The following is a 121,896-nucleotide window of genomic DNA, read 5'->3' on the forward strand; positions in this document are numbered from 1 at the left end:
AAGCATTTCCACTTCGACCTATAGGGGGCACCACAAACGCGCAAAACGTAACCGTTTCATGCCAAAACGTGTTTTTCAGGGGGAACGACCCTCTCAAAACGAAACACTAACACCAACCGCTACACAAGGTTGCACAGACTTAGCGAGCTGCAGGCACACTTAAAATTTCTTAGAAATTTTCTTTTCTAGTTATATCTGTGGTCCTCTGTTTGTGTACGAGTCTTCGTGCACATTGATGAACATGATGACGTCAGGTGCGTGCCTAACTGCCTACGCTTTGTTTAATCCACGTTGTTGTCGAACGTTTGTGTGTGTGTGTGTGTGTGTGTGTGTGTGTGTGTGTGTGCGTGCGTGCGTGCGTGCGTGCGTGTGTGCGTGTGCGTGTGCGTGTGTGTGTGTGTTGGCACTTTTGGCATAGTTATCGTGATGTGGTAACAGCCAAAGTACGGGATATGTATTCATTTGAACAGACTGTTGACATAGCCAACTGGTGCTCTCGATTGTAAATTATTCGTCTTTGTTTGTTTTTAGAAACAAACTTAATACATTTAGGAAAAAAATGCCAATTTAACATTCCAACCACCTATTCCAACCACTGTGAAATATGTCTGGGCTGGGCTGGGTAACAACTTTTTCCGGGTTTGTCCCAAGGTATTTATTTACCTTGGTTTGTCATGCAATAGGCCATAGACATAGAAAGGTAGACGCCTCCTTCGGCTCTGGGGCATGTGCATCGAGGGACCAAGGGAATCGCTTCCACGTGTGTGGTAATTTGGGCCACTTTTTGGTAATTGGCCTAGGAAACTAAGAAAAAGCAATGTGTGATACTGAATTTGTTTTTATGATTAATAAGGACTGTTGTCAACATGTTTAAAGTTACATTTATGTAATAAAATAAATTCGTTTTGATCCTATAGCTTTTGAAACATCAGCTGTCAGCCTGTCACGCATTTTCTTGATTAGCAATTTTCAGATAATTTGAGCCACCATATCAGCTGAAATGACATGCACTGTTAATATTATGGGCTCATTGGGCTGTATGCAGACAAATACATTTACTGCACCCATCATTTAGCTTGTAAGAGTGGTCGTGTTAGAGCGCCTCAGTGCGGCTGCAGAAGTCATGTGCAACTTTTTCCAGAAAGATTGATTGATTGATTGATTGATTGATTGATTGATTGATTGAAGACTATTAGAAGTTTGCATAGGAAAGAAATTAGTCAACTGTAACTCCATCAGGTGCATTTGTTTTACATGCTGCTAGGAATACACCATGGAACAGTGGTTCTGTTCATATCAGGAACCCTCAAAGTAATATGCATTTGGCAATGGACTAACGTCTGAAAATATCTTGGACTGATATATACATACAAGATTTGTGTTAGAATGTTACAAAAATATTTAAACATTTTTCACATTGTTAGATTTCTTTTTGAAAATAGAAGATCTACAAGCTAGATTGGTTATAAGGGTTAAAGTGGTTACCCTGATATTGATACTATATTAAGTAATTTAGCTTTGGACCCCCTGGAAGCCCCTCAAGGATCCCCTGCCCTAGCATAGGCCTATAGAGCATTGCAGCGAAAGTGGTTACTGGTGCCACTTAAAATCTCCCATTCATTTTCCCCATAGACTTTTACAAAAATATTTATAACAATTATGTTAAAGCTATACTGTGTAAGTTGCTCAACTGGTGGTCTGTAGCAGTATAGCAAACCGCGGTCGCGTTTGCTTTTTTCGTCCGTTTTTCGCTCGCGGACCGGGCCGTCAGACCACCGCGTCCGCCTCGCCTCGCCGAGACGCTTTCAATGAGGTCTCCCGTTTCCTTCTACGAGCAGCGAGCAGTGGTTGGGGAGTTACATGCTAGACTCCTCCAGTGTAAACACTGCAGTGTACTTCCTGAAGGCGTGTTTCCTAAACCCACCAGAGAGCCCGGCAGTGTATGTTCTGCGCTGTGATTGGCCGGCAGTGAATAACCCTCGCTGTGATTGGCCGGTAGTGTGATGACGCAATTTTTCCGCGGAAACCGGTCCCGGGCAGGGATCATGGAAAACATATAAAGAGAAGGCTTTAGAAGCTGAAAATAACGGAGTGGGGGTTCTAAAACTTTAGCGATTTAACAGCTAGGACCATTTTAAGATTTGTTTTATAAAAAAGGTTACATGGTATAACTTTAAGCCTAGAACCAAGCCATCCAGGATTTCAGTGAATTATGAACATGAAATCTTTGTTTCTATGAAAAGAATATTTTGAAAATCGCTAAACAAAGGGTAGGTTCTAGGCTTAACATAATTGTTATAAATATTTTTGTAAAAGTCTATGTGGAAAATGAATGGGAGATTTTAAGTGGCACCAGTAAACCCCTTCCGCTGCAATGCTCTTAGTTTGAATACATTTTAGGGAAAAAAACTGGGGTCTTTTTTTGTTTTTGTATCGAAAATCAAATCATGACACTGTAGCATCTCGACTTGAAAAATAATACTAATATTAATAATAGATACTAATATCAAGAAAGAGTCGAGATGCTACAACACCAAAATATCGAACCGAACCGAACCGTGAATTTTGTGTATCGTTGCACCCCTAATATATATATATATATATATATATATATATATGTGTGTGTGTGTGTGTGACCGTCAGGTCGCATTTTAGTATCAAAACCTCCACCGGCCGTCCGTCCGTCCGTCCGTCCGTCCGTCCGTCACACTTTTGCCCTGCTCATATCTCCGCAACCGTTGCCCCGATCCATGCCAGATTTTGCACACACACTCCTTGCCTGCCAAACTACAACCTCCAAGGACCCCCGGAGCTCCAGGGACCCCCAGGTCCCTGGGGGACCCCCAGATGTAAAAAATGACCAAATGTGCAAAAATGACCAAATGACCACCCCAACGGGGCAGCTCACGGGGAATTCCCGGGGACCACCGACTCCTGGTGCTCCAGAACGGATGCAAAAGTGGTGGCGCCCCCAGTGGAGGACCCCCTGCCACTGCAGCGCACATAAAATGCCGTAACTCGGGCTAGGAGCGACCGGGAGAGCCGGGGCTGGTACCTATTCGTCCGCCTCGGCGGCGCGGAGACCCCACCCCTCATTTCTCACATGGCCCTCTTCTAGCGCCACCATGAGGCTGATTCTTGCAAAACACATTTTTGGACACTGCTCCTACAATTTTTGCCCTAAAATCACTCAAATCGGTACACAGTATGTCTACACTCATGTCATCAACATGGATCTGTCCTATATAGCGCCACCTTCAGGCCGATTTTTTAAAACACATTTTTGGACACTGCTCCTACAATTTTTGCCCTAAAATCACTATACAGTATGTCTACACTCATCTCATCAACATGGATCTGTCCCATATAGCACCACCTTCAGGCCGATTTTTTTCAACCACATTTTTGGACACTGCTCCTACACATTTTGCCCTAAAAATCACGCTGCGACCTGACGGTCGCTTATCTCCCGATTAGGGAGTCTTACTGGTAATAATGTTGTTTTTTCCTTTGTTTTGTTTGAGGATTTCACGGCTGGATAAACCACTCACACTCGTTTATGGGTGCATCTCTCCATTCCGACATGTCTCCTTTCCGACAGACACTAACCCTATCTCTTACCCTAACCCTAACCTTAACCTCTATGGAAGTGTTGCCACTCCGACAATAAGAAGTCACTGTCGGAGTAGTGGCGACATGTCGGAATGGAGAGAGCCCCACCCTCGTTTCCAATTCAGATTGATGTTTTCCTGCCCCCTCAAGGGCCCTCATAGGTATCATGCTCAGAACATTACACAGGTATTACCTTGCACAAGCACCAAAGCTCCAGCTCTGTCTGTAGGTGATTAGTTGTTTGCCAGTGGGAGGGGGCAGGTGCAGGTATTTTAGCCAGCACAGACAACAGAGCTGCTGAAGAAAAGAAGTAACATATTAAATGTAAACAGGAGAGACAAGACGTGGAGAATGGGTGTTATGAAGTGCTTTATGATTTTTGCCCTATTGGGCATAGGCTCACAGGTAAAGTAATAACTTTCTTTTTGTATTAATTTATATAAAAACAAAATACTAATATCAAATTTTGATTTCACGATGTAGCCTACAAGGAAAATGTACATTTCACTGACACATCTTTATGTAATTACTAGTTTATCACATTATCCAACAGATGTTTGAATCTAAGATTTGTTTAACTATATATGTCTTTCTTTTTCAGACAGCAGTTCAAGGTATGTTCCAAGGTATGTTCCTTTTTGCATACATTCCACTGTATCATCGTCAAATAATAGAGACACAGATATGGTATCATAGATTGTTTTTGCATTTCTTAATATTAAGTGCTAATTGTTTAATTGCTGTAATGAACAAATATATTTACAGCATATGGTCAACTACACTACAATGGAAGACAATATACCTGACACCTGTGCACACAAAGGCACAATCTTGTACAGCCTCACACACATACTGCAGGCACTGGTTCATATCAGGTTATAGCCTACATTTGTGTTCGGAATCATTGGTCTCATACATCATATTGCTTGACATAATAATTATAAACATAGTTATGAAACAAAACAACGCAGGAGTTGCATCACATGAAGCAATTGAATGAAAACAAATAAATTGTTTATTTTGTCAAAATTGCTCTTGATCTCCTCATAAATTAATTATGTCATTTTACAGATTTCCAAGCAGAAGAATGGGACGCATCATCAAAAGACATGACGGTGATGTGGACAAAGTACTTGAGTGCCACAGAATACAGCCTCTCTGCTGCACCACATCACTCACCAAACAACGCTAAACACATGCGGTTTGGTCCCAATTGTGTGATTGGCTCCCTGAACCATCTCACCCCAGACACCATCTATATCATCACGGTCGATGTTCTGGTCAATAATAACGCTTTAGTCGCCGCTTCTGCTCGTTTTAATGCTTCCACAGGTGAGTTACAGTAGTGGCTTTGTCTATAACAAAGAGTGTTATTAGAAACGTATACAACTAACTACTGCAGATTTAGAGTTAGAGAGTTTTGGGTAGAAAACAGGAATAGTAGAGAATAGCATAACATTGGGGCTTATGTAGGTTTGGATTGTCTGTGAATTACAGTTTTAGAGGTACTCTAAACTTAGAGACATTTAATGTACTGTATGTGCACAGTTCTCACCTCATCACATGCCTCGATTACCCAGCTCATATCCATTGCTGTAAATGTAGAAGGAAGGCACTTTTGTGTACAGTATAGGCCTTTAAAATGGATTTAAGTTATCTTCAGCTTTCAGGCAACTGTAGACAGAAACATTTTACTGTTCACGAAGAGATTTGTCCAAATTCAGCCAGAGGTACAGTAGACAGGAACATTTTACTGTTCACGAAGAGATTTGTCCAAATTCAGCCAGAGGTATATTATGAAATATCGCTGCCCTTATTTTCTGCATACAGTACTGTACCTCTCGTGCAATGCAAGGTGCCTGGTTGCGTTGGGTTACGTTTTCTATTATGGGCATTTACTTAATGTTTTTCTTCTTCCTGCATGTTTTTTCATCAGAACTAATTGTGTGCATTAACTGTCTTTAGCTCCCAAGGTTCCTCAAGTAGTGAAGCAAAAAGTGCAGAACCTTGGAGGTGGAGCAGACTGCAGAACCTTGGAGGTGGAGTTCACCCCGGTTGCCGGGGCCACTGGGTACATCATACGCATTGAGAACAACGCTGGCTTCTTCCGCGAAGACCATGTGACCTCCTCGCCTGCACAGCTGGGATCCCTTGATCCCACGTACACCACATACTCACTCAGCATCATGTCTAAGAACGCTGGCGGCCGCAGCCAGCCGTCCACCTCTGTGAAAGGAAAGACAGGTACTGTTATGCCTCATGTAGTTTTAAAAACATATTTTATGGACAGGGGGGACATAATGTAGAAAATAACTTTCTGAGGGCTTGTTTCAAGCAGAAATGTTTTACTCGTTCACTGGGAGGAAAAAAAGATTGCTACCTAGCCTTCCACCTTGTTATCTGATCTTCCTAAAACTATGCATAACCCTAACCCTAAACCTAACCTCAGTAACCGTGACACGGGTGATTATCTAACCTGCCGACGCTCACGCGGGATTATCTAACCTGCCGACGCTGTTCGACCCAACAGGAGTTCGACCTATGGGGCAGTCCCCCAAAAGAATATAGGTCCCAACCTGCCCTAAGGTCAACATTGGTTTGATCCACTTATGATACAACTGACATTTACCCTAAAGCTGACCTCATCCTGACAATGCATGCTGTTTGCAACAGGACTTGATATCTCCACTTGTCACAAACATGCCACAAGCAGTTTCAGTGTTTTGTGCTCATTGTTTGCCATCATTCACCTCTAGATATTTCTTCATAAGCCCCTGATTATTAGACCCAGCTATCCATCCCCTCCTCTGGTGTTCATGTCTTGTGAGTATCAATGATCATTGGTCAAACCATCCCCTGGTTTCCAAAGTGAATAATATGAGATGAGATGATATTAGACTTTTACCACTATATCATATAACATAAACATTGATATTTCACTGATTACTCACAAATATCACTTTTTTGTTTGTTTAAACACGTGTATGATACTTAATAGTTTTATTTGGGGAAAATGAGGTCTGACTTCCTGATTTATGTTAGGTGACAATGCGTTATAGCAGTTCTCACAATACATTTTTGAGAGATTGATTAAGGACCTATTTTCCAATGATCCAAATATGATCTTTAGTTGCCAAAAAAAGGCAGCACATTTGCATTTAAGAGCTTCAATTGTCACCTGTGTCACCTTCTCCCTCTAAAACAAATATGCCAGTTCCCTCAAAACCGATCCATTTCAAACAGATGTTATTTGAGAAAAAAAGTAAATTATTTTACTTTTCATAAAACTTAAGACACTTGACATTAACTCGATATCCTGCATAGGAGAATCAGTATATCCCTGAATTACTTTGATTCAGGATGATTTATATACTGCCGTTCATTTTGATTATAGGACACTAAACACTAAACTTTATCCTGTATTCCCAGTCCCTTGCCCACCAGAGAATTTGGCAGTCGAGGAGACAGAGGCAGGAAACGGTACGCTGTCATGGAATAGCTCACCCCATGCTGACAAGTACAAGGCCTTCATCAAGAGAGATGATGGAGCTGAAGTGAACTGCACCACCAACAGCACCAGCTGCGACTTCACCTGTATGTGTGGCTACACCTACCTGATGAACGTGTTTGCCTATAACGATGCTGGCCGCAGTCCCGAGGGAGTGACCCTCAACTACACCACCTGTAAGTAACTGTTTAACCACTGCCAATTCCCTATTCTGGAGTGAACAATGGTGAATATAGTGGAAAAAGCTTGTAAGACCTATATTTTGTCGAGAGATCTGGTGTATTGTACAAAAACAATAGTGCACTGTTAAGATTGTTATCCAGAAAGCTTTTTCCCATCACAAGGCTGGGGAATCTTTGCAGCTTAAACCCTCTGTACTTAGTAAAACGTTGAATTGTAACTGTACTTGGTATGTAAGGTGGGCCAGTCTTACTTTTACGTTCAGAAATAAGTGTATTATAATAATGCAATACTATTAACCATTTATCATTAAAGGAATATATATATATATTACTGTTGTATGATTGTTCTTATATAAACCCAAATGAAAAAGGGGGACCTTTGTTGCCGGACAACGCCAGTTGGACTTTAACCAACAAACCATTAAAGGTTTACACACCACTAGGCTAAGACACAGGTTCGTAGTAATACCAGGCTGGGAGAGCAATAAATGGGTACGAACACCCTGGAGAGACTGACACCACAACGTTTTCAGGGGGGTACAAAGTTACAATATTTTATTAACCTTGACAGAGGCCTCTAACCGCCACAAAAACAATAAAACACAAAAGAAAAACCTAAATTCCTAAAAGGCGCCGTTAACTAATAAAACAATTCAAAGCATTTATTAATTGCGACCGTCAGGGAGCAGTTTACTATGAAAACCTCCACCGGCCGTCCGTCCGTCCGTCCGTCCGTCCGTCACACGTCACACGTCACACCTTTGTTTGTGTACGGTGTGATGTCATATATCTTCAGTATGACATCACACCACATGTGTACACAAACCTTTGTGTACGTTGCTGTGGCAACAGTCTGTTGTTGCTGGTCTGTTAGTGTACGTTAGCAACCACCTTAGCAACCATGGTTTTACCCTAGCAACCAACTGTTTACCCTAGCAACCAACTGTTTACCATAGCAACCATGTTTTTTTACCCTAGCAACCAACTGGGCATAAAAGGGATTCTGTTAGGGATCTCCATATATGGGCATAAAAGGGATTCTGTTAGGGATCTCCATATATGGGCATAAAAGGGATTCTGTTAGGGATCTCCATATATGGGCATAAAAGGGATTCTGTTAGCTGTTAGTGATCTCCATATATGGGCATAAAAGGGATGCTGTTAGGGATCTCCATATATGGGCATAAAAGGGATTCTGTTAGGGATCTCCATATATGGGCATGAAAGGGATTATGTTAGGGATCTCCATATATGGGCATAAAAGGGATTGTATCCCAGATGATGCCCTGTTAGGAGATTCATGACACGCGTGTCAGAAAATGCATGACACGCTGCTGCGCCACACTCAGCACCCCTAAAAACCAGTACTTGGGATTTGTTGATGTAAATGTTCACATAGAGTGTAATAATTGGTAAAACAAACTTTTGGCCTATTTGTGGAGATAAGCGACCAACGGTCGCTTATCTCCTGATTAGGGAGTCTTACTGGTAGTTAAAATATTATCTTCAATTCTACTAGTAAAGTGCAAGGTGCGTATCGTGGAGCACTTCACTAGTGTCCGAACGAATAAGTATAGCAAGGGGGGGGCACCGGGGAGCCCAATATAGCCACACAGCTTAGCAGAGAGGGGGTTCAACAGCATACATCCTACGTCTCAATTCCACGGCAGATTCTGAAACACACAAGAGGAGGCCGCCAGCTCATCTGTTCACAAGTGCATAATGGTTGTCCTAGAGTGCGGTGCTTTAACTTTGTGTGTCGCGATAGACAGGTACTTACACACCCGGCAAGCAGACGCTTGCCGGTGAGTGATGTAGGCGTGCGACACACAGGACCGTCTCTCTCCGTCTCTCTCACAGCAGGCCAGCACGGACCGTCTCTCTCCGTCTCTCTCACAGCAGGCCAGCTCGGACCGTCTCTCTCACAGCAGGCCAGGCACCGGTTCGTTCCTCTCACCGGCTCGCCAGTCTCTCCGTCGCTGTAAACTATAAGGTTCGCACAATGGTTCTCACTTAGCGTAGCATAGCTACTTTACTCAGTCCCATGAGTCTCTATATTGCGTACGTGGTTCCTCAGAACCCCCGGTGTCTCTGCTCTCTCACAACACGTCTGCTCCGTTCCCCTGCTTCCCTCTGACTGAGACGCGCCGTCCCATTCATAGTCCTGCGTCCCGCCCAGCTGCCACTCAATTGGCCAGCCGTGACGTCAACCCCACACTGCATAGGCTGCAACATGGCCGCTAGTTACCCTATCCAGAACCTCCATTCACTTAAAGTCCCGCAGTCCATTCAGAAAAAGAGAACATGATTAAGGGGAAAGGAATATTATTACAACATAAATACCATAACGGAAATACAATGTGTTTAAATAAAAGAAACAAAAAGAAAACATCATTGCATTTAAAGAAATAATACAAAAAATGAAAAATAACAACACCTTCCTTTCATCCCTATCACAGGTACGCTCCTTTTCTCACTCTACACCAAATCTCTTCGCCCAAAACTGTCGATCTAGGTCTGTTATTCTTGGGGAACATTCTCCCCAGAATAGTGATACTGGGTTTCAAGTCGTTAACATATATATATATATTTTTTTTTTGGGGAGCAATTCGCTTTTGATCTAGAGCAAATATTGTTACTTTGTGTAACAATATTGTTTCTCCATATTTCATAGAAGTGCTTAAGTATGTATTTGGTTTTTATAAATATTGCCAATGAAAATTACATGTTTATTGTGACCATTTCCTGAACACTTTTGCCTGTCTGTAAATGTATGCTTGGATGTGTGTGTGAGGAAATGTCCAGATCAGAGCTGGACACAGAGCTAGGCTTTCCACAGGTACTGTGCAACCATAACCAAGGGTCCAAGGTTACTGGACTCGAAAGACCAGACAGGCAGAGTGTAGGGAAATGGCTCGGCTTTTGCTGTGATGCTGTATAAAATGAGCTCACGTCACTTCATCATGTGTTCAATCTCCTCTGTACCACAGTGCCTTGTTGCCCAGAGGACGTGCTCGTCAGCCTGGTGAGCACAGAGACCCTGGAGATCAGGTGGAGTCCTGTGCGCGGGGCACAGCTGTACGAGACAAGGGCCGTGGACAGTGACGAGACCATCGTATGCAACGACACAGCACCCGTGTGTGCCCTCTCTGACCTGACATGTGACAGCACCTACAATGTGCGGGTGGTACCCTGCAATGAAATCCGAGGCTGCAACCGCACCTGCCAGCCTCGCACCAGGGGCACGGGTATGTGCACGCACGCATTCACGCACGTACACACGTACCTACGTAAGTCGCATGCATAACAAAAAAACATGTATTGAAACAAAGCATGCAAATTCCTAGAAATCCACATTGCCAAAAAGCAATGTATAACATACATACACACACTCTGCACAAACATACATAATATAGGGTTAAGATGCATTTTTGTGTGAAGACAGAGTACAGTATGTGTTTTTAGCCGTATCACTGACACATCATGTATTTTGTACAAAAGTTAGTTATGTTATGGCACAGTGCCATCAACCCAGGTGTGGAAGAATTTGGAATGAAAGAGTAAAACCTTCAGTGCTACATCTGAGAGTGTACACACAGGTAACCAAATGGACCCTTCCCTGTGTGTACACTCTCAGAATGAAGTTAACCCTGAGAAGTCGACTATGTAGGCACTGTAGGCAAATGCCAAATGTACACTGAGAAGTCGACTATGAAGACAAATGCCGAATGTACACTTCATTGTTTGACCGCGCTGCTTGCTGATTTCCAACGAGCGACGCGGCAATAGGACAAGGTGTAAATCAGGCTGTAACTCATCCTGGCCTCTCTCCCCACCAGCTCCCTGCATGCCACAGGATCTGAAGGTGAACCAGACAGGAGACTACGTCAGCGTAAGCTGGACAGCGAACAACCGCGCTGCCAACTACACCGTGGCAGCACAGCAGGGTACCACCGCCCCCATCACCTGCACAACCGCCTCAGACAGCTGCAGCTTCGCCAGCCTGCCATGTGGCACCAAATTCCAGATCACCGCCATGGCAAGCAACGATGCCGGTGACAGTTTACCCAGCTTCAGCGTTGATCTGGAAACAGGTAACCGGTCGAAGATGACTATAGAGTCTGAGAGACTTCCTATAGTATGATGATCATCTCATTTGTCACTAAAAGGGTTCCCCAAGAATCAACGTATGTTGAAGAAATTAATATTGTATGTAGGCAGTTTGAAACATTTTGACATTGTCCCAGAATATTAACATCAGTGATAATGTGGGTAACATACATTTCCCTAAAAGAAATGCAGTCTGACTAGCCTCGTACCCGCCCTCTTCCGGAACGGAAGTTGGTCGTTTATAGGCTACAGTCTGACTGGAAGCAGGGATAAAACATATCCCCACCAGCCATAAAAATGAATGACCAGACATCCAAATCTGATCAGCTCAAGATAAAGATGAAAAGTTTGAATGCAAATCAAACCCCAGACTCTGAATACTTTTGCAGTGTTCATATCAGTTGCCACAGGATATTTCAGTCAAATCATGCCTTTGCATTTGTATTTAATCAATTCCTGAGTTTCATGTCCATGATCAAGAAGGCCGTTAAAAAACACAAAAAGTTATTATATGGAGATGGATGCATCATATTGTATACAGAACAAAAACACTGCACTCTGTACTGACTGACTGTTCCACTCTCTTCCCTTACCAGCGCCATGTTGCCCAGAAAACCTGACCGTGGAACAGGTGACCATGGCGATGAGCAACGTCACATGGTCTTACGCCAGAGGGGCAGCGTTGTTCCTCACCTCTCTGACGTCTTCGCGGGGCTATGCCCGCTGTCACACCCAGGACTACCACTGTCTCATGGGATGCATCACCTGTGGCACCAACTACACCGTGGGCATGGAGGCCTACAGCCGCACGGGCCACAAGTCTGAGTGCACCTATAAGGGCTTCTCATCCAGTGAGTTGAAATTTCTGTCACTGAAAATCATCTATTTTCTACTGTATAATAGTAACTGTATAATACAGGCTTAAGTGGTTAATCAGACTAATCGGTTTTAATTGCCCGGTCCCAATAAATAGATAGTTCAGGCCGACGTCTCTGCTAACGGCGATAGAACTTCCCTAAAACAATTGAATTAGTTTGCTTACAAGGAATAACTTGTGACACAATCAATGAGGTCCCTTATAGCCTACGACTATTTTGTCTATAGTACAGTGCACAAAGGTCCACAGTGAAATCTTCCTGATTGTGTTTTAAATAAGCAATCCATAACTTTCAAAATCTTTTTTTTTTTTTTTAAAGCTGTACTGTGGAAGCTGCTCAACTAGTGGTCAGTAGCGGTATTGCTTTTTTCGGCCGGAGTCGCCGCGGACCACCGGAACGGGGGTCCGCGGACCACCGCGGCCGTCGCGAGCACCTCCGCCTTGCCGATACGATTCCGTAGAGCCGTCTCCCATCATTTTTAGACCAGAATTGAGGGAGTAGCAAGCAAGATTCCTTCACCAATGTAAACACAGTTGCTGAGGGAAGCTACTTCCTTTAGAGACAGCAAGACTCGCTGTGATTGGCCGGTGGTGTATGATCGGCGCTGTGATTGGCCGGTAGTGTATCATGTGGGAGATGACATCATTTTGCCGGGAAATTCTCCCCCCCTCACAACTCATAGAAAACATATAAAGAGAAGGCTTCAGAAGCTGAAAATAACAGAGTGGGGGTTCTAAAACTTTAGCGATTTAACAGTTAGGACAATTTTAAGATTTGTTTTATAAAAAAAGTTACATGGTATAACTTTAAACAATCTGTATGGTAATACAAAATGACTAGACTGCTCTTCTACTGAGAAATACAAATCCTAAGGTCGAGGGCCACTACTGGTTACCAAGAGGTATTGCATGAAGCCCAAAGTGTAATATCACACCTGCCCAAAAACAGGCTTTCTCCCCGGATTGAAATCCCTACATAAACCGTGAATTGCAGCTTTAATAAGATCACTATTAGATGTATGACTTAAGAGAAATTGTTGTCCCTTACAGGTGCCTGCTGTCCATCGGGCATAAAGCTATACAGACTGGCCAACAGCGCACTGCGGGTGTACTGGCGTTCTTCTCCTGGCGGCAACTACAACTACACAGTAGATATGTCAGGCAGTGCCAACTACACCTGCACCTCCCCGGCTGGGGAAAACAGCTGTGACATCAGCAGTGTGCAGTGTGGAGACGTCTACCATGTAACAGTAGCTCCAGTCTTGCCAGCAGGCGACAAGGTCCACTTCTGCCCCCAGAGGATATATTCAGGTACTGCCAGCAGGTCACTTGTCAATTTCCAGTGGAAGGGACCCTGCACTCGAAATTTGTTCTGAATTGTGTTGATTGAGTTTGGTTACAAAAAATGATGAAAAAGTAAGTCATAGACAGGGAATCTGGACCACAGGCTGTTGATATATCGCACACTGGCCTGGGGTGTCATGATGGGTGCGGGATGAATTTTAGGTGTATATATGTATGTATATGTAAATAGGTCTTTGGGGTTTTTTGTACCTTTTTGTATCTTTTGTACGCTGTACCTCCATTGCCCAAGACAAATTTCTCTTCGGAGACAATAAAGGCTAATTCAAATTCAAATTCAAATAGACAGTACAAAAAAACTTTAAGTGGAGATATGGATACTGTATAATATATTGCCAATGAATATTGAAATACATAATTAACATCATGATTGCTTTTGGTTGACTTTGCATTCTTGTGTCTTTTTTCAGTAACTTGCTCGGGGAGCAATGTAGGAATGGGTGAGTACTGTATATTATTGGCACTTTGAATATTCAGTCTATGAAAATAGCATCACATCATATTGGCAGCCAGTGCAGTGAGACAGACAACACTGTCTGTGTGCTTCCTGATAGGAAGTTCAATACGTCTTTTTTTGTGTTGCTTTACATTAAGAGATGGAACAGTTCCATAATGACTAGGAGTCATATTATACAAAAGTAACATAATTATTCATAACCAACTGAAATCTTTCAATACAATTTTGTCTCTAATGTCACTTAAATGTGTTTTCTTTCAGTAATTTACAGAGGGAAGAGAAGTGTTAACTAGAGAGTGGTAAGTACAATGGCATTCACACGCCACTCACTTTCCTTTTATTAGCAAAAGAAACTGGCAGAATTACAGTTATATCAAATGACACATTCTTACAGTAGCATACTGTAGTGTACACAGTACGACCCTCAGTGTTAAACTTCTGAGTGCAATACGTAACCAAATGGTTGAAATAACACTGATGATTTTACTGTGTAGCTACTTATGAAAGCCATTGTTGTACCAAACACTGTACAATATCACCCTGTTACTTGAGAGTACATGTGTCCCTCTGCTGGCCACATGTGTCCCTACTGGCCACAACAACAATGTGTTAGTGCTTTCGCTAATTGGTAAACAGAAATGTACAACTAAACAGATTTTTTCCTTTGTTTCCGTAAGAACAAAAGTACTGAACAGAATGCATTGTGGATTGTTTTCAAAGCTTCAAGACCTGTTGAACCAAGCAGCAGATACATCTCTCTGCATCTCCCTCAGTCTGATCATCAACCTACATCTGACAAGAAGTCCAAAAAATTAAGTCTGAACAAGCAAGAAAAAGAAGCAAATCTAAAGGCCTTAATACCCATGCAACATTTGGAGGCAGTTATAGCCTGCAACAGGGATTACAATGACCAAATGAATGTGTGTTCTTTGTTCACATGTTATTTGTTATATTTATTTTATTTATATACGTTAAGATAAAATAAAAAAGCCATTGCATATAAAAAGTCATGAACGAAAAAATATAAAAATGTATACATACAGCGTGTGTGTGTGTGTGTGTGTGTGTGTGTGTGTGTGTGTGTGTGTGTGTGTGTGTGTGTGTGTGTGTGTGTGTGTGTCGTGCTCTCAAAAAGTCTTCAAAAGGACAAGTTTCTCATGGAAAACAATGTTTTAAAAATGATATATACACACAAGCACAGTGTCACATATCACGTGGCACAAATTACAAATGTGTGTGCTTATGGTATTGTCTTTTGACTTGTCATTATGACTGAATCTTCAATTTGATCAACGTTGCAATATATTTTTCAATTGTCAGTTTTACTCTAATGCAAAATTGGAAATTGAAAAAAAAAGATTTAAAAAATACCCCAGAAATGCATTCTAATTAATGTATGAAACGTACATTTTGCCCTTTATTCTGCCCATTGCTAAATTGAAACTGTGGCAATTCTATTTTACCTGAATCATATTTTTTCTAATGTGTGGACTAACTGGACATTATGGAAAATCAGTGGTTCTTTGTCAAAAGCAGTGGTTCTCAAACCTTTTCACATCAAAGACACCCAAAAGGTTTATTTGGCCAAAGAGCCCCAATTGAAAAGATTTTGTTTCCAGGGACCCAAATACAAGATTGTGTTGTTTCAAAAATATTAAAAAGAATGTTCAAATTGTATTCTTTCTTGAAAATAGAAGATCCGCAAGCTCTCAACGTGTGGCATTGTGACATGTTGTGAAGTTGTACATCGGCTATTTGCAAATAACTTAAACTATCTGATTCAGGTTAAATATAGACAAAGTTGCCCTTTGATTTAACAATAATTTAATGAAAACAAAATAAGTAGTTCATGCCCCAAGTATTAAGCCTCTTGAGCATAAGTTGCAGACACTTGTCAATCATACCTTCAATGTGTCATTTAACCACTTAAACCCTCTATACAGTATACTTAGTAAACGAATACCGTTGACCAGCTCTGTATTTGTTCTGCTCATGCATTCTTTCCCCCTCTAGTCTACACCAAACCTGTTTGCTGAAAATAGCAGATCTACAATGAGCCTGCAGATCTGCTATTTCCTGTGAACGAATGTTAGGGTTCGAGTGGTTAAGGCTTAGGTGTTGTTGTTGCTTATTCTCAGGATGTACAGTATGAAAACTGTTTGGAATATGTATGTCAGTGTTTGTGTAAACCTGGTGCATATTTATCCAAGTAAAACATTCACAACATCATTGTTTTTGTCTTTCTTTCCTACCTCTAATTTAATTGGTGCAAGTAAAAAATATATAACAACAGTACAAAATAAATTATGCCTGTTTGATAAGTCAGGTAATTTTTTTGTTTTTGTCGCATTCCTGAGACAATAATTTGATGACCAGCAGTGGTCAGTATGGAGACACAAAGAGCCTGCTTTGTTCCCTATGGAGACACAAAGAGTCTCCTCCTCCAAGTATTGGCTTAGGAATGTGACAAAAACTACATATCCATGAATTCAAGTCTCCATGGGGTGAGTAATCGATAGTAAATGTAGAAATACCGCAATATAGAAATACTCTGTTACAAGTAAAAGGCCTGTATTCAAGTTATTACTTGAGTAAAAGTCAAAAGCAATACACTTACAGTACCAAAGTAAAGGTACTCAGATTTTTCAAAATGCACTTAACTTGCAACTAAAGTTTTCAAATAATTGTAGTGCAGTAAAAAGTACAATAGTCGCCTCTGAGATGGTAATGGTGATACTTACCGTAGTTACTTTCCACCACTGACCAAATCGTATAAAATCTCCCAATAGAAAGAGTGGTCCGGAATCTATTATGTCCTGTGTCTACTAGCGGAACTGTTTCCCAAACAGTGGGTTGGGACCCATTTGTGGGTCACAGACCAATTTTTCCTGGGTCACGACTCGAGTAAATCTACAAATGTATTTTCCTACAAAAGAATCATATACACATACATATATATATATATATTTATTTATTTATTTTTAACAAATAAGAATGTTATACAAGAAATTCCATAATAAATAAATAATGACAATAATTATAGAGAAAAAATCCGATCTACAAGCACTCTACACGGCGCGAAACCCGTTGTGAGCTTATAGATCGTCTGTTTTCACTAATTTCTCTTTTGGGTCACAGGCTAAAAGGTTTGGGAACCACTGATTACTGTATGCTAGAGTGGTGCGCATTCTCAACAATATTTTGTGGAGGTTTACAAACATTTGTAGAAACAACTTTTGTGTGACGTCAAAGTACACAAGGGATTTCTCAGACAAATGCCCAATTGGGACCAGTGGATTATTTAAATATGTTTATTTTCATCTGGAATTTAATGCTTTTTCTTTCTTTCTTTCTGTCACTCCCTCCAGTCATGAACGACACCGTAGTTCTGCTTCTGCATACAGATCGTTTTATTTAAGCGCTCTCACAGCTTAAACAATACAAACCGTCGAACTACATAAATAAAGCATAAAACAACAAATACTTGCATTAACAAACAGAAACAAAACAATTGTACAAATTAACAATGAAACCAAGCAAAATGCAAAACAAACAAACTATATACCTTGCTGGTAGCCCCATATAGAACCTCACCCGTCGCTGCGTCCTGTTGTGCTCCGAGATGAGGTCCTAGAAACATGGCCGCTGGAATCGGGCGACAGCCTCCACATCACAGTTGGGAAACACACAAAACGAAATTTTGTCTAAAAAGTAACGGCAGTTCCGAGCTCCCAGACTGTGAAAACCTCACCTCGGTACATAAAACATGAACTGCGGCATGAAACAACCCCTTAAAATCGCTAGTTTTGTCAGCCGGTAATGTTTACAAGCCTGGAAGTTGCAGCCGGAATGGCAGCATTAGCGCCCTCTCTGGTCGAATGTCTGTTCGAATGCAGCGACGGTTGGGGCTACGTTCGACCAGAGAGGGCGCTAATGCTGCCATTCCGGCTGCAACTTCCAGGCTTGTAAACATTACCGGCTGACAAAACTAGCGATTTTAAGGGGTTGTTTCATGCCGCAGTTTTATGTACCGAGGTGAGGTTTTCACAGTCTGGGAGCTCGGAACTGCCGTTACTTTTTGGACAAAATTTCGTTTTGTGTGTTTCCCAACTGTGATGTGGAGGCTGTCGCCCGATTCCAGCGGCCATGTTTCTAGGACCTCATCTCGGAGCACAACAGGACGCAGCGACGGGTGAGGTTCTATATGGGGCTAACCTTGCTGGCTGCATTGAGAAGGGAATGGCGTAACATGATGCCCAGGGACAGACTCATACAGCAACACAACTGCAATAAAAGTCATGTCATTAACTAGATGTTCAAACCCATATAATGTTGAATATTCACTTCAAGGATCAAGGACAAACGTACCTTCCTCCGCATCGCCACTTCAAGTGGGGGGAAGTGCAACCACTAACGGGTTCGAGTCCCAGCTAGACTACTGTATATAAGGAGTTCCATGCATAACCATTTCCGGTACAAATAAATAAATACTTCTTATAACTTATACATATGATCTGGGCATAAACATGGCCATATGAACATAAAGAACCAAATACAAAATAAAGAACAAAAATAAGAAATAAACCATTATACTGGCAGCTACACTCCCACCAAATCTTAACATTGAGATTTCTTACACTTTAAATTTAACCACATTAAATAAAGACCTTTTTACATCTTCAGTTCCCAAATGAAACCATAAACATTTGCTTCAAGCAGTAAACCTTTTTTCATTCACATAGGGTAGCATAGTGTACCATAAACCTGTTGTATGACCTTGGCGATTGCAAATATGGCCACTGTAACTTTCCTTGTTCTAAAGTCGAATACGTAGATGGCCATAAGTTCTTAAACAAACATAGGCAACACAAGATGAGTCTTCTACTGCATCTCACATATACTGTACACCTGTCACTTTGAGGGGTAAGGGTCTAAAAGGCAAAAGTTTAACCCTTAAAATGTTTCCAACCACAATTTTGGGAATGTCATTATAGGCAAACAATTTCAAACATTTTCTCTTTTCTCCCCCCAAACAAATAGTGAAAATATTGGATCTACAAGCTCAACACGTAACCAAGCGACACGTCGAGAGCTTGTAGATCTACTATGTTCGCCATTTTATTGTCTCCACCAGCCGAAGGCTTGGGGGAGAGTATGTTTTCCCCTTCGTCCGTCCGTGTGTGCGTCCGTGCGTCCGTCCGTCCGTCCGTCCGTGCGTCCGTCCGTCCGTCCGTGTGTCCTCGCAGTTTGTGTGCAGCTAATCTCAGTCGCCGTTGGCCCGGTCGCTGCCAAAGTGAGCACACACATTCCCTGGATGCCAATCTAGAACCTCTGCCCTAAAGTTTTCAAATGGGCCTTTTCTAGCGCCACCTAGTGGCCGATGTTCGCAAAACACATTTCTGTCCACTGGGGGCGCCACCACTTTTGCATCCGTTCTGGAGCACCAGGAGTCGGTGGTCCCCGGGAATTCCCCGTGAGCAGCCCCGTTGGGGTGGTCATTTGGTCATTTTTGCACATTTGGTCATTTTTTACATCTGGGGGTCCCCCAGGGACCTGGGGGTCCCTGGGGCTCCGGGGGTCCTTGGAGGTTGTAGTTTGGCAGGCAAGGAGTGTGTGTGTAAAATCTGGCATGGATCGGGTCAACGGGTGCGGAGATATAAGCAGGGAAAAAGTGTGACGTGTGCCGTGTGAGCACATTTGGTCTTTTTTTTACATCTGGGGGTCCCCCAGGGACCTGGGGGTCCCTGGGGCTCCGGGGGTCCTTGGAGGTTGTAGTTTGGCAGTCAAGGAGTGTGTGTGCAAAATTTGCCATGGATGGGGCAACGGTTGTGGAGATATGAGCAGGGCAAAAGTGTGACGGACCCACTGACTGACGCACGGACAGCCGGTGGAGCTTTTGATAGTAAATGCGACCTACGGTCGCAATTACAAACACGGATGACCACACTGGTCATAATACTGTTGTCATAACACCTCCGTTTGACTGGTCGCTTTGATTTATCAATAATGGCTGCAGTTACACTGCTGCATCCTTTCTTCACCAGGCCCCGTTCCCTGTCACATAACAGTGGTGTAATGGGGATTCCTTATTCGGGGGAGTGGTATTTAATGACGCCATAGGGCAGGAACCTATCTCTGGTTTCTGTAGCGTGAGGCGGTACAAGCACATCCCCTGGACATGGCACTAGTATACACAACAACCCTTCAACCCAGGGACGTGCTGGCCATTGGGAAAAGCGGGACAACTCCCGAACGGCCGGTTCATTCCCGGCCGTTCGGGAGTTGTCCCGCTTTTCTGCAGTCACTGTCGAGCAGAAAACCTTGTATATCCAAGTTTCAAATGTGTAAATTTTTTCGCAAAGCAAAGCCCTGCTTCATCATACAAGGCTGTCGCACAAAAGTAGTGAAAACAGCAGATCTACAAGCACACAATGCCTCGCACCGCGAGGCGTTGTGTGCTTGTAGATCGGCTGTTTTCACTAGTTTAAATCATTTTTAAAATGGTTTAGGACGTACAAGGATTCCACCTGACAACGACAAAATATAACTCATGTAATTGGCCCACTGGCTTGTCACTTGTCATGATCTGAAACGGCAGCAGCAGCGCTATAGAGAGAGATCTCTCTCTACACTGTAAAAAATGACAGTAAATTTTACGGTAATATACTGTAAAACAGCGACGGTAAAAATCTGTAAATTGAAATAAAGTGAATCACTGTACATGTGACGGTGATAAACCATAAAAACCTTTACAAGAAAAGAGTGTAACTTTTAGGGTAAAAAATATGTTAAATTAACGGTCATTGGCTGTCATAAGTGTTATTGACCTTATTAATAACAGTTAAACACCGTAATATATGTTACAAAGTAATACCTTAAATTTCACCATACAATTTTGTTTAAATAAGGATTTTTGTCAGTAAAATATATAGATGATCTTAATAATACGGTAAAAAACCATATTGTATTTTAAAAAATAAAATATTTTATTTTACGGTAAGAATCTGTAAAATGTATAGTTTATATTGGTAAAAACTATGGTAATAGTTTGCAAAACGATTAACTGAAAACTGAAAATTGTAAAGACGGCGAATAACCATACATTTCACAGTGAAAATCCATGAAAAGGAAATAACACAGAAAATTGTTTATTTCACGGTAAATAATATTTTTTTTTATATTTCTTTTAACGATAAAATTGTCACTGACATTTTCTACTACGGTGAAACACCGTTATATAAATGACAAACTAATACAGTAAATTTCACCATACAATTTTGTTTAAATAATGTTTTTTGTCAGTAAAATGTATTGATGCACTTATTAATACGGTGAAAAAACATATTGTATTTAAAAGAATAAAACATTTTATTTTACGGTAAGAATCTGTAAAATGTATAGTTTATATTGGTAAAAACTATGGTAATAGTTTGCAAAACAATTAACTGAAAACTGAAAATTGTAAAGACGGCGAATAACCATACATTTCACAGTGAAAATCCATGAAAAGGAAATAACACAGAAAAATGTTTATTTCACGGTAAATATATATATTTTTGAATATTTATTTTAACGATAAAATTGTCACTGACATTTTCTACTACAGTGAAACACCGTAATATATATAACAAAGTAATCCATTAAATTTCACCATACAATTTTGTTAAAATAATGTTTTATGTCAGTAAAATGTATTGATGCTCTTAGTAATACGGTGAAAAACCATATTGTATTTAAAAGAATAAAATATTTTATTTTACGGTAAGAATCTGTAAAATGTATAGTTTATATTGGTAAAAACTATGGTAATAGTTTGCAAAACGATTAACTGAAAACTGAAAATTGTAAAGACGGCGAATAACCATACATTTCACAGTGAAAATCCATGAAAAGGAAATAACACAGAAAATTGTTTATTTCACGGTAAATATATATATTTTTGAATATTTATTTTAACGATAAAATTGTCACTGACATTTTCTACTACAGTGAAACACCGTAATATATATAACAAAGTAATCCATTAAATTTCACCATACAATCTTGTTAAAATAATGTTTTATGTCAGTAAAATGTATTGATGCTCATAGTAATACGGTGAAAAACCATATTGTATTTAAAAGAATAAAATATTTTATTTTACGGTAAGAATCTGTACAATGTATAGTTTATATTGGTAAAAAACTATGGTAATAGTTTGCAAAACAATTAACTGAAAACTGAAAATTGCAAAGATAGTGAATTACCATACATTTTACTGTGAAAATCCATAAAAAGGAAATAACACAAGAAAATGTTTATTTTACGGTAAATAAATATTTTAAAAAGATATCTCTTTTAACAATAAAAGTGTCAATGACATTTTCTATTACAGTGAAACACCGTAATATATATAACAAAGTAATCCATTAATCTCACCATACAATTTTGTAGATCGGCTGTTTTCACTAGTTTAAATCATTTTTAAAATGGTTTAGGACGTACAAGGATTCCACCTGACAACAACAAAATATAACTCATGTAATTGGCCCACTGGCTTGTCACTTGTCATGATCTGAAACGGCAGCAGCAGCGCTATAGAGAGAGATCTCTCTATATAGCGCGCACTGAGGGCTTCTCCAACTCTTTTTCCCAGGGGCCCAGCACGTCCCTGCTTCACCCTTGATGCTAAGTGCCAAGCAGGGTCCAATTTTTATAGGGTCCAGTCTTTATTATTATGACCTGACCAGAAAATTCAAAGCTGGATACAAATACTACAATTCCACCAATTCCATTAGCCTCCAATAATTGCAGAATTTGTCTCCAGTGTGACTGTGTGAATCGACTGCATAGATTCCTAATACCAGATGACTTATTGTTTGCATAGACAAATACACCCAGCTGAACAGCGCCCTCTTCAGTTTGAATGGACGTACAGGATACGTTCTGCAGCCGGAATTGTTGCGTACGGACGGCTATGACCCTCAACTGGACAAGAAGAAGATCAAGTACAACATCTGTGTCAGGGTAGGTACCCACAGAAACACATTACCCCTCTTCTTTCATCCATTTTTACAAGTTAAGTGACTGTACCATAGACTGTAAAAAAAATATGGACGATGCAAAGCCATGGTTTCTATGCGGGCGAAAATGACGCTTTTTTGTCCCTTGTATGGGTGTTGCCATCATTGTTTGAATGGTACCCCAGGAATCATAAGGAATGCTATTGGCTGCCAACGGTCACGTGCAACCGCAGGGATACATGGGAGCAGGGCCGACTGGGAGAAATGCGGGGCCCTGAGCGAAGTCTGTCCGAACCCCCCCCCCCCCCCCCCGCATTTTTTTTTTACTTGCACGCGCACGTGTGCGCAAACGATTTTCTGTGGCTGTGCATCTATAAATGCTATGGAATTATGCAGCAACTCTACCTCTAACACGGTTAGACAGAAGCATATGTTTCTGCTGCTTTTATTGTCGGCCACAAAGCAGACTCCTGCCGAATTAATGCAATAGCTGGATGGGACCATGTATTTACTTCACTACTACTAGGCTATCAATCAGACACAAGATCGTCATGTTGTCAGATGAGGGAATTTCTCATAACTTTGTAGAACATTACCCTGGCCTTACCTCGCTCAGATATGATGCTCTCTCTCTCAACTCTCTCATAAGTAAGTAACGGAAGGGAAGGGAACGCTGAATCAAGTTGTAAGATCCCGTGTCTCAAAACTAGATACAGTAAATCCCATAGCCCGAAGGGACAGTCAGCCGTTTCGCTGGTTGTTGCTGGTTGTCAGGGAGATATCACAGCCATCTTTGACAGGCTCTGTCTCCGTCCTGCAGATTGCGGTGTTTGTGTGAAGATTTTATATGAAAACAAAACTAAATCAATTAACCAAGCCTAGCGCGGGGCCCTTGCAGGTGCGGGGCCCTGTGCGACCGCACCGTTCGCTCTACCCTAGAATCGGCCCTGCATGGGAGAATGTGGTCAGAGCCTCCCGAAATACTGCACACGAAGAAGAACACAGCCGGCTGGTATCAGTTTAGTTGGCCACGCCCCCCGCAATTTTATCATCAATTTTAACATAAATGGGACCATATTTGCACAAAACGCATATCATGGTAATTGAAAGGCAGTTTTTCACTAGCGACAGGAACTATAAAGTATTTATGACGATGTTTATTAAGGTTAGAAAATCAAAGAGGAAAATGAATGAGGTCCAGTGGAGAACAAATCTTTTTGGTACCTCGCGGGGGGAAAACAGCGCAACTAGCGGCCAATCATGGGATCTTTCTCTTCTGGGAAAGCTTCATGAATAATCCAGGCAACAACACCCCTGGACTGTACGCAGTAACATCAGAGTTACCTTTTGCGGTGTATTTTTCTGGTTGGGCATGTCATGCTCATGATTACCTTGGTGAATATTCTGTGACAGCCATTGTGTTTGCTCTCTGCTGCCCCTTGCAGGTGATAGGAGCCAGGCACCTTCCTAAGCCAGGCCGCAACATCGCCAGCCCTTTTGTAGAGATTGAATTGTGTGGACACACCGAGGAGTGCAAGTTCAAGACTGTTGTCTTCCGTGAGTTAAGGGGATGTTGGATGAATGGGGTATTAATGGGGAAGAAAAGAGAGGCATATATGGGCACCAATAGTCACCCTTGTATTTCTGTGATTCCTCTTCTCCTTTTTCTCCTTCTTCTTCTTCTTCTTCTTCTTCTTTGTCTTTGTCTTCTTCTTATTGTGATCATTAATCTGTGTTCCCAGTGGTTACATGTCGGGTTTCCGACATAGACAGACAGCGACAGACAACAGCTGTCAAAACAGCGTGCATTTTGTGGAAATGGGCACAAAATCACCATGCGCCTCCTCGCCGCCACCTCCTTTAATACCTTGTCTTTATGACAAAATATAGTCTATATTTCCAAGCATTCCACATTACAACAGTCAACAGAGCCATATGAATATTGAGCATTTAAAATCGATAACATCAATCATTAACCCAACTAGCCCACATGAGGAAGGACGTCAATGCAACAGAATGTGTGGAGATTAGCCAGATGGGGGGCCGTGTCGGAATGCCGGGACTCTCGCCACTCCGACACATTGAAACGGCTATTGTCGGCTATTGTCGGAATAGCAGGACGTTTATGGTACTAAAAACGTACCGTAGTTCCGACAATTGGAAATCAATGTCGGAATAGTGATATGTCGAAATGGCGAACCGTTACCGTTCCCAGTAATGGAAATAGACAAAACTATCTGTCTAAGAAGCTGTCTAAGAAATCTATGAACATTTTTAACAATTTTATAGGCCTACAATATATAGAGGGGGTCCCTGCTTCATCTCTCTCTCAGCTAAGGGGTCCTTGGCCTGAAAGCGTTGAAGACCCCTGATCTAAAGTTTAAAACTTAAAGACAGGGTGTCGTGATTGTTTTACCCCTTGAAACATAATCATCAGGTATAATGATATACTTGGAGGAAGACTTTTTTTCAGAGGCCTTCAGCTTCCAGGGAGAAACCAAGAATACACAGGGAATAATGTGTCTTCCCTGTGGTTATAATATGCAAATATTTTTGCATATTATAACCACACCCGGGGGTCTATTAGAGTAATGTTAAACTCCAGAGACACATACAAAACAGAAAAAGAACAAAACTATGGCACCACCTTTTTAGAAAATGTGTAACCAATCAGTGGTATAGGCCCACTGTACATGCAGGGGTGTCGCACTAAATGCTAGGCCCTGGGTACAAGGATTCACTGCGTCCCCCCCATGAATGTTCTTCATTGGGGGAGGAGGGGGTTTAACCCATTTAGACTGGGAACGCATTATTACACGTTATTTTGTCCTTTGACTATTGAAAAATAGCAGATATAAAAGCTCACAGCATGGCACCAAGTGCCTCGCTGCGAGCTTAGCTAGATCTGCTATTTTTTTTAATAGTGAAAATTTGTGCAAGTCTTTAAATATTTCAAATCTTTCTAAGGTTTTTTGAAAAATCTGTTTCTATGTCAGCGGTGCTCAAACTTTTTCATGTCAAGGTCCCCCAAAATGATATGTATTTGGCCATGGTGCGGCACAGCACGGCAAATTATGTCTAGATGGAGGCGCCGCGAACCTTCAAGCAAAGGCTGTCTGACAGATGCCATACATGTATTACTGCTCAAAGAAATGAAGGGAACAAAATGTTCCCTTAATTTATTTGAATTTATTTGAGTATAGTATACTGTAGTACTGCTAAAAGAAAGCTCAAAGAATTTTTTTGAGCAGTACATATGTAGGCCTATTGCCAACTTCCACTGAAAGGGTAGTTAAAATCTGAAGAAGGGGATTGCCTGATTGAGTCACGTGTCTGCTTAATCATACATAATCTATACATTAGCATGAAAATGAAACTGAAACTAGACAACTTACTGGATATATTACATAACTGACATGTACATATTGCCAGATACTGTGAAGTCATAGGTCAAGAAATTCCACAGAAAAGGTATAGTGAGAATCTGGACTTGGGGAAGTGTACCGGATTGGCTGATTGTCATGTGTCTGCTCACCCATACATAATCTATCCGTTAAAATGAAAATGAAAGTAGGCAACTTACTGGATATATGATGACATAACTGACACGTGCATATTGCCAGTTACGGTGCAGTTGGACGTCAAGAAATTCCACAGAAAAGGTAGTGAGAATCTGGGGAAGAGGATTGCCTTATTTTGTCATCATTATAAGGAAATGTGTCCATAGAATCGCATGGGTCTGCTAACTCATACATAAGATACAAATCAGTATACGTGAGTTTAATGGAATGTTGCACAAAGTAAGAGAATGGAATAAAGGTAACCGTGGGATAGCAATACAGTAGACCAGTGGTTCTCAAAACCTTTTTATTTCTTTATTTGGACCACACAATTTGTCGCACTGTGAGCTTGTATCTGTGCTATTTTTCAATAGCTAAAGTATAAAATAATTAAGGCCCCTCCACCTTGGGCCCTAGTAACTCAGTCCAACTTTTCCCCCCCTTGTGACGCCCCTGTGTACATGCTATCACTCTGTAACAAGTCCCACATAGTGTAGAACATACATTGGGCAACTGGCGGCCCGGGGGCCACATGCGGCCCCCACCTTCACTTAATGCGGCCCACAGGTTAATATCGGAATACTGATACATTATTTATATATATTAATTCCAAACATGAAAAACAGGACCTCCTTTAATTACTTCAGTCCATATTAGTAGTTTTTGATGACTAGTATTAACATTTTACTCCTTTTTTATGTCCAACTTATTTGTATTAAGGTTCATAAAGTTTTAACATATTGTAAGTATAACTAAATAAAGAACTCGCCACATTGTGAGACGTTTAGCGCTTGTAGACTAGCTATTTTTAGCTACTTATTCGTGACAGCAGAATGACGGAGTGGGACTTCAATTTACGAAACTAGAAAAGAAAATTTCGAAGAAATTTTAAGTGTGCCTGCAGCTCGCTAAGTGTGTGCAACCTTGTATGTGTTAACATTAGCATCTTTGTTAGCATTAGCATTTGTTAGCATTAGCATGTGTTAGCATTAGCAATATGGTTTCTTGTTTTAGGCTCCTCCCACAAGTTCCGCAAGGCGATTACGTTGTCCCGTCGCTCCCGAGATCGTTTGTGTTTTGTTTTGAGAGGGTCGTTCCCCCTGAAAAACGCGTTTTGGCATGAAACGGTTACGTTTTGCGCATTTGTGGTGCCGGTCGAAGTGGAAATGCTTTTGGGTATATGTTCAGTATAGCGCCCCCCACTTGTGGTTAAAATTTGGTGTTGACTGGATGTTTCGTTTGTGATTTATGGCTACTTCTTACAAAACGGGCTCCTCCCGCTAACTTTGGAACCCTGTTACGGAAGAACGGTTTGGACTATCAAAATATCGTTTAAATATGTTTATCGCATGAGTCCATAGATCGTGTGTATTGATTTTTGTGACATTTGGAGAAAATATGTAGGAAAAGGAGCAAAAAGTGTGTTTTGAAGAAAATTCAAAATGGCGGAAAATCTAAACTGACGCAAATGGGCGTGGCCTATATGAGGAGATGCGTCATGACCCAAGGAATCCAGGGAAAAAGGAATTTTAATTTTCCGACCCGCGGTTCAAGAGTTACAGGCCGAAAGGTAAAGTGGACTGTTATATCGCCACCATGAGGCCAACTGACGAAATAATTTTTCATTTAATCCTTGATATCATTATAAATCTCCTCTCCAAGTTTTGAAACTGTAGCCCCTATGGTTTGCGAGAAAAAAAATATTGAATGTGAGTTTTTGCGATTCCCATTATAAGTCAATGGGTAAAATTAATTCACTAATAAATTAATATCAATTAAACGATACAACTTTTCTCTTAGAAAAGTAATAGCACACCATTCCCGGCCGAGCCGCACGTTTTGATGTATATATTGCGGCGGTGGCGTAAATTGTGCGGCAGTTATTAGCGCACCAAATTTGCAAGAACGTTACTTACTTACTTAAAGGGGAAGACCACCCATTTTCAATATTGAACTATGTCATTAATATACCTTAGAGGAGTTGTGTGGAAATAATAAAAAAGTTCCCCCTCTTCTGTGTTACCTAGAACTGGAGGATTGATTTTGGGGTTTGTATTGCAAATTACAACTTGATGACATCACACATTGTACTTTACAATACAAACCCCAAAATCAATCCTCCAGTTCTAGGCAACACAGAAGAGGGGGAACGTTTTTATTATTCCCACACAACTCCTCTAAGGTATATTAATGACATAGTTCAATATTGAAAATGGGTGGTCTTCCCCTTTAAGTATGGCGGATTACAATAAGTGTTTTGCCATTGCATGGCAGGCACACTTAATAAGTTACAGATAAGAGGTTTCTGTTGACAGCAACAGTATGCAATGTGGCCCCCTGGAGTGAGTGTGGAAATACAGTGGCCACCTCTATCATCAAAGTTGCTCAACCCTGCTGTAGAACAAATTAAACCTCCCCTGCACAGAATCTTCATACTGTCCTCCGCCACAAAAGTGACAACCAGATGTTTGACTGCTGGTGTTTCCCCAGGTGACAACGGTCTGAATCCACTGTGGAGGGCCCCCACAGCACCAGTAACCTTTCCAGTGTATGAACCAGAGCTGACCTACCTACGCTTCGTGGTCAGTGAAGAGGACATGTTCTCAGACCCCAACTTCCTGGCTCAGGCCACGTTTCCTTTTAAAGGCATCCGCAAAGGTAGAAAACACACGCACACACACACACACACACACACACACACACACACACACACATGCACATGCACACACCATGGGTGTAGTTGTCCCAATTTAAAATGAAACAAAAACGGAACTGAAAGTTCCTGTGATTGGCCGATAGTTGCGCTGTTCTGGCACCAGAAGCAACATGTTCTCCATAGGATTTCATTAGTTTCCCCCGAACTTTTACATTTGATTTTCTTACCTTAATAAACATTGTCATAAATACTTTATGGTTCCTGTCGCTAGTTTAAAGCCTCGTTTCAATCACCATGATATGCGTTTTGTGGAAATATGGTCCAATTTATGTTATATTTGATAGCAGGGAGGGTCTTGTGATCATAGGCTTGTGATGGTTCTTCTTTGTGTGCTTTATTTTCGGCAAGCTCAAGACAATATCCCATGTATCCCTGCGGTTGCACGTGACCGTTGGCAGCCAATAGTATTCCTTTGGTACCATTAAAACAATGATGGCGGCACCCATACAACGTCCAAAAAAGCGTAATTCGCGCAGCATAGAAACCAATGGCTTTCCACCGTCCATATTTTTTTACAGTCTATGGCACACACGCACACACTAGACTTGGAAATGTATAGGCAGTGCAGGTAATGGGTATAGAGTTGTGGAAAGTACTGTAGTTAAGTAAATTTACTTTAGTACTGTACTCAAGCACAATTTTGAGGTATTTGTGCTTTACTCGAGTATTTCCCATTTCCAATACTTTTACATCTCGGATCCAAATATTGTACTTTTACTCCACTACGTTTACTTGAAAACTTTAGTTACTAGTTACTTTGTAGATTGATAATTATTACAAAACATACATTAACCACTTCAACCCTATACACATTCCAGCTATTTCAAAATAGCCAGCTATTTTCAAAAGATTTTCATACATTTGAAAACTTGAAATGGCACGTTCTGTATTATGAGTACTTTTACTTTTGGTACTTAAACGCGAACATTACTTTTACTTTAGGCTGCCCTCAGACCAAAATATGGTCGGCAGTGGATAAACTCTTCTGGTGCGCTGCTGGCAAAAAACGCAGAGAGCATATTCCGTCCCAAAGCCAGTGACGCCCCTGTCACTCACTTCCCGCACCGCCCTCCCTCTCTGTAGCCTGTTACACTAGCGTAGCGATCCTCATCATATTTTACGTGTCAACTCTATAATGGACAGGCGAAGGGTACTCGCCCTTGCTTTATTGGAAGGGGAGATGCAACAAGCTAAAAAGAGAAGAGTTTGGGTGCACGAGACTCTTGATCAAAACAAAACATCTCCCAGTCCCTTCCTGATTCTCAGAATGTTACGCCTTCGACTCACCCGATTGGACAGGGGGGGAAACCAGAATCTGCGCGGAGAATTTCTTTGCTCCAGCATAAACGCAAGGTCTGCGCGGAGCGCAGATATCCTCCACTGACATGAAACCGCCGCCTTCTCATTGAAATGCATTGGCGGAACGCGGATTCCACTCTCGTAGGCATTTTGGTCTGAGCCCAGCCTAAGGCGCGGATTTAGGCGGAGGCTTTTGGTGCTTAAGCACCACTATTTTCCTGACTAGCACCAGTAGTTTTCGGGGCTAGCAAAATCGGGAGAGAGACGGTCAGACGGAGAAAAAACGGCACTTCTCTGAGTTCTCTCTCTCTCTCTGTTTCTCAATGTCTCTCTCTCTCACCCTCATCACTCTCTCTCCCATGCACGCTTGGTTGCACAAAAACACACGGGTTAAGCTACACTGTTTCCTGTTAATAATAACCTGCGTGAAATAAGCTGCATTGGGAAGTAAGCGGGTGACACTTTATTGTGAAAGTAAGACAGGAAACGATAGTTGTTGCTGGGTTGGCCCTAGTTGTCGAACAGTTTAGCCTACACATTAATTTGCGAACGGGGGCGCTGGGGGAGAGAGAAGACAGTCTGCAGTCCATTTCAGCATCATCTTGCAATGCGCACTGACTGTCCATGGGAAGTATGAAAATAGCCGATCTATCTACATGCTCACAACGCCTCGAAGGCACGCAGGAGGACAACTTACAACCCATATAAAAGAAACATTATACACTCAATTGAAGTTCTTTATGAGGAGATGTTATGGAAACTGTACAAGATCACCACCAAAGCCTTTACAACTTTCCCAAAGTTGCATATAAGAGAGAGGGGCTTTTCATCAATCTTTTTCCAAAAACTGGGACAATGGATAAACAGGATAAAATATGCTGCTCTGCTGTTGATTGTTGTCAACTGGTTTTGGAATCTAATTCTTCTGGATGGTGAGTAGTAGGTCTACACTTGACTGCTGCTGCAGCTTGCCTATGCCGAACCCTTTTCTTGATGTCAAAAGTTGTCCGCTGAGACAAATGTTAATTAAATCGAAAATAGCAGATCTAGAAGTTCACAACGCAGCGCGAAGCGACTCGTTGTGAGCTTGTAGATTGGCTATTTTCACTTCTACTTGTTTGGGTTTAGTTTCTCTTGGTTCACGGGCTAAAAACGTTTGGGAAGCAATACCATCATACTTGCTGTAGTAGACAGAGTGGTGTACAATTAAGTAGATTAACTGAAAAGCTTTTGGAACTGAATGATTATATGACACTGGTGTTGTCTGTCTGTTGGAGTGTTGGTACCAAGAATTCCAAGACTATCTTGCTGGCTGGTGCATGTGGAGAGGCAAAGGGAAAGTGTAGTGTGCCGTTACCGATTGTTTAGCAAAGAAATAAACCGCGGAAACCCGAATAAAACGCAATCAAATCCGCGAAAAGCGCGCGCGTGAGACGTGCACGCGCTACTGCTCAGGGCTAGAACCGCGCCTGCAAAAACAGAGTATTTCTATATTGCAGTATTGCTACTTTTACATAAGTAAAAGATTTGAGTACTTTTTCAACCATTGAATGTATTCAAGGTTTCCACCCGATCGAAAGTTCCTTTATACTATGTATATGGTCTCTGTCATTCAGGAAATGAAAATGGATCCAATGTACTGTAGTTATTATTTTGTCACAAGCTCTTGTTAATACTTTTTATTGGTTCAATGTTTTTAAAAATCACACCTGTGTGAAGTGGAGCTGTGTGTGTGTGTGTGTGTGTGTGTGTGTGTGTGTGTGTGTGTGTGTGGATCATGTGTACCGATTTTTGTGACATTTGAAGAAAATATGTAGGAAAAGGAGCAAAAAGTGTGTTTTGGAGAAAATTCAAGATGGCGGAAAATCTATCATGGCGCAAATGGGCGTGGCCTATATGGGGAGATGCGTCATGGCCCAAGGAATCCAGGGAAAAAATATTTTTAATTTTCCGACCTACGGTTCAAGAGTTACAGGCCAAAACGTAAAGTGGGGTGTTATGGCGCCACCATGCGGCCAAATGACACAATTATTTTTTATTTAATCCTTGAAATCATTATGAACCTCCTCTCCAAGTCTTGAAACTCTAGCCCCTATGGTTTGCGAGAGACAAATAATTGAATGTGAGTTTTTGCGATTCCCATTATAAGTCAATGGGGAAAATTAATTCACTAATAAATTAATATCAATTAAACTATAGAACCTTTCTCTTAGAAAAGTAATAGCCCACGATTCCCGAGTAAGCCGGTCGATTTGACATATGGCGCGAGTGTGTGGTGGCAAAACTGTGGGACTAGTGGCGTGCCGAAGTTTAGGAAGTTCAGGCTACATACAGACACACACACAGACAGACAGACAGACACACAGACACACACACAGACCCACACAGCCACGTATAGGGAGCCTGTGCTTCACACAGCTCCAAAAACCGCAGACACATTTAACCACTTTAACTTTCACTTTCAGAAATCATCTAAAAGTTCACAACGCGTTGCATCATTGTATAATAGTATAAAAGTAAATATATGAAGAGGATACAAGGTTTCTGCCCAACAGTGATGATATACACTACTTCGGTGTTTGCATGTGTGCATAGTTACACAGTGTACAGGTTGTTTAGTGTTTTGCATGTTTTGACAGGTTATCGTTCAGTACCGCTGAAGAATGGCTACAGTGAGAACTTAGAGCTCGCCTCTCTCTTGGTCTACATCAGCATTGAGCAAGTGCAGGTGAGGAACAACATGTCATTTCTAAGCCTGAAAATGTTGCCCTTTATTGTCTTACTCTTTGGATAAATTACCGGTAATTATTTTTCATCGTCAGTTGACGCTTCATAATCATATGAATAGAAAACTCTGGATTAATTTGTTTTATTATGTGATCTTTAAAAAGGTTGATGGGAGTTTGAATGTGAAAAACTTCTATACATTATAAATTCTAACTTTCTAACTAAATAAACCAACTCGCTGCTTTCACTCAGAAAGAGGAGGAGGAACTGTACTCGTCTTCTAGCCAACTGCGGAAAAGGCAAACGGAGCCTAACGAACCTTTCCTGTACGGCACCAACACCAAGACCCAGCGCTCTGTCCCTCCTCACCAGCGCAATGACCTCACCAGAGAGCCCAGCACCAGTGAGAAACAGAGGTAAGTTCTTAACACATTGTAGATCAGGGGTCTTCAACAGTTCTTAGCACATTGTAGATCAGGGGTCTTCAACAGGGGGTCCTCAGAGTTACTACAGGGGGTCCTCCAAATCTTTGATTGATAGAAACTTTTGTCTCCTTTTTTTATACTAACCACTTGAACCCTAGTGTCCATATCCTGAGAACTTTAGCCAAAAATAGCAGATCTACAAGCTCACAACGCCTCGCGCTGCGAGGCGTTGTGAGCTTGTAGATCGGCTATTTTCGGCAAAGACGTTTGACGTTGAGGGGAAAAAGAGCAGACTAAGTACAGAGTGAAAGGTCAAGTAAAGTATTGACGGTTCAAGTGGTTAAATACGTATCTGAAGACACAAATTGACATGAATCCAAAATACACTGATGATTTGGCTGTCAAACAATGAAACTATATGGAATCTATGAACAAGTCGCGGGGGTCCCTGCTTCATCTCTCTCTCAACTAAGGGGTCGATGCAGAAAACCTGAATCTTCTGGCGCACCAACGAAACAAAGAAATAATAAGCATCCTATCTCTGAGTATGTTTGAGTCTTTCAATATAATAATGTGTTCTCCTCCACTTGTGTTTTAGAATGAAAGAGAAGAAAATAAACAACAGTAAATTCTATCCATGAGAATCACCTCTACCCACGTACTGCACCACCTGAGGCCCTCCTCGCGTGCATGATGGGGAAACGCTCTGGTTACTGTATTGCTCCTCATCAAAACATTTGACGTACTGTAGGAGAACCACTTTGCAGAATCCTAGAGTATTCATTTAACTCAGAGTATTAAAAGAAAACAGCATTACACTCTCAGAGTTAAAGCTACATCATGTGACTTTCATGTACAACGCCAGATTTGGAACCCCAGGACTCCCACACAAGTGCTGACATTTTTACCACTGTGCTAATAGAGCTTGACTGCTTGCTCAGAGGACAAATGTAATGTCAACCAGTAATGGTGAAACTAGACCACAGGATACATTTATCAAAAGAAAAGTATGCAGAGACCAAATACCATCACCCCAATTGTGTATGAATGGATGGATGGATGGATGGATGGATGGATGGATGGATGAATGAATTAATGAATTAATTAATGAATGGAGTGTGTAAGTTATTAGGCTATATTGTAATTAACATAATCTAACATACTGTACAAGATTGGTCAATATAAAAGGTTATTCGCAAGAAAAGGTCATATAGTGTAGCTATACAGTAGGCTAAAGCCCTTTGCACACAGGCGCGTTTAACCGCACGGATAAAACGGACAATATATTTTTTTTTAAAGAAAACAATGATTCTCTACGACCTCATGCACACCGGCTCCGAATTAGCCGTGCGACGAGTGGCTGCCGCCGTGCGTTTTTTTCTCGATCGAACCCAGTTCGATTCGTGCGTCTTGTCGCATGCGGTAAAAAACTCTTCACTCCTTTTATGACTCCTTTTTGGATCCGCAGCGCCGATTCCGCACAGCCTTGCACACCAAATCCAATGCGTTTTATTCATGCCGCAAACGAAAAAAAACGCAACTGTCCTGTGTGCAAAGGGCATTACACTCATGGTTTTGCTGAGCACATTTCAAGTAAGCCACTGTCACTTGCTGTCAATCAATGTTTGATTCTTGTCTACAGAGAATATACAAATTGGTATTTGGAGGTACAGACGGAAACATGCAAATATTGATTGAAACATGGCTGCAAAGTACACAGTGAAAGGGAAGAAAAGTTATCAAACTGTAATTGCATTTCATCAAATGAAGTTTTTATCAATTATGTTTATCAGCTGTAGGCTATACAAGAATTTCAGAGTTTGTACATTATTTAATTGAATCTGCAGTGATAATAATGATTGTTATGTTTAACCTGCCATTTTTTCTTTATCATCTTTTTATTTTATGAATTGAGTCAATAAAGTACTGTATGCTTGTGATAACGTTTGTGTTGCATTGTTTCATTATCTAATTGTGTTTACACTATACTTTAATATACTTCATCAGTGAGTCAAAAGTGCTAGCATATGGAGTGCAGGATATTTTAGCCTCCCTGTTACATTCCAATCTATTAGTATTATTATTTTCATATTAATGACACTTTAAATGTTGTCAGAGTGTTTGATCTCTAAACCTTGAGATCATCAAACATCAAAGACAAGAGGTTTGTCATTTCACTGACAGCTGCACTAACCAGTTGTCTAAAGCACCATGTCCACTAGGGGGCAGACATGCAGCTACTTGGTCAGATATCGTTTATGTTACATTTATACCAAGATCATGGTAGCAATGTCATTGGGTATCCAGGTGTCAATCAACTCTAGAGACAACCTAGCAGGTACAAGAGGGGGAGGGGCTGAAAGAACCAGGAAGGAAAACAGTGTGAGTGAGAGAAACAGGTGAAAACAGAGATGTTTATGAATTAAATAATCTGATAAATGTTGTCATCAAATGAAGAGTCCGGGATATATCAGTGTGGACGTGGATGTATCGGCATGTCTGTGTGTTTGGAGCTGGGTTTTCACTCAGTATTTCTACCATAACCAGGCCAGCTGACATTAACAACTACCAGATGGACTGTGGCTGGGTCAACTAACACACTAGCCTGGAGGAGAAGAGAGGAGATGAACCTTTCTAATCCGCCTCCAGCTCCTCCAATGCCCGCCTCCTCCAATGCCAGCCTCCTACTGAGTACTGCAATCGGACTGTATTGGAGAAGAGGGGCCTTCATTATTTTATACTTTAGCTATTGAAAAATAGCAAATTTACAAGCTGCTTGTAGATCTGCTATTTTTGAAAAGTCCTGAAAATGTGTGCAAAAGTTTGCTTCTGGGGGGTCCCTGGAAATAAATATTTTGAGATGGGGGTCCGTGGGCAAATACATATCATTTGGGGGGTCCTTCACATGAAAAAGTTTTAGCACCACTGACATAGAAGCATAGGTTTTAAAAAAAACGTAGGATTTGAAATATTCAAAGACTTGCTCACATTTTCAAGATTTTTCAAAAATAGCAGATCTACAAGCTCAATAGTTAAAGCACAAAATAATGCGGAATAATGCGTTCCTAGTCCCCCTACGAAGAACATTCATGGGGGGCCCGCAGTGAATCCTTGTACCCAGGGCCCAGAATTTGGTGCGACACCCCTGCAGGGGCGTGTCCAGTGTAGATCATGTCCGTTCCATTTCGCTCTTGTTTACTCTAAGCATGTTCCTTCCTCGATAAGTAGTAAACGGTAGCCAAATAAAACACAGGGTTCGATAATCACAAACGTTTAATAACACCATATAATGTATTTAATATGACAATCCAATCAATGTGGTTGCGTTTAGCCAGCATGCAGGAGCAGCAGGACACGACGACAGGTCGTGCAGAAAAGTATTGGGACGTTGTTGTCAGACGCTGTGTGCGGAAGTGTCCCAGCAGCTGCTTGATGACTGCTTCACTTCACGCCTCGCCTTGTCGCCTACAGTATCAACGGAACATTTATATAACCTTACCGTACAACATTAATATTTCATTCACATTCTGCACCTTACTGGCTGTATACCAGGGAGCAGCCTAGTGACTGGAGGACGCGCTTTGCTTTAAGGTATGACAAAATGCCCAGTTGGACGTTTGTTGTTGGACCTTAACTCGGCATTTTGGAAATTAAATCATTCATAGAAAGCTTTGCCGCTGTCTAACGTAGCCAAAAAGCCATGCCCCTGTAGGGCATTTTCCATGTATTTCCATGCCAGGCACTTCTTTAGCACAGTAGCTATGGGCTGTAGCTTGCCTTGGCTGCGACATGCATTGACGGTTGTGCGTTTTCATGAAAGAGCAGTGATTTCACTCACTGTATCAGCTCTTTCATGAAAAAACAATAGGGCAGAGGTCTTCAGCAGGGGGTCCGAACACGTGGTCCCCAGAGTTACTACAGGGGGTCCTTCAAATCCTTTGTGTGATAGAAACTTTTTTTCTCCTTTTTTATATTAACCACTTGAACCCTAGTGTCCAACTTTTGCCAAAAATAGAAGATCTACCAGCTCACAACGCCTTTGTGAGCTTGTGGATCTGCTATTTTTGGCAAAGAGGTTTGGTGTATTGGGGGGAAAAAAGAGCACACTAAGTACAGAGTGAAAGGTCAAGTTTATTAAGTATTGACGGTTCAAGTGGTTAAATATTTGAAAACACACATTGACATGAATCCAAAATACACTGTAGATTGTGCTGTCAAACAATGAAACTATATGGAATCTATGAACAGGTTGAGGGGATCCCTGCTTCATCTCTCTCTCAACTAAGGGGTCCTTGGCCTGAAAACGTTGAAGACCCCTGCAGTAGGGAGCAGTTAGTTACCATTAGTTCTCCGCTTGTTTTTCACATGCCAGACTCGGACATGGCTGCACTTGGTTCGAAGGTTTCGGACCCACAACATTCCAAGAAGCTCCTCATGGTCCTGCGGTCCTTCTGGCAACAGCAATGTTTTCACGACGCTCTGTTGGTGGTAGATGGAGAGGAGCTCCCTGTCCAGAAAAACATTCTGGCTGCTGCCAGCCCTTACATCAGGTAATGCTGCTTTAACAAGATGACTTGTTTTCTCTTCATGCCAGACATTCTCATGCACGTATGCACACCATTTCTGGCCTATGAGTCCCATTTTCACAGTCAGCAAGCAACACTGGCACACAAGTGGCACTGTGGCATTTAGAACTCAAATGTGATATCTGAGCAATGAGCATAAGACATTTGTCCTGTGGCCGTTCACATAGACTCACATAGAATTCCATCTGCTAGGACCAAGCTGACATACAATCCTCCAAAGGAAGATGGGTCAACATACAGAATCGAGTTACAGGGGGTCTCTATGCCAATCATGAAAGAGATCCTGGACTACATTTTCAGCGGCGAAGTGAGTAAAGTGTGTGTGTGTGTGTGTGTGTGTGTGTGTGTGTGTGTGTGTGTGTGTGTGTGTGTGTGTGTGTGTGTGTGTGTGTGTGTGTACATCTGTGAGGCAGGCAGATTTGTCATAGGAACTTGCATATTCATTAATAGTGATGTGGCAAACATCACATGACATTCTCTAAAATGTGAAATCATTTTTCAACAGGAATGAATTAGATGCCTACTAGAAACTGCCAACTGTCAATTCCATGGTCCCAACAGTGGAGTCCATACATTTTCAAACAGCAATGACTGCCAAACTTAGAACGTGTTTTTCAATATCTCTCCTTGTCTGTACGTGTTTTCGTGAACGTGCCTTACTGGTGTATTTTCCGATATGGCCTCTGGTCGTTTTTGTGAACATTTGCATCTCCCAGCAGTCTGAAACGTCATTGATCATCTAAATCTCCTCGATAACAGGACCGGTCAGGATCTAATATTAATTTATCTTCTGTGTTCTTCTAAAGGTCTAAGAAAAGAGAAAAAAAAAGACTATGGTTTGCCCCATCATCCCTAAACAATGCATTTCAGTGATCTCACAACTAAGCATATTAACTATGGGGAATACCATAAATAATAAATATTTAAATTGTGGGTGCGGGCGGTGGTGGGTCTATGAATAAGATAGTATAATTAATGCGGGGGGATGATAAATGTGTCCAAACGGACGTGCAGATTCAGCTGATGTCAGAACCCATCTGGCATCTGCACATCACTAATATACAATCTCATGTCCTTTGCATACAGATACGTCTGAGCGAAGAGACCATCCAGGACATGGTACAGGCATCTGACCTGCTGCTCTTGACGGACTTGAAGTCCCTCTGCTGTCAGTTCCTTGAGAGTTGCATCACCGCAGAGAACTGTATTGGCATCCAGCTCTTCTCCCTGCACTACTGTCTTTACCATGTCCACTACGTCGCCACTGAGTACCTCCAGACGCACTTCCGGGATGTGGCGGTAACCGAGGAGTTCCGGGAGCTGCCCCCCGAGCGTCTCTGTGAGGTGTTGGCTATGGAGAAGCTGAATGTGGGAAACGAGAAACACATCTTGGAGGCCGTCGTACGCTGGTTTGCCCATGACCCCGAGGATCGCAGGGTGGGTGAGACACACTTAGGGTTTCTTAACCCATTTAGGCCTAGAATTAGAAGGATTAAAAAGACACTTATAGAATCGGGTCAAAATTCTAATGTTCACGACTTTTCAAAAATAGCAGATCTACGAGCTCGCAGCGCGGCACTCGGTGCTGCGCTGTGAGCTTGTATATCTGCTATTTTTCAATAGTTAAAGCATAAAATAATGATACACAAAATGTGTACCCGTTCTAAATGGGTTAAGGTGCAAAATAAAGGGGAACATAGTACATAATTATGCTCTTGGAACAAGTAGAAAATCATCGATCAAATACTTTTTGGGGTAAGTAATAGGGTTGTGCCAAATTGACGATGACATTGTGTATTGACAGTCGAAGAAATAATCACTAATTGCCAATGCAAAGGTATTTCTTAGGCCAACGTGCTCTTTTAAATGTATTTTGAAGAAACTGCTAAACATTTTCAATAATTCCACTGTAGTAATCAATTCATAATAAACTAAATTAACATTCTAAATAGTTAGAAATAACAAGAGCAGTGACCTCATAGATTGTGACCTACCTTTCTTGTATAGTGTCATATGACAAACAAACTGCAGAGTATAAAACAATTCATTGCCTTATGAAAAATATAAAAAAGAAGGAGAAAAAAAACATGAAGAAATGGAATATAGAGATACAATGTTTCTACCCAACAGTCAAAATAGAGTTAAAATGTATTATGAATACATTTGTGGTTTATGACTCTTTCACCTGTATAACTCTTGCATTTTGTGTCAAATGATGCTTGACCAGTCAGACCATTCTCTCCTTTCTGCCAGAAGAGGATTTACACAGATCACAGATCTTCATCAGGGCATAACATTTGTCCTGATAAAGATCTGAATTGATCTAGACATTGACAACACAATAAAAATACAGCAGAGCTTTTTCAGCATCACCAGTATGCAGACTCTTATCTTTTGCTTTGATAGCAGCCTTAAGGTCATCTGTATTGTTGAGTCTACTCAGTCTAGTGTCTCAGATCTTGACAATACAACATAGATTCTCTGTGGGGTTCGGATCAGGTTGGTCGGTCAAGCATAGTAATACCATGGTCGGTACACCAGTTTTGGCACTGTGGGGAGGTAACAAGTCCTGCTGATTAGTATCTCCATAAGCTTGTAAACATACGGAAGTGCTCTAAAATCTCCTGGTAGTTGGCTGTGTTGACTCTGGACTTGATAAAACACAGTGGACCAAGACCAGCAGATGACATGGCACCCCAAATCGATACTGGCTGAAAACTTTACACTGGACTTCAAGCTACTCTGACACTCAGTCTTCCTCCAGACACTGGGACCTTGATGCAGAATTCAAGTTGCTTGAAGGTGTCATGCCATATGCTGGTGTTGAATCTGTTGATGCACTCTTTTATCAAGTCCAAAAAGTCAACACAGCCATCTACTAGATTTTAGAGCACAGTCCGTATGTTGAAAGCTTTATGGAGAGGATACTGATAGCCTTTTCCAGCAGGACTTGGCACCTGCCTGCACTGAACTACTAGTGTACTACTATTTACTGACCATAGTATAAAACTACTAATGTACTAACTGACCATGGTATTACTGTGCTTGACTGACCAGGGCTTCCATAACACGTGTATACATAATGCATCTGGGTTATGAAAGGCCCCACTCCCACCTGCTTCTGATTGGCCTACCGAAGTTTGCAAAACATAAAAGCCAAACAATTGCAATGATTTGTAAAAAAAAAAGAAAAGAAAAAAAAGCCCTGTCTGCCCTGTTTAGACTGCAGTAAAATCTGATTTATTTCACAAATCCGAGTGTATAGTTTCACTTTTTGAATTATATTACAGAAGAAAATTAACATTCTAATTTTTTTTACACGGATCTTTACATTACATACAGTACATAATTTACATATATGCATAAACACCTTGGTTTGTTCTAGTAAGAAAGAAAGACTCCCTTACTCTTCCAGGTGCACATGAAGGAGGTGATGTCTGCAGTGTGGGTGCATGGCCTTGATGCAAGCTATTTGCGAGAACAGGTAATTACAGGTATATCACAGAAAAGTCACATCATATTTATCTAAAATAATTATACTTAACTTGACACCATCATGTCTTTGCTCACCAACACATTTTCTATGTCATTCATGGGCCTAATACAATATTTAAAGTTGCCATTTCTGATATAGCATTTATTTGCATGACATGACTAACAATCAGGAAATCATTTCTACATATCTACGTGTTTTTCTATGAAGACTGTGCTAGGGTCACAGATATTGATTGGTGTTCTATTTACAGTAGCCAATAGGGACAACTGGGGATATTGATGACATCAGGGTTCTCCATATATGGGCATAAAAGGGATTGTGTTAATGTGGTTGCCCTAACAGGGCATCATCTGGGAATGCTATTATGGACTTAATATTGACGTTTTCAGACCGGCGGGCCGACCCAGTTAGGGCCGGGCCTTAATTTTCGGGCCTGTTGAGAACACTGAGCTGGTCGAGTCATCATTGTTATGTCCGAACAGGTCAATGCAAATTAATTCTGTCTTGGCCATTCTTTTGCAACATCATTGTGATGTCAGAAGAGCATGAGGTGACAGACAGACAGATATACAGACAGACATGAGCTGGAGGCTTTCATACTAAATAGCGTTGCAATTTTGATTAAAGCAACCGAAAAACGATTATCTTTTGGGACAGATACAGCAAATGCCAAATACAGTAACACAAGTTCAGCACAAGATGTGGTTATGATGTGAAAGAACGTAAACATAGCTTTTGCTGTCATGAGGTTTTTATTGTGTCTAATTCTGTGGCTAGCCCTTGTTCATTTTTCCATCTGATGCCGTCAGGCCATGGGAGAACCCCTGATGAGGGAGGTTATCCGTGAATACTGTCAGTCAACACAAGGGGAAGCTCAACTACAGGGCGAGGCCCTCCTTGCTGCTTTCAAACCACGGGGTTACTCTGAGTGCATCGTTATTGCAGGAGGAGAGGACCGAAAGTGAGTCGCTGTCTGTTTTCATTGTGTGTCCGTCACATCTGTCAAATGTGTAGAGGAGGAAAAGAGCAGACATTAGCCGCTTTCCAATCCGAGGGATTCACACTTTGAAGTGCGCATTTCAAGGGCTATGACGTCACTGGGCCGCACCAAATAGCGTATCTACAAGCTCACAATGCGTTGCGTTGGGACGCATTGTGAGCTTGTAGATCTAACCTAATGCGCACTTCAAAGTGTGAACCCCTCGGATTGGAAAGCGGCTTAAGTACAGAGTGAAAGGTCAAGTTTATTAAGTATTGACGGTTCAAATGGTTAAATATCTGAAAACACAAATTGACATGAATCCAAAATACACTGATGATTGTGCTATCAAACGATGAAACCATATGGAATCTATGAAAAGGTTAGGGTCCCTGCTTCATCTCTCGCTCAACTAAGGGGTCTTGGCCTGAAAAACGTTGAAGACCCCTGTGCTTAACAATTTGTTGTTCGTAATAGTGAACATAGACAATCTACAATCTCACAGCACCTTGTGTTGTGAGCTTGTAGAGCTATTTTTGTTGAATGATTGTCTCTTTTTGCACAATGTTTGACTGTTTTTGCAGAATATTTGCCTATTTATGGAATGCTCATGATTTTTGACACTGAGTAAGTGAAAGAGTGATGAGCTAAAAAGCGATCATGTTGGTAGTTGAGGCTGAACTACTCTTTGAGTGCCAAAGGAAGAGGTTAGAACAGGCACCAGGTTTCAGAGACAAAGTCTGCGGTTCTAACCAGACCATACTGTCAACTCACATCCTGTTTGATGGTTCTTTCCTCTACAGAACCAGGAAGCCATGTGCAGTGACACGTTGTATGTGTCCGCTCTATGACACCAACAGACAAGCCTGGATTGAACTCCAACCAATGAGCACCAGCCGCGTGTGTCACGGGGTGATTGCTGCAGGTTAGTACAAGCATCAACGTTTGAAAATGAAGTGAGGTACTTTGTACAAAATGAACCTATGCACTCTTCTTTAAAATGCAATTGGAAAGTGAAGGAATGAATACATTCATTAATCTTCTTTATCTGAATAGATTAGGAATATATATTTATTACAACGATTGAGTTGAATAATTTAATAAATCCCTGTATGATATAAATACAATTGAATAAACAATTCCGTAAATTCACAAATCAACTAAAGGTTTACATCAAATAAATCCTAAATGGCAACTGGAAATAATAACTGCTCTACAGGTATATAATATCGAAAGTACGGTAAGTAGTATTGGTAATTGATTATTCTTTCTTCAATCAGAGGGCTATTTGTTTGTGATGGGCGGCAGGGATGAGCACAAGGCACTCCTGGGTACTGGAGAGAAATATGATCCTGAAACCAACACCTGGAGTCCCATAGCCCCCATGATACAGGTATGCTAAACACGTAGTTCATTGAAATATACTGTACATCTCTTAGAAACTAGTGCCTTTTAGGACTTTTCTGATCGGTGTTGGCAATTATGCAGCCGATGTGTCCTGGTTTTTAAACACGTTCCCCCTGGCGTCCCTAATTTGGGCTTGCCATATGTAATTATACGTTTAAATCGAATAAATAATAATTAAATAGAAGAAGCTCAGAACGCATCACATTGTAATGCGTTGTGAGCTTGTACATCAACAATCTGTTTAAAAATGTCAGAAGAGCAATTTCATTGATATTGAGGATGATATGTATATTCTATACCAGCCGAGAGCTGTACTTGGAAGAGATGATCTTGAGGCCCATTTATTTTATATCTGGCTGCATTGCTGCAGCCATGTTATGTTTCATCTGCAACATTTTGTAATTGCTGCCACTAGGTGTCAGTGTTATAGTAGTGCTGTGACAAATATCCTGTGTAACAGACCCTGGACACCAGAGAATGGTTTCTCACTGCTCCTAGGATGGGTTTAATTCAGTGTGCAAATTTGGGGTTGTGTAAATATACTTTACAATTAAACAATTAAAACATGGGAATGTAAAGAAGTACTCTCTACCAACAACACAATGTAATGAAAGGAGTTACCGTGAAATTTCACTTTTCCTATTTTAAAACCTTTTTTTGAGGTCCCACTAGCACCTTCTATCCTCACAAAGTCCCATTTCTGACCGTTGTGTCTTTCTCTGGTTTTGAGAAGGCGAAAGTTAAAAGTATCCCACGGGTTCTCAAAACAGGCTATCCAGATTTGCTGCCGATCGTGACGTCATCATCGGCCGTTTTTGAAGAAAAAAAAAACGTTTTTTTTTTCAAAGAATTTTTTTTTTCAAAAAAAAAAATAAAAAAAAATCAAAAGGATTTTGGGGGGGGTGGCGCAGTTCAGGCCAAAGGTGGTACTGCAGCTGAAATGCTCTGAGAGCCATTCAAAAATGAGAGAGGCTTTCTATTCAGGAGTGGTAATTTAGCCTCAAACCTTTTGAAAAACGTTTTTGGGACATAAACAATATGACATAAATACTTTTTAAATGCATGGTGTATCACCTTTAACTTGCATCATAGTTGGACACTCCACCTTCATGCAACATATATATATGTTCACCTTTCTCATACTGTAGTTATGTCAACATTGCTCATGGGAAGCATTTTGTTAATGAACAGTTTTCTCCATGGTTGCAGCCAGGCAGTATCTCTCACCCAGTAAACAAGATACACTCAATTTGCCAGGAACGTACCGTGGGGACTGATTAGAAAAAATGCATCTGCTGGTAATCGCTCTCGTTTTGAGCGACCTGCCAGCACTGTGACTAGCACCTGACTCTAACAGAATGGGTTCGCCGCTCTGACATCACACTCTGACATACTTAAGTAGGTGCTAGTCACACACCAGCAGATGTGTCGCCCAAAATGAAAGTGAATACTAACAGAAGCATACTGCGTCATTTTTTGGGAAGCGCTACCCACACGTTTCAATGTATTCGTGATTCCACGATTGCACAATCCTTCTAAGTTATGTTGTAAAAGTGACTACTATGGTAGTAATTGACGATAACAATATAAAATACAATACCAATTGGTGTTATTAAAGGGGAGAAATAACTTATGTTTCCAAACTTAAAAAAATAAGAAAATTCGGAATAAAGACGACCTAGACTTGGTTTGATTGATTGATTGATTGAAGAATTTATTTGAAGTTTGCAATAGAAAAGAGTACAGTTTCATGGTACAAGGTCAACTAAAAGGAGATCCTGGAAAGCCGAGGCTTATTTCCACAGGAACCACACTTTAAGTATCTCATATAACATTGAAAGACTGACGGATATATGTGTCCCATCTGTGTTTGCTTTTTTTTGCCACTCTTGACGTCCATATGAAAACTAAACATGACGACAGTCAGTGTTGGTTATCTATAGATTTATTTATTGGCTACAGTTTTCAGGTGAAGTTTTGGACCCAATAAGAAATGTCATAATGGTGAGAAATGGACTGAATATGGAACCCAACAAAATGACACCACAAACATTTAATATGGACTACAATGTGATACTTAAACTGTTGTAATGATGTTGACCCTGTGAATCTTTTGTACATGTGACAAACTACGAATACAATTTAAATTAAAAAAAGTAATAATATTTACTATCAGAAAAGGCGTCTATATTCAGTTATATGAATATCATAAGCTGTCTGCCCCAGCCACCAGCCCACCACCGCAGCCCAAAGATTTTTTTTCTTTTTTTTTTTGCATATTGGACCATGAAAGGTTTGCAAGATAGGTGACAACACAGCCAGCTCAAATGGACAAATGCTAAACGGGCACTTTGGTTGGAATATCTGTACATAATTATATCTATATAATCAAAGTCATGCCTCCGAGCAGAATTAACTGTAGAATGGGACTTTGATGGGAACCATGGGGGATTCTTTTGTGGCCCACTGACAACCTCGTCTCTTCCTGTATCTACCCTACCCAGGCCCGTCAGAACTTTGGCCTGGCAGAGCTGGACGGGATGGTCTACGTCATGGGAGGTGAGGACCTGGAGATAGAGATGCTGACCGTCGAGGTGTTTGATCCTCACTGCAACACCTGGAAACTGACCACCAGTATGAACATGGTCCGCAAGGTAGGAGACGTCACGGGTGTCACACCTGGGTACCTGGGTACTTTAACTATTGAAAAATAGCAGATATACAAGCTCACAGCACCGAGTGCCGCGCTGTGAGCTTCTTTGAGTGTGAATCTTTGAATATTTCAAATCCTTCTAAGGTTTTTTGAAAAACCTATGTTTCTATGTCCGTGGTGCTCAAATGTTTTCATGTGAAGGAACGCCAAAATGATATTTATTTGGCCACGGACCCCCATCTCAAAATATTTAGTTCCAGGGATCCCCCAGAAGCAAAATTTGAGTTACAAATGTTCGCTTAAAAAATACGGTACATATATTCAGAGATTTGCACACATTTTCACAACGTTTTCAAAAATAGTAGATCTACAAGCTCGCAGCGCGGCACTCGGTGCTGTGAGACACGATTCTATTTGCAATGAATTCTTAACAGCTGAAGAAATTATTGTACACGGCTTAATACAGCAAGTGTTCTTTCCACTGAGCAGAGGTAAAATACAAGTTATTAAATGTGACATTCTGGAAAGGCATGATATGATTAAATAGAACAACAATCTGTCTTGGGTGCCGAGTTATAATTTAATATCAGATTGTAGCTGTGTCCCTTAACCATTGCCAATTTGCTAACTTTTGCATTGCCATCTTCTCCCCCTTTGCCAGATTGGATGTTATGCCACTATGAATAAGAAGATCTATGCAATGGGCGGGGGATCATATGGGAAGCTGTATGACTCTGTTGAATGCTTTGACCCAAAGACCCAGCAGTGGACCGGCATCTGCCCTTTGAAAGACAGAAGGTAAATGATCATCTTTAATTGACTGGGTTAGTAAGTAAAGTAGGCCTAAGTAAAGTAGCAAGAAGGTTGGAGAGGCTTATTGCCGGTAATCGAGTAGTAAGTAGAGCAAATCATTCTGAATATTCTGAATGAACATCGACGTGACTGCAGGTAATTCCTTCCTCTCCTCATGTCTCGATGTTTAAGCTATGATTATTCCCTTACATTGTCCAAGTAATTTACTCAATTTAGCAATTGTGTTGGCACTTGATATACAAGTGCTACAGTAAATTACAATTACACTATAAGTGAAGTAGGAGAACAAATACAATAATGGACATTTCTCTCTTTTACGACAAGGTAATTTTGGTAGCAGATATTATTCAGGGGAGAATAGATGTTAGTAAGAACCAAGTAGCACGCACATCTTGTAAAAGATTCTCCGGGTGCTGAGCAAAAAATACGTACATGAAAGAAGGAGAGGCTCGCAACACCGTCATGGGCTCCCAGGCAAGTTTATTAACAACGTTTCGACCCCATGTGGGTCTTCATCAGGTATGAGAATAGATGTTGTCTCCGCCAGGCTGAAGGCATGGGGAGACTATGTTTTGCACCCTGACAGTCCGTCAGTCTGTACGTACATGCGTCCGTGTGTGCGTCCGTCCATCTGTTACCAGCTAATCTCCGGCACCGTTGGCCCGGTCGCTGCCAAACTGTGCACACACACTCCATGGATGCCATTTTTCAGATGGGCCTGTTCTAGCGCCACCATGAGGCCGCTTTTTTGCAAAACACATTTTTGGACAGTACTCATACAGATTCTGTCCACAAATCACGCAAATCGGGAGACAGTATCTCTAAAGTCATGTGATCGATATGGATCTATCCAATTTTCCATATTCCATCCTGATTGGCTAAGATTGGCTTCCTACGTTATCAGGATTGGTCTATTTTGAACAAAATGCCTAAAATGACGAACACAGCGTGCAATTTTGGTGAATTCCCACTAGGCCGAGGATGAAATGCCACTTCAAGATTTTCCAATCATCCTCATGATGCCGCATTCTTGTTTTTGCCTATAACTCTACCGATCAGTGTAAACGCATTCCCTAGAGGCCAAGGAAAAACCTTTGCACTTCATTTTTCACATCAGCCTTTTATAGCGCCACCAGGACACATTTTTTGAACAAAATACCTCAAATCATGCATGCAGCGTCTGATTGCCGTTACACGCAGCAGAAGACATTGCACCCTTTTCACTTTGGTCTATTATTGTGCCACCAGACCAGCCACAACAACATACCTGACCTGGCGGAGACCTTTGCTCAGAAGAGCACTGCTTCTAGTTTTCAGTGTACCTCGGAAAACCAGCAGTGGCTCTGCTATCCATCTGTAATTTGAGGAAAATGTTTTGCCAGGTGGAGCAAGACCACATGATCACAGGGAAGGGAGAGCAAAGCTAACTGTTAGGTCATAAAGCATAGACTGTCATGACTAGTGGGGCCTTGACTGTAAGGTATAGGGATCCCTAAAAACAGTTGCTTACTCATAAAGGTGGGTCTCATAAAGGAGGGCTTTTTTTTTTTAAAGCTGACGTAATAGGGCTCAAGTGGTGAAACTGGTCACTTCTTTTGGGCTTGTTTTCATAGACCTGTTTCACTCAAAGAATTTAGCAAATGTGGCAAACAAATATCATTTAATGCTAGCCTTGCTTTGGAGTTGATCAATTGGTAGTAATTGAGAGTTGAGATTGAGAATTTGGTATTTTAATTGCGCAGTTACTACCAAAACCTCCACCTAGCTGTCAGTCCGTCAGTCAGTCCGTCACTCAGTCCGTCTCTCCGCCAAGTCACGTCACATCACACTTGGCCCTACTCTTATCTCCGCCACCGTTGCCCCAATCCATGCCAAACTTTGCACACACACACCTTGGCTGACAAACCACAACCTCCGCCCCTGATTTCTCACATGGCCCTCCTCTAGCGCCACCATCAGGCCGATTTTTGCAAAACACATTTTTGGACACTGCTCCTACAGATTTTGGCCTAAAATCACGCGAAGCGGTACACAGTATCTCTACAGTCATGTTATCAACATGCATCTGTCCCATTTCCCTTATTCCCTCCTGATTCACTACGATTGCTTTCTAAAGTTTTTGTATGCAACTTGACGGTCGCTTATCTCCCGATTAGGGAGTCATATGCCCCTATCATAGTAGGCACCGCGGTGATAAGCTATCCACCGTAGTTTTTTTAAGTCATAAAACTACAACATTGCGTCATTACTCGTGGTGAAGAGCTATCCACCACGAACCCCGACACATCTCTCTGTTTTTACTTTCAGACAGATCGGCCCATCACCCCGTTCACTGATTGATCGATCTAGACCAGTCAGTCACAGTGATAGGACTTCGCCGTGACTGACTATGATGGCCTCCACTTGTTTTCTCACTTTAGGTGGATAGCTTATCACCTAAAATTTGCGGTGATAGGCTCTTCACCGCAGACTCTGATAAGGGCTTTACTGGTTTAGTTCAAATGTGCGACCGAAAAATGTCTGTGGCTTATTTAGGCTTGCTTCTGCATCAGTAGCAGACTAGAGGTCCTCTCTACTCTACAGTGGAGTATTTACCCCCTCATCTCTACCGACGGCTAGCAAGGACGGTCAGCAGATGCTTTCCGACTTCTTCCGTTGCGGACGGTGAAGCGCCACCTTATGACAAGTATCTGCCTGCCCTACAGACAAAAGAATATCGATTCTCAAATGAAATAGGTGTTGAAAGCCTGAGTGTGGCATGGGAAATTCAGACATGTGAATAGACTTTTTGGTTACCACCGCGCTCTGACTCTGCTGGTGCGGTATCCCTTTAAATCAACATGTAGAAGGAGGAGGATGGATCGCACACAGTGGCAAGAGTTGTTTTTTCTTTATTGTTGCATTTGCATAGATGAGAAACAAACGTTTCGGCTGTAAGCCTTCTTCAGTGTATCTGTATAAATTCAGACATGTCACTTTGTCACACTTTATACTCAAGTGTTAATAATAATAATAATTAATATTAATATTAAAAGAATATAGCGTTTTCTAAGTACCCAAAGAAGCTTTACATGGAGGAGGAGCAAACAACAAAATATCAACTTTATTAGGAAAGAAACACTAAGAAAAGGAATACAATCTGTAAAAACAGTGGAAGGATGAGAAAGGGGTGTGGAGTTTGCTGGGGGAAGCCATATTGAAGAGGTGGGTTTTGAGTAGCCTAGCTGAGCTAGACATCCCAGCCATGTTAAAACAAGGAGGGGATCTATACGCAGTTACTAGTTAGCTGCATTGTATATAGGCTGGCCCCAGGCTAGGTTTTGAGTGTGGTTTTGAAGGTTTGGAGGGTGGGGGCTTCTCTGAGAGTATTGGCCCTGGGGCAGTGCATTCCACAGGGTTGGGTCAGCAAAAGCTCTTACGTATCTTCCCAGGTAAAAGTGTTGCGCTAGTATGTACTGCTCAACAAGGTGAGTCACTATGACTACTGTTTGAGTCTTGACTTCCCTAAAAGGGCTTATATTTACAAGTAGTTATTTTTGAGGAAGTGGAATGAGTTATGATGAGAGTTGTGTCATGTCATATGTTTTTGTCAGTCATAGCGAAACCACAGGCTATGAGACAGACATGAATCTGCCTGTCCATCATACCCTCAGGGATTAAAGTTGCTAAAAACAGATTTCTGTCAATTGGATTCCAGAGAGGTCATTTAATGTGTTGCCTTCCTTGAGGCTCTTATTATTTAGTGCAAAGACTAGTGATCACTAGGACCCTTTTCTTCATCTGTTTGTATCTACTTGTATCTACTGTTAACCCATTTAGACCTGAAATATATGTTGCTTTATATATAGCAACAGCTAATGTTACACAAAGCTGTTCCCGGATTGAAAGGTATAACAATGAATAGGTGTTCAGAGTCTAAATAAGCACAGGGAGAATCAAGCAACCGGCTCACTGAGACAGTTGTGTGATATCTAAAAATGTGTACAGTTGAATTAGCTGGTGATGATTTTCATGCCCCCTGTCCTGCTTCATAAGGTTTGGCTCGGTAGCATGCGGTGTAGCCCAAGAGCTCTATGTGTTTGGGGGAGTGAGGAGCCAAGAGTCCGACAACCCTGAGAATAGACAGATGACAACCTGCAAGTCTGAGTTCTACCACAATGAGATGAGGAGGTCAGTCAAAACTACCTACTTAAGTACCATGCATAGTCGTACGTAAGGACCGCAGGAATACACAAGAAACGGAGGGGGAGAGAACTTTACTCCCTTTGGTCCGGTTTGACTCCCAGTACGTAACACTCCGGATGATTTATCTCCATATACGGACGCTTACGGACAGCACCCAACTGAACGGACTGAACGGACTGAAGATGTAGGCTATCCGTAGCAAGAAGTACCCACGGCCGGCCACCGGTGTCAAACATAGGCGCAGTAGTGAGGAAAATTACTTTTCCTCTCCTCTATGACAGCGGTTCTCAAACTATGTGTCCCAATGATAAATATATTGTATCAAGAAACGGTAAAAAAAAAAGGAACGTCGCAACTCGCAACAGGACGGCTTGACACACACACACACACACACACACACACACACACACACACACACACACACACACAGCTCACACTCTGCTCCAACAGCGGTTCTCAAACTGTGTGTCCCAATAATAAATATATTTTATCAAGAAACTGAAAAAAGGTCGTTACACAACCACTTGAAGAGGACGCCTCGAATCCTCACTCATCACGCATCAACAGTCATCAGCTTCATCAGCTGAGCACAGACAGCGAGGCACACAAGTCACAAGAAGAGATGATGATGCGGCTCATTTATTACTTGGGAATTATGTTCAATATATGAGCGGGTGTGTACGTGTGTTTTGTTATAATTAGCCTACTCCGGGTCCGCATCCATGTGGTTAAATGTGTACCCTCGCGGAGTTGCATTTACCGCGATAATGTTGCCGACAGCAGATCCAGTCCAGACTGTTACCACGTATTTATACTGTACCAAACATCACGGCGGGTCAAAAATCGGTGGTTCTACATATTTTGGCTAAATGCTTCGGTTTTTACACGTGTGAGAACCACCTTTGCGCGGACGCAAACGGGAGCAGAATTGGAGCGGAGAGCGGGTCGGCACATAAATAACGTGCATGTCTACTATGAATGGCGATGCAGTTACCGTACGTAGTTCCTCACCCAAAACGTACACAAAATCAACCATACGTAACTATAAATGGCCCTTTATATGTGTACCAGTTACAGGTTCACGATTCACCATGTCCTTTTGATTAATAACCAAGATGTTCTCCTAACATAGACCAATAATTCTAAAGTTTTTAGGTGTAAGTCATTGAGCAATGACAACACCAAGCCTAATTCATTTATACTTTTTGAGCTTGTAAATAGGCTATTTCCACTATTTATTATTATTTTAAGTTATTAAATTATGCAAGTTATTTGTCATTTCTACCCTGTGCACCTTTCTTTTACGAAGCCTAAAAGCCAAACAGAAATGTACATGTTAATCTTAATATTCCAGTGTTCAACAGAAACGCAATCAAATGGTTAATCGAAATTATTTGAGCGACAATTAACAGTCAAGTAAAATGTCATTATCCTGACAGCCCTAGTGACAAGGTGTATCCACCTCTTTCCGCGGGAGTTTGCTGGAGGCGACTGGAGATTATTTGGACCACACTTCCGGTTTAACAGCAGACATACAAGCTCACGTTGCGTCGCAGATGCAGCCTGTTGTGAGCTTGTAAATCACACTCGGCTGCGGCGCCGGAAGCTCGGTACAGCGTCTGCGCATTGCACTATGGGGCGTTGGAAACTCGTGGATATAAATGAGGATTTAATCACAATGACAAAAGGCGTAGGATATGCAAATCCCCACAACTTTCATACGGTGCTGGATCCAAGGACAATTGAGTGAATAAAAAAGGAGCTGTCCGCACACGATAATGCTGCTCTCCCGTCTTCTATTTTATTTTCCAACCAAACAACACAACGTTTTGCCCAGCAGGGCTTTTTCACAATGGTCTTACATGTTCTCTTGTTAAATACAATGTAAAAAAATAATAATAATAAAAAGATTTCACATTAACAAATTGTGTTATGCCATGCATCGTCTGTGCCTAGGTGGATGTACCTGGATGATCAGACTCTGTGTATTCATACCAGCTCCTCCTTTGTCTATGGAGCTGTACCGATTGGAGCGAGCATCTACGTAGTTGGAGACCTCGACACTGGTCAGTTAACACACACACACACACACACACACTGTAATAGGCTAACACAATGTGTGTGTGTGTGTGTGTGTGTGTGTGTGTGTGTGTGTGTGTGTGTGTGTGTGTGTGTGTGTGTGTGTGTGTGTGTGTGTGTGTGTGTGTGTGTGTGTGTATTTATAATCGGTCAGATTATTTTGACAATTGCATCCATAAACTAGACAGGTACTGTATATAGACAGTAACCTATATAACTAGAAAAATATTGTTCCTTCGAAACAATTGTGGGCTCGCTTCAAGCCAGAAAACAATGGCTATAAAAGCACAAAACGTCAAGATCGCAGGCAGTGCTCTCTTTGACGTTACTGACGTCAAAGATTGGTCCATTTTGTTCCAAAAATGTGTTGTGCAAAAGTTGACCCGCTGGTGGCGCTATAACAGGCCAATGTGAGAAGGTTGGTATCTGTTCCTTGACCTATTGGGAATGTGCTTGCAAGATTTCACGCACATCCCAGGCTGTGTTCATGATTTGAGGTGTTTTTGGCTTTGGACACTTTATCGCTGCTTGCAGCTATATTTATTATTATTATTTTATAATTGTTTTGTGTGCACTTCATAGGCATGTTAGATAAAGGTCCTTAGATTGTGTGTAGAATGTTTCATGCAAATTGCAAAAAAAATCCTAGAATAAAAACGGGTTTAAGCGTTTTACAAACTGCTCAAAATTATATAGCGCCCCCCTTTGGCCATTTGGGGTAAGATTGGTTTCAGTGATATTTGAACTAACCCTCTACACTATTTTGTCATGAAAATGTGACTTTGCATGTATGTTTTAGAGGCAGAAGAATAATTTGCATAAAAATGCAATAATGTTTGAATTATTTAAAAAAGCATGTTTCAATGTTAAAGAAATCCGATCTGACAGATCTTTAGATATCGGTCCAAAGTTCACGTAAAAAAGGTTTTGTGCACGTGACGCGAAAATTCCAGAATAAAAGCGGGTTTACGCGTTTTACAAACTGCTCAAAATGGCGGAAAATAGAAGGGCGGAGCTTACTTAACAACGACACAGATGTCTTCCGCTTGAGTCAAAGCACGCGTGTAACAAGTTGCATGTCTTCAAACGAAACGAGTCATGACTTATGCCCGTTTGAAGTTTGAATTTTCAGACGCTTCGTATAGCGCCCCCCTTTGGCCGATTGGAATAAAATTGGTTTCAGTGATACTTTGACTAACCCTCCACATCTTTGCCAAATGCCATGAACGTGTAACTTTGCATGTATGATTTATAGGCCGAAGAATAATTTGCATAAAACCGCAATATTGATTGAATTATTAAAAAATTATATTTCACTTTAAAAGAAATCCGACCAGACAGTTTGACCGTATTGGTCCAAAGTTCATGTGAAAAAAGTTTTGTGCGCGTAACGAAAAAAACCCAGGAGGAGATAGATTTTTACTGTTTTTCATATAATTCCGAATTGTGGGAGACCTAAAGGTCAGAGGTCAAAAGTTAGAGGGTAAAAGTTGTTCGGCATGAGGAGACGCATAAGTGTATACAGGTTTCATGGCTGTATGTATAACACAGCATGAGCTATACCTGTTCAAAGATCGCACTTTCGAAGGCTTCCTACAGCGCCACCATTTGGCCGATTGCTATAGAAAATAATAGCACACTTCGCCACTGTAAACTGAACACATTGATGTTTTTATTTTCATTTTCTCACTAAGTATGTAGGAGTAGAAAGGAACCGAAGATCCCGTCTACTGATTGCCTGCCTGATAGATAAATAATGACAATATCTAAAGTGTGCTCGCCTTATAGGCGAGCCCACAACTATAATGTGATTAGGACAAGAGTAATCTAAGCAGATTACAATTATCCATCACTTTATCCCTCTGTCAAGCATCATGTTTATCCCTCTACATCTATGAAGCAGTACAAGATTGATCAGTACTTAGCTTTACATAGAAAACACATTCTTGGTTGTGCTTCAGAGGCATTAGTATGTGGAATACATTTTCAAACAACAAGTAGGTCGGGAGTGGCTTATTGTCGGTATCAGCCGGGAACACGAGGGAGTCTATCCAAGCCCCCAGAACCTTGGGTGAGCTCTGAAGCGCCATGGACATGGTGGCCGTTTTGAGGTACTGCAGTTGGGGCCAGAAACATGAACGTGCATCTAGGCTTCTTTGTATTGACGCGCGTTCATACCGGAAGTGCTCGTTCATGAATTGGAGCCCCAGCGCGTCCATGAACACAAACTATGGCGCAAAACGCGTCACATAGGCCCCACTACGTCACGGTTTTACTACCCGGAAGAAGGGGTAAAAACTCATGTGCTGGGTGAGCAACTCAATGCAAGTGGACGCGGGGGGGGGGGGGGGGGGGGTGTCTATCTGGTGTCCTCTCTATTCTTTTTATAACTCTATGAGTCTATCCCCGTTACAATGCGCTAGACCCCTGGGAGATGGATTGCTGAGGTGGAGCACCACACCTATTATCATCATCTCCCAGTACTTGCCGCACAACTTGCCGCACCCAAGCCTTGCTACTCATGCGCTGAGTTGGCGGTACCCAGACCTTGAGGTCCAAAGGCGAGAGCTCTACCGACTGAGCTACCCGACCACTAAGAAAGAAACCAAATGAATCATATTTAATGTATTGGCATCTTTCACATTATGTACTACTACTATATCATCATCTCGAAGTGACACCTATGTCGATTTTAACCTATGCAGCCCAAAAGCCCAATTTGTATCACAAAAAAAAACCAACATAATACTTCCCCAGTGTTTGTATTTCCTGAACTCTTGCCAAACGAGTTTTCTCCTGTGATGTCATCCAAAGTCCCCTTTGAGCCACCATAGTCCACTACAGTGGCTCATTTGGGACACAAACACTGTGGACAGTATTATGTCATTGTGAACATCACTTGTCTTATTTTTTTCTTCTTTTTTTTAGATAGAAATTCTCAAGAAAATAAATAAATAAACAACTCTACAACTCGTTCTGGGATATGATGACATCAGATTAAGTTAATAAAGAGGCTTTTAGACCCACAGGATGTAAACAAAGGATGTGACGTTGGACAGACTGGTCCCTCTCTCTGTCTTCTTTCCAGAAAAATAACATTGGAACCTCAATCTTCCTTTCTTAAGTTATGGTTGGTTGAATATAGCTTTGTTTTCAACAAAAACGCTATCTGGGAAAAGAAATCAGAGATAAATGGATTTGTCTAAATCTGATAACTCTAATAATGGAAAGTGAAAGAATTAGGGTAGTGCCATGGCGTGCCGAGCTGGCATATGCAATGGGAAGACTCCTTCCACTGATGGCAACTTAATTGTATTGTAATTGTTAACTAAATTACCCATTTAGAACGGGTAGACATTATTGTGTATCATTGAAAAATAGCAGATATACAAGCTCACAGCGGGGCACCGAGTGCTGCGCTGCTAGCTTGTAGATCTGCTATTTTTGATTGTGAAAATGTGAAAATTACAATCTATACGTGTCTTTTGAATTCTTCTAAGGTTTTTTGAAAAACCTATGTTTCTATGTCAGCAATCTGGCCAGCCATCGTCAAAGAAAAGGTCCTTTTCACTTAACTCAGTGGTCAGTGGTTCTCAAACGTTTTCATGTGAAGGACCCCCAAACTGATATTTATTTGCCCACAGACCCCCCCCCCCCCCCCCCATCTCAAAATATCTAGTTCCAGGGACCACCCCCAGAAGCAAAATTTGAGTTACAAACGTTCGCTTTAAAAATACATATATTCAAAGATTTATTTAAAAAAAATAGCAGATATACAAGCCCGCGCTGTGAGCTTGTATATCTGCTATTTTTCCCTGGTTAAAGCATTCAATAATTCTAGGCCTAAATGTAATGCATGTTCCCTTCTTGTGTTCACAGGTACAAGCTTTGACTACATCCGTGAGTTCCGCCGCAGCACGGGGACGTGGCACCACACCAAGCCTATGTTGTCCAGCGACCTCTACAGGACCGCATGCACTGCCCTGCGCATAGCTAACTGCCGACTGTTCCGCTTACAGTTGAATCAGGGCATGTTCAGACGTAGGGTAACTCACACTTAGGAAGTCACGACCCCAGCAAGGGTTCTTGGCTTCCATATTCACACTACACTTGTACCCACTGTCTACTTCTGGTTATGGGTAATGTAATCACTTTAGTATGCGTATATTCAGGAGGGGGACTCCTTTTGGGAAAGTTATTGGCTCCATGGAGATTTTTTTTTTTATCCTTGTCTGACATGTAAAGAGAGATTGACGTGATCTTTTTTGTGCGGCGGATTTCAATGTTAAATCAATGTAAAGGCGTGACATTGAGTAATATTTCATGTATACGCCTGAAGCGGTCCAAATCGTGTACGTTGAAAAGATATGATTCATGGGTTGGGGTTAGTGTATGGGTAGTGTACAGTATGTGTAGGACAAATCTCTCCAGGTGAAAATGTTGTATCCAATGTGAATGCAACAAAGCGATGCGATTATTTTTATTGCGTCTGGTGTGAATGCACCTTTACTGTACCTTGCTTTAGGAGTGGGCAGCCTTGATTGAATGGTGGTGCACTCAATCTAAATACGTGGAAAGTCTTTTCTTTGTTTTTTTTACAACACGGCTCATGATATGAAAAAATGAAAAAAATATTTTTTCATTGTTTACTCTAGCATTTTTTAATATATTTTATTGATTCCCAGCGGCTTTCGATTTTCTTTTAATAATTGCTTGCCGCTTGGTGAATTTTTAGAGCCTGTAAATTGGAAGAATTATCAAGAAAATTATAATAATAATGACTAAGCATAATAGACTTGTCAGAGCCAGAGTAGGGTTGGTTCAGAAATAGATGTAGTTGCGGGTAACACTGTTAAGTTGCTGAATGTATTTTGCTGCCTTCATGACCTCTGACCTGACTTTCCAGTCAGTGTGGATGGTTTTGGCATCTGTTCACTCCATTTGTTGTATGTGAGTTCCAGCTGCTGCTGTCTGTCTCTGGCCCAGAGGCAGCCCATACACCCACCTCTCATAATGTCATAAAACAAACACACTGAACACATACAGTACATGTATGCACTGACCACACTAAAGTTTGCACAGTTTGAGCGACAGGTTGCACTACAGAAATTAGACTGTTTTGTCGAGCGAACTTTTACACACGGCACTTTTACACCAAAGTCTAAATTAGGATGAACCAAGCACTTATTGTAGCTGCTCAATCTCAGGACACTAGAAAGCAACAAGAACAGTCTGTTTCAGCCCTTCTGTGCATTTAATTGCGTAATAATATTTGTGCTCCATATTGTTGCATGGACACTTGACATTCCGCAAAGCCTCATCGTTTACTGTAAACACTAGTGTTTCCGCACCACTCTGAACCCCAAACAATGCTCACTCTCACATGATAACATATTATTAGGTGTGGTTATAAAACATTTTAATGTACTTAAAATACACTAAACAGACATTTAACTCTACTGAAAGTTAAGAGTTCAAAGTGTTTCCTCAAAGGTTCCTCTTAAATTGATTTAAATGAAGCTTTCTTTGGTATAAATGCCTATGAATGTAATTCAAATGTACAAGGGAATTAAAATACAATTGAGTGATCATCTATTTGGCTAATTTTCTTTATTGGTACCCTAGAGGAACAAAGGGCTTAAGTCAAGTAAGTTTATTGGTAGGGATGCACACAACAATTCTACTTTATGTGCAGATGCTTGTAATAATTCCTGGCCATTAGCTGGAAGGCTCATTCGATTATTGTCTCCACCAGCCGAAAGGCATGGGGAAAGTATGTTTTACACTCCGTCCGTCCGTCCGTCCGTCCGTCCGTCCGTCCGTCCGTGCGTGCGTGCGTGCGTCCGTCCGTCCGTCCGTCCGTTACCAGCTTATCTCCGACGCCGTTGGCCTGGTGGCCTCCAAACTGTGCACACACATTCCCTGGATACCAATTCAGAGCGCCACCAGGAGGCCAATTTTTGCAAAACTAACCTTTGGCCAGTACTCCTACAGATTTTGTCCAAAGATCACGCAAATCAGTAGACAGTATCTCTACAGTCATGTGATCGACATGGATCTGTCCGATTTTCCATATTCCATCCTGATTGGCTAAAACTGGCTTCCAAAGATTGCAGGATTGGTCCGTTTTGAATAAAATGCCTGAAATCATGAACACAGTGTACGATTTTGGTGAAATTATGCATGCACATTCCCAATAGGCCGAGGAATAAATGCCACTTAAAAAAATTCAAATCAGCCTGATGGTTGCGCTATAACAGGCCGATTCGTGTTTTTACCTATAACTCTACTGATCAGTGTACAACTTTGTATGTGCACTCCCTAGAAGAGGCCAAGGAAAAACCTTTGCCCTGCATTTTTCATATCTGCCTTTTATAGCACCACCAGGAGGCCGACTTATGTAAAACACATTTTTTCCTATTATTCCTTGACATTTTATCCAAAAAGCATGCAAATCAGTACACCGTATCTCTATAGTCATGTGATCAAGACGGATCTGTCCGATATTTCATATTCCATCCTAATTGGCTAACATTGGCTTCCAAAGTTTGCAGGATTGGTCCATTTTCCAACAAAAAAGAAAAAGACTTAATTCATGAACGCAGCTTGTGATTACAGAGAAATTCTGCACGCACATTCCCACTAGGCCAAGGAACAAATGCCACTCTTTTCACATTGGCCTGTTACAGCGCCACCAGCAGATCGACTTTTGCCAAACTAATTTTTGGAACAAAATGCCTCAAATCATTCATGCGTCACAATGTCGATAAAGGCCAAATAAGACATGATGGCACCCTTTTCACATGCATTTAGCGCCACCACGACCTACCTGAACTGGTGGAGACCTGTGCTCGGAAGAGCACTGCATCTAGTTATTTTTTTTATTTTTATTTTTTAAAGAAGAAAAGGAAAGAATCAAGTATCTACTCATACACAATGTAATGTGATCTTACAATAATACAAGAATAGAAAATAAGAAACCAACAGTATCCACATCAGCATAACACAAGAGCAGGGTGAAATGAAAGTAATGCAAGTATAATCTCGATAATGTTTCATGATGGAGACATCTCTCTGTGGAAAAAAGCTGAATCATTTGTTGGTTTTCCTTACAGTGGATGCTTTCTGAAAGAATACCTAAAGGCCTCTCCATACTTCGACCGAAACCGCCGTTTTCGGTCAAAAGGTCCTTTTCTACCATAAAATTATATCCCTCGGGACTTCTGAAAAGCATTGGGGACCGAACGAGAGTTCGGAAATTTGCACGTCGGAAAACACAACTCACCGAACATTTCGGTCGAAGTATGGAGAGGCCTTTATTTTTGTCTGGTATGCCTTCAATATCTATGACAATTGGCAAGTGCGGTTGTAAAAATGTCTGTGCATGGTATTATTTCTCCAATTATATATATTATATATACTTTCTTAGTAACTACAATTTAGTTACTATGCCAAGAGCATTTTTTTTTTACATTTAAAGGAGCCCTTCACCCATTTTCAACCTTGTTATCATTGCTGTATAATTAGTCCTCGCTACATGCTCATTATAAGATGCCACAATTTCTGTCTACTCACTCTGCGTATCATTGGTGGGCTATGCACATTTCAGAAACATGCCCACCAATGACATCAATGGAATTCCAAGCTAATAGAAACTATTTCTATTACAGGAAAGTTAGCATGCTGAAATAAAATCCATTGTTAAAAATGTGCCAAACCTGTCTACTGATGATGGCATAGCAGTGGGCATGGTTTACTGGTGCCACTAAAACATCTCACATTCATTTTCTTCCTAGAATCAATCCATGAAGCCTTTGATTCTGCGAAAATGATACATACTACATTTAATAAATACCCTTTGTTTATCGATAAAAAAAAATGTCAATCCTGATTTAAACTTGCGCCACTTTGTAAGCTTGTAGATCTATTTTTGGCAAGCAACACTAACAGTATAAATTAAGCATAACACAGGTCTTATGACTTGGGGGAGGGGGGGGGGGTCATGGAGCTCAAGCTGGACACTCGTGTGAATGTTTGCTACTGTGTTGACCTGGGATTCTGGTTCAAATGTGAGTACACACACACACACACACACACACACACACACACACACACACACACACACACACACACACACACACACACACACACACACACACACACACACATACACATACACATGTGACAGTGTGTAAGTGGCTGGTTGTTTTGACCAGAGACCTAGTTTGATTCTTTCTCTTCTGTTTTCTCTGTATGCTTATGTAATCTTTATAATGAGGTTTTTTTTTTTTTATCTCAAATGCAGATAAACCTGACTATTGTCTTTACTTGGCCATCATTTTTTAAGAAAGCCATGCCAAGTAATACATCATACAATATATGGTCCCTTGTTTAAAACCTTTGCCATCACTGGCTGTCTGTATATTCATTCTCATACTAGACATAATGTATATCCATGTTCATGTGATAGATGTATATTCATTTGTTCACTGCTGACAGACTGGTCATGTAAATATGTTAACTCATTATTCAGAGACCCAATTCAATTCAAAGGAGCTTTATTGGCATGAGAAAACATACGTTTACATTGCCAAAGCAAGTGTCACAAATAAAATAAAAACTGTTGAAAATGGGGAACATATATACATTGGGAGGGGGTACAGCATTGTGTAAACAGAGCTATGTCGCTTTGTGACATTTTATATATATATACAGGGTATAAAGCTTTTGGAACAAAAGTGCATTTAAAGGTAGCGGCTCTGTTTCATACTGTATGTGCAGTACCCAGTGCTTATGTCTTGTGTCCAACTGTTTTATTTAGTTTAATTTTTATTTAGTTTTGGATCTTGACTCTTATTTTTACCTGTTGTCGCAAATTTTCAGTCTTTCTGCGATTGCTGCTATGACATCTGAATTCCGGCCCCCCAGGGATCAACAAAGTTTATCTTTACATTGATGCCATGTTGTCAGGGGCGTTACAAGGGCTAGGAAAGTGGGACTGAGTTACTGGGGCCCAAGGTGGAGGGGCCCTAATAACTTTAGCTATTGAAAAATAGCAGATATACAAGCTCACAGCGCGGCACCGAGTGCCGCGCTGCGAGCTTGTAGATCTGCTATTTTTGAAAAGTTGTGAAAATGTGTGAAAATCTTTGAATATATGTATTTTTTAAGCGAACATTTCTAACTCAAATTTTGCTTCTGGGGGTCCCTGGAACTAAATATTTTGAGATCGGGGTCCGTGGCCAAATCTTGGGGGTCCTTGACTTAGGTTTCTTGCACACATTTTCACGATTTTTCAAAAATAGTTAACATTCATGGGGGGCCCGCAGTGAATCCTTGTACCCAGGGCCCAGAATTTGGTGTGACGCCCCTGCATGTTGTGTTGGGTTGATTGGAGTGTTGCAACTCTGAATTGGCTTTGGCCAGAAATTAAGAACTTGGCTGATGGGGGTGTGAGAATGGGGAGAGAGCAAGCTTTCTGAGTACTGTCCCCTCTTCCCAGCTGGAGCACAGAAAGCTCAGTGGTGAGACTGTGTTTAAACAGCCCAATGTTGTTTACAAGGAAATGTCGACCCTAGAGGTGGTGTGAACCCAGACAGAGTCATGATTCACAATGGGTATCACACCTACCTACTGTATGTATGTTTATGTCACGCTTGCTCACTGATACCCCCTGCCTAGCTGTTGAGACAATGCTTCTTACCCTTGAACCCACTTTACCTGTATTTCCATGGCTATCATGAAACTGACTTCATTATGCATGGCATTCCTGTGAACACTGAAAGAAGCTTGTGGAGTACTTTATTGAGAACTTCACCCAGACCTAATTTCACCCATTAAACTTTCCTTTGAACGACAGGTTTGAGGTTTGTGATATTTGTGATTCAGACAGAATCTCCTGCGTACGGTGCAACATTTAAACACAATTTCCCATAAACTCATCAACCTGTCTGAGAGCAACTTGCATAGTTAGTCAGGCTGTTCTTTGTGAGTTCCCCTAATTATTTTGTAAATGTATTTTCTCGCCACAACATAATTTAATGTTACTGTCTGTTTATTTTAAAGAAATAGATTTTACTTAAAGTGCAGCCTCTGATTTTTTAATGCCATTAACACTGTTCTGTTCTCATTAAGGTCAAGATTCTTTATTGTCACGTCCATATACACAGTGTATAGGGGAGCAACACATTGTTCTCTCCAGTGCAGCATACAGACATACATGTAAACAGAAAAACGTACATTAAAATGGAGGGAATTAAAAGGCACACACTTTTACAGTTGACAGTTGTAAAATCACTAACATAGTACTAGTTCTACTCAGAGGGAGAGAGAGAGAGAGAGGGGTTTAGTCAAGTGTAGATGGACTGTTATTGTTAATCTATCATGTTGTTTATATACTGGTCTGGTAGTAGGCCTATAAAACTAAAAGTATACATTTAATGTGATCATATATACTGTACACACACACACACACACACACACACACACACACACACACACGGGGTTTAAGCTATTCAGTCGTCATTTCACTCTTGAGAGAGATGCTGTTTTACGCATGATCTTGTCCCCAAAGTGCCAATCCTCAATGATCTGGTTTCTCTCTGGGATTCCCCTTTTCCTTTACCATCTTGGATTAAAAGTCTAAAGAGCGTTAACAGATATAATTCGATAGCTTTTTTAATTTCTTTTTAATAATGTTGTATTGTATTTAATTTTTTCCATTTCCCCAAAGAAATTATTAAAAATAAATGAAAAAAAAAAAAAAGACACGGCCTGCTCACGTATTAGGAGGGTATTATGAGTCACTAGAAAAAATAATGGGTGTTTTTAATGAATCTATCATGGTTAAAATAAAATGGAGTTTGAAGTTAAAATGGGTGTGTATGGGGCCCGAAGGAGGACTGATAACATTTACATCAAATATCTAAATATTGAATCAAGTAAATTAAAAACTGTTCCGTTTTTTTTTTTTTTTTTATTGAAGAATTTATTAGAAGTTTGCAATAGGAAAAAGTACAGTTTCATGACGGTACAAAACACTGGTACAAGGTCAACTAAAAGGAGATCCTAGAAAGCACTATGGCTTATTTCCACAGGAACCACACTTTAAGTATCTCATACAAGGGTGTTCATAAAAGCCTCATTAGATGATAAAATTATTACCAAAAGTTTCTTTGAAAGTGAAATATCCCTTTAAGTAGGCCTACATTTTGATGCCAATGCTTTTGTACTTCTACTCAAGTACACTTTGAATCCCGGACTTTTACTTGTATTGCAGTATTGATACTTTTACTCAAGTAAAAACATTTGAGTATACTTTTTACACCACCCTCCCCAGTCACAGACAGTCAAGGCAAAGACGCACAGCGCATCCGCTCGCCTCCCCATTGGTGACGTCAATCGCTATCACATGACCAAGAGGGGACCAATCCGAACGGCTCTGCTCTCTGCCGAAGTACTGCTTCTATGGTCTTTACACGAAGATAGGGGAAAAGACCGAAAAGGGAACCGTGCCAACATGAACCTTTTAATTACCGAATGAATACACAGACAGCAGAAATATACGCCGCCATTGGATTTTGGTGTTCGATATCGAAGCCGAGTGAGTTCGTCGTTCGCCTCCTCTCACGCTGTGGATTGTGATATTTATTATTGGACCAGAAGAGCTGGCGGAATGGATAAGGCCACAGTCCCAACATAGTGAATAGCTCGTCGGGGGGAGCGAGCGACGGACGCGCAGTGGAGGAGACAGACATTCATGGGGCATTGTGCGGAGAGAGAAAAAAAAACGGTGGATTATTTGCATTGTCCGCGATTTACAGTTAACGTTCCGAGACGTTAATGTCATTTAAGACGGTTTTTTTTAATGGCGTTTCGGTGTCTTTTCGCGGCGTGTCCTTTTTTTTGCTCGCAACGCTCCTACAATAATTAAGGTCGTGTTGTAGCGTTAGCTCGAGTCCCCCGACTCCCCCCACAGCTCAATCCGACCTGATTCATTTTTTTTATTTTTATTTATACATGTAGGCCTCCGAATCATAAGCCAAACAAACAAAACAACTATTGTTACTATCAGTGGCGTGTTTGTCCCTGCTGGTGTACATTTGAGGGGCAAGACAGTGTTCGCCACCATGGATTTCAACAGCAGCGGCGGGGGCAACAACGAGCTGCACAACAACCAGTTCTATCAGTCGGAGGAGAATAAACCTCTGCTGGGGGAGATGTCCATGTCTGCGCCGCCGACGACGACGACGGCGCCGGAGGGGAACAACAACAACAAGCTGGGACTGGGAGCCGGCGGGCCGTGCAAGCGAGCCCTGCTCCACTGCAGCAGCAGCAGCGGCATGCGATACAAGCTGCTGCAGGAGGGGGACATCCAGGTGTGCGTGGTCAAGCACCCGCGGACCTTCCTCAGCAAGATCCTCACCTCCAAGTTCCTGAGGAGGTGGGAGCCGCACCACCTCACCCTGACGGATAGCAGTCTAGCATCGGCCACGGTGAGTGATGATGATCCCCCCTCTGTGTGTACTAGGTTGGATTAATGTGTATTTTCATATATTTAACGGTACCACTTGAACTGTTAATAGAATAGCTACTAGTCTGCTCTTTTCCCTCTACACCAAACCTCTGTGCCAAAAGGCACAGAGGTTTGGCTAATTTTGGCTAATGTTCCACTGAATAATTGGGATTATAGGGTTCAAGTGATCAAACATGACCACACAAAGATTTGGTGGACCCCCTGTAGTAACTCTGAGGACCCCCTGTTGAAGACCTCTGATATACATATAATAAAGTGTCACTTATTAGCCCGCAGACCCCCCCATTTAATGGCATTTCTATCTCTGAGACCACAATTTTAACTCTTGTGAGTGTACCAGTTTTACACTCTTGAGTGGCATAGGCCTACATACCCAATAAGGGTCCATTTGGTTCTAGAACGATCATTTTGCTGGGGACCCCCTGAAACTCCTTCAAGGATCCATAGGGGTCCCCGCCTCCCCGGGCCGCGGGCCCCACTTTGAGAACCCATGTTTTACAGAGGGAAATGTGTGACTGCTTATTTGCTTTCATTCCCTTTGCTTGGCTGATAATAACAACATTGTTACTGTGGCCTTCTACCCCATCCCCCCTCCCCATCCGTGACAATTGCAACACCTACACAACACATCTTTCAACGGGGTCACATATATTTACTGTACTTAACACTCCTTCATAACAACGAGCCATTTGAGTTTTTTGCCTTTTAAAACTGGAAGGTTGAGTTGTGGACGGAGACAATAGAGCACTGTTGTCAAGCAGTTTTTACCTGGGATTAGACTGCATTGCTGAATAGTGTTATTACTGACTAGTACAGTCGAGGGAATATGCACTTGAGCCTTGGTATTGTTGATATGCCACTTGGAAGTATTTCAGTATTCCCCCTACAGGTTTATCAACCCAACATGCCTATCATAATAAAATGAGCTATTAAGAGCTTCTGTAAAGTGGCATCAACATGTTAATCTCATGAATCATAATACATCACTGCTTTATAAGTTATATTGCTTATTACTGGTGTATAATGGACACAGAAAACATGTGGTTAGTTATTACTAACAAGGCAGGTCTACTACTAGTGACATACAATATTAAGTGTATGGTAATCCAGTTTGAATGACAATAGATTTGACTCGGGGTGAATCGTGTCTCAATAATATAAGCCGTTATTTCCCCTCGTGTTTTTATCAACACTGTTGACATTTTCATGTAAGCCACGATGTCCATTGTTTCATCAACACACCTTTTTTCCTCTTTTTTTTATAGACATCGCATCCATTCTGTAAGAGTTCGCCATGTTGCTTATTGCTAATTTATACACAGCCGTCAGCTGTAAGTATAAATCAGGTTTTACCGCAGCGCAATGTCTGGAAGACATCATTCTGATACAGTAAATACGTTGTAATAAACAGGTAGCCTGTGGAAAGTAGCTTTGTGACCTAAATAGCTCCCAGGAATACACAGAAAGAATATAAAACTACGAAACTTTTTTCGGGAAGATAACATTCATTCAATCTGCAGGCATCATGTCACTATCATACTCGAGCTCCTTTCCTCCTCTCAACTGTACTACAGTGCTATGCTATTGTCAACACACACCACCACCATGCTCATTTCAAGAATGCACACTGCTTACCATAGGCCTATATACTGTACAAGCTGCTGTGTAAACGTATATACCGGTTAGGCTGAAATACTGCTGCAACAAGTGTCACTCACACTTGCATGCATAACGAACAACAATGTAATAATGGGTTGCATGAAAATATTCTTCTGCATGTACTTCTAGTTGTTGACTCGTGTTCTCATAGCCACTTTCACATCATGAAAAACTGGAAAATACTGTTTCAGTAAAGGTCACATCTGAGGAGACACGATATATAGTGGACCTCTTCTACTGAAGACCAGCTCAGTGGTTTAGAGTGTCCGCCCTGAGACGGGGAGGTCGGAGTTCGATCCCATGCCGGGTCATACCAAAGACTCTTGAGTCCCTGCGACATACCAGGGGTGTATTGTACATCAAGCTGCCTACATGCTACAGAAACAGGAGATGGGCTCCTGCCCTATGGGCCTAATGGCTTGGCAAGGCTTACTACTTATACTGATGCCATATACGGTTAAATGTTGTTATACTGTGATTATTATATACAGTATATCTACAGTATTTAACAGTGTGTCTGAATGCCACCTGGAGAAGGTTTTCTAAGTATGTGCTTCCCCTAAAAAGTAGAACAATCATAGGTCATGCCACTACTAGTCGCATGATGTCTGAAACAAACACCCCAGCAAGCCAAATGACGTCACGATGACGTCCTCCGGTGGTCACAGCCCATAGGGATGATCTTGACGTCATTACCAGGACGTTGTATGGACTTTTTTGTATGACAGGATTATTGTTTGTAATGTTAGTTGAAATAGAGAAGGTTATATTCTGGGACATATCTGACTAGTTATATTTATATCCGGCCTCGATCGGACCCTCTCTGATTAATCCAGGATGTCCGTTTTCGTGGGCAGGATTTATGTTGGTTGAAATCAGGTGATATTCTAGGCCAGATCTGACTAGTCATGGTTTGACTTGATCTGGCCCCAATTGAGACGTCATTGAGTCCAGGTCCTGACCGTGCTTGCTGGGACTATTGGCCATGAAAGCCTGAAATGCCTGGTGAAGTGAAATTGAAACTGTTGAGGAGGTGAGCCATGAAATGGCTAATATCAAGTCATAAACAGCTACCCACCCTCAAGAAACCCACAACTGAAAGTCCCGTATCTTCCCGAAGAGTGGCCTAACCGGTGGGTGAGGCACACAGATGACTCGGTGAGTAACCCATAGATGGCCCCCAAATATTGCAAAATGTTGTTAACCGTTACCACTTAAACCCCATATATTGTAGTGCGGACGCGGAGTCCCTCATGGCTCTACTAGTGACTTTTCTGTTTTCGCTCAATATCAAATATCGTTGCGGAAAATAGCCCACAACGAGTCACAATGCAAGCTTTTCGAGGGGAGAGGAGGCAGATGAAAAATATATTTAAGAATACTTAAATATATAAAAATAACTATGGGGGGGGGGGGGGTGTAGTTAGTAGTAATGTAGGTGTAGTACTGTAAATGCAATGGACATTTTATTTAGTCAACATTTGAGTCAACATTTTCCGCTGTTTGACTGAAACTAACAGCTGATTAGAGCAGCAAGCAGCAGTGAGTGTGATCACGTGACCTCAAGTACAAGACTAGAATGATGCATTATTTGGTCTTATGACAAGTAGGGTGCAAAATGTCCAAGGACACAAGTTTGTTTTGTAAAGAGAATAGGCCACAATCTTTATTTAGCATAAAAGCATCTTTATTCACCAACTTGCAAGAGGGGGCATGTACGGCCGATATAGCAGGGCTTCTTGAATTAGCACTCTGTTAATTCAATTTCTGGCAACTGTTTAATGGTTATTTCTCAAGTAGTTATTTTCCAAGGATAACACCTCTAAATGACGTGCTTGCTTTACGATGATTAATTCTTCCCTTAAATATGTGAGAGCATAGTAGATTGTATTTGAAGTTGTGTATCTGTAGATAAGATTAATAATCACCTCACAAACATACAACTCTAGTGAAATTGATGAATACATGTGTATAGATTAAGCTGATGTCCCACTTTTGGTTTTACTAATCCTTGTTTTGTTTCCACTTCAAAAGACACAAGGAAACATCACAAATTGATCACATGAAAATTAGTTGGTTCAGTGTCTCTTCTTCCTCACTAACCTTTGGCTTTGTACCTTGTTTTTACGCTTGATTTATTTGTTTCACAATGTTTAGGTTAAAACTGTGTATGTTCTGTTTAGTGGAATTTCATTGATTTATTCAGATAGTTAGGACAATAGAGAGTCACATGGAAACAAGGGCAGAGTCCAGTCTTTGAGATTACATGCCACACAGGCCCACAGCTGGGAATCGAACCAGTGGCATTGATTGCAGCTATATGACTGCTTTCTGGCTTAGCCACCAAGGCTCCCCTGGTGGAACGTTTTACACAGTGAATGCCTCAAGTAAAAATATGAACTATTAAGTAAAAGCACTAACATTTGAACTTCAATATCAGTACAATGTTTGTTAATTTGCCCATCAGTATGTTGGTATTAAACCTCAAACCTTTTATCGATGTGTCTTTGTGTGTGCTAAAAACTAGGCAGTAGGCACCATATGAGCTGCCACATACACTTCGGGCCTCTTGTGTACGAGACTAAAATGTTCTGTTCTACTTCTAAAGAGCAACTCATTGCCTACCCTATATTTATGGTAGGAAACTGACTCACTCTCTGTCTGTTGGGACAGTATCAGTACAAGTCTCAGAGGCCGAAATAAGCCCTGGCTTCACCCTCAAGCTCACAACTCTGTTTCTAATTGATGTATAGATGGGTCATGTGGGTTATTATTTTTCCAAAAAAAGCTATTTGTTTCTCTGTGTTCTCTGTTTGTATGTAGTAGTTTACATACTACGATTCTCTGTCCAACTGTTGCACACTCAGGCAGCGTCATAACTATCTAAAACACAAATGATGTTGTCCAAACATGTTCAAATATTTGGACTTTGCAGTATGTCATCATTGTCTGTGATGATGAGTGTACTGGAATGAGGAGGATAGCTATGTTGCTGTTCGTCATGGTAGTGTTAGAGCTCGCCTGAAAGAGAAAATGGGAGATTCAGGAAATAATTTTAGTTTCAATAATAGATCATTTAGCCCTAATGACATGCTTGATTTATGAGAAGCTACAGTACTGTACTGTATTGGATGAATTGTGATGTGAAATTCTTAATCTTAATTAACTCACAAGTAATTGTGAGTGATTAATAAATGCCCTATGCATTATGCCTTTGTCACCTTCTCAGGTTTGTAGTGCATCCTGTCTAAAGTTAGTATCACTTTCACAGATAGATTGTTGAAATTGGATGAGGGGTATATTTTTTATGTGGTGGATGAAATGAGTATGCTCTACGGAGGGTATTTTGTGAAGGTTTCTTTCTGTAAATAAATAAGTGACAACCATTTTGATGATGACAATTTCATCAGTAAACAAAAGCTTTATGAATAATCCAATCTGTAAGTTGTACAATAAAATTAGTATGAGGCAACGTATCTCATCTAATCATAAACCCTCCTCATGATTAATATTGGTGTAAACAAGGCCTCTCCACATCCAGAAGGATTGTATGTATTCTAGGAAGAAGATAAAAAGAAGCAGTTTTTTTTTAAAGTTCATCGAGAGAGACCCGCTCCTTACAAGTCAAATTAGATTCAGGCATTTAGTGTGACCCAGAAGTATCCTGAAACTGATTTTCAATTTTAAAATAAACCTTTTTTGTTGAAAGCAACGAGAGAGGGATTTCTGAGAAAACCGAGACTTGCTCCTGAAACTAAGAAAAGAATCAGGAGGGCGAACATCACATGATCAAGAGCAATTGCAGGATCAACAACTGAGTCCCCTAAACTATAGGAACAGAAGCGACAGATCCAATATGAGCTCGCGAAACTGCCCTGAAAGTCACGTGATCGTGGAGAGAGAGAGAAATCTATCAATGGAGAGAAAGACATAGATACAGTAGATAGATACATAGATAAAGATAGAGATCTCCGGAGTCCGTATCAGTTGCATCACTAGGCCTAACAATAATTTATAATAACATAAAAACAATAACAATCGTCATAATAATAAAATAATAACAATAATATCTGGATTCAACAAAGATCAATTATTGACAATATGTCAATTCTAGTTATAATTGTGTGTTTGTCCAGAGATTGATGGTAATACTATGGAAGCTACAGCCTTTCTTTCCCTGGAAAGTTGGTGTGCTGAAATAGAAGCCATTGTTCTTGCATTCAAATAAATAAACTGTCCACAGCCCTCCTCTGAGACTTAGAGTGACATCTTATGAGCATTAGAGGAGCAATTATATGAAGATAGGTTGAAAATGCATGAAGTGCTCCTTTAAGAACTGGTATCTAGACCAGTATTGAACTTTTCTGAATGATACCCAGCCCTTCTGTCAGTATCAAAAGATGAACTGTGGCTCGGTTTTCCAATACTGATGTATTGATATACTGTTGCATGCTTTGCATAGAGGTAGAGATGCTGAGTGTGTGCCTATCAGGGGCAGAACTGGCTTAGCAGTGAGGGTGAAGTCAAATGGAACTAATAGAAAGGTAGTTGACTGCAACTAATGGTACCCTCTAGGTCAGTCTTAGGGCATTTCTCTTTAATGATTTGTGTGTGTGTGTGTGTGTGTGTGTGTGTGTGTGTGTGTGTGTGTGTGTGTGTGTGTGTGTGTGTGTGTGTGTGTGTGTGTGTGTGTGTGTGTGTGTGTGTGTGTGTGTGTGTGTGTGTGTGTGTGTGTGTGTGTGTGTGTGTGTGTGTGTGTGTGTGTGTGTGTTTAATATCATATGATTAATGATGTATTGTGTCAGTATGTTATTTGTATGTGTTGACAAAGCCCCTGTGGTGTGACTGTGATCTTGTGTCTCGAAATGAGGTTGTCCGTGATGTCAGTAGTTCTGTAAACTAAGATATGAGGAAGATGTTGTCATCCGTTCAGTATTACTCATCAGTCTGAGGTTTTATTTATTGGTTAGGGGGAATATTTAAATACGTATTTCCTGTGTTTTAATTTACTCTTTAATATGGTGGAGTAGTTCTATGCAGGGTTCCCACGGTCATGAAATTCCTGGAAATATTTTGAAATTAGAAAAATATTTTTTCAGTACTGGAAAAGTTTTGGAATTTATCAAGGGTCCTGGAAGGTCCTGGAAAAAATTGCTATGCATTGTCTTTGGTTATTGATTTTGTTAATACCTCTGAAATGACAAATTAAACATGGGCCAAATTGTCAAATATTAGAGGCAGAAATTGTGAAAATAGCCGATCTACATGCGTTGTGAGCATGTAGATCTGCTATTTTCACAATAGAACCGTGTTTTGAAAAATTCCTCTACTCTTAGAGCTCGTCGGGGTGCCGGGTCCCCAGTTAAAACATGATTATTTTGGGGGTCACGGCCTGAAAAGGTTGAGAACCACTGGCATACACTACCTGTTTTTGGGCATTGCGCATAGGAGTAAGCAACCTGTTATTGAGCTGAATTATTGTTATATAGTCCTGGAAATTGGGTTAAATATTCTGGAAAGGTTTTGGAAAGCTTTTGGAAATTAATTGGTAAAAATGTGTGGGAACCCTGTCTATGGGACAAAGCGTGATACAAAGTGATATTGTTTGATTCATTTTGTTGGACCGTATTACTGAATCACTGCTGGAAAGATGGCACCTGTCCTTTAATGCCCCCACACTCTGTGCAAATGTCAACGTCGTCAAATTTCTGTGCAGTTCACACTACACATAGTACACAACTTTGAGACATATTTTACCAGGATGCGGTATACAGATGCAAATATACAGATGCAATATGCAATATTATATTACATTATATACGAAAACATGCACGTTTTGAAGAAAAAATAAATTACACGTCAATTTTCTTTACGCCATGAAACACTGTTATTTGTGTAATGATTACAGCTCTTTTAGTTCAATTAATTTGTTCCTCTTCATTGCGCAAGTCAACCAACATCACAGTCATTTGAGGTTTTCCATATAATGAGGATTCATGGGTGGTCTTACTCTTTTATGGTCCATAAAAACTGTGCAAGAGAGAAGCAGTTCAGGGCACGTTCCAAATGTTTCCAAATACGCTCATCATGGTGGAGTGCGGTCTGCGGTCCATGGTGCTGATTCCAATTAGTTTTATAACTAAATTTAACACTGCAATATCAACATTGCTTTACCAATATTTATGACACCAGAGGTCTTTCTATCCATCTATCTATCTGTCTGTCAACGTCGGTCTCTCTGTAAAAAGAACAACAACCGTGTTTAGACAATCAACCAAGCATAGACAGCACCCGTGTCCACCTGTCCTGTGCTCTTATCATCGGTCGAATGTCTCTGCTCTTGTCATGGTCACCACACATTTCGACAGCTCCAGACATCAAACATGGCAAATATCTTGAGTGCTCGATGAGGCTCCTGCGAGCAGCGCCCAGCTCTCCTCTTTGAACCGCGAGCAAAAACCCAGGGAGCATAATCTGGGCTAAAATCGTGTAGAACTGAACATAATTTGAGTTATTCACATGGAAATGAATTCAAATGGAATTTCAATAATGATTAAAGATTGGATATAAGATCGCAAGGGTTAAAGTTCTCAGTCCTGGGGACTGATTTCAGTCTTGAGGATTCCATAGGGGCCATTTCTGAGATCAGTGCAGATCCGCAAAAACATAAATAAGCGGGAGGTGTGAATAAGTGGCGTGAATTACAAAGTCGTCAAGTGATCTCCAAACTAAAAAGCAGTTATAATTTCAAGATATGAGTATTTGAATTGGCCAGACTAGCAATAGAATACAACAGAACTTCAGAAGATGAAATGAAGCATGGATTGGCACACACACATTCAGTGAAGGCAGTTCAGAACTTCAGGGAAATATTGGTGTGAGCTGCGCACGCCATGTTTCAAAAATCACATATTGGGACATGGTCTGAAAATAAATTTCAGTCTTGGGATTATTTTTGGCTTTAACCCCTGAGATCGCTTTCAATCCAATTGACTCTAACCTTGATTTGAACAAAGTCTTGTGTCCCATTTTAGGCCTGGCCAGGCCAGTGTACACAGCACAATATGTATTATCACAACTTATTACCCGGCTCGTTTGGGAGCTTGATTCTGATTGGTCGAGCGCTGAAATCAGCGGTGAATTATGAGCGTATAATGACCGCTCCGCTCTATAATTCACCGCTGCCTAATCAACGGCTCAGAACAGAGTCAGGATGCGCTGCGTGAATTTAGTGCCGTATCCAACATGGCAGCCATGTAAACAAACACACAGCGTCATTTACAACTAAACGTTGCTCTGAAAAATGTTTTAAAAACCATTTGAGGCGAGAAATAGACGACGCAGTAACAGAACATGGATTCTATTTGACCAGCACTTCCTTGTTTTCCAAGGCGACCGTGTTGCGCTCGGGGGGACGCACTTCCAGCCGTCTGTACACAAGGAAATACTTTGTTTTGTTTTTAGTTTTGAGTCAAATTATTAATTTTATGTATTAGCCGGGTAATAAGTGCTATAAGGTCTTGCTGCTTGGTCATTATGGCTTATATGGACACTTCGGGCTGATAATTCCCCTCGGCTCCGCCTCGGGGAATTATCACCCCGTCGTGTCCATATAAGCCATAATGACCGCGCAGCAAGACCTTATCGCATACACAGCAGAGCTTTGCTCATATGAAACGCTGTGCAAGTTATTTGAAAGTTTCAAAACTGAACATTGCAGCAAAGACACTGTGAGAGAATTACTGCTATATTTTTACCTAACTATTTTAAGATTTGTTTTAATTACAAACTAAAATTGGGATGTGAGCTTGTAGATATGCAAATTAAAAAAAAATTATATGACATGCCAAATTAGGGGCGGCATTGCTGAATAGCTGAATGGTTAGGGAGCCTGCCTAGGGAACCAGAGCCCTTGGTTGTCCCAGGTTCGATTCCAGGCCAGGGTAACAATGTCGATGTGTGTCCCTGAGCAAGACTCTTAACCCCTAATTGCTCACGTGCTCCTTGTGGGTAGCGAATCTGCTGGGTTGGGCTGAAAATGCTTAATTTCCCTCGCGGGAGGAAATGGGTATCTATTATTATTATCAAATATAGGGTTGCTAGCTTTAAAGTGGGTATATACTATAATGCCATTAATATACTAGGCTACCTTTGAAAATATGAATGTCAGGCCTCTTATAAAAAATGTAATATTAATTTAGATTTGTCTTAGTTTTCATTGATCTACTTCATGGAATGTAATTCTTTGTGTGGATGCTGCTTCGTTGCCTTGTGTGTTTGAGATCTCTCTGGTTAAGATGGAAGTGTAGTGACTCATCTTTCTTTCCTTGAACAGACCTGCCTGCCACAACTGTAGTTAAAACGTAATCTACATCACATTTGCGTAAGAGGGAGCTAATGTAAGCACTTCCTGTGTGTTTCACAAAAGACCTTTAATGAAAGGTAATGGTACTGTCTACACTACAGTACTTGCTTCTATGGGCTAAGAGCTCATTGTATGCAGAAAAGAGGGTTGAGTGTCTAATTTATGTGGGGAAAATGTCAGTCTAGTGTTTATGTATGGTACGGAGACATTGAAGGTAATGGTTGGTGACCCAGCATGCAACTTCAGTTTGATATTGGTGTTCTTTTAAAGTTATACTGTGTAAGTTGCTAAACTAGTGGTCAGTAGCGGTATTGCTTTTTTCTGCCGTTTTTCGGCCGGAGTCGTCGCGGACCACCGCCGTGGACCACCGGAGCGGCGCCGCAAACCACCGTGACCGATAGTAATCCGTGGAGGGGTAGAACGCATGGTAGAACGTAATTTTCTGGCCAGGATTTGGGGATTAAGAGGTTAAAATCCTTCACCATGGTAAATACTGTAGCTGAGCGGAGGCGCTTCCTGAAGACCAGAGCAGATACCGGTAAGCTGTGATTGGCCGGTAGTGTATCAAGTGTGTATGATCTGCGATGTGATTGGCCAACGTATACACAACGTATACAGATGATGCAGATTATGTCATTTTGCCGGGAAATCCCGCCCCTGTCACTGCTAAGAAGAAAACATATAAAGAGAAGGCTTTAGAAGCTGATAATAACGGAGTGGGTGTTCTAAAACTTTAGCGATTTAACAGTTAGGACAATTTTAAGATTTGTTTTATAAAAAAAGTTACATGGTATAACTTTAATTGTGAATAGTGAATGTGCGGTTGTCTGATTGTGTTTCACATTCGTGTAGATTGGTGAGTATGAAAGTACATAAACAAAGCTGTAGATACTGGTCAGACAAAATAAACCATTCTATTTTGGACCCAGGAACTCTCTTGCATATTAATGTGATATTACATTAGTTTAGTCATAAGAGGTCATCAGGTTCAGCAGTCAACAGCATGTTCAATGAACATATGTTGGCTCCTTTAGCATAACTTAGCCCATTTAGGCCTGAACACATTATGACGCAATATTTTATGCTTTAACTATTGAAAAATAGCAGATATACAAGCTCACAGCGCGGCACCGAGTGCAGCGCTGCGAGCTTGTAGATCTGCTATTTTTGAAAAATCGTGAAAATTCGAATTTTGACTATAAGTGTCTAAGGTTTTTGGAAAAACTATGTCAGCAATCTGGCCAGCCATCGTCAAAGAAAAGGTCCTTTTCACTTAACTGGAGCTCAGTTAGTCTGTTCTTGAGAGACTGCCATGTCAGTGGTTGTCAAACCTTTTCATGTGAAGGACCCCCAAAATGATATTTATTTGGCCACGGACCCCCATTTCAAAATATCTAGTTCCAGGGACCACCCAGAAGCAAAATTTGAGTTACAAACGTTCGCTTTGAAAATACATATATTCAAAGATTTGCACACATTTTCACGACTTTTTCAAAAATAGTAGATCTACAAGCTCGCAGCGCGGCACTCGGTGCCGCGCTGTGAGCTTGTATATCTGCTATTTTTCAATAGTTAAAGCATAACATATTGCGTCATAATGTGTTCAGGCCTAAATGGGTTAAAAACTGAGAGCTAACTATAATAGCAGTTTGCAGAACATTGATACTTGGTTTTATTATAATAAAATGTGACATGTAGCTTTTGTAACCAAATAAAATCATGCAATCTTAAACATGCTAACAAAATGCTTCGCTTTGAAAGTCAACCATTGCCACGACTTTTATATTTGTGCCTTTTCACAGTCACGACCCACCCCTAAATGACTCGACTCTGCAATTTGGGTATCATGAAGACAATTCCCGGTTATAAATACCACCTAAACATATAATCATATCACATCTGACATCACAATGTCAGTTACATAGCTTTCCTTTTTTATGAAGTCCTTTACAGGAAATTACTCTGATGCAAGTCTTTGTTTCCATTCGATGTTTTTTTTATGTGAAAACAAATTCTACTGCTAATAAATGTCACTTAAGATTGATTGATTTATGTTTATTTGACATTGACATCACACAATCACATTGGAAAGACCAGATGCATCGCTTAATTGTTATAATTTTCCACACCTGTCCACAGTAAGATAAAAAAAAGATCTATCATCTAAAACCAAATCCAAATAGAAGGGCTAAATCACTTATAGTAGTATAGAATTAAACACATACAGTACATATCAGAGGCATTGTGATCAGAACAACAAACCAGTCAACATCTTTGAATGTGAGCACTGTTGTTTTGATTTTAACCCATTTAGGCCTAGAATTATTGAATGCTTTAACCAGTGAAAAATAGCAGATATACTAGCTCACAGCGCGGCACCGAGTGCCACGCTGCGAGCTCGTATATCTGCTATTTTTGAAAAAGTCGTGAAAATGTGTGCAAATCTTTGAATACATGTATTTTCAAAGCGAACGTTTGTAACTCAAATTTTGCTTCTGGGTGGTCCCTGGAACTAAATATTTTGAGATGGGTACGTGGCCAAATGCATATCATTTTGGGGGTCCTTCACATGAAAAGGTTTGAGACTAACTGAGCTCCATTTAAGTGAAAAACACCTTTTCTTTGACAATGGCGAGCCAGATTGCTGACATAGAAACATAGGTTTTTCAAAAAACCTTAGGATTCAAAAGAAACTTATAGAATCGGGTCAAAATTCTAATTTTCACGATTTTTCAAAAATAGCCGATCTACAAGCTCGCAGCGCGGCACTCGGTGCCGCACTGTGAGCTTGTAGATCTGCTATTTTTCAATAGTTAAAGCATAAAATAATGATACACAATAATGTGTACAGGTTCTACATAATGTGTGTCATGTTGAGTCTTAAAATGAACCAGTCACTAGTTTTACATCAGCGGGCACTGGGGCAGAGAGTTCTAGAGCCTTAGACAATAGACAGATACTGTGGTTAAAATTCCTTGTTTAGGTCCAAGAACATGGTCCCGACAACATGTCCTTTATCTAGTAGACCTTTGACCCTCTCAAGTAAATAGCAATTAGCTGTTTCTGTGGAATATTTAGGTCTAAATCCAAACCGCTGTAGATGAAGCAATTGGTTGGACTCTAAATATTCCATTAGTTGCTCAGCAACGATCTTCTTGAGACTGTTAAGAGAGCTACAGTGTTCTTCTTTGTGCCTTTTATCTTGTGTTCCCTTTGGGTCCAGAACCTGTCTTTTTAAAAGGGAACTTGGGATACAAATAACGGAACAAGCTATGCTGTGAAATGAGTTCTGAAATACGTCATAGCCTGGAATTTAAATGCAGCGGAACGATTAACTATGAACATGTTGCAAATAAGGTGTACTGTATATGTGATAGCCTGATGTGAACTGGGCTTGATCTATTTATGGTGGCTCTCATTACCACCCACAAAGATAAACAGGAAAACCCTAACTCTCTCACATAGTGGTAAATGGCATTGTTTTAAATAACTAGCATTCACATACTGTGAACTGTCCTTATGTCTCTTTCTCACCCTATTTCTCTCACACACAGGCATACTGTACACTACACTACACACACACACACACACACACACACACACACACACACACACACACACACACACACACACAAAGGCATCAGAAGGCTTCTGGGCAGGCTTCCAGGATAGGCTACAGTGTGTGTTCATATTCAAATACTGGATCCTCCCAGTTTTGTTTGAACAATGCAGCCATTAAGCCGATTTCAGTTGTAGTCTGGAATGAGGGTGTTCCCTGCCATATTGACTCATTATGCTTGGAATAAATGGGCATTGAGCTCATTCTCCTCATACATTATGTATTCCAAGGAATGTTGACCAATGTCAAGCAAAACAGAAACAAGAAAATATTGAATATATTACAAATAATAGCATTTATAACTTCACTTGTCTAGTAGAATAATATTTGGAGGGCCTAGTAATGACTTTAGTGATAAAAAATATACAAACATTCACCAACTTCACATTCATTTCTGTTAATAAATAAAGAGCAATACAGTTATCTTAATAATATATGTATATTTTTGTCTTGTCTTTCCACCAAATTATAGAAAAGTATTGATTGTAGTATTGAAGCAGTATCAGGTCTGAGCAATGTTAGAATGATGCATATTGTCACTGTTGGGCAAAAACCTCGTATCTCCACGCTTCAAATGTGTAAATTCTTTTCGCGATGTAAAGCTTCATCATAAGGCCGTCGCACAAAAGTAGTGAAAACAGCAGATCTACAAGCACACAACGCCTCGCACCTCGAGGCATTAGTCTAGTCTAAATATATTTTTTTAAATGATAAATACAAAATGAACGGTTTTGGACATACAGGGTTTTCACCCGACAATGATGATATTAAAAAAGAGTAATAAAAGGAAAGTTAAAATAGTACAGGGAACATTTTTTAATGCATAGACAAAAAATATTTGATGTACAATGTAAACACCGCTAGTTTTCTTTTACTGCAAATGATGTTGTTGGACTCTCACACCAACAACCTGCTGGTGGCAGAAATGGTTGAGGGAGGGGATGAATAAAGGTTTGTAGAAGTCGGTTTGGACTGGTGTCCCAACAGCAGAGCAATAAGACATTATGAATGCAAGGGATGTCTTTGACAAAGAATGAAAACCACGCAGAGAGAGAATGTACACAAGAGAGAGACGGGTTAAGTACCATGCATAGTAGTACATAAACAACACGGGGATACATAACGAACGGAGACGGAGAGTACTTTGATCCGGTCTCTCCGTAGCTCCGGACGTAATTGTCTCTGTCCGTAACGTTACGGACAACACTCAACCTAACGGATTAAAACCGATAAAAACGTACGTACACATGAAGTACCCGTGGCGAACTTTTGTCAACCGTGGGGGCAGTAGAGGGAGAAATGTTTCGTCTTTTTTTCTGGTATCCATTTCGTAGTAGGAGGAAGTAAAAAATAAATAAATCACAAACGCTGAAGAGTGAACAAGCCGTTCAGGACGCAGACCTGTTGCCACTTGTACAACTGCAGTGCACACAGCAGCAGCGGAGGCAGAACGCAGAAGCAGCAAAGTGCCAGTGTCAGATCATGATACCATTTTAAATGATTATGATTGGTTTTAAAAGTTGTTCTACTTTATCCAAATAATAATATTAATAATAGGCTTAATAACAGCATTTTCCGACGGCGACAGCGTGCAGGGACATCAACTATGGAGTGAAAATAGAGTACGATGCCATTGAAAGAACGCACAGCACGGCTGTAGGCTATTTACTTAATGCATGTAATCGCCGATGCCTATCAACATGTTTGCTCATTGGGAAGATGCATTTGGGTGCCATCTATTGGATACAGTATGTAATTGAACCGTATATAACACAGAGAACGGACGGAACTATGCATGTCGACGCAATTACCGTAAGTTCCTCCTCAACCCCAAACGTACACAAAATCATCCATCCGTAACTATAAATGGCCCTTTAGGAGAAAAGAAGAGAGATCTCAGCTGAGGTGAAATGCCCTCCTGTCTGTCTGGTATCATGTGGCTCGAAGGGAAGTCAATTATCTAGCCCACAATTCATCAATTGAGAGCAATGTTAGAGTACTTGTAGATCAGCTTTTATTTTTATCTCCCTCAGGCAGGAAGGTTGGAGATTGTTTTCGGCCCTCTCCGTCCGTCCGTCCGTCCGTCCGTCCGTCCGTCTGTCTGTATGAGTTATCTCCAGCTCTGCCGTACTGATTGATTGTTGTGAAACTTTGCATGCACACTCCCAGTAGGCCAAGGAAGAATTTTCACATTGGCCTATAACTCTTGAACCGTACGTCATCATGACGCAATTTCCGATGTAGGCCCACCCATTTGTGCCAGACTACGTTTTCTGGTTATCTTCCAAACACAGTTTTTGCTACCACTCCTACAGATTTTGTCCGAAGTCAGTACACATTATATCTGCAGTCATGTGATCAAAATGTATCATACACAGATTTCTATACTCCAATATTATTATTATTATTTTGTTAAGATTTTTTGGGGGGACTTTTATGCCTTTATTGATAGGACAGTAGACTGACATGGGGCATTTGATTGGTCCTACTCTATATCCCGGTGGAGAACATGACCGTGTGCGTGTATTGTTGAGTGGGTGTCTGGGTGGGTGTTTTTATATTGTTGTGTTGAAAATTGCCTGTGACTTGGACTGAAAGGTCCATGCTAAGGTTTAATTTAATCATTTAAAATGTACAATGTATGGTATTTTTTTTATACCACTGAAGCAATCCACGGATATCTGAATTTGACATACGATACTATTTATGATTTTGAAGATTATTTGGCTTGACCTGTAGAAATGTTGTACATTTTAATGCCATTACGCTTCTGTTAAATATATAATGTACAGGACTGGCATAATTATGCGTAGTTGCTGCTGTTTTTGTTTGCTGTTGCTTCTTTTACAGCTACCACTGCCATTGTTCCTATTCTGATTGTTGTGATTGCCTCACCCCCCCCCCCGCCCCCACCCCATTTCCTCATACTTTGATGCCAGGGTCCACAACCTAGAGACCTTCTCTGTCATTTTGTCAAACGTGCGGCCTACAAGAGTGGCCTTTTTCAAGTTTATGGCCCGCATTATGCTTCCTCCTTGACATGGAGAGAAGTACAGGGCCTTATCGTTCGGGGAAGTGACTCTAACAGCACTGTTTTTTTTATGCTATTACGTCATCGATGCCCAGCAGGGTTACACGAGTTCAGAAAATGTGATGTCCCATCAAACTCGAATGCAGCATTTGGCGTGTTTATGTAGGCTTTGGCGAATCACAGTCTGAGATCCTTTCTAAATGGAGTGTTATCATATCATCATCAGCCAACCTTAAAATCTAGGCCACCAGTGAATGTTCTTTTGTTTGGTGTCTACTGTAGCGTGATTATCGGTAAATAGGGAAAGAGAGATTCAGGATGTGAAATTATAATTATTTTTTTTGATGACGGGAACGAGATGAACTCGTGTACTCAAATGCTCCCCTTATCCAAGGCGGTCTGTCTTGGGCAGTGGCTCTTTGGTCTGATATCCATGATGCAAGCAACTCAGAGAAAATGCAGAGATGCAGAGATTTCACATCGACATATTAGCTAACTAAAATGTTGTAAACATGGACATTCAATACTTTTTTCTTTTGCGTTTTTATGTGGTGTATCTTGGTGTACTGTATGTATACTATGTCTGTGAGTGTCTTGTAAGCCCGTGCGGGCTGGGCACCGTGTGGTGCATGACACTTTAATAAAAATCGATCTATCTATCTGTAGTTAATGTAGGGGTGGGCGATATGGAAAAAATACAATATCACAATATTTTCCCAAGCTGTATCACGAATCACGATACATGATTTTATCACAATTCTTTTTCACGTTGGTTTTTATGGTTATTTTTCAAGTTACTTGACAAAAACTAGGCTCTCTGGGTTCCTTTCGGGTGGTCTACATTCAACTTTACAAGTATGTAACCCTGACAGTATACAAATGAAACCAAATGGACCCTTACGGGTCCATTTGGTTTCATTTGTATACTGTCAGAGTTAAGTGGAGACCTTGACATTTTAAAGTTTGAGAACTACTGATTTAGACCAAAATGCAGGTTTAAAATTAATTCTGCAATGTCAGGTTTTTTGGAACCGATCAGCGAGCACCGATCACAAAAGTTTGATCACCCGATACCGATCAATCACCGATCCGATCAAGTTATTATTTATATTTTCTAAATGTTAATGTTTTAACTTAACTAACTCATTCACTCATGAATTCATTTATATATTTGCCTTATAGTTATTTACCATCATTACTATGTATTTATTATCATAGCAGTAACTAATTATTCCTTCAGCACTGTGGAAATCAATACCCCAAAATGGCCTCAAGTGGGCATACTGAACGGCTGGTTGATCGGTTGCACCGATCCGATCAGATCGGTGAATTTACCTTTTGATCTAAACCACCGATTATCGCCGATCACGCTTTGATCGGCCCGATCCGATCCATTGCCGATTGATCGGTAACATCTCTAGTTTTTAACGATTAAACAGAAGGCTCCCTCAATTGTATCACGATATATATACGATACCTCGAAAAGGCATATCGTGGAGACATTGTATCGTCGCAACGATATTTATCACCATACCGCCCACCCCTAAGTTAATGTGATTAACTACAGCATGTTAATATTGTTGATGTGATAAAGCAATGTTTTACCTGTGGTGGGCTGAACTTTAAAATGGCTTCTTGTGCTGCTTGACTGTAAATCTGTGGAGCAAACGTGCGAGGGCTCTGCTCCCACCCTGTCAGCAGTATATTATGTCCTTCTCAAGAACTGCCACTCCATTACTGCATGTTACACTTAATCACTCAGTTGCCTCTGGACCTGTGTCACCTCAACACACACTTTGAGATATTAGATTTTATTTGAAATATTCTCTGGGAGATGTGGCTATGGATCTGTTGACCAACAGAGATTAACAATATACTTACTGCTTTACTTACATATACATTTTCAGTTAACCTTTTATGCAAAATATGGAGTGTAATGAAGAACTTGAGGATAATACTATTTACTATTTTTTTTTTTTATGAATGCACTGTTATCATGGACATTGACATTTGACAGTGTCGTGTAAAAGTAGCGAAATAGCCAATCTATAATCCTGCAACACCTTGTAAGCTTGTAGATCAGCTATGTAAGCACATTTTCTCCTATAATGACATTCCCAAAATAGGGACACCAGGTTAAATGTTTGAAAGAACGTGGTTAAGTCTGTCAGGGATCACCATATATGGGCATGCAAAGGACAGACACGTCCAGTGATTTGTGCATTTATAGATGGATTTTAGATTTAACACTTTGCCGTCCGAAATAGAATGGTTGTTGGTAGATTAGCCGTGAAATTTCTATTATTGTATTGTGATCTGAGACATAATATTATGTTTATAAACATGAGCCCGCCGCCCCTCCTTCTTGGACAGCGCTGTTGTTTTTTTTTTTTTCTTTTCCCCAGGTCATTAGCTCACCGTGATTTTCTCGATCTCCGTTGGGATAAAGTGGTGGTTTTGGCCGAGCATCGATCTCCCCGTGCGTTTCGCGTGCGCGATACCCGCGCATAACGATCCATGCATATAGTCCAGGAGTGACTGAACAGTCGATGTGTCCACTTTGGATAGCCTAGCACCTAGCACTCCAGCTCTGCTAGTGCTAACGTCCAAACGTTAGCGGGAGGAAGGAAGGCTGAAGAAGGAAACGCCATGAGAGTCACTTCTGTTCATGTCAGACCAGCCATGAGCTATCAATGCACGAGTGGTGACTAGGGAAGGTTAGACGATCGCCGATTTTCGGATGAAAATCATTTATTTCGGTAAATACGGGAAAGTAGGGGAAAAGACGACTGGCTGCCCCTCCCCCCCTAGGAAGTCCGATATAGTACGGTTTTAATATTAAGGGGCTCCCGTGGCTTGGAAAGGGTTAATATATATTTTTTTTACAAACCCGTTATTCCGAGCCAAGTCGAGCAGTTGGCTTTCAAAAGGGGAGGGAGGGGACAGACAGAGATTCTGTGCATTTATACTGTAGATAGAAGATGTATACTATCCAATTTGCATTGACTATTAATTATTCAGCTTGTGACTAAATGATAACGATTCTACTGAAAAGTAACATTTCCTGAAAAGTAATGGTAACTTTGCCATAGAGACGATATGTTGCACCTGAACTCTGTATTTGTTTATATTTTCGTCACTTCCTTCCATGTTACTAATTGAAAACAAACAAACAAAACAAAACAAAAACGCTTAGCGACTCCATCCCCGTCCGCTTGTTGCCATGGCAACACAGCACAGCAGTGGGGAGATAGAGTGGAGCCGAGCTCGCTGTGTAGACAGAATACTGCAATCCTCCTCAAGGAAACAAAGCGGAAAAAATAAAGATGAAACGCGAACAAGAAGAAAGGATGAAGGACAAAAAGAACAAAACTTGCAAGCAAGGAAGCTACGCATGCACCGAAAAATCAAATCATTTTTGGAGATTGGATTTGGAGAGAGATGTCTTAAAAAGAGACAAGAGGGGTGGGGGGTGTGGTGTGGTGGAAGGCAGCAACAGGCAATCACTGGATGTTCCAGTGCAGGATGTTGTATCTATGGTAACCTACGTTGGCTATCTGAATGTGAAGCCTCCTGTTTGCTTGTGGACTCTGGCTGTTCGTTCTCTCTCCCTTTACCTTTATCTGAGAGTAGAAACAAACCTCCCTCCTGTCACAGCATTTTATATTCCACTTGTTCATCCCCCCCCTCATTTGTGCATTTGGGCTGTCACGATTATGACATTTTTACATGGCGATTAATTGTCACTCAAATAACTGTGATTAATAACGATTTAATTGTGTTTTTGTCGTTTACAATTACATTTCTGTTTGGCTTTTAGGCTTTGAAGTTACAAAGAAATTACTGACATATTTGACAACTTTATACTTAAAAAAGAACAGTGATAGTGGAAATAGCCGATCTACAAGCTGATAACGCGCCGTGATGCGACGCGTTGTGAGCTTGTAGATCTGCTATTTCCACTACTTTTTTAAAGTGTTTGAATCTATATTAACATTTCTCAACATGGAAACGATTAATTGCGATTACCTCAAATAATTGCGATTAGACGATTATGTAATAATTGTGACAGCCCTATTTATGCATTAACTAATTAAGACCTGTATACTTGGTCACACGATGAACAGTGAAAATAGCCCCATCTACAGGCTCACAATGCGTTGAGCTCTTAGATTTGGGGAAACTTTTTACATTTTTTGGAAAGAAATCCTTTGCCTATATTGGCGTGCCTAAAATAGGTACGGTGGTTTAATACATGTACCTGAGCCCAATATTGCGTGGTAGGCACTATATGCAGATATATGTCTAGCTATACTTATGGGGACTAAACGCATGTTCACACTGTCACCTGCAGTGTTGGGACAAAATAGTAGGTCCCCACAACGGTTAAGGGCTAGGTTTTTAGGGATAGAGGTTAGGGTAAGGCCACTGGACTTGCATAAAAATGAATGGAAGTCTATGTAATGTCCCCACAAGTGTTGTAAATATATATTGTGTGTGCGTGTGGCCATCAAGGAGAGACGAGGCAAAGAGTACGGGAGGGAGGAGAGGAGAGTGAGAACAGCCAACTCACTCTGTCAGCCAGAGAGGGGGGGGGGGTGTAAATAAAGGAATAGTGTGTTTGTTCTCTAGTAGGGGGAGGGGAGGTGCGCTGGGGAACTGCATGTTTGTTCTATGATCACAGAGGGAGAGAGAGAGAGCGAGAGAACGAACGAGGGAGATGGATGCAAATAAAGAGAACCTGTCTGCTTGACTTGACTGCAGAGAGAGAGGGGAGGATGAAAACAATATAAGCAGTGTTATGTCTGAACAGGACAGGACAGGACAGATCCATGGCGGCGGTGTGCAGCTAGGCAGTTGGACAAGGCTGAGCCAGGGCTGTTTTTTTTCTGTCTGGGAGCAGGAGTGTGACAAGTTCAGAACAGAACTCACTGTGGTGTCCCATTGTAGACAGAGACTAATAGTTTGAATTCTATCCTAAGCTCTATTGAACCAGTAGGCTCGACTCAGTTTGGGATGAAGCTGGGTGGATATACATGACATACATGAAGTTACTATGAAAACCTCCACCGACTGTCCATCAGTCAGTCCCTCCGTCTGTCCGTCACGTCACGTCACGTCACGTCACGTCACACTTTTGGCCCTACTCTTATCTCTGCCACCGTTGCCCCTATCCATGCCAGACTTTGCGCACACACTTCTTGGCTGGCAAACCACAACCTCTGCCCCTGATCTCTCACATGCCCCTCTTCTAGCGCCATCATGAGGTTGCTAAGGCCAATTTGTGTATACATGCGACCTGACAGTCGCTTATCTCCCGATTAGGGAGTCCTACTGGTTATTAGTTAGTAAGGGTTTGAGTTCACACAAAGCTATTATATGCTGGGTTTTTGTACTGTCCTTGGTAGGCCTTGGGTCAGAGCAGGCTCAAATCTTCTGTTCCCAACTCCCAAGACCAGGGTTTCCCAAACTTTTTTGTCTCGGGGCACCCAATAAATATTTTTTTAATCCGAGGCACGCCTACATTATAATTTTCACTCCCAGCACCTTATATTTATAGCATATCGTCGTTGTTGGGTGGAAACCTTTTATGTCCAAAGCGTTCGTTTTGTACGGTATTTATCATCTATAAAATGTACTAAACTAGTGAAAACAGCAGATCTACAAGCACACTGTAGATCGGCTGTTTTCACTAGTTTTGTGCGACAGTCTTGTATGATGAAGCAGGGTTTTGCTTTACCAAAAGACGTACACATTTTAAACTTGGAGATACAAGGTTTCTTGCACGACAGTGACAATATTTTAGTGATTATGTTGCGAGGAAAACGTCGAGGTAATATCCATTTTGGTTAGAACTGACTGAAAATAACTTTGTTCTTCAAGTTTAAAATGATACTAAATATTTTTTTCAACTGTCCAAATAAATTCTAAATATTATAGAATTATCTCGCGGCACCCCTGGACTGCCGTCGCGGCACCCCAGGGTGCCCCGTCACCCACTTTGAAAACCCCTGCCCAAGACAGTCTCTTTCAGAAGGAGAGTGGGGCCATTGCAGCAGTAATACTGAGGCAGAATACAGACTGTGAAGGGAGAGGGCAGTCTGTGGGCTTTTATTAGAGCTCCAGTTCAGTCTCCTTTTAGATGGACAAATAAGTGGAGCAGACTGTTGACATTTCACACCATGTAGCCTGACAAAAACAGCAACTCGTTCTGATGTAAAAAGACTCTTTTTTTTATCTTCCTTGCTGTCGAAGTGTTGGACAGAGAACTTGGAAATGGTCTATTTTGCGTTGCTGACTGTAACCTGTGCATTAGCTGATGAGACTAAATTCATAGATGGTCGCGTCAACATCAACGTTGGTAACGCTCCCGTTTTAATCAATGAAGGGTGCTCCACTGCCGACGTCAACGTTGGACGTTCCAGTGACGGCGTCCAAACTAAAAAAACGCCCCGGTTCAATTTTTTTTACGCCGTCCACAATGTCAAGTCATGTATAAATTATGATTAAATGTAATTGCATTGCATTTAAATGTACTAGAAGCTGGGCCGCCCTTCGGGCGGCCCAGCGTCTAGTCGGCGACCTGGCCAACTCGGAACAATGTAAATAGGGAATGAATGCCCCGCCCTTTAATGCAAACCCCATTATACCTGTTTTCATAGGACCCGTTTTGACCATCTGTCTGCCTGTGTCCATTTATGCCCATATATGGAGATATCTGTATCTGTCTGTCTGTCGGCGTCCATTTTATGTCCATATATGGAGATCACTGCAGTTATAGTTCTGGGTCCATTTTATGCCCATATATGGAGATATCTGTCTATCTGCGTCCATTTTATGCCCATATATGGAGTATCTGTCTGTGGCTCCAACTGTGTTGCAGACACAGTGCCGGTTCCCCCTTTAATGCAAACCTCATTATACCTGTTGTCATAGGACCCGTTTTGAACATCTGTTTGCCTGTGTCCATTTATGCCCATATATGGAGATATCTGTATCTGTCTGTCTGCGTCCCATTTTATGCCCATATATGGAGATCTTTGACCATCTGTTTGCCTCTGTCCATTTATGTCCATATATGGAGATATCTGTATCTGTCTGTCTGCAATCCATTTTATGCCCATATATGGGGGCATTCATTTTATGCCCATATATGGAGAACGCGCGTGCCGGTGGGACGAACGGTTCTCGAGATACGCGGATTACATACACATACATACACACTCACAGAGATTTTTTGTTGACTCATGTGGCGTACGTGATGTCAGAGCCTTTTATGAAGTGATGTCACAATGAGTCAGAGCTTTCGCCGATTTCCTCCGGAACAGCCTGATGTCAACAATCAACCCCGCATAAGGAGATTCCGAACGTTTCGCGCCGGTTCGGGAAAACCGCGCGTCGGGTCGGGTCGAGACCCGGCACTGCACTCCGTGCCGCGGCGGGGAACGCGCGTGCCGAATCTGAAGCCGGTGGGACGAACGGTTCTCGAGATACGCGGATTACATACACGCAGACAGACAGACGCGCAGAGACTTCTCGCATTTATAGATAGATATATACATGCTTTTTTGCCGTTCACGTCATTCAAAATGGTGACTAGATGTCCCAAAAATCCTAGCATAATTTTTTATGTAATTACAGTGGTCTTCTTTGATAAAATTATGTATAAACACAACAGGCTATAATCATGACAAAACAAAGTGGTCAGTCAGTGGTGCATTGCTGCTCTCTGCTGTGAACATATTGCTCTATACGTTCACATTCAGGTCACAAATAGTTTTATTCCTGTTTGAAAGTGATTTTCATGTAGTTTTGGAAATGGGCTATATTGCCATTAATGAATACCTCACAGTCACAGCCGCTGCGTTGCGGTGGAGCCGGTCGGACGTCAATGTGACGGTGTCAATGAAGCCGTCACGACGCAGAGCAACGCGGCGCTCGCGGTGGAGCCCTAGCCTTATACAGCCATGCTCTGCTTAGGTCCTTCAGAGGGTATCATCTCATCACTTTTTTTCCCCCTCTTTCAGATTTGCAAATGTTTCTTTAATCATTTTCAATCCACTGACTGCACCACTTTAGTCACATACAGGGTTGGCCTGTTTATTGTGAATGTGTTTATTCCTGGGCATAATGTGTTTCTTAGCTTATGACTGTGTTAAGAAAAAAATCTTGTTAGTGTTCGTGACGTTACTGTATTTGTAGTCCATATCCAGCCGCTCGCTCCACAGCTCCTCCTAGTCTCCCAGAGCGGTGAAAGGTCTGGCTATGAGAGACTAGTATTTACTTACTCTTAAAGATGCCCTGATTTGATCCAACCCTAAAACAGGATCATCAGGTATTATGATTATACTAGGTGTACTAAAAAGGTGTACAGAAAGTGTTTTTTTTTTTATTATGTTTTTATGTGGCCACACCCACCTGAACAACACAGCTGTTGTCATATGATAATAAGGGGAGGGGAGGAAGCGGTGTATTTCCATTGAGCAGAGGCTTTCAGCTTTGAGGAAGAAACCAAAAACACACAGGGAAGACATATTTGCATAGTATTGTCACACCCGGGGGTCTATTAGAGTAATGTTAACTCCATAGACACACAAACTATGGCACTACCCCTTTAACCTGATCTGTTGCAGTTAAGCTGCAACTTTACTCTGAGACTCTTTGCAGTGACTCAGTAATTAATGACTATTTGCATGGAACTGCAGCAGTGGTGTAAAGTAACTAAATACATTTACTCGAAGTACTATACTTGAGTACAATCTTGAGGTATTTGTACTTCACTTGAATATTTCCAATATCCAATACTTTACTTTTAATCCACTACATCTCGGATCCAAATATTGTACTTCTACTACATTTATTTAGTTAATTACAAAACATACATTAACTTCTTCAGTGCCGTATGTAAATTGGGACCTCTTATATTGCCGTTTCGCCACCAAAGGGTTAAAAAAATAGTGTGCACGCTGGTGTACAAATTCGTGCACAGATGATGCACTATGCATGTGCACGCTTTTCACAGCTTTCAAACAAAAAAATCTGCTTAGAAATCCGTTCAGGCATTCTGGAGATAGCAGCCCTTATGTTTTCTTCAAATGTAAACAAACATGGCTGCCATGTTTGAAAGATGGGGTTGGTATGGGGGTTAAACATGCAATTTTGCGATCGCGATCATGCCTAGTACATTGTTGGAGGTCCAATTTTTTGGTCGATTGGCAGGGAAGACCATAGTTAAAAAGTCGATTTTATTATAGAAGTAGATTTTTTGGCAGGGTATGAGTTAACCACTTCAACCCTATAAATTACGGTCATTTGAAAATAGCCGATCTACAAGCTCACAAGATTTTTTATACATTTAAAAACTTTAAATGGGACATTCTGCATAATGGGTACTACTTTTACATTTGGTACTTCAAGTACATTTACAGTTTTTCTTCCATGACTGTATAGATACGGTATATACTAATGCTATTTCTCTCTCTCTCTCTCTCTCTCTCTCTCTCTCTCTCTCTCCTTCAGCCCACCGGCTACATGGAGTCAGCGATGTCCTACAGCACCATAGAGGACCTGCAGCTTCTCTCGTGGGACAATGCTCCTAAATACTGTGTCCAGCTCAGCTTCCCTGGGGGCACCGTCCTTCTGCAGGTACTGTCCCGCCTCAAGCACCCCGGGAACCCCATGACAACGAGCCACCAGTGGTGGAAAAAGGGCTCAAATGTTTTACTTGAGTAAAAGTATCAATACTGCAATATAGCAATAGGCTGCAGCAACTCTAAAGTACCTACAGTATGTACCTACAGTATGAGAGTGGATTCCCCATCCGCCAATGTATTTCAATGGGAATGGTCACACATGATCAAAACTGGTACACATACGCCGACCACGTCGCTCAATTGGTTTTCAAAAAATTCAAATGCATGCAAAACACAACATTGCAGTACATTTTCCATATCTTCAGCAAGCAACGCAGTCATACAGCAAGCAACGCGGTCATACAGCAAGCAACGCAGTCATACAGCAAGCAACGCGGTCATACAGCAAGCAACGCAGTCATACAGCAAGCAACGCGGTCATACAGCGAAGTGTATGCAACGACAGTAAAAAAAGAAAAAAAGTTAGGCCTGGGGGGGAAAAACTATAAATCTGCCAGACTGCCACTATTATGTCTGACTCAAAGAGCTATTGTTACCTGGCTAGTAATGTGTAGTGGATAGTGGATACAACACAGCATGTACCTGTACCTACTTGACTGGGTGACATCACTCGGAACCTCTGCGATAATATGTAATTTCCATATTAACCTGCCCCATACAAAGTGCACATTCGGCGGTGCCACCCATTAGCTGTTGCATTCACCATTTGATACATAATATACAACCCTAATGGGTGTTGGAGTCTGCAAAGTACATCCACTTCCTCAGCTCTGTTTGCTTATGTATGCCTGCCTGCTGCTGTCTCTCGTCTGGAGTGCTTCCAGAGGCAGCCAGTCAGTGTTGGTTATGTGGAACACTTTCACTGGTCCCTGGTTCCTATGTATGAGGATGCTGCATGCCTTCCAGAGACGTGGTCTTCTCCAGACATACATCAGATAAATATCAATTATGTCAGAAAACATAGCATAGCATGAGTCTTGAGCGGAGAAGACAATGAACACAAAGATGAGTCTAGAGTCTGTCATCCTCTGCAAGATATGACACATCTCAAATTACTTTTCAAAGTAGAAATTACCTTTACACACTGGACATGTACTGTATTTTTCTGTCCCACAGCACCCCCCCCCCCCCCCCCCCTTCTAGTGATCAATTAGTTTGAAGTGAACAAACATTCCAACAGGTGGTAAAAGTGCAAACAGTCCAGGTACTGTATTAGGAAGAATGGTGGCATTATTCTGTGATGAACAGTCAGGTCATGGTGCTTTGTTTTAAGACAAGTTAGCCTTTCACACCCCATCTTTAATTATAAGTAAATCTCATAACCCCATAAGATCTACTGGAACAGGTTTTAATTTTTTTTTTTTTTAAGGAGGGGCGCTGTTTTGTGCAGGCCAGGCACACTCACCACTCACTCACAGGCACAGTTTACACTCACTCACTCACATAGGTTACAGCTGCTCAAATTCACCGCTCCACTTCGAACCGAGGTTCGATTTTTTTTTCCATTTAATGAAAATGAAAGCCTTTGGACATAGAAGGTTTCCACCTGACAGCGAAGAAAGTTGCAAGAGCCAAAATAATTTCTCTCATTCCAATGTGCGGTTGACCTGTGTGTCAAGAACTAACGTTACTGTTTACCTCCCTCGCTCCCGTGTGTTCTCGTTGTCTAAGGTCACATTTACCTAACCTGTGTGTGTGTGTGTGTGTGTGTGTGTGTGTGCAGGCACGTGCACACATAGACATCAATGTGTGCCGTCCGCCACAACTCCAGTATTCACTTGATTATGCCTAGTTCACTGTGGTGTCAAGTACCGAAAATAGCTGCGACACGTTGTGAGCTTTAAGGTCTGCTATTTACGATATTTTCACCAAAAGGCCCTTTTAGAAATTTCAGCCCCTGCCTCTCTAACATTCTCTGCACGTCTGTGTGTGTGTGTGTGTGTGTGTGTGTGTGTGTGTGTGTGTGTGTGTGTGTGTGTGTGTGTGCGTGTGCGTGTGCGTGTGTGTGCGTGTGCACGCGTGTGTGTGTGTGCGTGTGTGTGTGCGTGTGTGTGTGTGTGCGTGTGCGTGTGTGTGTACAGGCTGCCAATAGCTACCTAAGGGACCAGTGGTTTCACTCGCTGCAGTGGAAGGTAAGGTTACTTTATAGGCTTCAACTATTAATTGTTTTGCGTCCTCAGTCTTAAAGGTCAATGTGATCCTTTAATGTCATTCAGTGGACACTTTATCCAAAATGTCTTTACAATACTACCATTACATGCATTTTACCCATTGCATGATGATTTGTTGTGAGCTTGTAGATCTGCCATTTGTGCTATGAATCTGATTTATTTTTTAACTTGCCCATGTACCGTATAGATTATAAAGAAATGTATGAGAAATTATTTAAAAAAAGTGAAAATAGCCACCATTGTACAATGAAATATAATAACTTAAGTGGTTAATCAAAAAAAAAAAAGATTTAGTCTATTAAAAAAATTAAAATAAAATGGTTTTGTTTATATATAAAATAGATATTTTAGTTTCAATATATTTTCGGTTAATTGCCGTATCAAGCAGTATTTAAACATGTAGGAGAAAAAAAAAGTCAGATTTTTTTTTTTCAACTGTTAGTTTTCCTTTTGAGTAAGTTGTGTGTGTGAAAATTATGTGACGTCATGTTGTGTTCCTTGCAGAAAAAGATCTACAAGTACCGAAAGGTTCTGAACAACCCCAGTCGCTGGGACGTTGTTCTAAAGGAGATCAGAGCGCTGGTGGACATGGCTCTGACGTCGCCACTACAGGACGAGTCCATCCACCAAGCCCCGCTGCACATCATCTCCACCCTGCTGGCTGAGGTAGGGACCTGGCTGGCACACATCTCACAACCAGTGAATTAACTCTCAAATACCTGGAACGCGCCCGAGTCGCGTTAGATTTTAACCACTTTAACCATTATAGTATGCTTTAACTTTAGAAAAATAGCAGATATTTTTGAAAAATCGTGAAAATGTGTGCAAGTCTTTGAATATCTTTGACCCGATCTTTGACCCGACTTTTAAAACCTTCCTCTAAATCAGTAGTTCTCAAACTTTTTCATGTCAAGGACCCCCAAAATTACAGGTATTTGGCCACGGACCCCCAACTCAAAATATCTAGTTCCAGGGACCACCCAGAAGCAAAATTTGAGTTACAAATGTTCGCTTTGAAAATACACATATTCAAAGATTTGCACACATTTTCATGACTTTTTCAAAAATAGCAGATCTACAAGCTTGCAGCGCGGCACTCAGTCAATAATTCTAGGCCTAAATGGGTTCAACCCATTTAGGCCTAGAATTATTGAATGCTTTAACTATTGAAAAATAGCAGATCTACAAGCTCACAGCGCGGCACCAAGCGGCACCGAGTGCCGCGCTGCGAGCTTGTAGATCTGCTATTTTTGAAAAATCATGAATCTTTTTGCCAAATCTCTGAATATATCCTTTTAAAAGCGAACATTTGTAACTCAAATATTTTGCTTCTGGGGGGTCCCTGGAACAACATATTTTGAGATGGGGGGTCCGTGGCCAAATACATGTAATTTTGGGGGTCCTTGACATGAAAAGGTTTGTGAACCACTGATTTAGAAGAAGGATTTAGAAGTCACTTATGGAATCGGGTCAAAAAATATTCAAAGACTTGCACAAAATGTGTTCAAGATTTTTCAAAAATAGCAGCTCTACAAGCTCGCAGTGCAGCAATCGGTGCCACGCTGTGAGCTTGTATATCTGCTATTTAATTTAATAGTTAAAGCATAAAATAATGGTTAAAGTGGTTCAAATCTATAATTACACAGATTTGCGTTCCCGGTCTAAATGGATATTAACTCATACAAAGCTGATTACCTTGATCATCTGTCACTTTGCTGATCTCATCTCCTCTCCTCTCTTCCACTAGAACACCAACCTCAGCACTCAGGACCACGAGAACATCATTGTGGTGAGTTAAAAATTCAGTGAATGTATAGCTAGGGCTGTCACGATTATGAAATTTTACATGACGATTAATTGTCACTCAAATTGATTTAATTGTGTTTTTGTCGTTGACAATTACATTTCTGTTTGGCCTGTAGGCTTTGAAGTTGCACATGGCAGATATGACACATAACCTAAATATACAAAGAAATGAAGGACATATTTGACAATTTTACACTTTAAAAAAAACATTGATAGTGGAAATAACCGATTTACGTGAGCTTGTAGATCTGCTATTTCCACTATAGTTTAATTGTTTGAACATATATAAACATTTTTCAACATGTAAACGATTATGATGGTTATCCCAAAATAATTGCGATTGTGTCAAATAATTGCGATTAGGCGATTATGTAATAATTGTGACAGCCCTAATAGCTCTCTTTCCTCGGGTCTCTCTGGGATGACGTGCAATGGAGATTATTGTTTCTTTCTTGTTACATTTCTCCATGCATGCACACTTAATGAACATTTTTGCTGTCATTACCTTACGTACATTATGTGACAGATTAGCACCGTTCTGTGTGTGAGTCAGTGGTGTTTATTGAGCTCAGCTTTTACATTATTTTGTTTCTGACAAAACTAGTCCAGCCTTTTGGGTCCTATACTGCTGGCTAAGAGCCACAGCAAATATAAGACACGATAAGGAACATAGTCATTGATCTTGTGTGTGTGTGTGTGTGTGTGTGTATTTGCTCAGGCCATAGCCCCTCTCTTGGAAAACAACCACCCACCACCTGATCTGTGTGAATTCTTCTGCAAGGTGAGATTATGTTTTACATGTGTATTGGAATGAAAGTGTCAGATTTCAGACGTCGGACATTCTTTGAGCAAAACTGCTCCGTTGACAGCCCTAATGGACATAGTGATTTTTATAATCTTCAATAATAAATAAATAAATAAAAGAAAACACTGAATGAAAACAATGTTGGTATAACAGAGATTCCCCAAATATTGCAGCGAGAAGACGCTCATCATTTGCGAAGAGATCATTTGCCAGTCACTGTAGCATACGCACGTAACAGAAATCCCGAACACATATTTTATTGTCCCAGTGACAATGATATGGTGTTGGTCTTCAAGCCTTGTGCCTAGTCTCTCATGATCTAGACACCTCTTGTGCGAGCATGAAGTACTGTATCCATAACAGTCATTTAATGTTGGAACAGACACCTTGTCCATAAAGGAGGCCAATGTGTAAGTGAATATGTGTAAATGAATATCCACTCCCTTTGCCGGATGTTTTTATCGAGCAACTAGAGTTCAGGCCGCTACGTGGCCCACACACCTAAGCCGATCCGACCAATATGCCCAATTGCCCATATATGGAGAGTTATTTTCCCTTTTATGCTCATATATGGATATCGCTGATATACATTAGAGGGTAGCACGAGTCCAAAATATGAGACCTGTCCCGAAACGGAACCGAGGATATTTGGATCTTTGGACCGAGCCAAATTTCCCTGAGAAACATTCTGATTTACTAGCCCCAATGATTGGATCCGGTCCGAAATGGAGCCGATTAAAATTGGATCCGATCCTAAATGGAGCCGGGGAAAATGTACCCGATCTGTGTCCGTTGCTTATTTTCACCATTACTTTGAGACTGGTCGTCTTCTCTCTCTACTCAAGCGCTGAGCGTACTTCCCCCACCTCTCCGAGAGCTACAGTGGAAGGCTGTGGTTGCGTCATGTACACGTGTGTGTGTGTGTGTGTGTGTGTGTGTGTGTGTGTGTGTGTGTGTGTGTGTGTGTGTGTGTGTGTGTGTGTGTGTGTGTGTGTGTGTGTGTGTGTGTGTGTGTGTGTGTGTGTGTGTGTGTGTGTGTGTGTGTGTGTGTGTGTGTGTGTGTGTGTGTGTGTGTGTGTGTGCGTGCGTGCGTGTGTGTGTGTGTGCACCGTTCACTGCACTGTGTTTCAGACACACCCCCCTCGAGTAGAACACACACTATAGGCTCTATTTTGATTGTCTTAAGTACCAGCTCTTAAGCCTTAACTTTAAGGCCTGTCCATACTGTCTCCGACCACCAACAACTTTTTGTCAGAACTCGGAAAGTTCCGGTTCAACTACAAAATGATGTCACTCGCATCTTCTGAAAAGCATTACCCCGAATTAAGAGTTTGGAAAGCTGCATGTCGCAAAGTTGGAAGTTCTCGGAACTCTCAGACGAAAAGTGTGGTGGTCGGAGACAGTATGGATTGGCCTTTAAGTTAAGGCATAAGAGCTGGTACTTAATACAATCAAAATACAGCCCTATGGATTTTAGAATGTAATGATTTTACATTTGAAGAATTTAACATAAATATATATATATTTTAAAGCTCGGATCCTCTCGGATACTTGCGGGTAAATGCGTTTCGGAATGCAATTGGCATTTGGACCCTACCCGACCCTGTCCCGAAGGACAAGTCAAATATTTTAGCTCCGAAACGGCTCGGTTCTCGGTGGGGCTCTCGGGTAATCGGTTCCGGGCAGACCCGTGCTACCCTCTACTATACACCCAGCTTCATTACCATTAGTTCCAAAATTTGCTTTGCACCTCAACATGTTGTTAGTATTCAAATAGACTGGACTGTACACTCCTTAAAAATGTCCTCACTGTGAGATAGTATAATGTGCACAGGAAGTTCATTTAATGTTCTAGATTTTATTCTCTATAGAAATGAGTAATCCATGACATTTAAGTTGTACATTTTTGTCACTGTGACCCGCAGCACTGTCGGGAGCGGCCAAGGTCAATGGTGGTGATTGAAGTGTTCACTCCTGTGGTCCAGAGAATCCTTAAACACAACATGGTGAGATTCCCACAGCCTACCGCTGTCTCTCTGTATTCATTATGTTAGCATTACAACATTGTTCTTACCATTCTACACCCTGGAACTTCTAAATATACTTTCTTCCATTTTTGTGTGACATTTTCTATTGAATGGAACATTTGTAATGTACACAGGGGCTTGTCTACCATTGTTTCTGTCCACTTGTTAGTCCCCCCAGGAATCCGCGATTCCGCGATCGTGGAAATGATCGGAAATGATCTTTCTGCGATTCGCGGATTTCTCGCCCGTCTGCAGAATAACAGTAAAACCTGACGTTATCTCAGTTATTACTCCTATTATAAAATGATTTGTAGCCTACATGGTGACCTCATAGGACTTTGCTTCACAGGGCCCTGGGGGAATAGTTTGACTGACGGACGCTGGATGGTCCCACATTCCTACATGAAACTGTGTCCTGACGTATAGTTCCTCTATGCCTATGGTCCTGGCAATGACAATGCTAATGCAGAGGAGAATAAATATTACACCCATACAACAATTAAAAATAAATAAATAAAATATTTAATATTAGATTTTTATTCTCAAAACAATTATTAGAATATTTGATTATTCTAACCACTAATTACAATTAATTGTAGCTATTTCAGGAAGGGTTTTACTTGATTATTAGAACTAAATCATTTTTTGCTTGATAACTAATTTTTTAATGTCCGCGGAATCAAGAATTGTTCTCTGCAGAATTCCGCAGAATCAGGATTGTTCTCCGCGGACTCGAGACTTTTTCTCCGCGGATTCCTGGGGGGATTAACTTGTCTTTTTCTTCTGCGTTTCTCTCTTCGGCCTCACTTTCTAAATGTTCTTTTTCTGATTATTCTCACACATTCATTCCGTCCTTGTCTTTGTCCTTGTTTTGTCTTTGTCAGGACTTTGGGAAGTGTCCCCGGCTGCGTCTCTTCACCCAGGAGTACATCCTGGCCCTCAACGAGCTCAATGCCGGGATGGAGGTTGTCAAGAAGTTCATTCACAGGTGAGACACAACACTGTGCCACAGTGGAGTCAAAGGCCATATCGACCTAGATTTTAACTCTCAAATACCTGGAACGCGCCTGAGTCGCGTTAGATTTTAACCACTTTAACCATTATTTTATGCTTTAACTTTAGTCGGTGCCGTGCTGTGAGCTTGTATATCTGCTATTTTTGAAAAATCGTGAAAATGAGTGCAAGTCTTTGAATATATTTGACCCGATCTTTGACCCGACTTCCAAATCCTTCTTCTAAATCATGCTGTTCTCAAACCTTTTCATGTCAAGGACCCCCAAAATTACATGTATTTGGCCACGGACCCCCATCTCAAAATATGTTGTTCCAGGGACCACCCAGAAGCAAATATTAAAGTCACAAATGTTAGCTTTTAAGTAGATATATTCAAAGACTTGCAAAAAAAATCATGATTTTTCAAAAATAGCAGATCTACAAGCTCGCAGCGCGGCACTCGGTGCCGCGCTGTGAGCTTGTATATCTGCTATTTTTCAGTAGTTAAAGCAGTCAATAATCCTAGGACTAAATGGGTTAACATAAGTTGCCTGAAAGAAATGCACCAATAGCCTTCATTTAACATCTCACTGGAATGTGAATAGTGTGTGTGAGGATAGAAATGATATGAAGAAGTGTAGCATTGTGCATTTTATAGCTGACCTGTACCTCTGTGCTTTGCAGTATGCATGGGCCAACAGGACAGTGCCCGCACCCACGTGTTCTGCCTAACCTGGTGGCAGTGTGTCTTGCAGCCATTTACTCCTGTTATGAGGAATTCATCAACAGGTCTGTAATCTGTGCGCACACACGCACACGCGCGCGCGCACACACACACACACACACACACACACACACACACACCTTTCCCCCAGAACACGTTGTTCTGTAGCATTTGAGACACTGATCCATTGCATAAGCTCTTGCATTCTTTGGCCACCATCTCATCTCATTTCATCTGATCCTGATGAAAAGGTGTCACCTGGTCCCTCATCCATCTGTCCACATTTGTCTGGACATCTTGTTCGGCTTGTTGGGTACAGCGTGAGCAGCTAGGCTTCAATACACCTGAACGCCAACCTATGCGAGCTACCCAAGTGATTAATTCTTGGTTGCCAATCCAAAGTATAAATCGGGCATTAAGGTTTGATAGATTAGCTGTGTACAAGAGAACAATCACTAGGATATCACTTAAATTATGATGTGCAGGTGTCTCATTTCCCCATTACATTCCTCACAAAACATGAAATAAAACCTGAACGGCCTTTTCTTCATGTTCTTTACACAAGATTAAACTTTGATGCTATAATATCTTCCATTGTCCTATTGTCCCTTTTCACCTGCCCTCCCGGCCATCTATTCATATATAAACAGCACAGTTTCACCTTGAAGAGTTTTAAGAGCTCATGTTTATCCAGTGACTCTTTTAGCTGAAAGGCTAGTTAAACCGAGAACTGGATACAATCTCAGCAGAGGTTTTCAACTTTTGACCAGGCTTTCTTGCTGCCTTTTCATTGACTTTCTACTGTTAAACCCTATCAGTATAAACTAATCTATAATGGATTCTTTTCACATTTTAGCTAGTAAACGCAGCTGAAGTTAACTGAATTGTGTGTGTTTTATTTAGGTATTTCTGTGAGTTAGAAACACCTTAACTAATCCATGCTGGCACACATTAACACCTAAATGAAATACATAATTAATATTATTACCTTCAGCTGTGTTTATCTTATCTAAAATTACTGCTGTGAAAAGGGTCTATCAGGGTTTCCCCTTGACCAGGGGGGGATATCATGGCGCACGTGTGCGCCGAAAATTTTTGATAATTAATTAATTAATTCGAGTAATTAATTCACTTAATTTTTAATATTAATTCTTATTTTTGCCCTATAAAAAACACATGAATGTGCCCATGATGACGGAAAACACAACTACATGCTATCATCCACATTTATTCAACATTGAATAACTTATATTGCCGGTTCGCCACCAAAGGGTTAAAAAAATAGTGTGCACGCTGGTGTACGAATTCGTGCACAGATGATGCACTATGCATGTACACGCTTTTCACAGCTTTCAAACAAAAAAATTCGCTTGGAAATCCGTTCAGGCATTCAGGAGATACCAGCCCTTATGTTTTCTTCAAATGTAAACAAACATGGCTGCCATGTTTGAAAGATAGGGTTGGTATGGGGGTTAAACATGCAATTTCGCGATCGCGATCATGCCTAGTACATTGTTGGAGGTCCAAAAAGTTTTTTTGAAAAAAAAAAAAAATTGAAAAAAAAAAAAAAAAAAAAAAAAAAAATTTATACCCTTGGGGGGGCGGGGGGGTTTTCTGGCCAGGCGGGGCGCCTGGCCTGTAAAGTGCTGCAGGAAACCCTGGGTCTATTGAGTCGTTGGCACATGATGCGCAATATAATGGTCTTGTTGATAATAGGTTGACTATTAAGTCTCTCGAGACTGGCTGTATTTCGGAATGTTCCACCTCCCCCTGTCTCATTTCACCTTTGCAATTGCGTGAATAATTCCATCTGCAAACCAAATTAGGCGAAGCCTATCTTGCTTGCACATTGAAAAAATATTCTAAAGATATTTTAAAATGTTTTTTTTTTGTGAACGGAAATTACAAACCAATGACGGCTTCCTGTGTAAAACACTTTACAGACTCTCTATGTAGCATTTGAAGATGTTGGAAGAGTTCACACTGGGAACTGTGTCATTTATTAATATTAATTTAAACTAATGTTTATCTTATGAGTACATCCACACAGGACGTGAATATAACACAGCACACTGATTGGTCTAGAATCTAGACCAATCAGTGTGCCCCCCGACTGGTCGATCTAGACTCTAGATCGACCAATCAGTGAACGGGGTGATGGGGAGATGTCTGAAGGTAAATAACAGAGGAGAGATGTCGGAATTTGCGGTGATGGCTCTTCACCGCGGCTAATGACGTAATGTTGTAGTTTTCTGACTTTAAAAGACTACAACGTGGTGATGGCTTATCACCCCAGACTGTACTATGATATGGCCCTTACTTGTCTATTCTTGCTTATCTTGATACTCATCTATCTTCAGACCAATAGAATGCTTTACAATTTTTTTCAAAGCCTGCGATTGCTTTTTGTGGATTATGCAATGACCGATGATGATCTAGTATGAGACAGAAAATGTATTGTGGAATACCGGTATATCATTGTCACCCTCTTCCAACTCATGAACAGTAAGTAAAATAGCTATGGCGGAAGAGGTTAAAGGTGCAGAATTCTGCAGATCTCTTTTCACCTGTTATTGGATTGCAGTTTGCAGTTAGTTTTAAGACAGGAACGATGCGATGTACAAGAAGTAATTATGAGTAGGTAGCATTACAGACGGAGACAGAACAGCCCTCAGGCAAGAGCATGGATTCACTGGTCATGTTTCATGGTGGGCAAAACATCATTTATAAATGTTTTTCAAAACATTGATGTATAAGACACAACAGCCACACATACAGATACATGCTACAGATAAAAAAGGAAATTGCACTAGGCTGTGTCTAGAATTGCTCCTAGAACTGTTTTTAAATAGAATAATAGAAGTTTATAACCAGTGCTGGACTGGGTTAAGACCTAAACAATGTAATGAATACAAAAAAAAAAAATGTTTAGGAAGCTTTCTGATATTTAGTAAGGCAATATTTAGCCCATTGCTCTATCATTTATAAATTAAAAACAAATTCAAATTTATTTTACCATTGAATTCAAGGTGTGCCATGAAACCTGTGTGTTCTAATCATTAACTTGGCCAGTCCCAGGCAGGTCTAGTGTTTGATCATGGCTTTTACAGTTCTCCACGCCATCTCTTCTTCAGTCATCCTCCCTTTAAGTTAGCTAATTTTTCGGAGTCCTTTGTGCACCTTGTAACAAACGTCAAGATACCCATCTCTGTTGGCCTTGTCAACCACCACGGTCTCCTCCCCTGTCTTGTGTTCCATTTCTTTGTTACTAGTTGGGTCACTGTGTTCTTACCTTCATCACAACTCCGGTATGTGGGATGAACTGGAGCTGTGGTGAAACTATTTTTATGCCTATTGATGTTACTGTTTTATGTCGACCTTTGGGGGATTACGCCATTCCTTTCTCATAAAATTCTCTCTCTCTTCCTTTTGTCTCTGTCTCTTCAGCCGGGACAACTCCCCCAGCCTGAAGGAGATCCGGAACGGTTGCCAGCAGCAGAACGACCGCAAGCCGCCCATGCCGCTCCGCCTGCTGCGCCCGGAGCCCCCGGCCCCGCCCTCCACCACCCTGCTCCCCCTCAACGGCAATCCCAGTCCTCCTCAACCGCCTCCCCCGACCTCCTCCAACAACCCCACCCCGACCATCCCCATCTCCTCTCCCCCGCCCTCCCTCCCCCTCTCCCCTCCCCCCTCCATCGTGAACTCCAGCGAGATCCTGGTGGACCTGGAGCGCAACAACAACACGGCCAACGCGCGGCGGAAGGCCGGCCCCGTTGGGGGCGACAGTGAGCCCAATCTGATTGACTGCTTACTGGTCAGCCCTGCGGTCAACGCTCTCTCCATCCAACTGCCGGCGCAGGCTGACCGTGTGCTGGGCTGCTTCGCCCTCATCCTCAAAATGCTGTGAGTGTAGAGTCTTCGGTGTCATGGATGACTACGTGTGCGTGTGCGTCATTTGTCTGTCTTTGGTCTTCTTATGTTCTATTTGTGTCACGCCCCATTGTGTTACATCCTGTATGTCACACCCTGTCATGTTTTTTATTGTTGTTTTATATTACATTTTGTGACGTTGCACTAAACTACATTAGGCCTACGCTATGTAATGCTCCTACTCACAGTACTTCATAATGAGATTAGTTATATTACATTGAGACCTCATCACGGCTGATGGACATCGTTTGATCACTTTTGGACTGTTGCAATATTTATATAATACAATATCATTAAGTGGAATAATAAGAGAGAGAGAGAGAGACTTTAATTGAATGTTTTTCAACAATGTAGAAACAGCAATTTATCTGTTGAAATGATGAGGTTGGTCGTATTGCCTTGCCCTAATCCTCTTCGCTCCAAATGGAGCATAGGGCTTCTACGATTTGCCTCCAGGCAGGATGGTCGTATTAGCGTACTATAAAAATAAATCCAAATTCTATGACAGACGTTGGCTAACCAGCGTCAACATGCTTGCAGGCAGTTGTTACGTTGAAGGCTATGCCAGAACACTTGTTAACGTGTTAACGGGTTAAACGGGGGGAAGAAGAGTCGATACAATGAGACCTGGTGACGATGATATGGGCTGGTGTATATGGCACAGTGTGAAAGTGGAGTAGGGCTTGTGTCTATGTATGTGTATTAGTTTAGCACTCTCAGGTGTGTGTGTGTGTGTGTGTGTGTGTGTGTGTGTGGGAATGGGGCCGCCATAAAAAGCGATAGTGTGTGTCGTGTGTGTTTGTGTGTGTGGGGGTGTGTATTATTCGTAACCAAACCAGTGTTACTTAACAGTGTAACGGGAGCTTCCACTGGTCCCATTACATTAATGCCGCTGGTCTGCGTCATTGCTGCTCACATTTCACCTGAGGGACCTGCACCTCTCCTCTCCCCGGCCTTGTTGTATGCACTCTATTCTTCACATGAACTCTCTCGTTCTATACTTTACTTCCCTCTCTTTTAACGTGTGTGTGTCTGTATCGTTTTCTCTCAGGTCTGACTATGATGACTGGAGACCGGCCCTGGCCAGCCTACTGCAGCCTATCCCCTTTCCTAAAGAGTGAGTCCATATTCATCTATCAACACACATAGACACATCATACACAGCAGGCACACAAACACGCCCACACTGGAGTGGAAAGGCAGCGTTTCACTCTCAGCCCCCTGCAAAGTAGGTTAATTTGCACTGCTCAACACTGCTGACACATAGACAGTTCATCGTTAAACATCCCAAACTACCCCTTCCTCAGTTTAGTATAAAGTATTGGGTTTACATTTATAAATTCAACAAATGTATTTTGCTTATAATGGTGGTATGCCATGACGTTGCTTTGAAGCCTTTTCACATTCAGATTGTATTTTATTTTATTTTTTGTATTATTTTTGAGGGTCTCAATTGAATCTGGATGTCATGGCTTATGCTTAGTTGCACGTGGGTGTGTCATGCACTAAAAATAGCAGATCTACAAGCTCACAACGTGCTGCAAGCGCGGCTCATTGTGAGCTTGTGGATCTGCAACCGAGCCTAACTCTGGCTCTTCACCGTTGTTGTAGGGCATATTATGTCTCTTAAGCTGTGTATCATGTGGACTAACACCACACACGCTGTGTCTGCTGTAACCGTATCTGGCTGGGGTCCCGTAGGGCCCGTGTGTTGACGTAGGTGTTACCACCTCACCTGCCCTCCCCAGAGGGCCACGGCGCTCTCTGGGGAGGCAGGTGTAATTGGCCCGCCCAGCCTCCGGCTGCATTTATAATTGTGGAGCCAAGCCAGAGCCTGGGTAACGGCCACCTGTGGAGATCTTGTTGTTCCTCCAGCGCAGGGGACTCACCTGTTAAACACCTGCACCGCCGCTGTCTCGCTGATGGCTTAAGTCATCATTAACCCATTCAGAGCGGGTACACATCACGGTGTATCATTATTTTATGCTTTAACTAATGAAAAATAGCAGATATACAAGCTCACAGCGCGGCACCGAGTGCCGCGCTGCGAGCTTGTAGATCTGCTATTTTTGAAGAATCGTGAAAATTTGAATTTTGACCCGATTCTATAAGTGTCTTTTGAATGCTTCTAAGGTTTTTTTGAAAAACCTATATGTTTCTATGTCAGCAATCTGGCTCGCCATCGTCAAAGAAAAGGTCCTTTTCACTTAACTGGAGCTCAGTTAGTCTGTTCTTGAGAGACTACTATGTCAGTGGTTTTCATGTGAAGGACCCCCAAAATGATATGTATTTGGCCACGGATCCGCACCTCAAAATATTTAGTCCTAGGGACCACCCAGAAGCAAAATTTCAGTTACAAACGTTCGCTTTGAAAATACATTATATTCAAAGATTTGCACACATTTTCACAAACTTTTTCAAAAATAGCAGATCTACAAGCTCGCAGCGCGGCACTCGGTGAAGGACCCCCCAATGTGAAGGACCCCCAAAATGATATGTATTTGGCCACGGATCCGCACCTCAAAATATTTAGTCCTAGGGACCACCCAGAAGCAAAATTTCAGTTACAAACGTTCGCTTTGAAAATACATTATATTCAAAGATTTGCACACATTTTCACAAACTTTTTCAAAAATAGCAGATCTACAAGCTCGCAGCGCGGCACTCGGTGCCGCGCTGTGAGCTTGTATATCTGCTATTTTTCACTGGTTAAAGCATTCAATAATTCTAGGCCTAAATGGGTTAAGGAAGGCAACAATATTCCCTATGGTCACCACCACAGTGTGGCTTAGGATGTTATTGGTGACATTAACGCGCGCAAACATGCACGCATGAAAACGCATTCACAACGGTATAATGAGCTGTGTGCTGTGCAAGCTCTCTGCAACTTGGCCGTGTAGTTACCGCGTGGCTTCCTGGCTGAGGAAGTAGTTTTGTGAAAGTGTATTTTTATTTGTATCGCTGCCTTATTTAGAGTCAATAAACCATAAGGTTTTATTTGTCACTTACTCATACAAGCAGCTAAATGGTTGGTGAGACATGTAGGACTGTGCTAACACAACAGACATTATAACAATAAGATACTAATATTATTATTAGTAGTAGTAGTAATAATAATAATAGTAGTAGTAGTAATAATTAAGTTACCGCTAGAACGGCATACAGATACATAAGCAGCAGCCAGCAGTAGGTTTTTGTTTTTAGTTGTATAGCATGGCTTGATGATGAAACAAAAAAATCCTCTACAGTGAAAATAGTCCAAAATAGTTTTTATTTGGGTCAAAGGCCGTCTGGTTTGGGGAGAAAAACAAACACCTCATAAATACAGTAGTGCAATATCATTTATATACCGATAACCCATTTGGCTGGCCAGTTGAAACATTTAAAATATATTTGTTTTAATTTGACACTTAGTGCATAGTTACTGCACTTTGTAGGGATTCATTCAATATGGAAATTCACAAATGTTACACGTATAACCATAACTAAATCATGTATTTAAATGTTCAATTCAATTGTCTGAATATGCTGATAAATATTGTTTCTTAGCCATTTGAACCCTCCCTAGCATCCCTCTTCTGGGCATGTCATAAGAGACAAACATTCAAAAGCATTAGCAGATCTACTCGATCACAACGTCGTGCATTGCCGCGCACTGCGAGCTTGTATTTATTTTAGCTTTTTGTACATACTGTACATAGGGTTTAAGTGGTGAGTTAAACTACAAGTAAAACATCCACGCTTTTGAACACATGTAAAGTCAGATTCATCAGGACGTTTCATGTTGTTCACCTTCTGCCTTATGTATAACCTGTGGATGAAATCCTTTTATAGTAACCTCTCATTGCTTTGCTTTCTGTAGGGCTCTTGCACATGGGAAATTCACAAAGTAAGTAACTCAGAAATGTATGTTACAACTGTATACAACTGTCTATTTGTGTATTGTGTATGCTGCCTGTTCCCTATTTTTGACCCTATTCACACCATAGCCATTTTGTTCTTAGTTCATACATAATAGCCGTTGTGTGAATATAGTAAATTGTACTAAAAAATATGTAAAATGTGTGATATCAGCCTGATATTTATGACAGGCTGTGGTTGATTCAGTGTTATATTTCTGTCTTAACCCATTAAGACCAGAGGCCAATTCTACAAATAGCTTCTAAACCTGTGGTTCTCTGTTCAGGAGACGTTTAAAATAATAATAATAATAATAAATACAAAATAATAATCTAAAATAGCAGATATACAAGCTTGCAGCGACCAGATGCATGTCCTGGTTTTAACGGCTTAATGTCCAATCTGTGGTAGATTCAGGCTGATATTTCTGTCTCTGTGTTTGTCTTTCTAAATAGGGAATTGAAGTATGTTATTCAGAGGTTTGCTGAGGACCCCAGGCAGGAGGTGAGTGTCAGTGATCATGTGTTATGTTTATCACTGTGTAAACACAGTTTGTATCAGTTCCTGTGCTTGATGCTGTGCGTGTGTTTGTGTGTGTGTGTGTGTTGCAGGTCCATTCTTGCTTACTCAGTGTGCGTTCGGGTAAAGACGGCTGGTTCCAGCTCTACAGTCCCGGGGGAGTCGCCTGTGATGATGATGGAGAACTGTTTGCCAGCATGGTGGGTGTACACACACGCACGCACGCACGCGCACGCACGCACGCACACACACACGCACATGTACACAAATATCTAAGCAATAACTCACAATGATATATCATGTTGTGGTGTAAGTTGTTGCTATTATAAAATGGTTTGTGTGGTCACCACCACCAGTGAGGCTTTAGAATGTTATTGTTCACATTACCACGTCCACAATATAACGTTGTTGTCGGGTGGAAACCTTGTATGTCCAAAACCATTCGTTTTTTTATCATTTAAAAAAAATGAACTAAACTAGTGAAAACGGGCGATCAACAAGCACACAACGCCTCGCATCGCAAGGCGTTGTGTGCTTGTAGATCGGTTGTTTTCACTACTTTTGTGCGCCGTCCTTGTCTGATGAAGCAGGGCTTTACTTCGCGAAAAAACGCACACATTTGAAACTTGGAGATACGAGGTTTCTGCCCGACAGTGACGATAAGCTTCTCTTCTCTTTCAGGTCCACATCCTGATGGGATCCTGCTATAAGACCAAGAAGTTCCTCTTGTCTTTGGCGGAGAACAAGCTGGGACCCTGCATGTTATTGGCCCTGCGTGGAAACCAGACCATGGTGGAGGTACAGACACACTTAACACACTATTAACATCACTTTTTTTGTCAAGAGTGATGTTCTTTTCTTTTGAATGTTCTCGTGCTCATTTTGCGTGTATGAAAGGGAGAGAGAGAGAGATTTTAATGATGTAATTTGTGAAAGTGTTATTACCGATGGCACGGTACAGTCTGTGCTCGAAACACTGTAATCTTTGTCGGCAGTTAAAGGTTTTGTGGAGAGGGACTCCATGTTCCCCAGTCTGACACATGTATGGTAACCATACTCAATTCACCCTTTGTTAACCTTCTGATTGGTCCCTGACTGACCAACCAGCAGGCTCTATCTGCCTTGTCCCGCCCTGGTTCTGCCTTTTTTGTGTTGAATTTGCTAAAACATAATTTTTGGAGAAATAAAAAGATTTAAAAACATGCTGAGTCACACAGAATAACAATACGAAGCAACTGAATTAAAATGGTTGTGGATGAAGTGTCCCACCAAGGCACCGCAACCAATGGGTGTGAAGAGGGGCGGGACTTGACAAAGGGTGAATGATGTGCTACAACATGAGCTGATTGAAAGGGTTTGTGTGTTCCTGAACATCTCACAGACAACAGTGATTTCATCAGTGTTTGTGTTGCTGAAACGGAAGCATTTCCAAACCACAGAAGTCAAGTCACATGATCTTTTCTAGAACTAATTCAACTCACATCAGACCTATAGATATACTGCACATGTAGGGCTTTCTCCATGCCGACTGAGTGCCTGCCTCCAACCAAAAAACAAGGAAGCCCATGCAAAGGCGTGGGGTTGCTCGTAAAGGCACCGTAGACAGAGCAAAGCACCTTGGAGTGATTTCAAATAGTAAATTATATACAGTATATCGTCAATGTTGGGCAGAAACCAAGTTTCAGATCTTCGTAAAGTAAAGCCCTGTTTCATAATACAAGACTCACACAAAACTGAGGGCAAGTAGAACATGACCTGTACTTGACCTGTACCTCTGAGACCTTAGTGTCAACCCCTGCAGCACTACTGTGCACATCATGGTACATACTGTACATATTAATATACAGTAGGCCTACATGTACTTATGGTCTGCGTCTGCGTGTGTGTGTGTGTGTGTGTGTGTGTGTGTGTGTGTGTGTGTGTGTGTGTGTGTGTGCGTGTGCGTGCGTGCGTGTGCGTGTGCAGATCCTCTGCTTGATGCTGGAGTATAACATCATAGAGAACAAGGACACGCAGCTCCAGATCATCTCCACCCTGGAGAGCACCCAGGTGGGCCTGCGCATGTATGAGCAGCTCTGTGACCGGCAGAGAGAGCTGAAGGAGCTGGTGAGTTACTGCTGCACACATACAACACACCTTGCACATGTAGGATCACCATACGTACATTAGATTAGAGCAGGGGTCTTCAACGTTTTCAGGCCAACGACCCCTTAGTTGAGAGAGAGATGAAGCAGGGACCTTTTCATAGCTTCCATATAGTTTAATCGTTTTACGTCACGATCATCAGTGTATTTTGGATTCATGTTAATTTGTGTTTTTGTATGTTTAACCACTTGACCTTTCACTCTGTACTTAGTCTGCTCTTTTCCCCCTCTACACCAAACCTCTTTGCCGAAAATAGCAGATCTACAAGCTCACAAAGCCTCACACTGCGAGGCGTTGTGAGCTTGTAGTTTTGCTATTTTCGGCTTAAGTTATAAGAATATGAACGCTAGGGTTCAAGTTCAAGTTTTTATCACACAACGATAGATTTGGAGGACCCCCTGTAGTAACTCTGAGGACCCCCTAGGGGTCCCGGATCCCCTGTTGAAGACCCCTGGATTAGAGTATCTGTGTATGTACATTTGTATACTGCATGTGCAGTATGTGCTACAAAGACACATGCCTCAGAATTTCTAAAATACGACACATATACTGTATATACGTACACTTACGGTGCAGTGTGTAGACCTACAGTTCACACACACACACACACACACACACACACACACACACACACACACACGCTAGCAGTCACATACTCCAGTTCACACAAATTAAACAATGACACACTCAGAACCCTCCCTCTATCTCTGTGTGTTTATATGTATGGGACACAGTGTGTACGTGTGCTGTCCGCATGCACACATAATTGTTTACATACACCGGCTCTGAAAACAATATTTACTGGTTCAACCCTGCATTCAAGAAAGGCTGGTGTATAATCGTCGTTTTTGCCAGGGTCAACAAACTGCACCACACTGATTATATTCATATTCTTTGTCTGGTAAAGGTTTTATATGGGTTTAGACCAGGGGTCTTCAACGTTTTCAGGCCAATTAAGGACCCCTTAGCTGAGAGGGAGATAAAGCAGTGACCCCCACTACATATTGTATAAATGTGTGTTGCAGATTTTCATCGATTTCATAGATAGATTCATAGACTTGTTTGACAGCACTGTCATCAGTCTATGTTGGATTTGTGTTTTTAGTTAACTTGACCTTTCACTCTGTACTTGGTCTGCTCTTTTTTTTTTACCTCTACACCAAACCTATTTGCTGAAAATAGCCGATCTACAAGCTCTCAACGCCTCGCAGCGCGAGGCGTTGAGAGCTTGTAGATCTGCTATTTTTGGTTAAAGTTTGCCTCAGAATAGGGATGCGAGGGTTCAAGTTGTTAATTTAAAAGAATGATCCTATCACAAAGATTTGGCAGCCCCCCCTTTAGTAACTCTGAGGGTCCCGGAAATCCTTTGAAGACCCCTGCTTTAGATTATGGCATTTTGTCTCAAACGGTGGGTTTTATGCCTGAGCTTTTTTAGTCCGCTGTTTTATCTTCAACTGATTGTTTCAAGAGGGGCCTTTAGTCTTGAAATGTTAACATAGTCTGTTCAAGTCCAGAGCTGCACGCAGACGCCAGCTACAGTCTGAAATGATACTGCATGACCTTTGAGCGTAGGAGGGAGCCATCTTTTTTCATCTCTCCTCTCACGTACTTTGTGTTTCTCTCTCTCTCTCTCTCTCTCTCTTTCTCTGTTGCTCACTCAGCAAAGAAAAGGAGGCCCCACCCGCCTGACTCTGCCCTCAAAGTCCACAGTGAGTTTTTATGCTTGTTGCTTAGCAAATTAGTCATGTGAGGCTCCATGATAATACCAAACAAAACCTTCATTCTGGCAGAGAAGAAGCTGGAATTGTTTTGTGATTTTTATTTATTTGTAATGAATAAGCTCAGCATCTGCCTCTAGCCTTTTATTAGTCATTTAAATCTTACTGTTCTATTGTGTGACAAGATCATAACACAGAATCACAGACACAATGTTTCCCAAAGCGTTGCTGTGTGCTGAGAGCTCATGCTGGGAAGTCTACGTGAAACTCCTTGAAATGCTGGAGGAGATTTTCCAGCAGTGCCAGCTCAAACACATTGGGTGAAGTGATTTTCACACAATAGCACCATGGGATTGAAGTTAGATGTTTAGGCAAAGTTCCCCTTAAAGGACAACTTTGTTTGTTTTTTTTACAACAAGGGTTCATATTTTAGATAGAAAAAAGAAAAGATGAGTGTTAAGATGTTTTCATTTACTTCTTTCTATTGTTTTAGTGATTTTTACGATTAAAATTTGCATGCATGCCCCCAGGTTGGGGGCATGCATGCAGGTGGCTAAATATGTATTTTTAGACACAATAAGCCCATTCCCAAGATCTACCGCTTTCATTGGCAGACATGGGGGCTGGTGTAAATAGTAACAAAGACATTGCTGTCTTATTGTGTCTAAAAAAACATAATTAGCCACTTATAGGCATGCCCCCACCCACTGAAATCAAAATACTAAAATCGCTAAAACAATAGAAAGCAGTAAATGAAAACATGTTAACACTCATCTTTTATTTTCTCTAATTACAATCTAAAATATGAGCCCTTGTTGTAAAAAAAGGAATATTATTTTCCACCCATGTCCCTCTCATCATCCATCTGTCTCTTGACTCCTGCCTCTCTACTCTCTCTACCTCCCCACCGTCTCCCCTCTCTTTCCCTCCTTCTACCCCTGCCCTCTCTGTCCTCCTCTGCCTCCATGGCTCACCCTCTCAGGATGCCGACCTGGCCCGTTTGTTGAGTTCCGGCTCCTTTGGGAACTTGGAGAACCTCAGCCTGGCCTTCACCAACGTCACCAGTGCCTGTGCTGAGCAGCTCATTAAGCTGCCCTCACTCAAACAGCTCAACCTATGGTCCACACAGGTATATATATATATATATAGACACATTACAACCTATGGTCCCCACAGATATACATATGGACACATTATAATACATTGGTTCCCAAACAGTTTGTTGTGGGTCAAGGACCAATTGTTATGGGTCACGAGTAAAAATCCAATTTTCTTTTCCTACATTTAAGTGCCATTGGTTCCTGGGTGTAGGGGGATGTACGTGGCAAATGTATTGCTTAGGTAGGGCCAGAGAATGTGGGGTTTAGCTGTAATGGGGTGGTGTTCAAGTAGTATAGTAGTAGTAGTAGTAGTAGTAGTAATAGTAATGTATTACCATTGTCTCTGTCTCTCTTTCCCTCTGTCTCATGGGCATATCTGCCCATATATGGGCAAATATGCCCATAATATGCACTGGACATGTCGTCATTGTGAGGCAACAGTTATGCCCATATATGGACGTGTGTGATGTCACATTACGTAAATCCACGTTGTTGGGCAAAGGTTGACGTGAACGCAACTTGCCGTTGTTGAGCAACGGTTTCTGTTGTGTGACGACAGAACGACACCCTCCCCTCAGGCAACAGAGACTGATAGGGGGAGGGAGTGATGGACACATAGCCTATTTCACCCATGATGCAATGACCTGGCCAGTGCTGGGCACTGGAACCTGAACACACTTACAATGTGACATGTTGTCAGCGCAATAACACCCGACAAGCTAGGGCATTCACAAATAGTGATTTTTAGTATTCGAATTATTCGACCTCAAAGTATTCAAATAGTCGAATATTCGACAGGACTGGCCAAACTGTTAAATATTATAAGTAAGCAAGAGGCAAACATTGTGAAAATAGACGATCTACATGTAGATCAGCTATTTTCACAATATTTATCCGTGGAACCAAGTCACATATGCTTGTCAGGGTGGGGGTCCCCAGTTCATATATGTTTATTTTGGGTGTCACAGCCTAAAAAAGTTTGAGAACCCCTGGTATAGATTCATCCACCAGGGGCATTGACAAAAAAAAAAAAGAGAGAGAATATTCGACTTCGGTGAACAACGTCGCTTAGTGACTTTGATATTCGAATATTTGGTGAATGCCCTACGACAAGCTGATAATGTGTGCATGAGTGCATTTCTGTTTCCCAGTGTTTCTGTCCACGTGGTTGTTTACCTAACTCTTCTTATCTCTCTGTCTTTGTCAGTTTGGGGATGCAGGGTTGCGGTTGTTGTCCGAGCACCTGGCCTGCCTTCAGGTGTTGAATCTGTGTGAGACACCCGTAACTGATGCTGGTCTGCTGGCGCTCAGCTGTAAGAACACACGCACGCACACACGCACGCACGCACACACACGCACACAATCACTCACTCACTCACTCCAGTGTTGTTTTTGACAGCAAATTTTGATTTAGTTTTAGTCATAGTCTTTTGAATAAAATGTAATTTAGTTTTAGTCATAATTTAGTCACGTGAAAAGTATTAGTTTAGTCTAATTTGAGTCGACTAAATATAAGATTTTAGGCGATTAAATCTACAGTTGATTTAGTCAACTAAAATGTCTTTTGGCAGGCCTTGATGGCATCGTAATGACTGATTATACACTTGGTTGTGTGCTGAAAATAGCCGATCTACAAGCTCACAACGCGTCGCAGCGCGACGCGTTGTAAGCTTTTAGAGCGGCTATTAGTCCCTCCCTAATGTTTTAGTCTAGTTTTTATTTTGTTGACGTCAGTGAAAAAAACGCAGTCGACAAACATTTTTCGTCATAGTTTTAGTCGACGAAATCAACACTCACTCACTCACTCACTCACTCACTCACTCACTCACTCACTCACTCACTCACTCTCTCACACACACACACACACACACACACACACACACACACACACACACACACACACACACACACACACACACACACACACACACACACGCATAGTGATCTTCCATTGGGAGAACCCTGATTGCATACTAACTGAAACCCTTAATACTAATGTGTCTGTTCATTTCAGCCATGAAGAGTCTTTGCAGTCTGAACATGAACAGCACCAAACTGACAGCTGACACATACGAGGACCTCAAGGTAATCCAAGAACCAAAATGTCTGGATAGTATAAAACTTTATTTATTGATTTGAATGCCCCAAAATGTCATATTTTGGGGCATTTGTCTTGATAGTCGTGTATCTAAAAATGTTGAAATGCACCTTTCTGCACTTAGCGGTAGTTAAATCCGAAGTGATCACACTCATAGGGATTAAGAATGTGTCACTATATGGGTGGCCATGTAATGTGTCCGTAGTGAAGTATTCTATTGCTTATCTAAGTAAACCCATCAGTAATTGAGTAATTCCATGTTCTCTCCCTTAGGCCAAACTGCCCAATCTGAAGGATGTTGATGTTCGCTACACTGAGGCCTGGTGATCAATCAATCAATCAATCACACACTTTTATAACCATGTACACACACACACACACACACACACACACACACACACACACACACACACACACACTTGCTGTCATCATCCACATCAGACCAGGGTCACAATGACATCCTTGAGGATCACCTTATATCATTCATCTCAGACATTATTCCGCCAGAAGAGAAGCCTTCATCCTCACAGCGTTGTCACAGAAGCGACTACATCACTGGGACGGAACTCTCTAGTCGCATAGCAACGCTAGAGTGAAAAATCACTTTCCCCCCCCCCCCCCTAATGGAGAAGACATGGAGGATAGCCTCACTTTCACTGTTCCTGTCGTTGACATTGTGAGGACCTTGTTTTTTCTTCCGTGGCATCATCATCATCATCAGAGGACATGCAAAGGACCCGCTGGGCCCTGTGCCTTTACCACCCTGTATCGCTCAAGCCTCTTTTCATAAACAGTCTGAAGACTCATTTATACTTAGTTGCGTGCCGGTGTCACGTGCGTAAAAAATACCAGATCTACAACCTCGTAACGTGTGCCGCCGCTGCGATGCGTTGTGAGCTTGTAGATTGACCTTTGCCCTACGCAACGAAGTATAACTCGGGCTTAATTCAATTTTTTCTGCCATTGTCTCTTTTCTGTGTTTGTGTCACACGTACACTGAAGACCCCCCCCCCCCCTCTCTGTCTGCCTCTGAAACCTGTTTAGAACTCTTCATACCATTGTGTGTGATAATGGCAGGATAAAGCAGGTCACATTCCAGTAGTTTTTGATATCGTCTCTGATCCGATCCAAATGTAGCTCTCTAAACGACGTATTCGACGGTCATTATCTTTGGTTGTTGGTCTTCGGTTGTATTTTCAGGTTCAGATTCTGGCCTTTTCAATTGGTTCATTGGGAATGAGGTGCTACAATACCTCAGTCCATAGAGAGGCGGGGGACTGTGCCTATTCCTCGTATATGATGTTCATGCGTGAAAAAACAAAACAAACAAGACAAAATCAACTTTTTATCAACTTGAATGAACATATTTTTCCAGACATCTGTGCTTTCATAATTATATTGTGTGTTTATATATAAAACATATATATAAATATATTCCCCAGTACGACATTTCAAAAGAAGCAGACATTTCTGGAGCTCTGCTCTGTTGACAAAAAAAAAAAAAAAACTTAACAGTTCATTAGTAAACATTTTCTTCCTATTTAATTTTTCAATGTACATAATGATAAACTCCCTTAATACTGTATTTAATAGGATGGTTGCATAGCAGTAGCTTGGTAGTCTGGGACTGCCATATTTATGAGTTCTTCAAGATTATTCATACTCTACATTTTGTCATGCAGTAATGAAGACACTTTATGTTCTATGGATGACAGCCCGGGGTGGGGGGGGGGTGCACAAGTGAGCCAAATGACGGGGCCCATGCATGGATCCTACTCCTGTGGCGTGGTGATGGATCTGTACCATTTACTCTGCTTATAAAGTGGACCTATAAACAAGACGCGTCACCAGGAAGGACACCAGCTCCCATTTTTTTATATTGCCTCCCATTACCCTATAGTTGGTTCTGGGGGAACGAGGGGATCGAGAGAAGGACCTTTTTTGCCAAACGTGATGATTTCAGTTTGCTTTGTGCCCTTGTTTTTTTTTTCGTAGTTAACAAAGCTATTCAGTCGGTGAACCAATACTGAATAGTATGTTGTTGTGTGTGGAATGGAAAAAAAAGAAGCTTTGACTCAAACGTGGACTTGTTGAAGCACCAGTCAGGAGACCCTGGTGATCGCTGCCACGTCTCCTGTCCTACTAGGGCAAGGATGAGGGGTTGCATTCTAGTGTGCTTCTAGAAAGGCTTGCATACTTGCATACTATAAATCCTTGTGATCGCCTTTTCTGTTTACATGGGAAACTGTGGATGCGTTATTTGTCTTTTAACTTCTTTTTTTTTTTTAAACAGTCCACCTGTTTTGAATCGTTTTGCTGTATTTATTTAGCCCATGATACACGGCATACATTTTCAGGCTGTATTGATGAACAATATTGTCCTTGGCAGTGATTAGGAATTGGCCGCTGGGATAAAAATCGATGTAGACATTATATAAGGGACAAGACGGTGGTAAAAACAGCTTTTAGTCATAATCTTTATAAATTGCCCATCTACACTACCTCAAAATGTTGCCTGTTTATCATGGCAACATTTCAAAGTTATCGCGGTAACTGCCCTGACAACCTACGAGTCTGACAGTATCTCTTTTCTATTTTTCTAGAGGTGGTTTGGATTAATCTGTCTCGTATAAGTGTCCCTTTTCGGTATTGCACATGCGCACGTACCTGTGTGCACGCACGCACACACACACACACACACACACACTCTCGTCAGCTAGCCTTTGTGTCTGGGTCCATCCACTTGTTTTTTCTTTCTTTTATTTTATTAATATTTTTTTTTAAGTTCCAGAATGCTCTGGAATTCTGATGGGTTGAGGCAGAACCTGAAACAGCAGAAAGCTTTTGGACTCCGTCCACTTTTGAGTTTGAATTGATGCTTATACGTGTCATATTCTTTGGGTGCCATGACGGTTCTCTGGCTGGCGCCATTTGTGTATGTTCATCTTTGGTCTGCGGGGCCTTGCGCTCTCGTTCATATCCTTGTATAATGTATATACAAATGTATATCATTTTCTCCTCCCTCATCTTCACTGCCCAATTTTGCCACCCTCTTCCTCCTCATGTTCTTCTTTTGACACTTCTTTGCCTTCTCTCCTTCTTTCATATATTTCGCTTGGCCGCCCTTCGTGGCCAGGCTTGTGTTGCCTTCATCTTAAGGATGTGTGCGTGTGTTTGCTTGTGTGTGTGTGTGTGTGGTCTGGTCATTTTTATTTTCTTCATTTTGGGGGTTTTGTTTTCACACAAAGTGCACTGTAATCTAAAATTGTCATTATATTTTCAACGGTCAATATCTTTTAATTATTATAATTATTATTATACTTTTCAGCGTTGGAATTGATCTGTTTTAATCAAACACATTTTGTCTCCTGTGTTCTTGTTGTCTAGTTGATATTTCATTTGCATGTACATGTAGCTGCATCAGCTTGTTTTTATTTTAACGTTTTACTTTACTTGTTTATTTGTTTTACAAACGGTTTGAAATATGAAAAGGGTCTGATCACTAGCTCTCTGTGGTTACCAGGGGTGTCGCACCAAATTCTGGGCCCTGATACTTTAACTATTGAAAAATAGCAGATTTACAAGCTCACAGCGCGGCACCGAGAGCTGCGCTGCTAGCTTGCAGATCTGCTATTTTTGAAAAATCGTGAAAATCTTTGAATATTTCAAATCCTTCTAACGGGGTTTTTGAAAAACCTACGTTTGTATGTCAGTGGTGCTCAAACTGTTTCATAGGACCCCCAAAACTGTATGTATTTGGCCACGCACCCCCATCTCAAAATATTTAGTTCCAGGGACCCCTCAGAAGAAAGATTTGAGTTACAAATGTTCGCTTAAAAAAATACATGTATTCAAAGATTTGCACACATTTTCACGACTTTTCAAAAATAGCAGATCCACAAGCTGTGAACTTGTGTATCTGCTGTTTTTCAATAGCTAAAGTATAAGATAATTAAGGCCCCCTCCACCTTCCTTGGGCCCTAGTAACTCAGTCCCACTTTTCCCCGCCTTAATTGTGACGCCCCTGGTGGTTACCCATAGCAACCACTGCACCCCACCCCCCCCCACCCCATGGACTGATTATACCCTGATGATCTAATGTACAAAACAATGCATTAAGATGAAGTACATGCAGTCCTGCCGGAGTGTCATCATCTTTATGGACTTAATTTACCAGCAAAACCACGAGGGAGCGTGTGTATGTGTGGGGGGGAGGGGTGGGTTACATACAGTACTGTGTTGACAAATGCTGTGTATCAAATGATTGACTCCATCTCACCAGTTACGCACGCAGCAGAGGTTGTTTGACTGAAGTACAGTTCCACTACAGTATATAGTGGTATATTAGCACCTTCATAATTATTTTTAGTAAGGTTATGTTCTGTGATGAGTAATATGAATGAACTCCCATTTAATGGAATGGTGTTTGTTTTCCCGTTGGGGTTATTATGGGATATCTGCTCACTGGCCTTGATGTATCGATACATGTCCGTCCTGACGGGAATGGGGACAGACATTTATTATTTTAGATTTTTATTTTATTTTATACTTTCGAACAGACTGGTCACCTGAGAAGGTAGCCCTTGCATGGTCTAGGACTGTAGCAATATGGCTACATGAGACAATTGAATGGTTCTGGTCAATTCATTCAATTGAACTCAACCAGAAGTCAAGTGGAGTGTGTTGGCTGTTGACTGTTGCCTGCCAAAATCTCCTTTTGATCTACGCCAAGCGTATAGGCTCGGAGATTGACTTTGGAGTTGGGGTATAGAGACTAGAGAGGTGCACTGGGATGATGATGAGATGGGGAGGATTTCGTTTTTTGTTTTGTTTTATTACTGTAGAGGACACGTGATTGTTATATAAAAGACTCGTTCAATTTGTTATCTTTCCTTATCCTGTGGAGCTCACTGTGCTTTGCTTTTGGTTCATGTCATGTCCACCCAAACCCCCCCAATCCCCCTTGCCTTGTTCCTCCCTCTATCCCAGTGTTTCTCAACCTTTCTTCTGCATGGGCACACTTTTCATGTCCCAAGAATCCACGGGCACACCAACATAACACG

General features: G+C 41.4%; 3 protein-coding genes across 4 annotated transcripts; all 3 read left to right on the forward strand.

Moving 5' to 3' along the window:
* Positions 1-4,721: 4,721 nt before the first annotated feature.
* LOC308294490 (fibronectin type III domain-containing protein 7-like) lies at positions 4,722-34,478 on the forward strand (the record flags this gene model as incomplete). Its single annotated transcript, XM_080737223.1, has 15 exons — positions 4,722-4,944; positions 5,578-5,856; positions 7,057-7,296; positions 10,293-10,550; positions 11,142-11,396; positions 12,009-12,263; positions 13,340-13,600; positions 14,062-14,091; positions 14,370-14,390; positions 22,975-23,114; positions 24,556-24,667; positions 29,161-29,328; positions 33,325-33,413; positions 33,665-33,828; positions 34,436-34,478. 15 exons carry the CDS (start codon positions 4,722-4,724, stop codon positions 34,476-34,478), a joined length of 2,538 nt encoding a protein of 845 aa, XP_080593349.1.
* Positions 34,479-37,315: 2,837 nt separating this feature from the next.
* Positions 37,316-59,405, forward strand: gan (gigaxonin; the record flags this gene model as incomplete). 2 transcript variants are annotated; one of them, XM_080736135.1, is made up of 13 exons in its annotated part: positions 37,316-37,428; positions 38,210-38,387; positions 38,616-38,730; positions 39,510-39,860; positions 41,839-41,907; positions 42,729-42,880; positions 43,702-43,823; positions 44,179-44,291; positions 46,810-46,959; positions 47,620-47,756; positions 51,807-51,941; positions 53,913-54,022; positions 57,915-59,405. In XM_080736135.1, 12 exons carry the CDS (start codon positions 38,218-38,220, stop codon positions 58,094-58,096), a joined length of 1,806 nt encoding a protein of 601 aa, XP_080592261.1. In that variant the 3' UTR covers positions 58,097-59,405. The 2 variants fall into 2 exon arrangements, with proteins under 2 accessions (XP_080592261.1, XP_080592260.1); XM_080736134.1 differs by lacking the exon at positions 37,316-37,428 and having other exon boundaries at positions 38,203-38,387.
* Positions 59,406-65,549: 6,144 nt separating this feature from the next.
* cmip (c-Maf inducing protein) lies at positions 65,550-118,442 on the forward strand. The gene is made up of 21 exons (XM_080736372.1): positions 65,550-66,529; positions 92,764-92,889; positions 94,979-95,029; positions 95,573-95,734; positions 96,816-96,857; positions 97,593-97,655; positions 99,605-99,685; positions 100,591-100,694; positions 101,384-101,488; positions 104,871-105,326; positions 106,405-106,470; positions 109,216-109,242; positions 109,709-109,757; positions 109,865-109,972; positions 110,454-110,570; positions 111,738-111,878; positions 113,579-113,626; positions 114,618-114,764; positions 115,943-116,048; positions 116,750-116,820; positions 117,107-118,442. Exons 1-21 carry the CDS (start codon positions 66,164-66,166, stop codon positions 117,158-117,160), a joined length of 2,490 nt encoding a protein of 829 aa, XP_080592498.1. The 5' UTR covers positions 65,550-66,163; the 3' UTR covers positions 117,161-118,442.
* The last annotated feature ends 3,454 nt before the right edge of the window (positions 118,443-121,896 follow it).

Source organism: Nannobrachium achirus, assembly GCF_963921795.1.
Source record: "Nannobrachium achirus genome assembly, chromosome: 11".
NCBI classification, from domain to species: Eukaryota; Metazoa; Chordata; class Actinopteri; order Myctophiformes; family Myctophidae; genus Nannobrachium; species Nannobrachium achirus.

Bases quoted from the DNA above. Each gene is read 5' to 3' on its own strand.
- cmip (XM_080736372.1), top strand. From the start codon at position 66,164: ATGGATTTCAACAGCAGCGGCGGGGGCAACAACGAGCTGCACAACAAC. The intron at 92,890-94,978 runs GTACTGTCCCGC...GTGTGTGTACAG, and splicing joins GGGGCACCGTCCTTCTGCAG to GCTGCCAATAGCTACCTAAG. The intron at 99,686-100,590 runs GTGAGATTCCCA...TGTCTTTGTCAG, and splicing joins GAATCCTTAAACACAACATG to GACTTTGGGAAGTGTCCCCG.